At 44.2% G+C, this 143549-nt stretch overlaps 1 protein-coding gene across 2 annotated transcripts; it reads left to right on the top strand.

Moving 5' to 3' along the window:
• The first annotated feature begins 28580 nt into the window (after positions 1-28580).
• Positions 28581-128274, top strand: LOC136992339 (double-stranded RNA-specific editase 1-like). Of its 2 annotated transcripts, XM_067298680.1 has the most exons (11): positions 28581-28651; positions 56663-56699; positions 73933-74007; positions 82075-83009; positions 96990-97104; positions 101262-101430; positions 101971-102119; positions 102732-102900; positions 114579-114760; positions 126619-126797; positions 127438-128274. In XM_067298680.1, exons 3-11 carry the CDS (start codon positions 73980-73982, stop codon positions 127612-127614), a joined length of 2103 nt encoding a protein of 700 aa, XP_067154781.1. In that variant the 5' UTR covers positions 28581-28651; positions 56663-56699; positions 73933-73979; the 3' UTR covers positions 127615-128274. The 2 variants fall into 2 exon arrangements, with proteins under 2 accessions (XP_067154781.1, XP_067154782.1); XM_067298681.1 differs by lacking the exons at positions 28581-28651; positions 56663-56699 and adding an exon at positions 58309-58382.
• The last annotated feature ends 15275 nt before the right edge of the window (positions 128275-143549 follow it).

The following is a 143549-nucleotide window of genomic DNA, read 5'->3' as shown; positions in this document are numbered from 1 at the left end:
CAGAATCCTGGATATCCTGTCCATCTTGTGGTGCCAGCGGATATTTTCTGTTATGCACAAAGCTCCCAAGTGCAGTGGGTGGAATGGGAATTCTCCTTTACCAGCAGCTTATGGGTAGTGTCCTTGGTTCACAGGTTTCAGAGGGATTTTTTTATAGCAGCCGTTGCAAATCCCATGTTTTTTGCCCCAGTACCAATGATGGCACATCACGCTTTGTTGCTCCTAGAGTTAGGGATTGCATCAGGCCAGCTGTGTATCTCATAAAAGTTTGGTGGGTCACAGAGACCTGGCCCTGACCTTTTGTCTGACCCAAGGAAGTCCACAGAGCGAGCGTGTAGACTCCTTCTTCTTTCCTTCTGCTTTTTGGCATGTCTGCCCTGAAAAATTTTCCTAACAGACCTTGTGCAAGGGAGTCCCCCAGTCGCTTTCCCTTATGGAAAATATGACTTATGCCAGAGGGAGGGTGCTTTTGCTCGTACTCTGGTTGAAGCTATGAGCTCTATTGGCCCCGGGGCTTTCTTTTCTCCTGTAGCTAAGCCTGTCTGATGGCTTTTGCCAGCACAACCCCTGCCAGTTCAGGCATAGAGGCAAATAGCACCACAGTAGCTGGCTTTTGTGTCTAAAAGTGAAATGGCTAGTCCGGTATAGCTGGCAGCTCCTTGCCATACCAGCAAGTTGTCGAGTGGCATGTGACTGGGAACCAATCTCTGGAAATGCATCCTCTCCTGTTCCTCCGGTGGATTTGTATCTTCCCAGTAAATACATTCTGTACTGGATTGTAAAAACTGGCTGATCCACACTTTTTTTTGTTTGTTTTTTTTGTTCTAGCTTTGTAATCAAATGCTTTGGGATGGCAAATCAGGTTGCCTTAGAGAAGTCAGGGCAGTGTCATCATTGCAGGTTATAGGCAGGGGACTGTTTATAGGTACTGGTAATACCTTTTCTCGGACAACAGGAGGGTAATGAAGCCCGTTTCCTGCTTTACAGAAAAATGAACTTAACTTTGTTCCTTTTATAATTTGAACTACAACCTTTTCCAAAAATATCTCACATTTTGTTCAGGAAAACTTACTTCTTGTGAATTCAAGTAGACAATGTCATTTTTATCATTCTTTTCTGAAGTCTTTTTTTCTTGAGGACTGACTTGGCCGTTCCTTCATCGTGGTCAGACTGACAAGCCAGCCGTTGTCCAGGATGACCTCTTTCTCTTTTGTGAAAATTGACATTAGCTTCAGTTTGAGAAAAGTGGCAAAAAATTTCCTTGTGCCCTGGCAGTCACTACTCTCAAAGCCCAGAGTCTGTGGAAGTCCCAGACGGCTCTTCTCTGATTGCAAGTTATCTGCTGCTACATAGAAACGTCTGTGCTTGGGCACAAGCAATGCTGTGCCAGGTGCTGTGTGCTCATGGGACTCATCTAGGCAACCTGGAGTCTAAAGACTTCTCATGCCTGTGGCAAAAAAGCAAAATGAAGGAAGACCTGGACTGATTCATGACTTGGACAAAAGGTCCCTGTGTGACCCTGTGCTTTGTGTGTCCCGATTCTTCACTGAGTGAAAGTAGCAGTACAACTTGCTGCCTGGAAATAGCTTGCAAATGAAGTAAATTTTTTGATTGCTGTTGGTGTTGGGAGACTGCCGAAGATCCTACCAATCCTCAAGCTGGTCTACTACACTGTAATGCAAAGAAATCATTTAGCAGCTCTAGATGTACTGCTTCAGTGTGGGAACAGAGGCTACTGTGCTCTCCCATTCACACTTAAAATGAGAGTAGTTTAGCCTGGAAGGGACCTCTGGAGGTCTCTAGCCCAGGCTCATGCTCTACCTGGGGCCAGCTTCAAAGCTAAATCAAGTCAACGTTGGAGAGGAAAATAATCCTCAAAGGCAGTCTCCTTTGGGGAGACTCAGCTCCTTCCTGGTACTTGAAGTGAAAGGTGGAACTTTTGCAGACTTCAGTCTGAGGAGGGCTGGAGCTAGGGCTTGCAGCTTGGACGTATTACAACCAGCTTCTCACTGCCAAGTTTCTGTTGGCGCCACCTCTTTCAGACCAGCACCAGTTTGCGGAGGTGGAGAAAGGGAGCGTGACAGATTGATTTGCTTTCTCCTGACTCCTGCGGGAACAGTGAAGAGATCCCAAGGCCCTGGCAGGGGGACTCTGGCTGGATGAATAGTTCATATTTGGATTGCTAAAACTGACCGACATCCTACCTTCCCTCCATCCCTGCAGTGTAATCACCTGTCTTGGGGGTGAAACCCTCTCTTGCTGTAGGTAAAAAGAAACAGCTGGATGCATAATTGTAGGGGTGCTGAGTTTTCCAGCTATGCAGAGCTCATCCTGCACTTCCCCTAGCTTGATCCTAACCTACGGAGCTTGTCGCAACTGTGCCAGACCCAGGAACAGCTTCCAAAGCACAGCAAGACCTCAGTCTGCACTGCAAGAGGCACTTGCCGGCTGAGCCCACCGTGGATGGGCCAGATCATCCTTTCTTTGTGCTTTCCGCTGAAGGCTTACAGCCAGATTGTGCCAACTGAAAAGTGGTGGAACTGGGGGACTGTTGTGGGCTCTTCATGCTGATTCCAAGGTCTCCCCTCTGGTGGCTGACAGCAGTCCCTGAGTCATGCTCTGGTGCGGTATGACTCTATCCCTCAGGTATGCAGCTCCGCCAGTGCTCAGGGTGCTAGCGGCAGTGTGTGAAGAGCATCAGGAATGTGTCATGGAGTCTGTGCTGCAGGATGGTTGCTTTTTTCTGCTCCCTGACCACAGCATGCCAGGGGCTGGCCCCCTTCCTGGGCATGTTATACCCTCTGCAGTACTCAGCCCTCTTTCCTCAAACATTGGGCCCCTCAGTCCTTCCATCTCCGAGGAAGTCTTGGCCAGTGTGACAGGCCCTGAGCCCAACAGAGGTGGAAGCAACAACCGTAGTGTCCTGCCTTAGCCATGGTGAGGAGTAGATGCTGAGAGTAGGGTGTGAGAAGGGGGTGAGTATATTCTCATTCTCATACTGTGCTCTCATGGCCCTGCCAGCAGCAAGGGACTGAAGATGTGTATTCATAGCCAGTGGTGGGTCTGTCCCCAGGAGTATGTTGAATTCCTCCTTGAACCCATGCCGAGTCATTCGGGGGTGCATGTCTGGGTTTGCTGTCTAGAGACAAAGAAGTCTCTTCCAGCTTACAAAAAAACTTGAACGCCTCACCCTCACCACCAGCACATCACCAGGGATGGGCTGGGAGCTGGGGCTGCCTTTCTGCAAGAGTGAGTCACGCCTTATCCCGGAGAAGCGGCTGTCTGGGACCAAGCTGGCTGTGACTCAGCCTAGCAGCGTGTATCCGTGCTGAGCAGCCTGGTTTGTGGTTGCCTCTGCGTGACCTGGAATGCCTGTCCGGCTCTGGAACGGCTGTCCGGCTCTACCGTTGACAAGCTGGCTTCCCAGGAAGCAAAGTGACTAACAAAAATGGAGATCCTGAGGCACTAGGAAGCCAGATTTTTCCTTTGAATATCAAGTAGTGCTGAACTTCCTTCCTTCATCCCTGCCCTTGCACACTGTACTTGGGGCAGCATGCCAGCTATGTGACCGTGGTGCTCAACATGGGGACCAGGCAACTCCCTCCAGGCGTGTAGGACATCCTCGACTCACTGTGTGGCTGGCCCAGTGCCCCAGGGGAATTTGAAGGGTTTGAGCTGCAGTGACTCCTTCCCCTTCCGGTCAAGAAAGGACAAGGGCAAGGCTTTAATATGAATAGCACAACAGTGATCTAGCACTAGTGACTTGTGCCTCCCCTCCCTCTTGCATGCTCCAGCAGGTCCTGCAGTGAACCCTTTCCCTGTGTAGTGTTATTTCTCCCTCCCTGCTCCCTGTTCCCTGGCTGATCCTTGCAGGAGGGATCCATCTCCTACGCTTTACGGAGCCTCTTGCGCACTCGTGCCTGTTTCTTTTCCCCTCATCTACAGCATGTGCATAGCTGAAACCAGCCCAAAATGGGTTCCTGCAGATGTGGCAGGAGCAGCCACAGGGAACCTGGTGAAATAATGAAGCATGTGACTTTGAGCTGCTTGATGGTTTTGGAAGCAGATGAGATTGGCACTGGCACCTCTTGCTTTCATCTGCATGTTGCACAAGTGAAGGGAGAGGCAAATCACCTCATCAGACATTTGCCGGTGAACGCAAAGTAATGTGTCCCTGCCCTGGAGCACGGATTTCACCATAGCTTTTTGCGGCATCCTTTGGCCTTTGCTTTCACTGCTCTTGGTAACCGTCCTGACAGGAGACTTTGTTGCCTTGCTGTGCCCTGCCTTATTCCAGATCGTTTAGGGAGACACAGAACAGGACAGACCCCTATGGGATTCCACCAGTGCCCTCCCTCTGAGAGGTTGAGTCTTATTCCTGCTCTTCGCTTCCTAACCTTTAACCGGTTATTAATCCATGGGAGGCCTCTACCTCTTATCTTGTGGCAGCTCAGTTTCTTTAAGAGCTTTTGGGCATTCTTTAAGAGCTTAAGAGCATTGCCACATGCCATTTGGAAATCCAAGTAAAGCCTTGTTAATTGGATCACCCTTATCTCCATACTTACTGTTTCCTTGCAGGGGAAAATCATGCCCTGCAATACTAACTCTTTCCCGACATGATAATTATCTGAGTGTCTGCTGATTCTGCTCTTAACTGCAATTTGCTTCCGTGCAGGACGTTAACAATCTGGTACCTGGCTTCATGTTTTTATTTTGGCAAACAATTTAATCCTATTCAGCCATTTTCTCAGCTAGAGACAGCACTGCTTTTTCGGGAAATGGTGAGCTCTGTTCCAGGGTGGAAACACAGCAGAGTCTGGGTGGGACCTGCTGCATGAGGAACGTTGCGTAATGAGAGATCTGGCCTGGCATGCAAGCGTCAGGAGCCCGGTAATAGGAAATAGCTGAATGTCCTATCTGCAGATCCCAGTTCCTTTGGTTTCTTGAGCCTTGTGGGATATCTCTTTCTGCCTTGCGTGTGGCAATGAAAGGAATAGTCTGCGTGTGTGAACTGTGTTGGGCAGGCCACCTGCTGCATATTGATTGTCAGGGCTAAGCTTCTAACTCAAATTGTGCGAAAAAGAATTGCCTCAATCCACTTTAAAAGAAAAAAAAAAGCAATGATGTGTTGAAATAGGTTGCAGTTCATAAGTACAAATTTATATTACAAAGTTAAACTTTGATAAAAGAAAGTAAACATCTGAAGGCGATAAAATATACAGATGAGAGAGAAATGCGTTATATGCTAAAGGAAATGTTTCCAAAAATATGTAAAATAAATGGTTGACTTTATTTCCCTGAGGTTGGTCCCTTCTTGGCACCCGAAGCAGCAGGAGTTGCAGAGTGCAGCTCTGAGATTTTTCTCAGCCCAGCGTTCAGAAGCCTTTCTGGGTGCGGGAATTCCAAGAACCCAGACTGGTCCCAGTTTCAAGAGTGACTTTTGTGATGGAGCTTTATCAGTCGAACAGCAGAGCAATGATTTTTTTTTTTACGTTATTTTTTCTTTAATCGAGTCAATTGTTTCCTTATGAAGAAGGTGTTAAATAGCAAAAACAAAACGCACAACTTTGCCAGCAGTGTTGTTAAGATTTAGGCGTCTGTGTCCAAGTGCTCTGGGATTTTCCAGATCACTTGATTTCAAGTAGGGCGCATAAAAATATAATCTAAGGGTTTCTCTGCTTTTTAACGATCAGTGTTTCATGCCAGAAGGGGTGTGCCTCTGCTCTGGGTTCATTTCAGTTACCCTGTTTGAACTTGCTGTGATTCGTATATGAAACATTCCCATTATTGTACAGGTCCGCGTGTGTCTGTTCTGTGATTAATCTTTGCCGTGCATATAGCGGAATTGTATTCGTTTTCTGATGTTATTTGACCAAGGGGTTTCTGTGCTGACCCGTAGCAGGGAGGGTGGGTCACTGTGACAGTCTGATCCAGACTCCTTATTCAGTCTGGTGCAATCAGCTTTAATAAAGAGCAGATTTTTATGCTTTAATCAAGTACAGATTCTGTTTGTGGAAAGCAAGCCGTGGCTAGGAGAGCGGGAACTGGACGAGACCTCCCGGAGGGCTATCGTGGCTATAGCGGCTAGCAGGAAGCTCAGCTGAGCGGCGGAGCAGCAAGTGGTGAGATCTCTCGCGTGACATTAATGAGGCTGCAATACTCAGTGTTGGTTTATTGTCCAGTGTTATTATCATAAAGGATTTGAAGCGCTGGAAGCTGGCAGATGTGCTCAACAGACATTTGGGATGCAGTTCACTGTCTGCAATGTTAGCAGCGTAAAATAAGGCACACGAAGGGTCATTTGCTTGATGTTCCTAGGGACAAATGCCTTGCTTTCAGTGGCACAAGTAGGAGAGGAAGCTGTGACAAAGAAAATAACCAAAACAGGAAGCTGCTGTGAAGGGAACAAATGTCAGCATGTGAAGGGCTCGGTTAGGTGAAGGCAAGTGATGCCAGAATATCCTCTTAGAGGAAGAAGATGGAGGAAGAGATAACAGCTTCAGTGCGTGTATCCCTTTGTCCCATACTCAGCCAGCCTGGAGGGACGGGCTGCAGAAGGGGCCTTGAGGACACACTGTTCCCACAGCCAAAAACTTGATCCGCATTTAAGCATGCGGTTTATCCGGCTTTACCAGATACTGTTTTAGGTATTGAGGGACAGAAAGCAACACACTAAGAGGGGCGGGGGCAAGAAGGAGAATTGCTTGCTTGGAAGATGGTGAAATTTTCAGCCCTCTGTTGTCTGTAGGCTTTCCTGACTCTGCTGGGAGTAGGAAGAGGGTTGATCAGACCTGGCCGGGCTCCGGGGTGCCCCAACAGTGTTCATCTTCTCACTGAACTCCTGGCCGTGACTCTCCCTATTTTATCATTGATTTGTGATGTGCGGGGGAGGCTGTTAAGCTGACAGTGCCTTAAATCACAGAGGTTCTCTGCTTTATTTACTAATCCAGGTTTAGGCTTCCTTCGTAGGGGGGAAATCTTAATGTATTTGGCACAAAAAGACTTTGTGAAATACATGTGCTGAGCTCAAAGACGCTGCTAGAGTCTCCTGGCTGTGCTGAAGCTGGGAAGGAGAGGAATTGCGCTCCTAATGCTCTGTTTTCTGACAAGACTGGGATGATGAAGGTGGTAGATGGGCAGCTCAATTCCCACCTTGTGGGTCAATCTGATGCAACTGCAGTGTATTTTTCATCTTGGTTAGTTGCATGGAGACTCTCAGCTCTTGGATAGACAGTTGGATTATTTTAAAAGTATACAGATAAAGTAAGTAGCCACAGGAGCACAGCTGCTGGCCTCTGAGTCACAATTTTCATTCCTGCTTGGAAAGGGATGTGGCTGAAAGCACCATGTGTTTTTTCCCACATTTTCTGGGGGAGAACGCAGCAGTTTCCAGAGGTGCGTTTCCATTAGTGCCACCATTCTTGGTGAGATTTCCCAGCGCAGATGCCTACTAGAGGACATTACCCCCTTGTGTGGGTATCCAGGCAGGCCAGAGGCTGGGAGGAGCATGCTGCATGGAGAAAATGCTGGATCCCAATGTGTGAATTTTACCCTTTGATTCAGAAGTGTGAAGAGCTACTCTGCACCAGGAGACCTTGTGTTGGCTCTGTGCAAAGCATGCATGAGATGTGCTCCTGTTCACATGTGGGAAGGGGGCACGGAAATGACTTTGGCAGAAGTGGGTGTCGGGGCCATGTCTTTTCCATGGTGGCCTGTGTTGGGTACAAAATCACTCCCTCTCTCGTGAGCTTGAGGAAGTCTGCCAAGCTGTAAATGCAATGGATTTGCAGTGGTCTTGCTGTCCTGTGCTGTGTTTGCAAAGAGACTGACAGAGCTGCATACCAGGGGGCGAGGAGTGATGCAAAGGAACAGTCCCTCTGAAAGCCTGGGGCAGCAAACTCATGTTGTGGTGGAGGCCAGGAAAGGCCTGCAAGGAAGGATGGCAGAGCAAGGATGAGGGGGCAGGCTGGAATTTTGACATACAGGTGCTGAATGAGGCTGAAATGAGGTGCTGAATGAACCTGAATTTGAAAATCTTGGGGGTAGGCAGGATTTGGCTTGGCTGGTAGGCATAGGGCTCTCAGCCTCCATTGCCTTGTCTTGGGCTTTTCGCTCATCCTCTGCTTCCCAGAGTTGGTGGTGTCACCAGCAGGAGCTCCTTTGGCAGCTTTCAGGCTCATGTCTAGCTGCCACTGAGGCCCGTTGTCTCTGGGCAAGCCAAGGTGAGTTGGTAGGAGTGGGCACCCCTGTATCCAGGCCTCTTGGGATGGAATCTGTTGACAGGGAGTGTCTCAGTGTCTTCCATCACTGCCTCTGCTCCATCCTAAAAATGGGATGCGAGGGATGTCCAGATTTCAGGGATCCACCTGCCTTTGCCTCCAGCCATAAACCAGTGTATCTCATGGCCCTGCAGCTGTGCTGGATGCCAGCACCCATGCTGAGTGCCAGCACTCTCACTGTGCCATCTTCTTGGGCACCGGCTCTCTGTGGTCCGTGGGCTCTTGCCCTGGCAGGTCAGGCCTGGAGTTTCTTTTCCCCACTTTATCATGCAGGGATGCTCAGTAAGCTGCCTCTTCCTCCAAGATATCCCAGTGCAGGCTAGAGAATGGGGCAGGTAACCTTGGGAGGCATGAGAGGACATGCCTGACAGCAGATGGAAACTGTATATTCCAGGTGAAGGGTGTGTTTAAAGATAACCAGCCATCCCCATTGTCGGCATTTCCTAAGTACAGCACAGCATGGGGTTCAAAGACCTGGTAGCTCCCTGTGCCTGGCAGGCTTTGAGGCTCTCCCAAGGCTGGAGCAGCCAGGCATGGTGCCTGTCTCCTCACCAACAGGAGGGACCTTGGAGTCCCCTTGTCTTGCATTATTCTTGCGTGGCATCTTCGCAACTGCTTATCTGTTGCATTGATTGCCCTCCCGTAGCATGGTGTTGCAGCTCTGTCCTCAACTGTTGCAGGTCATTGCTCACGTGTGGGGTTGGCCTGCTGCAAAGTGGAGATCCTTAGACTGTGGGGCAAAGCAGGTCCTGTAGCAGTGAGGGTGACTGCGTGTTCAGGAATGAAGAGAAAGAGCTGCACCAGGGGAATCACTGCTTGTCAAGGGTGTAGCAGGCCAGGGCAAGACAAGACTGATCCTGTCATTTGCACTTGGAAAGCACACAACACTTTGGGACAGGCATGTCATTTCCACCTCTGCTTCAGAAGAGCAGGAGCTCTGTGGCTACACCTGCAACAACCATGGATGAAAGCAGGAGAGAGGACACTGTTGACAGAGCATTGAAACATAGGACTGTGTGGTCTCCTCTTTCTCAGCTAAGGCCAGATCAAATGCTCTAGAGAAACAGGTAAGAAACCTCCTCCTGGCACAAGTTATCTTGGATGCTGGTTGTGGTGACTCTGCTCCACCTACCCCCTGCAAGGTGCTATCGAGGCAACGTCTCTCCAAGATGCTCTCTAGCTCACTAGGCGCAGCCCTGGCTGGGAGATGAGCCCGCATCCTCAGCAGCACCAGCTACATGGCCTTCCTTGCAGTTGCTGGGACTTGGGAGATACTGTGGGTGGAAAAGAAGCACCAATGGTAGCCCCAGTGCCCTGGAGCATGGTGACTGCTAGTGACGCAATGAAAGTATTTGTGTATTGGGGATGAATGCATCAGGATAGGGCCATGGAGAACAAATCGATGTTTATTGCAGCTTCCAAGGGCTGCCCGGCAGCTGTTTGGTGGCTTTGTGAGCGCTTCAGTGGAGACACAGCCCTGAATGTGCAGCCAGAGGCTGCGCACACTCCTGCAGCAGGGTCAGCTCCTCTCTGGAAGCAGTGTTGATATACCAGGAGAACAAGAAATGACTGTGTTTATAGTTATTTTAGATATATTTAATCACTGCTCACCAATGCGAAGGTTAATCTAAACACCTTCCACTTCACTCGATAAAACAACTGCTGCCTGTCTCATGAACTCATTTGTTCTGGTGGTTTGGGAGCAGGGAAGTACTGCTATAGAGAAAGCAGTTAACTCTTACAAAGCCATTAACGCTCCTCCACCTGCCTTTTGGGAACTGCCCTCTGCCTAAGGGACGGGCCACCTGTGTTTTAAAAGAGAAAACTTGTGACAGAAAAGCTACAAAACGGCTTTTGCAGGAGGCAACAGCTGCCTGTCCTTCTGGTACAACTCATGCTGCTTCATGTGGACCTCTCGCTTCAATTACTAGCACCAGTGTTTGGCTCTGTTGGGACACTCAGGAAGATCTAGGTTGCTTATGGTGCAATGTAAGCTGCTTTAGACAGACATGGGAATGCTGTGAGGACACAGGGGTTAGACCTGAGGCCTGTCTAGCCCTGCATCTTCTTGCTGACAGTGGCCAACCTAAGGAAAGTGGCAAAACAATTAAAGCAATTTCTCCCAAATTATTCCAGTCTCCAGCAGTTTGTATCTCGGGATTCCTGAGCCAGAGATGTTGTTTTTGTATTTAATAAATCTTGCTGTGTTTTTCTTCCAGTTTTTCCTCCTCATAATTCCTAACATTCCCTTTGCCTTTTTCTGACCTCTTTTTAGTATAGTTCCATGAAAGATCAGCTCCGTCTGTCATAACGCCAAGGTCTAATTGCTGAGCAGCAGTGGTCAGCTCAGGGCTGTGGAATTGGTTTCTCCTGGTGTATCGCTTTACTGCATTTCGTCCACCTATTTTTTCTGAGTCCACCAGTCTGCCTTGCAAAATCTTTTTGCAGTTCTTCCCAGTTGGCCTTATCTGTTCTGTCTTGAACATGGTGTCACCAACAAACTTTGTCACCTCGTTGCTCTCCCCAGATTGTTTATGAATATGTTGAAGAACATGGATGCCCTCACAGATCTCTTTGGGACTCCCCTGTGAAAACTGCCTGTTTGCTTCTACACTCCATTTTCTGTCTTTGTAACCAGTGATTTATCCCTGTGAAGAGCTCCACTCTTATCCCATTGCAGCTTAGCAACCTTAAAAGTGGTGATGAATAACTCTGTTGAATGCCTTTAGAAATCCGAGTAGTCTACATCAATTGATCTCCCTCGTCCATGTGTAGAGACTTGAGTAGTTTTGTGTCGCATGACTTCCCTTCCCCAGCATGTCATGTTTATTCATGAATCCATTAATTCTGTTCTTTAGAATAGTTTGTGCAGATTTGCCTGGTGCAAATCTCAGGCTTGGGCCTGTAGTTCGCTGAATGTTCTCGTTTTCAAAATTGGCATTGCATTAATTGCCACGGTAGTTTCAGTGAGAGGTTAGACAATCTGGTTAGTAGTGCAACTGTTCCACCCTGACATTGCTTTGTAATGCTTGGGTGACACTGTCATGGGTGCTGGAGACATGATACTGTTCATGCTGTATACCCTCTTCTTGGAGCACCTCCACTTTGATGCAGATCCCCTTATGATTCTTAGCCCATAAAGAAGGACTGTTCAACAGAAAGAAACCAAACTCACCTGGATCTTCCACGGTGAACAGAAATATAAAACCTCACTTAGTTTTCTGTGACTCTGCCAGTCACAGGCTCAGAACTGGGGACACTTTTGAGACTGCCACCATGGATGTCCTGCACTTCAGCTTCTTGTGCAACAGCCTGTATTTCACCTCCATGTCCTGCCTTCCTCCATGACCCATGGGGACCATTCTGCAGCTCCCTCCAGCATTTTCTAGGAGGAACACGCAAGCATCCTAGGCTTCGTCCAGCTGCAGGGAAGACTCATGCTGCCTCTCCCTCCTGCTGCGGAGGAACGCAGCTCCGTGCCCACAGCCGCCTTGCTCCGCCAGAAGCCTTCGGCCCTTAACACCAAGTCAGAGAGTAGTCCCATGAGGCACAGGCAGACCATGAAGAGAGGCCAGAGCCGACCTTTTCTCAACCCTCACCCCCAGAAGGAATCTCTGCCAGTGAAGAGGCAGGATCATTGCTGCTGGTGTGAAATCGCCTTGACACGAATTTGCCCTTTCTCAGGCCACGAGCCAGCAGCTGTGAACTCTGGCCTCAGCGAGCTCTCCCCTACTGGTTCCTCCCACGATCCCACTTCATGCCTCTGTGGCTCCCCCTGTTTATATTAGCCAGGGTTTGGATGTCTGTGAATAAATAACATCAGTACGCACCAGAAATGTGCTGTCTGCTCCAGTGACCAGCCTGTGTGGGCCGAGCAGGGGCTGGGAATCAGTTTGGGCTGCGCAAAGAGACTGTGTTTCCAGCTGGACATCTGGTCTGGTGAGCGATGGGGCAGTGGCCAAAGCCTCAGGGTTAAATAGTCAGACAGGAGTCCAGAAATTATGTTCCTGAGCAAGCTACAGCTCCTTACCATGCCTCAGCTCAAAAATGCATGTGCTGCATGGGCCGGACAGGCTGAAGATGGAGATCTCCCATCTCTGGGGACCTGTCCCCGGGCTGCTCCCTATCTGGGGAAGGAGATTTCCTTGGTGCCCGACCCAAAACCCACCAGTCCCATCCCTGACCGTTGCCCTTCTTCTACCACTTGCTATTGTCAAGCAGAGCCCAGCCCCATCATTGGTGCTCCTGCCCTGCATGAGCTGCCCAGCTGCATGCATACCCCCTGGCCCCTCTGCTCCAGCCTGGTTCCCACCTTTCCTTGCAGGCCATGCCCTCCCTGGCCTCCACCATCCTGGCAGTCCCTGCTAGACCCTTTCCAGCTGTCTCCATTTCTTTCCTGAACTGAAGCCCAAACTGAACATGGTGCCCTTGGGGTGGCCTCACCAGCCCTAAGCAGGGAGGATGATCCTTCTCACAAGCTGCTGGCCACTCTCTTCTTCCTGTAGAAATGGTAACTGTTACTTCCATCGTTGGAAACAGAGCCATGAGCAGAATCTACCTCCATATATATTGCCTGGAGCTGTAGGAGATGGAGAGGTGAACAACTTTTCCAGGCTAGCTACACCATCCTCGCTAATGCCCTTAGCCCAAGGGATGAGCCTTGTCACATCTTGGCAAACTGTCTCCTAACCAAGGGAGAGCTGAATCTCGAGAGATGTCCAATGCTGGCTTGCTCCTCGGATGAAAGATGATCCAAACACCACAGCCTCTCAGTCTGCGGTCCCCTGGCAGCCTTGCTCGTGGGTCGTGGTGTCATACCTGGTGTTGGCACATCCCCTCCTCTTCCTCCCAGCTCCTGGAGCTCTTCCTGCCTGTCCCTGTAATTGTGCTGCCAGATGGAGGCAGAGGCACATGCAGGAAAGCAGGTCACCAGTTTGGGGGCATCTGGGCCCTTTTCTGTGGTTGCAAAATGCATCTCCTACCCCAGCAAGCAATCAGCCGCAATACCAGGCTTTTGGTAACCCTGCTTGGTCCAGTAGTCAGTGCCCATTTTGGATGCTTGCGGGCACATCAGCCAGCCAAGTTCAGCTCTCCTGGTATTGCAGAGAACAAAACCAGCCTCACTGGGATGGACTTGCTGGCTGGCTCCTTGAGCCCTCTAAAATCTTCTCTCCTGTGTGGGGTTCTGCCCAGTCCTATGTGCAGTTGCTGTCTCCAACTTGCTGCATTTGACTGGATTTTGCACTATCAAAGCAGGAACCCTGCAGAAAGCTTGAAGGCTGCCCTCTCACTGCAGCCCATCCGTGACGCTGTGGGTCCATATGACTGAGCTGGGACCTTCCTGATCCAGCATCACCGTCTTTCCTGCAGACACAGCTCGCTCTCTTGGGCAAGTGCAGGCCGTCATCTAAGTACAGTGACATGCCTTGGTGTCACTCAAGTGTTTGCATAAGTGGGTTTTTGCAAGGTGGTACCATGGGGGCTACTGAACTGTGTTGCCTTGTGCATAGGCCTTACAATCCGTATTGTACTATATGCTCAGAAATTTGTTTTACAGAGTGTGTGCACTGTTATGTACAGAACAGTTTTATTGTGTATTGATGTCTGGGAGCATGTGAAATCAGTCACATATAAACAAGGTGATGTGACTATAGGCACACGTGTATTAGAAAATAGGAGTTGGGTTTTACAGTGTCCCTAGCACAGGACAGCCTGTGTGCATCATAGGCCACTGAACTCATTTACTGTAAGTTACAGCCTTGATTTTCCATGCTTCTGTCCTTGCAACCAGCACCAATTATAGAACAAAAAATTTGATATCTTAGTAACATGGAAACATCATCAGGTGAGCTTGGGCAGTGGGCCGAGCGTGATGAATAATTGAGGCATTGATGATTTTTATAAGAGAGTGAAATTACATGCTCTGTAGTGAACTCTGCTTGGAAATATACAGTTCATATCTGCGAGGTCATACAGCATGGGGTGATGGTCAGCCCTGAACTGTGAGAAGGGTTTTAGAACTTGTCAGACTCTGCATGGGTGGATGCATAGGCAAATAGATGGATATTTTGTCTTTGTGTTCCCTGGGGGGCCCTGGGCACGGAGCATGCCCCTGCCCAGCCAGGCATCGGATGGGACACAGCGCAAGACAGCCCCTGTGCTGAGGGCCTGGCGAGCTTGGCGACGTGCCTGGGGGGCTCTGACTGGGAGCACAAAGTCAGCTCTTTGCCTAGTGAATCGATCCTTGCCCTGTAACAGCGCATCCCTTGTGTGCCTTCATGGACCCTTCTTGCACTGCTCTGCCCGGGGACCAGGAAGTTTTTGGAAGCAAAAGCACGTGTCCTGTCTGATGTGGATGGCTTCATTGTCTCCTATGCTGGGGAGCCCTGCATAGTCCCTAGCGGTCCTGGAGGTGGGCTGGGAGCATCCACACACAGCGGGGTGCCCTGGGGAGCACCAGCCATGGGGATGGAGACCACTGGGACAGGCTGGATGCTTAGCTGGAGTCAGTTGGCCCAAACTGGCGCATTTTCCAGTCTCCTAGTCCTGGGGTTTTCCGCCAGCTTGGTGGTTCCTGGTATGTGCAAGCCAGCAGCCCTGATGTGATGGGAGAGGCTTCTCGGTCTGGTTCATAGAGCTGTGAACACTCTGGTCCTGCCGCTCGTCAGGAGGCCCTCTCCCCCGTGATCGCAGCTGCCAGCAGAGCCACAGGTTGCTAATTAGCAGCTAACTTGAGGCGCGCACAAGATCACTGCCTCATTTGCTGTCAGCCCATCGGATTACAGCAGATGATTTTCCACTGTTTCTGGAGTCCCAGCAGGACTCTCTGGAGTCCTGAACGTGCTCCGTGCCACCACACATGTCATAGGGTTGGAGGAGGGTTCAGGCTAGAGGCATGTCTGGAGGTCTCTGCTCCAACCTCCTCCTCCAGCAGGGTAAAGGAAAAGCTCAATGAGGTTGTCAGATGAGACAAAACCTTGACAAAGCTGTTTTCTGGGGCATGGGGGCAATCTGGGGGGGGGACATGTGGCTGATCTGGCTTGAGTCACTCTGTTAGGCCTTCCAGACACTTCCTATGTCCTTGTCATCCCACCGATTTCCAGGTGAGCTCACAGCTGGCCAGTGTACGCAGTCTTCTCCACCACCTTTCCACTGAGGAGACACTGCCTCTGCTCCAAGGACCCAGCGATGGAAACACGGACAAGCATAGGCAGCGCAGCAGGGAGCGCTGGTCCCTTGCAGATGACATGATGTAGAGGCATAGGGCTGGCCTGCAAAGGGATGCTGAGAAAGGCTGTCCAAAGAAAGTGCACAGAGTCCCAGACCCCCTCCATTCAGGGGGGAAAGAAAAGCAGAGTAACCATAGGAGATCCCATGAACCCAAGACTAAGAAGCTGCCCTGGGGTTAGGCACCAACTGATGGATGAACTGCTGGGCAGAGGCGGTGCCTGGTCACCTCTAGTGAACAAATGAAGTCAAAACCCTCCAAATTCAAGGCAGCGTTGCCAGAAATGGCTGTCCAACCTGGCTGCAGTCTACTGCTAATCCCGCTCTATGGAGCTTCACTTCAGGAAGACATTATGGGAGTGAGCTATAAGCATGAGTCTGTATCCCATATGGCACATCGGCACATTTCAGACGGTGCGAATCTGGGCCCCAGGACCCCTCGGCTTTAGTCAGGGTGACTGGATGCATCTCCCTGCATCTTCTGGCAAAGCATTTCTGCAGACTTGTTCAGGGGATCAGTGCCCTGGCAGCCAGGCTTGGACGCCTCTCTTGCTCAGCACAGGGACACCCCGGGGATGGGCTGTGCACTTTTTAGGGGGCACAGGAAGGGGCTGCTCATGCTGGACATGGATGTCCAGCACCATGTTCGAAGGTGACACAGCCTCTTCCAGCTGAAGGGAGACATACCCCGGGCTGTTGTGTCCAGGGAACGCCACGGGATATGGTGTGCTGGAGGAGTGCTCACGTGTGCTGGAGGTGCTGGTCCTAGCAATCATCCCACTGGGGAATGTGGAGGGGCGGTGATTTGATGAATAAATCAGATTAATAACACCCTTAGAAAGGCATTAGGGGGCTTGCAGGGAAAGCCGTGAGCAGGAAGAGAGGCAGCCCTTGGTGAACAGATTGTTCTTTGCAGATTATTCATTCGTATCTAAATATAACTTACTGCTTTCTGCACAGTGCCCTGTGCTGTGGTGCACGGTGTTAATTAACGTAGTTTTTACAGTGTGCCGTGGCTCAGAGTCAGCCATCAGTGCCACAAGAGTGCTGCCGTGCGTGCCCGCTCCTCCGAGAGCGGCTGGAGGGGGAGCCCGCGGCCTTGCTGGGGTGAGTCGCCGGGGGTCCGTGGGGCGAGGGATGGGAGAGGCTGTGACGCTCCAGCTCCGGGAGACCCTCGTGGCCCCCTGCGACGGGGGAATGATGCAGGAGCGTCTTCCTGAGCCTGCCGGCTCCTGGACTCGGCCGCTCAGCTGCGCTTGCTGGGTCGCTCGCGGCGCTGCCCGGGGACTTCGGGCAAGCCTTCATCCTGCCGACGCCTGTCCTTGGGGCCTGCCCAAGTGCTGCCCCTCCATGGGCTGCTCTCCAAAGGGCTGCGTCTCTGGCGCTGTCTCGCTCTGTAGCGAAGCAGCAGCTGCAGCCAAGAGGCCGCGGTTCATCCTGCCGGCGTCGCGTCCAACATGGCCCAAGAGTCCCTGGGGGCTCCCGAGGCCCCGGCTTTCCCTGAGCGGGGGCAGTGGTGCCCCTCAGCGTGGTCCGTGCTTCCTCAGCCCCCGGGGCCAAGCCGGGCTGGTGCAGCAGCCGGGGGGGAATGGGCGGTTAGGACGCAGCCGAGGCTTCGTCATAGCGCAGCGAGCGAGCGTGGAGCAGCGCTGGGCCGTGGGGGAGGCAGGCGTGCTGAAAGCCGGAGAGCAAGTTGTCATGGCGAGGGGAACAAACAAGCAAGTTTTCCCCACGTAAGTGCCGTGCTGCGTTGGGCTGGGGAGCCCTGGCAGTGGCTTTCAGCTGGCATCTTTAGCAGTATAAAACACTGCTATGCTGTAAAAATAGACATCAGGGCCTGGCTTTTGGGACCGGTGCTTGCAGCTGCCGTCGGGGCCTGCTGAGCCTCAAGCGCGGTGCCGTAGCGCCGGGGCAAGCCGGGCATCGGTGCCTGCTGGGCTGCGCAGCCACGGCTGGTGGTGCAGGAGCATCCGCGTGGTGAGTGCAGGCGTCGCACTGCCCGGCCTGACCTGTGCCGGTCACCTCGGGGCTTCCAAACGCTTGGCTGGGCGAGCGGCAGCCATGACTGATGGGGAGCGGGTTTTCAGTTCGGATCGGTTGGGAGGCTGGATTAACGGGGAAACCCTCCGAGGTGGGGGGCACCGTAATCCCCGCTCGCCCTCGGCCTGGGGCCGCTGGAGGGACATCAGAGGTGTCAGAGGCGATGGCCAGTGGTGGCATCCCTTTGCTGCGAGCCCATTCCCATCGCATCCTTCCCAAAGCAGCCCGGCAGAGGGAAGCTAGCGCTGCCAGGGAAGGGGGCTGCACACCAGCTCCCCAGGCACCCTCTCTTCCCGCAGGCTGAGGATTATCCTGGTGACTTCCAGGGCACTTGCTCACATCCTGTGGCGGGCGAGCTGGGCTCCCGGCCGGAGCTCCCGGCGGCGTGCTTAACTCCTTGGGCTGCCAAAGCGTGGAGGCAGAGGTCGCGCTTCCCTGCGGGGTACCCGCTTTCTGCATCCGCTACCTGCCGCTGGCGGGCAGGGACTCCTGTTTTTGGTAAATATATCTAATTCAATTTTTTGGAGCGTTTCCTTTTCCCTGTATTTTTCCTGTCCAAATCTTGTATTTCTGCTATCGCAGGGTTTTCATCCTCTCTCTTTTAAACCAGCTGCGGAGTGGGTATATTCCAGCTAGGTCAAAACTGGGCAGTAAAACGCTGTCCAATGTTGATGGCAGAGAACCAGCCCTACTGTAAATATTTTAACGGAGAGATTAAATAAATGAGGATTCTTGAGACAACTGTTTGCCCTTGTGCCAGGGCGCAGGGAGTTTGATGCAGGGTAAGGCCAAACGGGAACTACTGGGTCAGTTTTGGTACCCGCTGCTCTCCGGCCCGAGGGTCGAAGGCTCTCCAGAGAATTTGTTCTGTGTTTCCTAGGTGTCTTACTGAAAGGTAGCCAAAATCTCCTGATGATGATACCGTTTTCCTTCCTCAAGAAAGCCAGTTTGCCACTTTCTACAGTCCATTTACCTAAGAGCTGGACCCTGTCAAGCCAGCCTGTAGCCACACTAATACCTACTGCAGTTTAGATGCTTTTTTTGCTCCATGTCAGATAATGTAGACTAAGATTCCCAGATCTGGATACTCTCATGCATGAGATCTTTGAAAGTCTTCCTGATTTGGGGAGGGAGAAGTCTTTTTTGCTGCACCCACAGCCTGCGTTCGTGTCATGGACCAGAGATTAGTTGAGCCTATAGTGATTTTAAACTGGACTGAGTAGTGAGGTAAGAAGGTGTCCCCATGGGTGAGGTTAGTGCAGGGTGTTCAGGTTTTTCGTTGCACTAAAACATACATTTCCACCCCGTCCTTACAGAGATATCACATCAGGATTGCAGCCCGAGGAAAGTTTCCAGGGGACAAAGAGCCATCAATTAGGATTGTTCTTATTCTGGTTATATTTCCTGCTCACTGGGTTTTACAGAGTCTTGAACCCAAAAGCAAAATGAGTGTGCAATGGGGGTAAGCCCAAGTCAGAGCTTCCAGGTTCGTCCTACTCCCCGGTCCTGTGCCGGAGAGGCAAGGGCCCTGCTGTGGCAGTTTGCAGGAGAGGTGGAGGTGCTGCTCTGAGCTCAGGTTAATTGCCTGGAAAACTGCAAGTCTGTAGGACCTCAGGAGGCAAATCTGGGAAATGGTTGCATGCCTGTAAGCAGCTCTTGTCCATGGCAGGCTGGCCTCCCAGGGACATGAGCCCCTGCGTGGAGGCAGAGGCTTTGGCTCATGCAAGGAGCAGCGGGCGATGGGTTGTGGCCGGGGAGCAGACGCTGAGCTCTGCAGAGCCGCCTGCCTGCTGCAGCCTGCTTCTTCCCCTCTGCTCCCTCTCCATCACGTTGCACCGCTGTTGCACAGCTGCACGCCGGAGCAGTTCATATCCAGGTTAAATATTCCCTCTCCTCCTTTCTGCAGCATAACTTTTGAAGCAGGTCACCCAAGGTTGGTGGCTGCTCCACCGAAGGTCCTACTGGCACAGCTGCAGGCATGGGGAAACTACCAAACCTGGACCTGCTGCCAGAGCTGACTGGGGAAACAATTTCTGTTGAATCGGTGGCATGAGACAGAGGCCTTAATGGAACAACAGTGCAACCACCAACAGCACGTAACTGAGGACGAGGACTTTGGAAGCAGGTCTAGATGAACGATGGGCACTAGATGCGCTCTGGGCACTAGATGCAGATCCAGCGCGGTGGGTGCAGGCTGGACACTCAGTGTTAGCTGTTCATCAGCAGTGCAAAGGTGATGAGCTGGGATGGCCAGACAGGCACGCAGGGCAGCGTTCAACGCCTCCGCCGAAGGCTGTCCGGACACCGTAATGTATGCCATTGAGCTTGGGCTGCTCTCTCGAGCTCAGAGCTTGCAGACAAGTTGCTTGCAGAAGATGTTAGCATGCAATGTGGAGAACATGCACAGACAGAGCTATTAAAACAGTAGGAGCTTTCAGCTGCTCACAGAGACAATAGTCAAATGTAAGAATGAGGCAAGATTTCGAGAAGAAATTCCCTGAAATCATAAGCAATGGTTCTGGGAAGGGCTGGTTGCTTCTGAAATCTGTGGCTCTGGCAATCCCACAGCTCTTGAAACCCCACCACATACCACAGGGACCTCGAATGACGGACCAGCCTTGCTGGAGGCGTCACGGTGGCCTGCAAATTGGACACAGCCGTTGCTGCAGCGCAATGGCAAAGCAGCGGGCATCCATCCGGGCTCGACGGGCAGGAGCCGGGCTGGCAGCCGGCGCGTCCCGCTCTCTGGCTGGGCAGCCTCACGTGAAGCGAGACATGAGACGGATCCGACGGCCTGCGAGCCCCTGCGTGGCTGTGGCCGCTCTGTAAATCAAGCAGCCCCAAAGCAGAAAACAGTTTTACGACCTGGAAACTGTAAAGCCGCTTTGGGCTTGCAGCGTTTGAAAGGCACCACTCTGTTTTACAAGGAACAGCCTAATCTTTCAAGTTTCCCAGAACTTATAAAAAGCCTGTTAAAAACCCATTCCTTTATTAAAGTGAGTTTACAGGGAGGGAAAAAAGCGAGCAAAAAAAGTTGTTTAAACAGAAGATTTGGATAAAAATAAAAAAAGGAGAAAATGTTTTGGAAGAAAGTGATATTTCTTAAGCACCACCAGCTGTTTTATGGTTGTCTTTTGAAAAAGATCATTTTCTACTGGGGGAAAAAAGATAAGCAGGTGTCATCAGGTTGGGAAGAACTGGAGTGGTTTATACTGGGAATATACTGGGTTTTATAGTGGGTTTTATACTGGGAATAGGAGGTTAGGACTAGTGCTGATCTTCTGCCAGTGATGCCCTGCCCGTCCTGCGGTGAGCCCCATTCCCGGCCCTGCTAGATTTGCTGGAGCTTGGATAACTCTGCAAGGCTTTAACAGGGAAAGGAGCGTTTTTGTCCTTAGGGATAGGCAGGGAAGTAAATTAATCAGAAGTAAAGCCAGACTGGTTATCGAGCAGTGTAAGAAACCCAGGAGGCGACGTGCTGCCTCTGAACCCCAAACCTTGCCCCAGCACCGTGCGGGACACAGGCAGGGATTTTCCGCCTTCCGAAGTGGAGCCGGTGCCTCCCCGACACCTTCCAGCCCGGAGCCTGGGACTTCTCCCCTGCACGGAGTCGAGGGAAGCAGGAAGAAAAGTCCTTCTGTTTTTTGACCGTTACGTTTTATGATCTTCGTCACTGTGAGCGTTATCAGACAAGAGAATTAATTCTCAGCTCTTCCCTCTTTTGTGCTGGTGACGGTTTTCTTGATGTCAAAGCGTTTCCTCGCTGCCTGACACGGGGCCCAAAAGCGGAGCGCCGGCGGGGACGCGGCAGGGTGCAGCATCCCCGCGGGGGGACTCAGCCAACGCGCCGCTGCACTGGGGGCCGCCGGGGCCTGGGAGACTTTGCTGCGGATTTCCCAGACGCGCAGCATTCTTGTTTCCCCAGCAAGGCACGGCCGGTTCGGCTTGCGACACCGAGGTGGAACTGAGGAATGTTGTTTTGGTTTTGGCCAGTTCCGCTGCCGCTTCTAAAAAATGTCCAGTAGTAGCGGGTGTTAAATTCCTTGAGCTGAAAATAAAGCATGATAAGAAATGCAGACAGACGCTCCCGAAAGGCAAAGCTTTACCAGCCAAGAGCTGTCTGACCACAGCCCAGTGGCAAACCGGCTCCAAGGCAGGACGGAGAGGCAGATTATTGCCTTTCCCAAAGAGGAAGTTTAAAAATAGGTTGTTGATTCCAGTACGGGCTTTCATGCTGGTCCGTTTTATCCTCTTCAAGAGTGTATATATGAGTTTTTATGCGACCAGGAACAAGCAGTGCGAGGGAGCAAACTAAATGTGAGCAGAATAGCAGCTCAGTGAAGATCTTGGGTTTGCCTGTACTGTATATAGAGGGTGGTAAGTATGGAAGAAAGCGTAATACAATGTAATATCCATTTGTTACCACTTAAACACTCTATAGAAATGGATGAGAAAACAAGCTCCTAGTAAGACATTTTAATAATATCAAGCTATGTTTAATATAGTCAGATTATTATTTTTATCTGATTAGTTTCTCTACCACGCTTCTCTGATAACTGGGCACAATTCACAGGGCGAAGCAGGGCACAATGCCAAAGATTTGGGTGCAGTAACGCACTGCGATAAGGCTATCAGCACCTTAGATTTCCTATTTTTTACATGAACGCTTACGCAGCTTGTCAGTGCTGTAAGCCAGGAACGACCGTCCATTTTGCAGTCTGGATGGTTGCAGATGTTATAACAAGGGGCAACGGTCAGGCTCGGGGCCCGGGAGTTTTCGGTCGGGCACTGGGGATATCTCCTTTCCCGGGAGGAGGGCAGCCCTGGGACGGGTCCCCAGAGATGGGGGATCTCCATCCTTGAGGTTTCCAAGCCTGGTTATAAATAGCTGACGTCCCTGGCGATTAACAGCGAAAGGCTGAAGTCCTTCCTGTTAAACCACAGGGTAAAGGGTCCTGGAAGTGGCTTCGAAAAACTCCGTTGGATGGTGTTTTTGCTGAACTGACCTTCCCTCTCCTTTTCTCTTCTGTTGGCACTGACCGGCTAAGGACTGACGCGTGGCCCAGCATACGGACTTTTCCATATGCTTCCCTTTTTATTGGACAAGGCAGGCTTTAGGTCAGGGTAACACATGGGCAGAGAAACTGCTTGTGGCCAGTGCTGCTGGGGCTCAGGACCATGCGACAGTGGCAAAGATGCCCTTTGGAAATGCATCTGTGCAGACAGCAGGACTGATCAGATAGGGCAGGTAGGAGGGCAATACAGGAAATGACCAGGTCACCTGAGGTTGAAAAATCAAACATCCCTGAAAAAAAAAAAAAACAGGATTCAAAAGCATGTAGTGTAATTGAACTCTGTTCTTTAAATATCCCCTCCTTTTTGGTCTTAACTACTTGAATTAACAATTTCTTTTTCTGATGGCCTACAAGTTGGATATTGCCTTTGAGAGATGTGTCCAAAGCACACAGCGGGAGCTCCATGGTGTCAGTCTTTGTGATGAAGAAAACCTCCAGCAGCTTTGTTTGGGATTGCAGAGTCGGACCTTATCAGATACGTGGTCTGATCAAGACATGTCCTTTGGAGATTTCTCACCATAGTTGCTATTTCTAAGGCTAGCTGAGTGCTGCAGACATCTGCTGGCCTTGCTGTGCAAGCCAGAGGCCGGCCACGCTGTGATTTCCGACTGATGCACAGAGGGCTGTAGGTGGGACAAAGCAAAATCAAGCTTTTACAGTGCCTGTCCCACACACCAAACCCAGCTGCAGTGCTGCAGCAGCCCCAGCCGCAGGAGGAGAAATGCAAGGCTTGGCTGGCACACAGTCTGCATGGTGGTATCGCCTCCCATGGCAGCCTTGCCTCCCAGTCTCAGACCATGTCCCCTTTTTAGTTTTAAATATGGTTTAAAAGACTAGTTTTATGAGAGATAATGAGGTGACAGAGATGAGATAGGAGACTATCAAAACGCAGATAGTGGTTGGAAGTGGAGAAGGGGCAGCCAGGATGACGGATGAGGCTCCCAGTTCATGTTTCAGCTGGATTTGGCACTTGGCTCCTTGTGAGAGCCAGCTGGGGGTACAGCTCAGTAAGCAATGCTCTCAGTGTGTCACCTCTGCGCTTTCAGGAATTCTGCAACTTTTTAAAATTAAAGAGATTTGGAAACCTGGAGGAATGATAAAGCTTTGGGAGAAGCTGAAAAGTGTAACAGTATTTCTCAGTGAGGCTGTCGGCAGCCCCACTGCAGAAAGAGGATAGATGTCAGCTGGAAGCCTAATCAGGATGGGAAGGGTGTAAGCAGTAACTCAGACACCTGCTGGTTCATCTCCAGAGGCTGCTGCTGAGTGAAAACTCAACCCCAGAAGGGAACTTGGCATGGAAGGTCATGCAAGCTGTAGGAAGATCGTATGAAAAATTCACACTTTAGGAGATGAGCTCTTTTTTTGACAAGTTTCATCCCAAGGAGTCCTGTCATCAGGCAAAAGGATTTTGGTGATGGCCACCTGGCCTGGTAGAAATGGCAAGGGACTGGGTTGTGCAAAGCATGAAGTCCAGCACTGGGGACCACTAATGCTCTTGTGAAATGAAGACTTGTCAGCAGAGGTCATAGGAGCAACGTCTGGGTCTATTGGTTGATCGAGGGGAAAACTGTGGATGCTGGAGGATAACTAAGACCTGACAGTACGTGGCAGGTGTAAGACAGCTAAATGCAGTTCTAGGAGGTGCTGTGGAGGCTGTTTTTAGTAGATAGGAAGACACTAGGACTGTGTACAAGGCACTGGTGAGATCTCCCTGGGAATACTGTGTCCAGTGATGGTTAACAGTGCTTAAGAAAGGTATATTCTAAATTGGAACAGGGGTGGAAAAGGCTATGAAACGCTTAAGAAAATGCAGTATTGCTCTTACCAAGGGAGGGTAGAAGACCATGGCTGGCATAACCGGTGCAGTTGAGATGGTCAGTGGTGACTGCTTGTAAACACATCTGTGGGGAGCATATGAAGGAGAGAACTACGTAAGTGTAGAGAAAATTACCGCACAACATCCATTTGTTGTGAATTGGTCAGGAATACATTTAGACTAGAAATTAGGAGAAGGTTTCTCCTCATTTGAGGAATGATGCTCTGGAGTTGTTATCCAGGAGGGGTCCTTGGGGCAAAGTCCCTCCATTGCTTCAGGATGGGTCTTCGTAGGCTCTGGGAAGCAGCCGCGTGGTGGAAGAGGAGTCTCCTGCTCGTGTCTCATGCCTCCTGCTGCCTTCCAGTGTCACTTGGTAGCAGGAGAGTTTGACCTTACTGCAGGTCAAAGATTAGTCAGAGGAAGCTGGGAAGGTTGGGGAGCCCTGGGATGTGAGGAACAGCCGCTCTGCGGACTCCCCTGAGGCTGGTGCCTATTGCACGGCTGCTTGGGGTGACCTCCAGGGGCTCAGCTGCCCCCTCCCAGGCTGATGGGCCTTAAGAGCAGCACAGGTTAGAGGTCTTGCAGCCAGGTCTCCTCTGCCCGTGACAGATACCAGAGGTGTTTGCGTGAGGCACTTTAGCTGAGAACAACAGTGACCAGTGTCACGTCTTGCAGGTTCTCAACCAAACTTGTACTGCAGCCATTTAAACTACAGTGGAGGAAACTTTGGAAACAAAACAAAACAACAAAATACCCACATTTTTTTTTAGCTTTTGGAAACTACAGTTCTAGCTATTCCTTTTCTCCACGCAAAGGTACACAGCTCTTGCATTTTGCTAATTTCTTGGCATTAATGGCATCCTGGGGCTTTGAGCTCCACAGTCCAGTTACGTGTTTGGTGAGCAAGCGATTTCCTGTGGTCAGTTTGGCATGTGCAACGTCCATGGTTCACAGAGCGACTCTTTGTTTTGGCGTGAGGAGGCAGGCTGGAGAAAGCTCTCCCGACTCTCTTCCCTCTGCCGGTCCTTCCTTTCTGTACTTTCTGTATTTCCTGTCTCCTTTGCCCTGTTTTAGTAACAGTCCCGGTTTTGATACATTCAGATGGATGCGTTTCCTAATAGTACCTTAGAGAAAGGTTCTTCTGGAGATGTTGCAATCAGATACTCAGCTGCATTTTGCTTAAGTTATGCTTAACATGTTGGTTTTCTCACCTGAAATATGAGTGTGCCAGATAGCTCTTCCATTCTGCTTTTACAATGAAAAAGGCAGCTTTGCCACGTGGATGCAGCACAACCTGACGGCTGCAAGAAGCAGGCCACGTTGCCCGGGGTGCGGTGTCCACAGTGGGGGAAGGCGGAGGGGGACCTGCGGCAAGACCCTGTGCCGGTGTCTTGGTTTCGCCTCCTGGGCACGAGCGGTGCCAGGATTTGTTTCAGGTCTCCGATAAGGCTGGATAAAATCAGGCTAAGCGGCGATCGCTGCTCAGACCCCCAAGAAACGCTGCTCTCCGTCAGCTCACGTCAGCTGGGGTTAATCCCCTTTGGTCTACGATCGATGCCTTGCTGATGTCGAGGCAACGCTCATTTTAATTAACGTGTTCTGCGGGGCCAACTCTAGCGCCTTAGAGATGTCTAAGCGTATCGTGTCAACTGAGTTACCTTTATAAAGTGGGTATATACCTTCATAAAGAGCCCTGGTGGCTCGTGGGGAGTCAGACCCGGACTGGCCATCTGCCCACCTTCAGATAGCCAGGAGTCCGGGGGCTCTGCTCCTCCAGCCGAGGCGGCCAGGTGCCTCAGGATCCATCGCCCACCCGCTTCTGGCAATTCCTTCCAACTCCTGACTCCAAAAGCCACTGCAGACCATTTTAAATGGAGATGCCCGAGCTGCTTTCTGACGTCCACCTTCTTCGAGGTGTGAAGATAGCCGTCACGATCGCAACGCCTGGCTCTGCCGTGGCGCTGAGCGTTTTGGGATGGCGCCTGCAGGCAGAAGGTGTCATTTGGGTTAGACTGACTGTTCCAGCTGGAAAACTCGAGCGAGTTTTTGGGCATGCCCAAAACCCCACGACTGAGTCTGGAGCAGGCGCAGGGGCTGCGCTCGCCGTGGGGCAAGGGGACCCCATGCCCGTACGCTGCGGCCCAGGCTTATTTTGAAAGCTCCGGACATTGGGAATCATCGCTCGGCAGTCTGCTCCCCTGGATGACTGCTTGCTGCCTCTGTGCAAAAATAAAAATCAAGATTTTTCTAAGGTGTCTGGGTATAAAAGGCAGAGACAGAGGGACACAGGGAAGCCCTAAGGCCAGGTAAATGAAGTCCAAGGGAGATAAGCTCCTAGCCGGCTTAAATATTCCTGAAAATCTCAAAAATCTCCGTGGGCACCTAACTGGCACCTGCACGCCCTTAACCGCAGGTGCTGCTGCGAGCCGGTTTCCATATGCAGGTTAAGCAGGATTTCTTTAATGCTGCAAAAGTCCCTTTCCACGCGCTAAAGCGACTTTTGCAACATAATCCATATTTTGTTTTGGGCTTTCCTTAATGATTCATTCCAAACGTTTCACTTGCAGCCGTGCCCGCGTACTCGCTGTTCCTATCCCCGTTTGTCATCCGCCGTTTCCTCCTGCCATTCGCCGGGGGGTTTCAGCCTGGCAACGGGGGAAAGGCAATATTTAAAACCGAAGCAAAGGCAATGCTCGTACCAACAGACTGGCGGGGGGACATTTCTCCGAGACGGCTTGCAACTTAGCAAAGTGCCGTGGCGCTCCACGTTCAATCAGTGCAAATTCTCTAGAAAAGGTGGTTTGATCCACGGGGGCTGACGAGGTTTGTGCGTGCGCCCCATCCCTTTTGCACCAAGTGTTGTGGAGCGCTCAGCATAAAACCCGGCAGTTTTATGGTTTCCTCCGTGATCTGGCTCCCCTTTTTTTTTTTTGGTCTGTGCTCTCATTTTTATATTGTTCTTCTCCGATGCATTTTGTGCTGTGCCTGCGCGCTCTGTTGCTTGCAAAAGCGTAGTTACGGTCAGTTGAGGGGGCCGGTTTCCCTGTGGGAGTTGCAATATAATTTCTGTTTTAGCCAAAAAAAAAAAGGATTTTTTTTTTTAGATAAAGCCCTGCTTCGGAATGGTTTTTGCATTGTAACACTCCTACAGTGATTTTTGTGCTAAAAAGAAGGGGCGGTATGACCTGAACTAATACTCTCGCCTTGAAATGTGCTCAAAATTGTCCTGCCCGTGCCGGTAAGGGGTGAAATCGCTGACACGCGTGGGGCTCACGAGAGCGGCCGGGTCGCCTCGGTCCCAAGCACGCTGTTTCCGCGGCCCCGATACGGCACCGAACCACAACGCGGAGGTGCGGAGCGCTACGTGGACCGCTTTCCAAAGCCTGAAGAGCCCGTTGGCGTACGGAAGGGGAAGCGGGTGCTGAACGAAGGGACATGTTTTGTAAAATCGTTTTGGGTGCCCTGCCCTTGCACTAATCCCACCCTTGCAGCAGCCCCTGCCCTTGCACCAACCCTGCCCTTGCACCATGCCTTTTCCTGCCCCCTGCCCCTGTGCTAATCCTGCCCTTACACCATGCCTGTTCCTACCCCCTATCCTTGCACTAATCCTGCCCTTGCACCAGCCCTGCCCTTGCACCATGCCCGCTCCTGCCCCCTGCCCTTGCACCAGCGCTGCCGCGGCCCCGCCCCGCCCCGGGCGGTCCCCACCGGCGCCCCGCCCCCTGCACCTGCCCGCGCCGCAGCGCCCGCGCGCCGCTCCCCCCCACCCGGCCCCGCCCCGCCCGCGACCGGCCCGCCGCGTGCACCGGCCCGCCGCGCTCGCCCAATCAGCGCCGGCTCCCGCGCCGCGGGCCCCGCCCCGCTCCCGTTGCTGTCCCCAGTGCGCGCGCGCCGGCGCGCGCCGCTCGCGGCACGAGGCCCCGCCCCGCCCCGCCCGGGGCACGCCAATTGGGCGGCCGCGCGGCTCCCGGCCCCGCCCCGCTGCGCCGCGCCCCGCCCCGGGCGCGGGGCTCGCGCCGCTCGCGGCCGCAGCGCGGCCTGCACGTCGGCGGGCGCGCGCGTGCGGCCGCTCGCCCCGGTCGCGCGCAGGCGCGCACGGGGCTGGCGGCGGCGGCGCAGCGGGAGCCGCCGCTCGCTTCGGTTCGGCGGGGCCGGGGCGGCGGATGGCGGAGCGGCGGCGGCGGGGCCCGGGCAGCGGCGCGGCGCCAGGCGAGGTGCGTGCGGCGGAGCGGCGGCGGCGGCGGGCGCGCCCCGCGGGACCTGTCCAGGTCCTGACGCGGCGGCAGGTGCCGGCGGCGGCGGCGGCGGCGCGGGCCCGGCCGCTCCGCACCTGTTGCGCGCGGCGGGCGGGGCGGGGCGGCCGCCGCCGGGGCGCAGTGCGGCGGGGGCGGCCCCGGGGCGGCCGTTGAGGCGGTTGAGGCGAAGCCATTTTGAGGGGGGCGGCGGAGTTGGCGGCGCGGCGGGAAGTTTTGCCCCCCCCCCCCCCCCCCCGTGCCCGCCGTGTGCCCGCCCGCGGCCGCCCTGCGCCTCTCACCGCGGCCCCTCGCGGCTGCTTCGCCGACCCCGGGGCCGCCCCGGCTGCGGGGCTCCGCGCACCCGCCGTGGCCGCGGCCGCGGCGGCAGCCGGCTGCTTCTTTTTATTCCCTTTTATTTTTTTCTCCTCTCTTTTTTTGTGGTTTACCGGCGAGCAGCGGGGCGCGGGCTGCTCCGCAGGAGTCGCTGGGTAGCTGCGCATGGCGTCGAGGTTGGTCTGGGCTGCGACCTGGAAGGTGATTGCGTCCATTGTGGTCGCAGCCGCGGTGCCTCCGCTGCCCTCGCTGCCTGCTCTCGCTGCCTCTGTTTTATTGCCGGCTTAGTTATCTCAGCGCCGCTCATTCTACCCGGAAAAGTTCATTTCTTTTTTTCCCCCCCTATTCTAAAGACGTAACATTGATCCCCTGCTGCTTCTCGGCATTGAAGAAGGCATATGTCCGTGTTTATAAAATAAGACTTTAAAATTGCAGCACTGTCACAAAATGCTGTTTGACCTCAAAGCATCTTTCTTTCCTTGTTGGTTAAAATATACTATAACCCTCTCCTTGGCGTACCATCTGTTGCTTTGGCCCGTGGCAGATTTAGGTTTCCCGATTCCTTGTGCTTTTTGTTGCATTTAAGCTGTATTTAAACAAAACTGCGGTTGCAATCCCTGTTATTGTGCAATAGCCCTTGTTGGTTTAATAATTTTTAACGCACCTCTTCAGAGCTCTGGGAGGGTTCGGTTCGGTTCTGCTGAAGGATGTGTGGGTGGTGTATGGCGGAAAGGTGGTGGCTGGCCCGGTACAGCTGCTCTCTCTGCCTGCATATTCATCCTTTATCTCCTCAAACTCTGGATGAGGGAATGCTTGTGGCACTTGGCTGCACAGAAGATTGCGAAGCAGTTGGGACTCTGGGCTTAGTCTTGTGAAACCACAAAATAGATCTTTGAGTTACATGGCTAACAGCAGCTAGGCTGGTCTTTAAAAACAAGCTCATTTTGCCTGTGCTTTTATTTAGTTCTTAAACTGGTTGTTTTATGCCTGTGTGCACGAGCCTAACCCTTTTCTTTCCTCCAGTAGGTCCTTTCGAGCAGCAACTGGCTTCCATGATGTTTCTACATTGCGCCATACTGGATTCGATCCACTAGCTTTGAGTTTGCTGTCAAATCATGGGGCTCAGTTCAAGTGCTTTTGCAGCTATTTGTACTGCTTCCATTCCTCAGGCTTTTCTCAAGAGTGAATTAAAACTTCCTGTACTTTTTTGTAGCATAAGCAAGAACGTGGTCTCACTTTTTGCCATGCAAAAGCTGTGAGAAGCTTGCCATGCCGTTGGACTCGTATGGACGTGCTGCTTGTTCTGAGAGTTATCTGTCACCGCTGTTAAGGCATTGGGCGAGTGAAGTTGTAGCATCATTTTGAGAGCTTCTACGCTTGAGAGTGGCAGCAAGCCAACCTACAGAGTGCAGAAGATGTTTAGAATAATTAGTGATGGAATACCCTTTTAAAATAATTGTTTGGGTTTATCTAGCACTCGGTTGTAGTGATATCTACCTCTAAAAATAGGCAGACCTCCTGTGTAATGAGTCTCATAGTATAAACAGTCATGCCTTGAATGACTCTTGTTACTTTTAGCATGTCTAAGATGCATGCTTTTGGGGGTTTTGCCAAATCCTCTGTGTCTGTTTAACTTTTTTTTTTCATAGTGAATGATGTGGCCTTGGCCCCTGCCGTGTGTAGTCTTGCGATGACCAAAGGAAAAGCTTAGCCACCCTCACTGTTTGGGGGTAGCAAAATAGGACAGCGATTTTCCCACCAGTTCTCTGGCAGCCCAGAGACTGAGTAGTCCCACCTTCTCCAGGAATTTAGTATTCAGTGCACTACAGTGTTCACAGAAGTGTGGCTGATAGTTAGCTTACAAAGGTGACTGTACAGCATTTTTGCTCTGAGATGCCGTCCTCAGTTAGGTAAGTGCAGAGATCCTTAGACTAACATTGATCGGTGCTGGCAAGCCCACGGCTCGTGCATGGGGAGGACGCAGCAGCTCGGGCGTAATCGTGGTTGCGCTACTTGGGCCGCTGTGCTGCACAGAGCCAGCTTGCGTGCCGTGCCCTTTGTCACCAAGCTCGGCTTTGCGAAGCGGACCTCCCCTGACCGCTGCCCCGAGCTTGCTGGGGCACGGCTGCGCGTACGCACGATTCTTGCTTTCAGCAATTAGCAAAAAGAATTGTGCAGGGGAGTTTCTCACGTTCTGCCGTACGGTTTATCAGAGCGTGACAGATTAGTTGTGTCCCTAACCCGTTGTACACATGTGCTTTGTTAGCTGCTTTTCAGCAGCCAGCGTGCTGGCTGGGGTTTCTCTGGTATGGCTTCTGTGCCAAAAGCCCGGGCTCTTCATCTCAAAGGACGGCAGCTCGGGCTTTTGTGATTCCCTGCATCTGATTCATTCTCCAGCGGGTGGCTCAAATGGTCACTGCTGCATTCGATCATGTCCTGTTATTACCGAAAGATGGGCTGCTTTTTCAGCAGGAGGAGAATTTGATTTATGAAGACTTGTTTTCTGAGAAGGTTCTTTTAAGGACATTATGTTAGTGCTTGCAGAAGGATGTGCCTCATAGCTTTGCTCATGATGTGCTTATGGACCTCAGGTCATCATTTTTATACTTGCTCCTAGCTTATTCAGGATTATTTGTTCTAATGGAAGTTTAGAGCCCCTACATGTCCTGTATTTGGTTTGTGAACAGCAATGCGGTGTTACGCTAGAAGCCTTTAAGGGCAGGCCTCTCTCTCGCTAAGAGCTAGGCACATAAGTCTTCTAGACTGCGTTTACCTTGTTGCTTTATTATAAGAGCATGGGGACTTTTCTTCTCTTTTAAAAGTCCACTGTGTTTTGGCTTAAGTAGGTAAAACCTGAATGGCTGAGCTTATTAGCTTAGACTCAGTGTCATCATGATGTGATTGCAGATCTGGGACTGGAACCGGTTTGGGCTCTGCTGGTTTAGAGCAAAGTCGTCTCTGCGCTCAGTATACCCTGCCCGGGGGCCTTAGGTGGTTTGTAGTAACCTGTTCAGAGACCCTGCGTGGGAATGAAGGAGCCCAGTTAAATAAGATGACGGCAGACACTCATGTTGGGAGCTGTGAGATGGGCCAGAAACATCACTTTCCTTCAAAAAACTTTGGCCCCGATGTTTTGGGGATCTGATCTGTGACTTCAGAAAGGTTTGGGGATGGCAGTGGTGGGCATGACCCCCGCGAGAAGCTCTTCATCGGCTGTGTGTGTTGAATCAGTAGATTAGTGCCTTGTATGTCCCATGAAAATTTTGGGCTGTCTCCAGATACTGAGTGTTGCTTTTTAGGTTATGTCTATGTACAGTTGATGCCTCCTGCATTTTAAGTCAGTTCAGTGAGTGCAGGACCCTAAAAAGTTGGGTGAAAATTTTCATTTGGACGTCTAAGAAAGTGGTCTGATAATCGAAGATGCATAGTACTTGCTGTTTCTGCAGCTTCTGAAACCAGTAAGTGCTTGGCACCTTTAAATCTCAGGCCACCCAGCTGCCATAGTATGGATTTCAGTTTAAGCTTAAGTACCAAAGATTAAAACTGTGGTTTTGGACTTATTTAACAGTAGAGGCTGTTATTTATGTACCTTGGTTTTGAATGAAATAACCATATAATATAAATATTGTGTGATAAAAAGATGCTTGACAAATTGATTATGTGAGCAAATCATATTATTTTTTTAAGGCAAGTTTTTCCTGTCTGCATCTGGTGTGGCTGCTTCTTGCTCTTTCCTACTGTTTAACGACTGAGTAAATTTTTTCCATCTTTTTAGTAAGTAGTGTTTGTATCTTATGCATTTAATGAAATGTAGTGAATGCCAGTATTTGGATAATAAGCCTCCTGGAGGTATTAAAAATATTTATTTTTGCAACTAATTTTAATCCCTGAAGAGAATGTCCACATGCTTTGGAAGCTTGTAGGAGTCTACTATGAGTATTGGGGTTTGCAGCTTGGCCAAAGCAGTAGAACATCTGTACGTTAAAAAAAGAAAAAAAGAAAAAAAAAACACTGGGGGGATCCCAAGTTGTCATTGTTTCAAGTAACTTCTATTGTGCAGCTTTTGGAGGCAAGATAGTTTCAGAGTGATGTTCGAGACTGAAGTCCCCTCAAGAATATTTGGTTGCGAAGGGAATTTGGATGTTTTTACATTGCCTGTCTTTGGGTCAGCTGCGATGTTTGTCGGTTCGCAGGTAAGGGGAATTCAGGCTGTCTACGGAAGATGAAAGAGTTACCTTGGGCCTTCTTTGAAATGCAGCGTGAGGCCGTGCGGGAGCACGGTGAAATATGGGCCCTTGAAGCTCGAGGATGAGTCAGGTGGGGCTGCTGAGTGCTCTGACTCAGTGCTGTCCCTTTTGATGCATGTCCAGCCCCGTGCCAGTAAACTTAAGAGAATAACCTGCTTGCAGAAACATCCTCTAGGAGTATCTGCTCGTTGGAGGGATCTGCAAATGTTGGGCTGCTTTGGATAATTACGTGTTTGTTGGTTGAAGCTGGTAATTACTGAGATTTCTTATATGTGACACAGAACATCTGTGAAAAGTGGTAGGAAGCTCAGAAGTGACCAGATACTGAGGCCTGAAGTTTTTCCCTTTGTGCTTGATGACATGGTGTCATGATCTTGTATCCCTTCGTTATTATGATTTTTTTTTTTCCATTTATGTGCTTGAACAAGAACGGTGATATGTTTTAATTACTTTCATTAATACACGCATTAAATGAGGGAGAAGCTTCTTCCTTGATGCCATAGGGTTAGGTCTCTTCCTGCTTCTGTCTCTTATACTGAGGATGTGGTTCATGCTTTTAAAGCAGGATTGCCCCGTCGCCGCTCTTCTCAGGAACCGCCAGCACCTCGTAGGCCTTTTAGCTGGGTTTCCTGAGCATGATGCTTATGCAATCGTACTGTCCGCGGCCCCGAATGAAATTGGTCAACAGATCGAAAAGTCCATGAAATTTCCTAGCAGGTCGAGATGGCAAAGCTAAGTGCCTGGAAGTTGCGTGAGGACAAGCATCCGAATGGAGGAAATTCTCAGATGAGTGCTCCAACTGAAGGAAAAGCTGTCAACCGAGTGCAGATATATTATTAGAAATCAGAGGAGCTTTACGGTAGAAAGACAAACAGGAAAGCAAGTTTCATAAGTTCCATTTGAAGCCGAGTTTCCTTATTTTCCTTCGTGAATGTGGCGAGGAGTGATCCGACTAGAAATCTTGCAGTGTCATAGGCGATGCTTAAGGAAACAAAAGCTGCCTTTAGGTCCTGTTCTTTTTCTTTTACTGCCCATCCTGCCCTTTGGGCAGAAGCGGGAGGGAATAGGAGTGAACCTGTATGCAGCTGTGAGATGAATGAAGATCTGAAGTTTCGCTTTAAAGACTTTTACAGTTATCAAAGAAAATGTCCTGCATAGGTGCTTCATAACCGCTTGGATCAGGATTTTTGTGCTGAGTACTTTTGGCAAAGGCGCAAAAGGAAAGTCTGTTCTGGGGATTGAAGAGTATAGGGGTTTTTTGTTTTTTTTTTTTCCTGTTTCCGCCAGGATAGCTTTAAGATATTTATACTGATGTTCTTTCCACTTTGGCTTCTGAGGCTTTTCCTTTTTGAGGTGTACTGAAATAGGAAGATCAGCTTTTCCCCTTTTTTTTTTCCCCCCACCCCCTGGTCAGAGATTCCACCTGATATTTTGAAACACCTTGCAGGTAAGATGCTGAATATCCTCAACATCCTCATTCAGAGAAAGGGTGGGAAGAATATGCTGGATTTTGAATTCAAAGGGATGTATAAAACTTTCCTCGTTCGGTGGCGAGTTTGAATTTGGAGGTGCATGTCAGGGTGTACTGTCTAACCGATTACCTTGCTGCCTGTTGTTTTTTGTTATTATAACACTTTAAGTTGCGTAGACAATTTTCTGAAAGGCTTTTGGTTATGTTAGGCTTTGGGACTTACACCGATGCCAATTTAGCGTCACCCCAAATGCTACATATACTAGCGCTCTTCATTTCCCAGTGGTGCTCTCCACTTCTTTCTGCTATTAACTTTGTCGCATCAACTCTGGGAAAAGACAAACTGTTTAAAATTTGATCAAAAAGAAAACAAGCAAGTACGGAAAACAGCTCTTTCTTTCATTTGTCAGTTGTAGCATACGAAAATGAGATTTTTACGTAGGAGTTATAAGATAAGCTCAATTAGCAGTATTTTTTCCCGTTTAAGCTGTTTAAGTTTCAAGATTTGCAGAGGTAATTAGTATCTGTCTCTTGTATTCTGAAGGACTTCCACTGAAAGCGTTCAGAGTGTCTAAAATGAGGTGGGTTTTATTTAGATTCATTTTTTCGGCTCCTCATCTTTATTAGCAAATTCGTCTTTAAGTTCGAACTTTTACTGCCTTTTCGCTAGCTTAATTATACCATAATATTTGGGCTCAGTCTGCTGGGAAAGTGTTAGAGGGGGAAAAAAAAAATCTTTGAATTCCTTTTTTTAGATGCAAGTCTTATAAAACTTTGTTTGCAAAGTCTGTTTTGAATCAAAATGAGTTGTTCTTTTTCACCTCAAGTACGGAGCACAGGTACTGTGTACTTAATCATAACAAAAAAACCCCACCCTTTAGATGAATCCCAGTAAGAGCATAGTAAGATCTTTAATTCAAAGGCATGATCAGCCCTATCTTATTAGGAAATTGAGCGTGCAGGTTAGCTGGAACATAAAACGTTGAATCCACCTATGGGTACTGAATGCACCGAAATACTGTCTGTAAATCAGGAAGTGTCCCCACTAGAAATTACTGGGGGCTGGGAGAATATTTAATGAAAATACCTCTGCGGACCTGCCCTGTTCTTGCAGCAGCTGCCGAGGGAAGAGTAGAGCCCTCAAGATAACGGGCAAGAGGGACCCAGGGTCTGGCCCGCTGCGGATGTTGTTATGAGGATAGAAAGGGGAAAAAATGTGTACCGCTGCGGGAACTGATCAGAAACAGACTAAGATAACACATTTCTACACTGCTTTTGTCCTTAGACATGCCAGATTTTTCGAATCTAAAGATAGAGGAACGGTACTGGGATATTTAAGTATCTGAAAAATGAGAAGAACGAATATAAGCGGTTGGGCATTGAACTATGCTTCGTTTGTGCGAAGCTTCTACTAAAGCTAGCTGAATGGGGGAACCTCGTTTTTAACACCCCCCCCACCAACCCCAGTTTCCAAGCTTACCCTTGCCACGCAGAGCGCAGTTCACATTTGGAGACTGCAGAAGGAGGAGTTGCTGTTAACCTGTGTTTTTGTCAGGTATTTACCCATTTTTTTTGATCCTGATAGTTCTTGGTCAGTTTTATTCTGTGAAAAGATCTGCATAATGTGTGTATGTTTTATGTGTTTTCCATCCTTTTGCATGTTGGAGCATAGCAACATGTTTTATGTAAGAAACGTCCTTCACGATAGTTTACTAATCTGTATAAGAAATAGCATTTTTTCACTTAAATTTTCTTAGTTTTTGTAACTGAAACATCATACCTGGTTGAGTGTCCTTTTTGGATGCTCTGACTTCGCGTAGGTTTTCAACCCCATGGACAATTTTTTTGTGCAGACTCCAGAGGCAATAGCCTCTGCTAAAAAGAGGTTACACAAAATCCAGGTGCACAGAATCCAGGTGCTCTGTGGCAGGTGGTGGTTCCCGAGGTCAGTGCCTACCTCCCCTCCCAGATATTCACGTCCTGGAGTTTGGACATTCTGCCTCGCAGGAAAGGTCCTGCCAGAAAGGCAGGGAACCACACCCGGGAGAGGAACTGCAAATCTGCTGTGCGTTATCATCATCTTCCACAACAAACCAAGGAGCTGAGTATGAAACCAGTTAGTCTAAAATTCAGTCCACTTTTTTTCCTCCCTAAGGTTTTTCGGAATAGCGGTGTGGCACTACACTTCCATTTTCTCAGAAGAGTCAGCTTTGATGTCTTCTCTTGAATTTCAGCCTCTTTCTTGGTTGCAAGCATTCTTATGGCCAGTGAAGTCATCATTCAAGTGTTGAGAGCAGATGTGCTTTCCTGGGATTTAATATGTATTATACAGACATTCTTGCAGTAGTATTTTTACAGATGCTTTTTATCTTTTGCCACTTACCGATGTCAAGCAATATTCTTTCACTTGATGTAGTGTGATACTGTGTTTTGATAACAAAGTGGAGCTGGAAATTAATGCGTGAGTAGAACCAGTGATTCTGGCAGGGGGGGTTGGGGTGTGTCTACATTAGTATTTTAATTTGAGTCAGGAATGTGCTTTCTGAAGTGAGTCTCCTGATTGTCTCCACTCACTGTGTTTTAGTTTCCATTGCGGAGCAATCTGGGAGCACGTGCCTGGTTTCCCTTTGAATGAAATTAGACACGAATACGAGCTCTAGGAGCACATCTGCCACCTGTAAGTTGGTGAGCGGAATGTGCCTCAATGACTGATGAGTGTTCAGCCTTTGATTAACCAGAAACTAAATTGGGACCTTTTGCTGCGTGAGCAGCTTTGAAAAACGTGAAATAGAAAAGTACAGCTGACTTGAACAAAAGCATGGTGGTCTAGCTCAAGAGCTAGTGTGTCTGTACTTTTGAAAAATTCAGCTGGCCAAAGTCTCCTGGACTAAAGAGCCACCAAGAAACTGGAGAAGATCCTTTCCTAGTTCTGTAGCATCCCTTAGGCGCAGGGACCATCAGCAACGCAAACACAGTAGTCTCCTCTATCATTTTGTGAAGGCTACTAAGTCCTTCTGATGATCATAGTGAAAAGTCAAAATCTGTCTGTATGAAATCTGCTTTCAATGTGTTTGAATCTCTTTGAGGGGAAACTTGGATATTATGTTAAACCTAGTTCTGCTGTTTACCGTTACGATAAATAGTTGGAAATACCATCCTTCCTTCTGAAGCATATTGCCATGTTTGCACAAAAGGAGCATTAGCTGAAAGCTTTTGGATGGTTTATCCCTACTGACGCTTTTATAGCAAAGTTGATTTCCACAGACTTCAGTACTGATGCATGCGGATAGTGAGGTATAAGGAGTATTACTATAGCTGTACCTGTTTGTCTCTTCTCTTATCCGCCGAAGGCTATTTTTAGTAGTTGCTTTTTTAAATTAAGTGATGGAAGTGAGTGAATAATCAGTATTTCATTCACTGTCCTTACATACGCTTAAAAATAGTATTAACATAATCTTCTTATATGCTTTTCCTTCTGCTGCTCCTGAGTTCATAAAAGGAATTGAGTTCACTATTAATAAGATCTGTGAATGAACTTGCCTTGAAGTAAAAGAGGTTTTTTGGATTTGGTTATATTTATTACCAAAACGATCATCTGTTTATATTTTTGAAAGATAGCATCATTCTTCATGCATGTAACTTTTTTCTACTGTTATCCCTGTTTGTTTTGAAATTGCCTATTTTATCCTGTCAAGAAGAATTATTGTGTAATTTTTGTGTTTAGATGCAGTCTTTGAAATATTTTTTTAAATTTTTCTTGGAAAGTAAAATGAACGTCTCGTAGCAAACTTCATATTTTCCATTTTGAGAGGGTTGATCAACTTGAAAAGATGAAGATGATGAGTGACTTATGCCAGTCTCCTAAGCCAGGAGATTAGCCTGGATCCGCTGTTGTCTGAAGCGCTCTTGAGAGTAAAGGGAAGGTTACTTTGCACCTTTCTGAGTGCTGCTTGAGATGGACTGTGAGAGCTTCTCTAGAGCTAGACTCTACCGCAGTTACTGTCCAAAGGGGCATTAACGGCACTGGATCCCGTACGCTAAATGCTGGAGAACATCAGGGCAATCAAGGCAGCGGCAAGGCTGTCTTTTGTGTCGCTGGTGATCTCCATGCCGTGCCTTGCCTGGGACGGGTGGAGGATGTTGGTGGGTGCTGTAAGGAGGTCCCAACGTACAGTCTTGACAGTTTCTCTGCGAGTGGGAGGTTGAAGGTGCTGTACCGGTTGGAAAAAGCTTCTTAATCGGCGTTTGCTTCTGAGGATTGATGAACTATCATATTTCTCAGGCAGCCGAGCAGATATACTTTAGAGAAATGGTGTCATTTTATTTCACTGGGAGGGAAAGATATCTGTTTCCGTCTGTAATTCCATCGGTTTTCAGGGTTGCTTGAAATTTCTGATGTGATGTGGGCCAAAGTGAAATGGCGTTGGTAAGGGAGTCCGCTAGGATAGGGAGTAAAGTATGCTGACAGCTTCTCCCTTAGTCAGTAGTTGAATCTGTTTTGGGAATAGATTTTTAATGCAGTGCTCTTGATTCTGGAGTAGAGTACAGACGTAACTTCTTGCAATAGCTGTCTGAACTAATACTAAATGCAGTGTTAATTGTAGGGTATGGTACCCACTAACTGTGTGCCACAGCCAGGGGGACGCTTGGCGGCTAGCTGTTCAGCCGCGGTTGTTGTCCAGCCGGGAAGCAAACCGGAAAGCGAGCAAAAACGTCGCGGCACCTGGCGCAGCAGCCGCAGCGGGCCGGGAGGGGAGTGGGCTGGGGGGCGGCGGGGCCGGGAGCTCTCCATGGTAGCGGGGTCCCGGCCGAAACGCGAGGCGCCCGCGCCGAAACCGCCCGCCGCTTCGAGCCCGAAAACCGCGCAGCGGCCTCGGCGAGCCTCCTGAATTATTCAGGCCGACTTACGCTCGTCAGCTGATGGCTGCGGGACACCGCGGGCTCCTGTAACCAGGATCGTGTGAGCAGATGATCTTTGAGCAGCGAGCCCTCTGAGGGGGTAACGTTTTGTATTAGGCTAAAGGATTTGGCTCCGAGAAAAGCGATGAGCTTTCAAGATTAGGCTCGGAGGGCTGCTGATTCAGAGGATTGTTAGACTGCCTCTTGGTTTAACGGAAGTCTGGGTAATCGTGCAGAAGTGGCAGAGATTGAAGAAGAAAAGAAAAGGTGTCACATTTTCCTGAATAGCTGCCTACGTAGAGGTTTTAGTCCATTGTTTTGATTTCAGCATACTCCAAGTTGTATGTAGGAATTAAGTCCTTCTGAGGAGAGCAGAATGTGACTTATTTTGGAAGTCAGTTCGAAAATTTTGGAAGATACTCTTCACCCTAGCTTCCTAAAACTACAAAGTTTGTGTGGTCACTATATTAAACTAATATACTCTTCGCTCTGCTGAGAGGCTTCAGTGCACTCCAAATTTAAATTTTGAACTTTAGTCCTTGGTAACATTTCCTGGAGACTGGGTACACGTGCTCGTTAAATAAACAGAGCTAGTGTTTATATAACCCCATAAATTTTTCTCAATTCCCTCTTCACAGAATGGTTGAGATTGGAAGGGACCTTTGGAGATCATCTAGTCCGACCCCGCTGCACAAGCAGGGTCGCCGAGAGCAGGCTGCCCCCAACCCTGTTCATAAGGCTTTTGAATATCGCCAAGGATGGAGACTCCACAGCCTCTGTGGGCAACCTGTTCCAGTGCTCACCCTCAAAGATGAGAAGTTTCTCCTCATATTCAGACAGAACTCCCTGTGTTTCAGTTTGTGCCTGTTGCCTCTCATCCTGTCACTGGGCACTGCTGAAAAGAGTCTGGCCCCATCTTCTTTACACCCTCCCTTTAGATATTTATACCTGTTGATAAGATCCCCCCTCGGTCTTCTCTAAGCTAAACAGTTGCAGCTCTCTCAGCCTTTCCTCAGATGAAAGATGGTCCAGTCCCTTAATCATTCAGTAGCCCTTGTCCAATCCTTGCATTTCAGGTCATGATGGCTAGCTTTCTCATAGTCCACATAATACTCAGTATTATTTGACAATATTCCCAACGCTGCGGTTCCTTTCCCAATGCCTGCTTTTCCTGTAGGATTCAATCCCTTTGAACCCTCAGAAGGTGAGGCCTCAGTCTTAGGTGAACCGTGATGCTTCTGAGGCCTATTTTGCTGGCGCTGTTAAGCAAAGAAGCATGCAGCTTCTCTCAGCAGCAGTGTCCTTGCTGACTCTTTAAGCATAAGCCTATTTCAGCTCCAGAATTGTCTGTTTTTCAATCTGTGTTTTTCTCAATAACTCATTCAAGAAATTTACTTGAAAAGAAAGTGGACTTTTTAGTTGTTAAGCAAGCATCTATGACAGCTGTGAGGACTTTTTCCAAATAGCTCCTCTTGAATGTCTGACATGAAGGTGGAATAGGCTAGAAATAACAACACTTGATTCGTGCAATAAAAGTCCCATTGCATTTGAGGAATATGGTTATTCACTGTTCTTCTCCTGCCAGAGTGTTATCTGATCTATAGGACAGCTTGGATGAAACAGGCAGATTTGTATCTTAAAGACAAAAGCTGATATTTTGAATGTCATAGCTTTTATTGTATGCTGGTAGAAAGTAGACAACCAGATTGTTCTCCTGGTAGCCTTTGGGATAATATATTCTTCAGTATTAGCTAAAGTTTTGGCTTCAATTTTCTTCCTTGCTCCTTTATTTGCATGCCTTCCTCAGCTCCTTCTAATGGTTTCTTGCCTAGGCTTGCTGTGTTGCTGTAGTCCAAATGAGATGTATAGAACAACCGTACTAACTGGGAGAAGATAGTGTTTTTGCCTAGGAAAAGGTGGGAAGTACTAGCATTGCTTAGCTGCGGACTTGCTGTGATCAGGAGACCCCGAAGAACAACTAGACAATGAACTATCCTGAAAAAATGTGAGTGAATTACTGAAAATGGGGTACAGCATTGTCACTGTAAATGATTCACTCTTCTTGCTGCTGAACCATAATCATCACCTTGTATAAATTTTAACTATACCCATAACCAGCTTTTTGCCTGGGGAGTGTTGGGTCAAGTCGATGACAGTGGTTCTGAGACTCACATAGGTCACTCTGACATGGGGGTACATTGGTTGTTCCGAAAAACATGTAAAACGACACGTCCCTCACAGTTTTCTGAAAACAGTAGCATTCCCCAGAAGCGGAGAAGTCCAGGAAAATGAGTATGAATATATATTTTTACATCCAGTGCTGCTCAAAAAGCACATGAACTCCTGGTGCCTTAGCAGTTTGTCAGACTTCTGCTTCAGGTGTATGTTTTTCTGTTAGCGTTGGTGGTGAGCACTTCTTTCCTATATGTGCAGCGGGATAATTTTGAATAAATGACTTGTGGATCAGCTGTTGGTGTTCTTATTGGAGGTTTACACCTCTCGGATTTAAAATCCTGGCTTCTTGTTTAGTGAATGTTGACATCTAGGTTTAGGTTATCCTTCAGAGAGCAGTTACCTTCCCCAGTTTCTGAACAAATTGCTTCCTTTCTGCTTCAATTAAAATGTATGCAATATATGCCTGTATCTATAAATGTATGCATGCATAGAATTTTTTACATTCATTTCCTTGAGCCGAATAAAAATTTCAATCTAAAAATAACTTATATACAGTAAAATGTCACTAAAAAGGTGCATAATTTAAAGCCTACTCAATAACGCAGTTTCTTCACGTATAAACTGCTGTACTCTGTTTCGGTAGCTGAGCTTGACTTAAACAGTCTTAGCTGCATTAACCCGATATCAAAGTCTTTCGCGTCGTAGTTTTGTCGTAGTGAACCCAAAGCAAATGTTATGCTGGCGTTTTTGTTCGTAGGCTTATTTGCTCACTGGCGTCGGTGTGCAATCCGGACGCACAGGGAATTTTCACCTTGTTCCGGTGGGCGCTGTAGTGGCGTCTGTATAGAAAGCAGCGCTGGTGCTGCAGTAAATCCGCTGCCACGCTTTAATTCTGGGGGCCATAAGCTGGGGTGATCTTCAGACTCCTTTTGCGCGTGTGAGGGGGCACGGCAGAGCTGGAGGAGGGATGCTGTCGCGGTACAGACACGCACGTGGGAAGGAGGATGGCAGAAATGCCTCGTACCGTCGCAGACGCCCGCAGCAGCGTGACTGTGCTGTGGTTTTGGCCTGACTAGACCCGGTGTGGAAACAAGCGGGGCGAAGGAGGAGACGTGGCGCTCTGGTTTTTGGGAGCGTCGCTGCGAGGTGCCCCTCTGTGCCCTGGATAACGGCTGGTTTCTCCGACCTTCTCCCCCCTTCCGTGCTTGGCAGCACACCAGACCTGCGAGTGGCGTTCCTGCAGGCTGGCTGGGAAACCAAACCTGCCCAGCGGTTTGGTGCACCCAGCTTCAGGAGCTGTACAGCTGCCGCCCTCCAGCGGGCATGCTGGGCTTTCCGCGCCCTTTAGGGGCCCTACGTTGCAAATTTTTGAGCGGCTGCAGAGAAAGAAGTGCTTTTGTTTGCCTGCTCCCTGCCTAATTAGCTTTGAAGCTTCTGCAGTACGTAGCAATCCTGCCGCAAAAATATTTGTTATTTCTTGCCTTCATACAAAAGGCCTCATCTGGTTGTGTACAGCTTGTCTTCTAGGACAGATGATTGTTTTCTCTTGGTTCCCTCCGCCTGTCTTTGGCACGGTCACACTCTCTTTCGTGCTGTTAGACTGATGGCCAAGCTCTTGTCTTCTCTTGGACTCCTATGCCACGTATCCTCCTGTATCCCTTCCCCGCTCGCATTTGGTTTCAAAGTGATATCGATTTGCCCAAGCTGGCAATGATGTGCAGGAGCCTGTGTGAGATCTTGCTGTGCCTTGGGCAGTGAGTTACCCATAGAAATAACTCTCTCGGTACATCCTAGGATTGTCATTTCCTTTTCAGTATTGTGCGAGTATGATGGCCCGTACGCTGGCTAACGTGGCTAATTAGTGTGCTAATGCTTTCCTTTTAATCTGTTTCAATCCTGAGCCAGGTTTATGGCAAAGGTCTGGACATGTATGCTCCAGTGTAATCATAGAAAGCGTCGTTTTGGAAAGGATCTCTGGAGAGCTCCACTTCAACCTCCTGCTCAAAGCAGGGATAACTTCAAAGTTGGATCCAGCTGCTCAGGGCCTTTTCCCTTTGAGCTTGGAAAATCTCCAGTCTGAGAAATCATATTAGTAAATTTTCTCCAGACAAAAAAAAATACTTTTGGCGCGACTCAGTGTCCTCTCTCTTTTAAGCCTGACGGTCTAGAAATCTCCGTTGTCTCTGGCAGAACTAATAATTTATTATGGTGTTCTGTCAAATCCATCCTGATTTATTTTTATTGATATAAAAGTGTTAACAACTCCAACTCTGTCACCTCCCACTTGATTGATGATAGTAACTATTACGAAAGATGTGCAGTTTCTTGAGAGATGGACACTATCGAAAGCCTTTTGAAAATCTAGATTGGGTCAGTGTGCCTGCTTCTAACCAGTGCTTTCCTGATCCAGTCAGAGGTTTCTGATAAACTAGTAATGCACAGTTTTTTGGGTTTTTTTTCCTTTGAGCAGATCATGGTAATTTGTTTTACAAAACTATGATAATGCAGGTCATCTTTATGTATTTTTTTATTCAGCCAGTTTGCAGGTAAACATGGGTTCAACAAGATATGAAATATAGCCTGAACCTACTTAGGCAGTTGACAGACTGGACAGCTTAGTCCTTTCTCTATAAATTGTCATCTTGAACTTCTCTAGACCTCAAGCATTGCAAGTGCATCTTTGGAAGTGGTGAACCTCAATCCTGGCAAGTAATTGCATTTCTCCGAAATCTCCTGGTCTTCCTTTATTGTTCAGTGTGCTCCTCAGTGGGGTCACGGTGGTACGTGGTTCCTTCTGCTGTTGCTCAGTGAGGATTTCTTTTTGGCCAGTCATACTCAACGGTTGGGTTCAACCAGAATATGAAACCACAGTTGTTACCGCTGTTTGTGCAAGATGGAAATTAAATCTATTACTGACGAGAGGCCGGTGAAACAGTCTCCCACACTACTGCAAAATAGTTTTCATTTCTCTTCCAGTTTTTCTTAGTTACTAAGAATAGCAACTTACAGCTCAGCATACATTTCAGTAGATCTTATTTTAAAGGAATTAATTTCTAGTCAAAGCGCTTCTTACTTCCCAGAATTTTGAAACAGTCAGAATCTTTGCATCTTCCACCATAAATATGTGTCTAGCTATAACCACAGTTATAACCCCAAAGTTCCTATGAGGTTATAACAGACTGACACTTGAGAGAAGCAAATCACCCAGCTCTTGTGGAGAAATACTTATGTTCGTGTTCTGCCGTTCCATTGTTTTGATGTTGGAATGATTTGAATCCTATATTCAGAGTTTTTGCTGAGCAAATACCTTTTAAACAAAAACCAGTCTACTAGCCATGAATTGTGATTTCAACTTCAGCACACGCTGAGCTCCATGTTCAATATGAACTACTATATGTTAAGCTGCCTTCTGCATTTACTGAATTGACCAGGATATTCGTCGTTCGAAATATAAGTCAGCCTTCATTCCGCTAGGCAAGAGAAAAGCAAAACCTAACACTTAGTTGCAGCCAGATAAAGCTGGGGGCATCAGGCCATGCCAGAAAAAAAGGTACCTGCGGACTCTAGAAAACCACACGGTGCCAGACATTGGTGCTTTTATTAGCAGGAGGCTGCGCTCAGCAGTCCACAGATACAGGGCAAGGTGCATTTTTGGGGTGTAAGTTGGGAGAAGCATTTCATATTATATCCACATGAGTGAAGTAAATTCTTTCAGCTCGCTCCATTCTGAACTTCTGTTTTCTTTTCAGGATTACAGTCCTTTAACCATTTTTTTTTTCAGCCTCTAGGATTTAAAATGTTATTTTTTGGTGGAACTTTTCAAACACACTAAAACTGAGGAAAAAATCTGCTCTGTAGCTGGAACTCCCATGATTGACCAACTGATTAATTCTCCTCCCTTAAATAGGTGCTTTTTCCAGATTTGCCTTGCTAAGAGATTCTTTGGGGCCACTTTGCATAATTTAGTTAATAGATAAAGTAGGCCTAAATACTCCTGCTCTCATTAGTGTTGCAATTCAACTTGTTAAACTTAACCAATTGTTTTGTTTGGCTATCAGGAGCAGTTTTTTATACTCAGCAAGAAATGATGATTTAATATCTGAAAAATGTCAAATTTTATCTGAACTCAAAATGAAAAGACTTCTGAAAATTAGTGTATGAGTTACCTACAGACTGCCATTGAATTAAAAAAAAAAAAAAAGGAGGGGGAGTGGAATTTGCACATTGTACTACTACATCTCCAGTTTCATCCCTTCCAGGGAAGAGGAGAAAAATATGAACTAATAATCAGCAAAAGCAACGGCTCCGTCTCGTAAAGCCAAACTTGGCAAGGATCTGGTTTAGAGGAACAAAGCTTGTGGTCGTGGTGGCTTTTGATAATGCATCAAAATTATCTTCTGTGCTCTCAAGCCTGAATCTTGATACGCTCACAAGCTTCGAACCTGCAGATGAAGCAGTGACTGTTACAGCCATTCAGATATTTAATATAGAGAAACCCAAGGGACTACGCTAGAAAAGAGAGTTTGAGTCATTTTTGTTCTGAAGAGATCCCGTATAGCCAGTTGCAACTGCCAGATTGTGAAGTCCACAAACTTAAACGAGTGAGTAGAAGTTGAGCCTTCCTAAAAGCGAGCTTGAAGTTCTTCAGATTTGCTCCTATATGTAGCAGGGGGAAAAATAGAAGTACAATTTTAGAAGTGAAAGATGGCACTTTCTTATTCTTAGAACCCCAGCAGCTGGTTCTCTCAGAAATATTGCAGTGATCACACACACACACACACACACACACACACACACACACACAAATCCTGAAGGCTGCCAGTGTGAAAATACAGACTGTCAACAAGACTTTACTTAAAAACATTAGCTGTCTCAAGTCTTGCTTGATGAGACTGCCGTAGTGCATGCTCCCCGTATTCTGGGGTGGCCTGAGATTAGCCCTCTGAGGAGAGAAAAACCCAAATCAAAGTCCAAGCCCTGGTTCCTTAGATTCCAGCCTCCGTGGGGCAGCTCATGAGATACCCACTTCTTCTCCTGCTGTTCCATCGCAGCTTGTATAGGGCAGGGAAAGGGTTACCAAGCACCCGCAGGTAGCTCAAAGCCCAGCCCCAATCTGCCTCCTCGAAATTGGGCTGTAAAACAGATGCAGCCGGGCTGGGAGGACAGCGGAGAGTGATGCGAGTCGGAATTGAGGTTAAAGATAAGCTAGCCCTCTAAGGCTGTTAGCCTTTTGCAACTGCTTGCAAAAGGGGCTGAAGCCCCACCATTTTTCCCTGTCCCCCTTCCCTTCGTGCTTAGCCCATCTCCTTTTATTGCAGCCATTTCCCACAATCCCTAGATTCACTCAAAGCACAAAATCGGAATATACATAAACAGGGAAGCAGTGAAAAAACTGCTGACCCGGAAGCATGATTTCTACCTAATCATGCTCTGGTCTTTTTTTTTCCTTCCAAAAATAGCCGTGATTCAGGAAGCATTGTTCCTGCTGCTTCCCTCAACGGGTGAAGTTGTTGACTAGTTGCAGAATAATAGAGAAAAAAATAAAGTTATAATAGATAAGTATATAAATAATATAATAGGTAAGTATGTAAGTATAAAAATAAGTATATAATAGAGGGAAAAAAATAGGTTAGCGTCATGATTCATATCAGAGGTTAAGTCCGAAATGTGCAGACGCGATATTTATGTTAAGCCTTATTCAGTATTCTACTTTTATTGAAGTCGCAGGGCCCTCTTCTGTTCCTTTATCCTCATATAGGCACTAAACTTCAATCAAGTTGTCTTCTAATCTTCTTACTGATAAGCTTAATGAAATCCTTTGGGCCGCACAAGATGTTTTTTTTCCCCCCTCTGGCATTTCTATGCGGGCGGTACGGGTGTGCATCCGTCTCGGGAGAAGGCAGCTGCCTGCTCAGCCAGGCCCCGGCTGCTCCTTCCTCGGAAGGGAGCGCGCGGTGGTTCGAGGAGCCTTCATCACGATTTTGAGTGGAAGGGAAAATGAGATATAGTCCAAAGTCATATTTTTCGCTGGTGTTTTGTAAATGATTAATTCTCCAATTGTTTCAAAGGCCTCATCTCCGAGCGTAGCCTCCCTTTCGGTCTAGCAAAAGGTCATCGCATTCTGCATTTAGCAGTAGAGGTCTGTGAATAAGATATGTTGTTTCGGTGACCTGAAAGAGCAGGAACACAGTGGATGGGAGAAACTGTGAGCAGAAAACTTTATTTAGCAGGTACGGGAGATTGACTTGCGATTGTAGCTTCCTAATCCCCTTGAGGTAAAAGCTAGAGAAGACATCAATAGATTTTTAGTACAGGATGTAATCGAGTGCTTTCGAACACTGATAAACTGAATGATAAATATTTTACATCTTTTCACTAAACATTGATTTCTGAAGCATTTCCATGAAGTCTAACGTTAAGGTACAAAGTGCCCATTTAGACTGTGTAAAGTTCCTCTCCACCTTGAGGAGGAAATGAGAAGGAAAACAAGAATGGCTTGTTCTGAAGTTTTAGTGATAAGAGAGGAATCCAAATCATTCTTTATTTGAACAACAGTGATATGTGTTTGACATACGTGATACAAGAATTCAGAAGGTTTTGTAGAGCTTTTTCGGGATGAGTTAAACTGGAACCTGCAGTCACCCACAGCAGTAGAGACAGCAGCTTCCAGCAGCTCTCTCTGTTGGTGCAGGAGCATTCGCGTCTTCCTGGAGCATCTTCCAGTGCCAGAGCCGGTCAGGGTGGCTGGAGCAGGTGGGTCACCTCATCCCCACCGGGGCAGGCAGTCGGTTTCTCCCGAGACGGATGCTGCCCAGCATAGGGGATTGATTTCTTAAGTTTAATGAGTTTGTATTTCAAAAGTTGGTGCTTTGTCTCAAGATTGTAATATTGTACTATCTCAGTTTTGTCTTATTTTTAAAATAGTTAAATGAGTAATGTAAATGTTTAAACATTAGCTATAGTGAAATTGCAAAAATTAAGGTTAAAGCCTAGACTCTAGACATTTATGCTAATTGTGCTTACAGGAATAGTTCCTTTGATGTCAGTAACATTCTTTTCTTAGGTGACTTTTTTTATAGAATGAATATTGTGATCTCGTGAAAATAAGGAGTGGCATTAAAATCTTTTGATGTTTGAAATAATGTTGCTTCAGTATTGAAATTTTATATTTATTAAAGCTTTAGGCTATCATAAATAAATGACACGTCAGCACATTGTTAATATAATTTTTCAAACACAGGGAATCACAAAATCAAAAAAGAAATGAAAAGTTCTGTACTGGTATTCTGTGAATATGATGTCAAACCATTTGTAGTGATAGAACATTTTAGAAAATCATTTAAATTTATAATTGGTTCTGAACAGCTTTGAATCTTTGAGTATGCCGGAATAAGTGCTGAACATAATCCTATTTGATGCTTGCAGCAAAAGCAATAGCAGCTGAAAGCTTAGCCATTATTTCACTGAGTGGCGTCCTTGTTTTCATGTGGCTACTCACCTGATTCCTGTTGTTGAATAGCTGCTGAATTTTCATAGCTTTTGAGATGTCAGTGCACTTGGTTTCAGTTTATTGCCAACAATTACCTTTTCTAAATATATTTTTTTTTAAAAAAAAGGGGGTTATGTTGAGAGATGGAGACTCAATTGAGAGAAATGCAATATATATAAAAAAGGACATGCCGTTAGAGCTAGATAACAATAGGTTAAGACATCTGAGGACACTATAGTCTTTATTTCAGATTTGTATGGAGCATATACTGTGCTTAGTGCTTTTATCAATCTCAATATGTATGTCCATTTTTTCCTAAACAGTATTTTTTTCATTATGGCAGTCAATTGCTATTCTTTTCCTAATTTATTTAAGAATTTTTAAATGAGCAGCTCCAAAGGGATACAAGGGTTGTGGTTTGGATTTGGAATATTATTTCATTAATTTGGTGTCATAAATTAAGGAAGCTATTATCATAGATGCAGAAATTGTTTCTTCACTTCTACATGGAAAGACTCTTTCCAGAGGGAAACCCAGTTTAAAGGGGCGACTTAACCACTGTGTGTTGGAAAAAAAGTGGTTAAATTAGACGACAGTCTAATTTTTATTTATTAGCAGCTCGTCTTGAACTGGAGGCAGGCTGTGCTATTGATCACTTTGGAAACTGGTGAGGACATTTTGAAGCAGGAAAGATTCTCTCTTTATTCATAGCCGAAGGAGAAGATGCACAGAATGCACTCAGAATGCACAAATTCTAAAAATTAAAACCAACCAAAGAAAAATTCCAATCAGCCGAATTTACTTAGCCGCTGGAGTGTGTTTGCACTCGATTGAGACCGTGCAGACGAATGCACGTAGAGCTCGGGTTGGAAGAAAGGTTTCTTCCAGTTATTTGCCCTCATCTGGCGTTGAAAGGCTGATGTAAGCCTGTTTTAATCAATGAAAGCTAGTTTCTCCGGTGCTGAAGAATGGCTGTAAATCAGTTAATAAAAAACACGGCTGGGTCACCGTGAAAAATATAGCGTCATCTGAGTTTTTCCTGTGACTTTTCTGTGTGCAGTTCTTTGAAACAGCTCATATCTGAACTGAACACAAATGAGCTGCACAAGGCAGTTGGCATTCTACCTCTAAACAGGATTGTTTCCAACAAAACACTTAATTACTTATTTTTAAATAGAAGTTTATTCCCTTTTAAGTAATTAAAACAAACCAGTACATTAATCATACAGTTGTTTTCTGTCTACAGAGGCCCTGCTTGTTTAGGTGTCTTAACATTTTTAACAGTTTTTCTTGTGTTTAAAGAGCTTGTTTTTGTAATAACTACATAGTTCTTTCCTTTAATTTTTTTAATTAAAAATGTTTTACCCCATTTCTGTTTTTTTGTCCAAGAAGATGCATAATTTAAAAGTAAACTACAAAACAAGCATAACAAAGCAAGGAAATGTTAGGTAAAGATTAGGTCATGTTATTTATTTTTAGAATAGTTGATTTGTCCCTGTGATTCATCTGCATATAATTAGATTGAGTGAAATTTTGCACAATTACAACCTAGTTCTTTTAAATGTAATCTCAATTAGATTCTTCTGTCAATGAAGAAGAACATGAAGACTGTTCTTTCTTGGTCAAAATATTGAATCAATTTGGCATGGTGCTAAATTGCTTAACACCTATTTAGCATATGTTTATACTTGGCTTTACTTGTTTTTATGTATGTAACGCAAATACATTCTGCTATTTTTATCGACCTGCGAAAGTGAAAATCTGTTTTTAAATGCCATCCTCCAGATTAGATACAGCACTGAAGTGAGGTCTTCTGTAGTAACGTAGTAAAACCGGTCAGATCTTTTATTTTGAGATGAGGGTTTTCATCTATCTGCTCCTCAACTTTGGGCCTCTAGACTCCAAGTCATTTTTCTCTACCAGAAGATTCAACCTTTTGGCACTGTTGATTTTACTGGATCTATCAGTAGCTATTAGAAGAAACATTGAATTAAAATAATTTAATATAGCCTTAGTGCTTTTTTTGATGACTGATTAAGATGGAGACTGTTTTCTGCCTAATGGACAGGGCTCTCATTCTCAGTTTCACTGATCGTGATGGTACTGGAAGAAAAAACAAGTTCTTCAAGCAGTAAAGTTGTTAAACAGCAGGAGAGCAGCATTGTATCTGTTGTTGCTCTGAGCCCGGTCCCTTTTTCACCCATCATATTCTCTCCCCAGTGTCCCTGTTCTCTGACCCTTCTGCTGCCAAAGAAGCTATGGTCGTGGAGCCTGGTTTCTCCCACAAAATGTAAATTAAATAGCTCCCTATCCTACCAGCTTTCATAAATTGACATGAAAAATGAGCTGGCTTGGAGGAAAGGACTATTTTTATCCTTATATCACTTAAATTTTTTCAGCAGGATTACACTCATTTGTATTATTTTCATTAAATGCCAGAACCCCGTTGCTTATCATGCAACGCTGCTCTTCTGTGGGTCACCTGTGTAGATTTTCCTGATGTTCTTTTGGTGCCTTTCATATTCCACTTATGTGTCAGCTCAGCCGGTGGAGACAAGCAGCTTGGTATAAAAGTTAGCAACACTGATGCTTAACACGGATTTAATTAGGAGGTTTCAAATTAAAGCAAGTGAGTTAGAAAGGTGACAGTATTAGCTGGTAACTGTAGCTTTGGAGTTACAGGTAGTCCTTAACTGCTTTTAAGGATGGAGATCTTCATTGGTTAAGGAAGTCCTACAATCTTTCTCCTTTCTCAAAGATTTTAGGACTGCCTGTTGACCAGTGAAGACCTCAGATTTTACCTGGGTATGTTTCTCAGTACTTGTCTTCTAAGGAGGTTATAAAAGGGCTGGCAGTTTAACTCTGTGAGAAACTAGAGGTGTTGATTTGTAAAATGTGAGAGGCAGCCCATGACATGCAGTTGCAGTTATCAGATCTCTGGTTAAGTTCCTGTTGTCTGGATAAAGCCTTGAAGCATTTTCGGTTGAGTTTTAAAAAGTTAGTGTTTTTAGAAAGTCATAAAGATGCTAGGATAGCTCCAACATGACAGCATGTTCTTCAGATGGGTTTCAAATATCCTTTGCTGCACTGGGAGAAATCACTCTGGGTGTTTCCTAATTCTTCTTCTTCTTTTTTTTTTTTTTTGAATAAGTTCACTAGTTTTTTGTTATAGAAATGAATTTTTTTGGAAGCCTTTGGATTTCCATTTCTTTATAATATTTTTAGTGACTGGAGTGGTTGGCACCCGTGCCTGAAATTTCTAAAGCTGACCAAGTAGACAAGGTTGTGGGAAGGCAGGTTGGGCGAAGCACTTTTCCCAGCTCTTTCATCTGGGGGTTTAATGCATTGTGTGTTTTTTCTGAAAACCTGCTTACCTATGAGAAACTGAACGTGACCAATGTAACCAATGTTGGGTATAACTAGTGTTTTGATGGCCAAATGAAGAGAGCTATGGTGAATGCTGTCTAGCTGCTCTATCTAGCATTGTTTGTTATTTATTGTTTGTATTTTTTTTTCTTTTTAGTTGTTATTCCAAACCTGTGATGAAAAGGAAGAACCCTTCCTTGGCTTGTTTTTTTTAGTCTTTATTTTAGTGCCGTCTGTCATACTAAATTTTTATTAAACTGATAATCATACTTTCATGGAGGAAGCAAATGCCGATAAAGTGATGTGTACATGCATCTTTGAGACCTGTGCTGGACATGCTTAGGGGATTAAGGATTTGTAGACTGCTTTTTGCATAGTGATGTGGTGCTGCTGTTGCATGGTGCTGAGCTGCTAGGAGGAGTCGGTTCTGGCACTCAGATACCAGTTTCCCTTCCAGAAAAAGCGGCTGAGAGGCATGTTATGCCTTCAGCCAAATGCTGAACTATCAGAGTGCCACCAGACAGAGCCAAGTAGGAAATGTGGAAGATTAGAGGTTTGTCCCAGGCATGCATCTATGCTGTTGCGATGTCCACATAGCAATATTTTCCTTTCATTCCTCTTTAGTGCCCACCCAAAGACTCAAACCAAAAGTCCCCTAGGCAACTTCAGTTTAAAAAATCATTTGAAATTTGATCTGTACAGAGCCAGGAATGGTTCTGGAAAACTGTTGTCTATAAAAGCTAAAACCCACTCTAATTAGTTATACTGAAGGTCTATGCAGCAGAGGGCCTGTCTCTGACAGTGTCCAAAAATGGATGATTAGAGATAAGTGCAGGAACAGAGCAGCCAAATGATAAGTTCTCTGAACATTCTCCCAGCCTCTAAAAATATGTGGCTCAGGGTCTTCCTGAGCTAGGGGGTTGCTATGGAATTAATAAGCCACTGTGCATTTTCTCTTCCGTAAAGCTGTCTGGTCTCCCTTTGAGCCCAGGTAAAATTCGAGCATCTACCAGATCCTGTGGCAGAGTATTTCACAGGTCAACCACGTTACATGAAGAGCCACCTCTTTCTATCCTTGTGTGGTGGTGGATTTTTTTTTTTTTTTTGGTCTTTGTTACTGTGTTTGGTTGTCTGTAGTCCTTGGAAGAGAGCATGAACCGCTGACCTGTATCCACCCTTTGAAATAGCTTGATTGCACTCCATTAAAGGAAGACTGAGTATTTAAAAGGGACCATGACTATCTGTGTAGCCTACTTGTTTTTCTTTTAGCCTAATGCTTTCGGGCAGGGTAGTAGGAGCATGATGACTCTGATATGACTTGCACACACACATCTCTCATTCCTATTGCCTGTGGAGCTGGAAGTGACGTGAGTTTGACTGTTTCCTTTGTGAGCAGCGGTGTTGGCCAAGGTCACCTGGAGGAAGTGCTGGAAGACCTGTGCCAGAGATCAAAACCCAAGAGACCCTGTGGTGTGGTGCTCAGATGATACCTATGAGGCCAACAAGTAGAAGTGGAAATGCAAGTCAACAAGACCCCGCATCCACTGGTAATAGCTGTTTTGGCCTCTAGCACTCATTTTTTCCATGTTTTGCTTTGTTGGCAAGCATGGAAGTTTCTCGGATTCCTTTCTAACCCCGGGTTTCCCAACACTGGCACCCCGTAAAGTTTGGAAAATGTTTCAGTTCTGTTTAGTCAAGCCATGAGAGGGTGAGTACTTGTTACTTGAAACCCTGCTTGACAAAATAATTACAAATAAACCATACTCTGTGTGGGCCTATAACACAACAGGGTCTTGTCACACATCTGTGGAAAGTTTCCTGGATAATTAGTTTCTGGAAAGCATGCTCTGTTGACATGTGAAGTCCATTGGTTTAACAGTTTCAGCTCAGCATGACATATTGCATGTATTGAGAGGCTCTATAGACTACCTCAATGTCTGTGTCCAGTGTATGTGTATAAACTGGTGGGATGTAAGACCTTGGTTTTCATTTGGAGAAGCACGATCCTTGCGTATGGCTGCCAGGAAAAGTGAGATAAAATATTAGCAACCTAGAAAATGAATATTGACACAGGTTCCAGTCTGCATCTGGGTTTAATTGTCTGATCAAAAAATGAGATTACAGCTTTCCTGGTACTTGAATATTCCTTCTTTTGCATGTCTGTCGGTAGTTTTAATACACATTCAGCTTTCCTTTCAGGGTTTTGCACCGGAGGTTGACTTGCAGGTACCTTTTGTTCTGCTGGTTTGAGTACATGTTTCTACCAGGTGCAAAAAGCCTGGCTAAAATGGCACGGTGCACCTTGAGCTTAATGTATTATTATTATTATTTTTTTTTTTAACAAAACCCCCTAAAATTAGCACTTTTTTTTGTGGCAGTGAGCACATGACTAGTTCTGGGGGGGGCCGGCCACAACTTTGCTGCTGCTTCTCATGCAAGGTCGGCTGCATCCTGTCGAACTGCAGTTGGGCCCGTCTTGCCCCGCATGCGGCCGTGGTCTCTGACGGGTGCTGGCAGTGGCGCGGGAACACGGTGCCTCTTGCACATCCTCGCAGCCACAGCAGTGGCTTAACATTTTCTTAGGTGGGGTTCTAAAATAGCTTCAGTTTATACTAATATGAAATTATCAAAAGTTCTTTAAAAAAACCTTCTGTGGACGTTGTCTCAAATACTTGAATTTCCCATTGTGTTCTCGTAGTTTATATTTCGTGTTCTAAGCGTTTGGTGGAGTTTTTGTTGTGGGTATGAGGCTACTAGGTTGGGAAAATCCTAATGCAGATGGGGATGGAGTATTTACAGTGCACTGCTTGACAATTTAGTGAATATAGTCCATTCAGTATATGGGTAGCTGACTTCAGTTGACGCTGCATTGAGCTTTCTACACGTCTTACTTCTTCATGCTAAGGCTAAAATAGTATCATCATCTTTTTCTGGATTATTGCTGTCATTGGAAAATGCCACCATGAAGTGTTGGGAAATTTAAATGTATTTGGGGGGAAAGAAAGGAAAAAACCCACTAGATTGAATTAATGCAATATTTTAGTATGTGAGCTTTAAATATTGTATTGGATCTTTTCTTGTCTAACTTGACCAAAACATTTTAATATATAATACGTACATTCATGAGTTGGTCTTGTCCATTGCTGTGCCGTGTGCACTGCACAGCTTGAGTTTAATTTGCTTAGTGAACGTTTTCGTAGCGTACCAGCACCCTCTTATGGGCATTGTAACATTAGACAATTTTGTCTTTCAGGATGCAAGGATCAAAATCCTTTAGAGAAATGGGTATATTTTGTAAAGTAAAGGTAAAGATGGTGTTCCCCCATGTGTATTTTGGCAGAACATAGCCACTTGACTGACATATTCTGTTCTTTTGGAAATAACTTCTATGACTTGCTGAATATCAGGACCATTGTAGAATACCATATACATATATGTATATACATATGTACATACAAAAATATGTACATACAAAATATGTACATACAAAAATGTATTCACGTAAATATTTTCTACTAACCAGGAGGTTATTCGTAAAAACCAAAGCCATTCTTTTCCTCAGTCAGCAGCAGTGCAGGTTATACATATTTGTGGAAATCAAAAAGGAAGATTTCTCAAAGAATTACTCCTTCCCGGTATCCTGATCTTTCTTACCCCAAATCTGCCATCTGTTTTTCCTCCCCATTGCCAACAGCTGAGGGATTTTCCAGTTCTATAGGCCCTTGTGGAGACTGCAAGATGCTGTCAGTCATATCAGAAAACTGCTGTTTTAAAAGGTTAACATGAGGCGTTGCTTATACAGGTTAAGATACATCATTAAGATTGGTACATATACATATATACATATACGTCATTAAGATTGATGTATATGCAGTATGTGTTGTTTATCCTCATAAAACCAGAAATGTGTCCCTTTTAAGGTCAGAAGTTGCCAACTGTAATGCACTTAAAAAGAAAAATAATACTGATAATACTAACTGTCTTCCTTTCTTTTCTTTTTTTTTTTTCAGGTTGCAGAAGCAGCATGTGTTTCTAATAGCTAAAAAGGTAAGCAGACCATATTTCCCAACATGTAGTGAGATTCTTTTTTTGATGGGTGCATTGTAATTGCAAGTTGAAGGAAAGAAAATTTCTGTAGGTGCAGAGAAAATTCCTCTTAACTTTTAGAGTCAAATATTAAAAAAAATTACATTTGTACAAAAAAACCTTCCCAAGAAGATTGAATGAGAACAGTCTAAAAATTTAGAATATAGTGTCTTGAAGTACCTATTCCTTGAAATACCTACAAAAATGTACATATCTCTCTGACCACAAATTATTATTTGTATAGAATCCCTATTAATACATTGAATATGAAAAGCTGACTTATAAGACTTGAGAAAATGAAGCCTAGTTTGGACCCTCATGTATTGCAGCAAGTAGTACCTGTGTAGTTATTACTGGACATGTTGAAATGTTTAATAAGACTGTCAGAAAACGTGTGGTCCCTGATGCCTGTGTTAAATAGGGTCTCTCTCTTGCAAAGTTCCCTAACACTTTTCACGTTAAATTTTTGTATCTGTCTGTTGCTGAAAAGGAGTCTTGTTTTGTTTTGTTCAGGGTTTGAGCAAAGCTTGGTAACTCATAATAATGGGAAAGCAGGAAATATTTGCTGTTTATAAGACCACTCTACCAGCTTGACTTTTTTTGACATTTCTTCCAAGGAGACCTATTAACCACTCTTCTCCTTAGGGCTACTGGATAGCTGCAACTGTTTCCTTTTAAATTATGATAAAAATACTCATGTTACTCGGAGATCTGGGCTGCTCATGTTCCTCTCTGAACTGCTACCACGTCTTCCTCGGCAGCACATCTTAAACGTGTTGCTGACAGTCAGGGGTATCGGAGGTGTTTTTTCAGGAATAATAGGAATATTGTCTGTTCCATAATGCCGAGGACTGTAGGATCGGCGGTTAGTTTTAAACTATAATTTTATGCTTAAAATTAGACTTTCCGTGCTTGTAGTTAGCCAGCAGGAAGAACAGCTGTTGGTAGCTAAAGCAAAACTTCTTAAGAAGTTTATGTTCAAACATGGTTTGCTGTAGGATCAATCCAAGTTATTTCTAATTTTGGGCTAGTCTGTGTTGTTCAGCGTTGGGTTTAAAATCCGTCATTTCTGTAGTGTAACAGTAGATGGTGCTGTTAGAGCGTATTTAAATCATCTGAGGAGCTGGACTGCTCCGAGGCTTCTGCTCTCGGCGCTACCTGGGCGTCCTGGGGTGCAGCCAGGAGTTCTGCACGCGCTGGGTGAGTTTGCTGTGCAGAGCAAATGTTCAGGCTGTAATTAGTCCAGAGCAAATTCTAGCAGTTGCTACTAATTTATACTCAGTCTCGCTGCAGTGCAGAACTGAAAGAAATCTTGCTGTTGGCCTGCAATACTATCCTAGCTCTCAAAAACGGTATGAATTGCATGTGTGGAAAATTGCTAAGGGATTAAAAAATACTGTATCCAAATGTTTCTTGAAAGAGCCTATGAGGTAAGCTGATAATAGTCTCCAAATGTATAAGTAAATGAGACTTGTAAGGATACTTTATTGGGGCATGGAGACTTTTCAGATAATATGTAACAAATATGTAGCGAGAATCTTCTTTGTTCTGTGATCACCCTGTTTCAGTCCTCTTCTTTCCTCTTTCCAGAGCAGCTTTCCAACTCATCATCTGATTTGAAGCAAATCTGATGCGTAGGCAAAGGTATCATAGACTATTCCTATGAGTTTTGGGCAAAGTGCTGGGTGAAGGAAATATTTTGCAAGTGCTTTGAAAGGGCTACAGCATGGCCTCAAGCCTTTGGATGCTAGAGCATCTAGATAGGAGGAGACTTTATAAATGCCACCGCTCCAGGAGCTTCAGGTTGAACTTGCAATATTTAGCCACGCAAATCAGTCTACCACAAGCCACAGATGTACAGCAAACTAGCCTGGCTTCGTTCCAGCGCTCTATGTCGTAGAAGAGAAGGCAGAAGCTACTGAAGTTTTCCGCTCAGTCATACTGCCGAGCTCCTGTCCTCACTTGGATTAGTTTGTCTTTGTGGCTTTGAGCTAGGACACCTCAGCTGCTTGGTGTCTCTGTATTCCTAATTTAGTGATGCTGATGAGATGGAAGTATTCAAGATGAGTAGTTATGTAAGAGAATTCCCTCCTGCGGATTGCTTGTCCTTTGGAGTAAAGGCAATCCTGTTTCCCTTCGGTGCCTTTGTGGGTACCACTTCTGTGAAATACAGAGATTTTACAGGATTTACTGTTCCCAAGATATACATTAAAACTGAATGCTGCATTTTTGTTCTAGTTTCTAGTGTCTGCCTCCTTTTGTTCAGCATTTAACCTGCTTTGTTCTAATTTTGCAGACTGTTTGCAATATATTTACTGAGCGATTGATGAATATTTAATCTTAAGCATATTAAAGGCTGTACATTTTTATATCTTAGAATTATATTGTTAATATGCCATCTGCAAATGAATGCAGCAGGTCACTAAGTTTCTCTCCCGAGTGCACTCTGTATTTTCCTTACTCAGTATTCAGATCTTAGAGAAGCTATTCATCTGTTGAAATCTGTCATCCTTCACTGATTTGGCTAAAATTATCTCAGATCTTCTTCCTGAATCTGATATCCCGGAGTCACTTTGCTGTTTTGGGGAGCAGTGGTCAACAGAGTAGGTGATGCTTTGGAGAGAACTTAAACAGTCCTGCAGCAGCGACCTGGAGAAATATTTTTTCAGTCTTTATTCTATGTCCTATAAACCAAATATTTGACAGGTTAAGGCAAGTAAATTAATTCTTTAAGGCAAAATCACTTTTGAATTTGCAATAACAAATGTGGCAATTGTACCCTAGGAGGGAAACAGAAATTTGATATCCCTTTCATTTAAAATTTTTTAAGGCCAAGGTGATTGTTTTTGTTATCCAGGCTTAAAGAAAAAAACAAAACCCAAACTCTCAGTTGATCTTTTCACTTAATCAACGGTTGACATATAATTGCTTATTTCAAACAATTCTCTGGTGTCAGAAATAATACAGTTGCAACTAGGAAGCCTGTGCAGGTTTGCACTGACAGTATGTCGGCCATCCTTAGTTAATAGTTATACTAGTTATAACTGCTATAATAGTTATAACTGCTTCTTTGCTTGTTAATTGTGTTTATGTTCTGGGTGCTTCTCATACTGAATGCTTCCGATGCTCAAATACTGCTGCACCCTGAAGCTTCCTAATGACCACACAGTGCAATGCATACATACCTGTGGTGAGGAAAAGAAGGTGGAGAAAGTTTCAACAGCTGGAAGAATTATGGTAAAGGCATCTGAAGGGAGCCGGAGTATTCGAGACCCGTCTGACTGTTGAGAACAATGTTTCTCAGGCTGTAATTTGCGAACGGCTGGTGGATTGTGGCCTGCTCTCAAAAAGTAGCGGTTGTTGATGATGCATTGTTTTTATGGTCGCTTCAACTTCCGTGTGTCCAAATTTTTCTTATTTGAATGTATGTAGAGGTGAGGCCATGAGAGGTGTGCAGCTAAGCAAGCTGTATCACTGATGTAGCAACAGGAGTGCTGGAAAAGCGTGGCATGAAGGGAGCTGGCTGATCTCCTGCTCAAAACTGGGTGAGGATAAGAGTAAATATAGGCAGTAGAAAGGAGAACAGGGTGCTTGAGCAGACTAAGAAAATGTGTGGGTTTCGGGGGTGGAGATGTTGGTTGGGTTCTCATTCCATGTTTGTGTTTTTAAACTTCAATTTAGGAGAGTGGGTCTTTTTTACAAAGTATGCTGTTTGCTCAAAGGAGCAAATAAATTCCCATTCTCCTAAGGTTTTCCCCATTCTCTCTCTCTCTATGTATCAATGGTGTTTCCCTCAAGGCCGTGTAGATTGTAGCTACCTCACCCTCCTTGTCCTTTCCCCATCATGCACAGCTTAATGTGAGCTGAAATGTCAAACTTTGCCTGAAACCATTAGTCGGTGAGGAAGGGAACCTCCACATGTGGGTGTAAATCAGGTGTGGTCAGGTGGGAAAACGCCGTGCTGAAGCACAGCTTGTGCTCTGTGCTGACACTGGAAGTTGTGCGCTTCACTGAGGTTTTCTTGATTTCTGCCTTCATCTTGCAAGGATTGCGTAGACCTATGGGGATATCGCATTCCAGGGCCTGTTGTCAGACTACGACTGCTTTTAAGTGAGACTATTTCTAGTTTTGACTGGTTTGGGAAGCTGGTCCTAGATGGTGATGGGACTAATGTCCTCCTGGGCTTCTTGAACAGTGGTGAACGCATGATAGCGTGCACATGTATTGGCTGCTTGTTCCACCACAGTTCCTTTTTTAAATTGTGCAAACTGAGCATGAATAGTCCTTTCAGTATTTCTTCAACCTCAATGAAACAGTGCCCGTTAACATAGAAGCCTAAGGGGGATTTTAACTCCTGAAGAAAATGGGGAAATTTGCACCCCTTAGAACTACCATCTTAGAATACTTAGGTCCCTGATTTGGAGAAGCGCCAATGGAAGGAACAAGAAGGGGAGGAGTAGGCCACCTTGTTGGCAGGTCAGCCCAGTCACTGTGATGAGCTTGAATGTTGCTTTTGTTTAGTGATATTCTGCTAATTTAAGATGCCAGGGGCAGTGTGTTTTCCAAAAATGCAAGTCTGCCTGGTTGTCAAAATACAATTTTCCGTGCAAGTCATCTACCAAAACTTATTCAGTTCTGATCGTTTGTCCTTCAAAGAGCCAAAACCTGAGAAATGTGCTGAGAAATGAAGGTCTGTGAGGGCAGGTGGGAGTGACTAATCAGGGAAGTCAACTCACTCTAGTGCTGTGCTGAAGAAATTCGTGGAGCCCCTTGGTTAGTTTATCAGTTCATAGTGCAGTTCAGGGGGCCCCATCTCCTGCTGGAGAATGATTTCTGTCCCGTAAGGTTTTAGCTACCAACAGGATTAAAACATAGCTGCAACTCTTAATCTGTGCTGCTGATCCGTAGGAGCCACATTTACATTTCAGTTGGTTACTGGGAAACATGATCGTATCGCATTGCACAAAGTGGTATTTTTCTGTTTGCAAAAAGGCTAGAAAATGCCACGGTTGCTGTTGACTTTGGGAAGTCTGTTAGCAAAACTTGGCGTGCATGCCCACGTATGAAAAATGTGGGACTAAAACATTACTGTTTGAGATTTGCATATTTGTGTATACCTGTTATACAGAAATATATCTTGTGTGCGTTACTAGGCGTTATGTGAAATGCGTAACTAAGAGCGTGAGAAATGAGAAACAATCATAAAGCATGCTGAAGAAATCTTAATTTCTTGCGTGCAGCTAGGATATATAATGTGTTCCCCTTTTATATGCCTCATGTTTCTATGAAATGTAAAAGGCTGATGCCAGGCCAAAGAGCTTCCCTCCTTTTCCGTTTATTTTGAAAGCAAATTTGCCTTTCCACGTCTGGTGGTGATGCAAGACGGCACGTGAGGACGTCTTTGGTATCGTCGCCTGAGGAAAACGGTCCTTCCTTGCCCGCTTTCACTTTCAAAAATGTCTCGAAGGGTTAATTGTCACATGTGCCTCTTGCGGATGGTAGGACTCAACTGCAGTGTTGATTGTACCCTGCCGTTAATCCTGCAGTTTGATGAATGGACCTTGAATAGGTGAAAAGAGTATATAGTGGGGATGTAACACAGGGTTAACTGTTCTTGCTGCTGTGACTTGCTGGAATAAATCACTGTATCTGTCTGCCGAGTTATTAAGAGAGACAGAGTGAGATTTAGCGTGCCGGTGACCTGACCTGGCCGGGGACCGTGGCTCTCAGGCTGATGGCATCTCTCCTGACCGCTGCTTTCAGCATGGGGACTTTCTTCAGCGTTGTCAGGCGTCGCTATAAAAGGAGGCGTAAGAGACGTTCCGAGAGAAAAGGTAGTTATTTTTTTTTAATTGCCGTACTGTGAAAACAAAGTACTGAGGAGGTTTCATAAATGCCTCAGTGTAAAGATTTTCAGGTGAGGTTTGAGCCTTCGTTGCTAAACATGACTTCAATGTTTTCTGTTTGGATTTATAAAACAGAAGAAATGTTTTGAACCAAGTCTTTCAAAAAATATGTGAAACTTCTCTGAGCTGCAGCTTTCTGCTTTTTACTGTCATCTTTACAATAACAGTTGTTTCATCTGCCAGGTTATGTTTTTTATATGACATTTGACAGCTATATATGCTGTTACATGTTAACGTATAACACTGGATAGTCACTAAATACAGAGCTTTCCATATAACTTGTATCTAGTTCTTCTTCAATGATAAGTTTCGACCAAGGTAGATATTAAAAGGGTCCTTTACAACTTTTTTTCATGTAGTGACAATACAGAATATTCAAACAAATGAAACATGAATTATATCTGTGTTTGTCCTCATGTAGTGCATATTTGTTCTATCAAACATTTAGTTAAAAATCTTTCAAGGAGCCACTCAGGGAAACAAAGTCAAATACTGCTGAGTTGGCTAATACATTTAGAAGTACTTCTAGTGTTTTCATGCCTTTGGAAATACTCTGCAGGGAATAGAGACTTCAGGAAAATAAAAGGCTTAAAAACGTAAACTTGCTGTACTTTTTTATGACTATTTAAATTAGCATACAGCGTACTTTTAAATGTGATTTTTTTTTTCTGTGTTTGGCATAGCTGGTGTGTAATGCATTTAGAAAAGGAAGGTTTTTTGGTTTGGGTTTTTTTTTAATACTGCTTGTATTCTAAATATTACAGGATGTGTTGCTTTACAGAATCACTTAGCTATGGTAATTGTTTTTAGTTAGCAGCTGGATTTTGATTTGTCACACCATGTTAAAAACCAAAAATCCCCTCTACTACACCATCAGAGTGAAAGCCTGTATTTATTTTAACAGCATACCTGAGAGAAAATAGGGTGTTTTTTTGTTCCAAAGGTCAGCTTTTTTTCAACAGTCCTTTTTCCCAAAAAAGGTTCTGTATATGCACTGACTGGACCCAAATCAGTTAAGTAACTGAGTAATTAATATTTATGTCAGTTGTTCACTATTGCTATTCTTTTCAAAGCTTGGTAATCTCTGAGCAACAATTAACCTTTTTCCATTATTCTTATCTTTTATTCCAAAATTAGAGTTTTTTCAAGTGCTCTCGAAGGCTGTTACTCCAGTTGTTACTTATTTTAGAACAGGTTATTAGGAATAAAACTGAGGATTTTGATCGTATCTGCTGTTTGATGTGAATGCACAGTTTCAGTAGAATCCTGAATTTATCATTGGTCAGATGTCACTAAAAATTACTGAATGTTAATTCTCAAGCAATGCAAAGATTTTATACCTGCAGGATCCGAGAGATTTCTGAACATCTGTAGCTAAATAGGTTACTTATGGGCAATAAGTAAGTTTATCTATTATTACAGCTTCACAGCAGATTTTATAGTGCAGTAATGCAAGTTTGGAAGGTCAAAGAAGTCAGAAAGCCTGTTCCTTCTTCAAAGTGAAATCATAACTGAGTTATTAATGATTTCAGGACTGATCGAGCGTGCCTTGGCAGGAGAGGAAGCTGTTTGCTGTAGTGAGAAGCTTGGGTTCAGATGCTTTTTTCCTGAAAACACTCATCCCGATTTCTCAAAGCATGTGATTGCACTGTTCTCGGTGGGACCTGTTCTGTATGGAAGGGCGTTTTAAAATTTTCTTTATAGCCCAATCCTATACCTCTAGAAGCTGGCTGAAAAAATTTCCGTGGAGTTCAGTGGAAAAAGATAGGAAGATTAGTCTCCTAATTAAATGTGCACAAAAAATGCTGGGACATATTAATTCTTTCTGCCCTAGCCAAATACTGTCTCTTATATGTTATACATACTATTTGAATGTTTTTTACTAGGAAAAATAAATGTTATTTGGACTTCTTTAATAAGTACATTCTGTAGAAACCTTAACAACAATTTTGTGATAGGAAATTGCTATGCAGGAGAAAACTGAAATTTTCTAAGCTTTTAGTTGAATAGCTGCAACAAATTCCACAACGCATTTTTCAATTGTAATGGCTTGTAGCAGTGATCTAGCTCTCATTCTGTTCTCTGATTTATCCGATTATTGTTACTTTTTCCAAGAATGGCTTAATCTGAGAATTGAGTTGAGAGGGTTTTCTCCCCCCCCCCCTTTTTTTCCCCAATACAGACCTGCAGGTAGCACAGCCCTTCCTTTTCCCTAACGTGTCCATATAGTAAGTCCATGGGCACTTTCTTGTTGCTGTGCATCCACAGCTGAGGGCCTTACAGTCCTTGTTTTGCAGTGTCAAGGGTGCTGCTCTGGCCTGCTCTTTGGTCGGCAAGCTTCTCATTAGTCCTGCAAAGCAAAGGAGCCCAAGCATGACAAGCTTCTTGGAAGTACCACTGCATGGAAATCCTTTCGGAGAACCATTTGGATATTGCGAGTGTTCCCGGGCGGTGGCGACGGGAGGTGTCGGGTAGCTCTACAGGAGTCATGCGTGCCAGATAGGCAGGGGCTGCATTCAGAGCTGGCGTGATGGGTGCTGGGTCAGCGTTTCTTCTCTGTACAGGCACAGAGGTACCTGCCGTGGCTGTAGCCGCCAACTGCAGTGACGCCTGCAGAAAGTGTGGTAGTATGTGAGAAAGTTAACTTTGGGATTGCCTCTATCAAAGGGCAATGGATTTACGCTTCTAGGACTGGGGTATGTATGTCACTAGTTTCTCCTAGAGCCACCAAAATGTCTACATCTCAGCCTCCAAGAGGAGTTTCTGAAACAATGGTACGACAGAAGCTGTCTTGGCATTGTCTATGGCCATGATCTCTGAAGAAGCAGGAAGAAGCAGTGAGTTCACTGGCTTTAACCCTTCACTCTCCCTCATACGCTCTCAAGTTAGTGCTCTGGGCAAAAACTAGGTCTGGAACGCGTGTATACGCTCCAGCTGGAGACCACCCGTGGTTGTGCCTCCTCGCAGCCACGTGCACTTCCCAGGGGCTTCTGCTGGTATGACTTCACATCCATGGTGCTCTGAGACAGAGGAGGGGAGAACATCTCTTCATACTTAACTTCAGAAAAAGTCACCAAGGCCAAAAGTAATGGAAAAATTTAGCCAAGTCTGAACCTACCTAGCAAACCCTCAAGAGACTTGTGTTTAAAGTCAAACACAACTGTACAAACCTTTACCCTAATAAATATCTAAGCTATAAGCAACGCCTAGATAACAGCACAGATGGAGAAGGTGGCTGTGCCAGCTGTTTGACTTGGGCTGCAGACTTAGCTCGCGTTTTTGTACCCGCTCTTGTGAGTTCAGGCAACAGCAAACGTGAGCTTTGAAAAAATATCTGCCTGGGGTTTCTTGGCACGGAGGTGACGTCCCATCTAGGCTCTGAAAGATGAACGTAGTTGGGCATCAGGCATCTGAGGGTGATAATTGAAAAGGAAGGTTCATCTGTATTTCTCTTATTCAGACTTAGACCTGCTATTTGACTCAGCTCTCTACCTCTCCTGAAATCTTCCTGGCTTGGCTGGGAAAAGTAATAATTGCAGTTGACTCTGGTCAAAAATAAGAATTTCACAGGCCCCTGTTCAAGCTTGCAAGCTTCGTTCAGTTATAAGTATGTGGTGGTGTATCGTTGTTCATTTTTTGTTGTTTTTTTTTTTAATTGATGTGAACCTACCTATAGACTATAGAAATACATAGCATAGGAATATCTTGACTCATAAAGACTTCCGGCATTTTATTGTTTTCAGATCATTTTACTTTATTGTTTTATACACACTGAAACAAATAATTTTAAAAAGATTTTTGTACGCAGTTTTTACAAAATTGGGCTCTTTTTGTGGTATTGGAAAGCAAACTTGAGAAGCTTTTATGGAGCAAATTTAAGTAGCCTGTTCTCAAAAGTTTTACTAGGATTTTTAATCTCTTTAGGGGAGGAAGGCTTATGTGATTTGTGTTATCCTTTCCATCTCTCTACCCATCTCTTCTAGTGAAGATGGCGATCAGACAGAAGAGACACTCCCAAACTAGTGCTGCTGTTGTGCAAGGGTGGCCCACTCGGTTATTAAAAATTGGTGAGCCAGCTGCTGCCAAACAACTGTGCTCTTAGAGCACCTGGGTTAAACACAGGGTGTGATCTTTCCTGCCTGGTGGCAAAGGTCCTGATCAGTGTACTGTGATCGTGTATCAGGTTGTCTATCAGAAAAATGTCTCAGGCTCTCAGAAGAGGTGTCTCCTTTCTGAAGTCTCTAGCTTCCTAGCTGAGACCGGAGAAATCTCACGCTTCGGTCTCTCTGGCTCTTCATTTGTGTAGCACTCCAACAGAAAGCCCAAAAGGCTTCTGGTTGTCCTGTCCTCCTTTTCTCCCACTCTGCACGTGGGCATGCACATGTTATTTGAAAACTGTCGTCTCCAATCTCTAGGCATTTTCTTTGACTGTCTCTGGAAAATTGCTCCATTTCCTTCCTGATTCTTTCACTCATCCCTTGTTCCTAGGTAGTCTTTTATTGTCTATTTGTTATTGCTGTAATACTTGGCATTGGTTCAGGACCCTGGAGTCACCTACCTCCCTCTCTGAGTGGATTTGGCCTCCTTGACAGGTTTTCCTTGGTGTCCAAATGCTCTTCATCCCATGAGTCATTTTGTATTACTGTAGTGCTCGAGAGCCCAGCAGTGACAAGAGCCCTTGCACTGAGATGCTGTAGAGTCAAAGAGCAAAGAACAGGCTCCTCACTCTGGAGAGATGAGAACTTTGTGCCAAATTCAGACGAGCAGCAGCTAGGGCTGAACAGGGAGGTTGTGATGTGTCCTGAGTCGCCTGCCCAGCTGCGTCATGGACGGCAGAATCGGTGCTCCTGCCTATACTGAAAGTAGCTCTAAGGATATATGATACTGCAAGAAAGGAGGGGAAAACCCCCTCCAAAACCTCAAACCTACCAACATTAAAGAATATTCAAATTTGTGATTTCTTGTGTACTCATCTGCTGCAAAAAGGCTGATGCTTCTTTCAGTATTAAGCAGTGGAGATGTGCTACCATCCCATTTAATGCAGTGGGTTTTTTTCAGTGTATGGGTGTAACCCAGAGGCTGTTGAAGACAGAAATAAATAAAACTGTGATCAGCTCCCATTTGTATGTTTGAAAGGCTTTTCTGATTCCTAAGCTTTATTTCAATGAAGGCTCTCTCGATTTCTGGGTGTTTAAAATAATAATTGTTTTGTTTTACTGTGCTCAGTAAAACATGCTTGTTTATGGCAACTTCAGTTATCTGTTTTTTCCCCCCCAAATTGCACCAGGATGGAAGCTGTCATGAAATGGGGACTCTGCTAGCCAGAATGAAATGGAGTAGCCAAGATTGTTGGAAGCTTGCAGCTGAAACAAGACATGATCAGGAGCTCTGCATCCCCCCATGGGCTATCAGGAGTATTTTACCTCAGGCCTACAAAATCTGAAGTACCTAAGAACCTGAAGTATTTCAGTGGTCCTCTAAATGCTGAAGCTATTTGTATTGTGGAGCTGTTTCATGTTTTGTCAGCCAAAGTGCCAGCATCTTAGGGGATGAAGCCTGTTAGTTTTAGTGGTACGGGAGGAAACATAAATGGCGTGTTAAACACGATAGTGCAAGGTTGACGATGAGACATGGGCTCACAGAGCAGCTGCAACAGTTTCTAAACACCTGTGGGCACTGCAGCGGAAAAGACCTCTAGGGCAGGATTTGAGAGAATAACATTACAGCTTTCTGGATACTTACAGGGAACTCATTCCTGCCGTTTTCCTGCTAAAGAAGAGAGTTTAATAGTGCTCACACTGAAACAATCACTGTTGATGTGTTTGTGGAATGAAGTTCGGGTAGGTATCCCATTACTGCATAAAAGGTGGTGATAGAGCTGGGCTTGTCGTGAGGAACCCTGAAAGTCAAGTGTTGCAGTTTTGTGTGAAGTGAAACAGATGGAGCAGGGGACACCAAAATTGCTGTAGAGAGTTGTAGAGAAAGTGTGTAAGGATGTGAGCATGCATCTATAGCTAGGTTTGAAGTGATGGTCTTAAAGACTCTTTGAATATGTACGAAAGGTAGGATGGGATTTGTTAAGGACCAGTGGGGAGAGGCTGTAGTATGCAAGGTGCATGATGATGAGGGTAAGGACGAGAGATTATCACTGTGAAACCTGCAATTTAGCTAAAGCTAAAAGCTGAGGAAGTTCTGTAATTTGGTTTCAAGTGCCCCTAGGAGTCTCAGGAGTAGTACGTGTGAATGTAGTGTTTCAGCTCTGTGCCCCTTGCAGTTCCAGACTGCAGGTGACATAGTCCTTGGGAAATTTTACTCTTTGTCTTGTGCGTCGTGCTTATATGCGTGATGAAGATCTGCTTTAGTCTGTGCTGTCTAGCTAGTGGGAGATCTAGGCAGCTTCGTATTGTTCAGAAATGCGTTTTGTGCATTTTGGCACTACGTTTCCTCTCCTTGTTTATGGAGAATCCTCTTAATTTCTCAGATCGGTATCTTTTCTAGACTGCGTTGAGCAGTGAAATGGAAATTGTCTCTCAGGAATGAAGAGGCATTTTCAGGTCACAAACTTGAGTGGTCATAAACATTTTACATTGCTGATAGGAAATTTAGGATAATTACAGGCTCTCAACACCCATGCATGGGGTGTTTTATTATTGAAACAGCAAGTGAAATGGTGACAAACATATGACGTATTATTCTTTCTCATGTAACTTTTAAAAGCATAGTATTAATTAGCCTAATGATTGCTAAGTAGGCATTTTGCTTTTTCAGTAAGTGCTGCTCAACTTCTGCTGTGAAAAGTAAGCCATAAAGACTGCAAATACTTTGCTTGCTGAAGGATTTGTTCGGTTGAGGATATAGCAATTTTAAATATTTTTAATTACTGAATAACAATCTTTGACTTAGCATAGGTGTTAACATCACAAATATACTGTCTGTATATTTTATTGACATTTATTCCCTTTCTCAGTATCTGATACTCCTTTCTGAGTTACAAGTTTGTAAATGTTTGATATGCACATTTAATTTGCATTTTAATCGTATGTGCCAGTGGCTATGGGTTTACAAAACCTGTTTTTCGAAGTGACCATTTCACTGTGCAAGTCATGCACTTATCCTGTCCCAAACTCCTCTCGGGTTGATCAGTGATGACGCTTGGGGGTTTTATCTATAGATCCATGGCTCGACCAACTGTTTGGACTGTAGAGGTGACTAGTGGTGCTTTTGTGGCTGAAATGCTGGAGGAGGACTTGATGTCTGCCATCCCAGTGGGTTATACAGCTGTTGAGCGGTCAGCTGTATTACTTGTTTCAGTATCCCTGCATATTGTATTTCATTCTTGGATGCAAGGTTTTTTTGTTTTCTTTGGTTGTTTTCTTTTTTTAATGTTAGCAAAGTGTTTGTTCCCCCCCCCCCCCCCCCCCCGTAAAATGGTTCCATATATTTGGCATTTAGATCTGGACTCTGGATTTGCTGTGCTCTGCATGACGTGTCTACTAAGATAATAAGTATGAGTGGAATGTCTGGTTACTTCTGGCAATCTTTGACTTAAGAACAACTTGAATGCAAAGTTCTACATTTTTTTTAACTAGCTAAAGCTCAGTACTGTTTTAATGTTAATGTAAAATGGAACTGAAGCTAAATTTTCCCACAGGAAGTGGGAAAAGAACTGGAAAAAAATTCATTGTTATGAAGCAGCCATTTGGTTATATTAAACCACTTTTTTTTTATTTTTACATCATCCTTACCAAGTGACCATACTGATTTATATGGATCTCTCCTCTCAGTAAGTGTTGAATCTGTTGTCTGATTTCCACTAATGTTGACATTGAAGGGAGTATGAATTGCTAAATATTTAATTAAAGTTGACAGCTAGATGGAAGAGAGAGATATAGATGTGTGTCCCCAGTGAGGGAGAGGCTGCAATAAGAGCAAAACAACGTAATCGAGTGAATACTTCAATATAAATTGGGTATTGAACAATACATAAACAGAAAACCCCTGGGGCTGCAGTGAGTCCAGCTGTGCTGTTTGACATCATAGTGTTCACGTTGGAAAGAGGTGTTGTGAAAGTCCTGCTGCAGGGAGAACTTCAGCTGAAGCTGATGCGGCACGAGGCAGTCCTGCCAAGGTGAAGCTGCTGAGATGCGAGGCAATCGTGCCAGGAGGGTTGGAGCTGGAGGCAGCCAGGTTTCCTGAGTTCAGCTGCTCGCAGAGCTACTCGTTTGATCAGTGTCTTACCATAACATGCTTTGCTAGGGTCTCCACCTAAGCCGCCTCTTTCTTCTGATGATCTTTGTAATGGGCGCAGTTATCAGTTGTGCCAACCCATACAATGGCATAAAACTAAGCTGTGTCTTTTATGCCACGTGCCTTCCAGTATTCCTCCTTTTTTGGAGGTACAGGCAACCTCTGCTTCCTGACCGTTTCTCACTGTCCCTTCCAGTTGCAGCCTCAGTCCACGGTTTCACCATGTGTTGTCTTTCCTGGCGGTACGATCTTAAGATATCGCCAGTGTCTCTCCTCTTCCTTGCCCAGGAATCATTTGTTGTAGTGCTGCAGAACTCTCTGGTAGTTTTGCTAGTGCCACCAGTTGTGTATCCATGCTGAGAATCGGCTCCCTGGTCTGATCTGGCACAAGCATTTCTTCGTCCCCTGCACAGCCTGGCTGTGCAATAGCTGTCAACAGAGATGAAGAGAGAACATGCCCTGGTGAAGGAGTGATAAGACCGGTGTCTTAATCCCCACTGAAGACAGCATACGTGACTGCAGCCTTGGTCTGAATTGGTTGTCGCTTGTTCTGCTGAGTCCTGAATATCCTGAACACCTATCCTGAAAGCGTGTCCGTGTAATCATTAATTTTTAGGAAGATATGTACTTTGTAGGTAAAATTTCCATGGGTAATTAGAAATGATGCCCCAGAACTTCAGCATCTGGGTTCACCCAGATCCTAAAATCCTTGCAGCTTCTGAAAATATGACATGTCAAATATTTTTTTGAAGGGAAGAAAAGAACAAGGTTCTTAACGGCCTCAGGATACGTGTTGCAGCACTGGGAATGAGAAAGCTCCAGGAGCTTTAAAGCCCTGTTCCCTCTTTCTGCGTTAAAAGTAAACTAAGTAAAAGGCTGAAACTCTGACGGGAAACAACTATGTTGTTGGCAATAATAAAAGAGTGCTAAAGTTTGCCTTGTGATTTCTGTGGACTCTTCGTTTTGACGGACCAGATGAAAGATGCCCTTAACAAAAGTGGGTGTTGAATCTTAATTTAATCTGACTGTCAGCAAAAGCAATCAAAGTCATGTTGGCATATTAGCATTTTTGATAGTTACTAAAAGGAAATTTGAAATGTAGTAGAATAATTAATTATGTTAAAGAATAACATGGGACTGCTAGGCATTGATCTTTGTAGGAGAAGCATTACTAAGAATGTATTATTGACTGTTTAGGGAGGGTAATGACAGCAACTGTGGTGCGCTAAGGGAGATCAGAGGTGCAGCATGGTGGGAAACCTGATAATGGTGGTAGACTTGCATCCCTCCCATGTAAACTGGATGAATGTCACGTCAGGACTCGTATCAAGACTGGATTTAGAGGTTGCTTTATCATGGAGCAGCTAATAAAGAAGGAGGCAAGAGGGGAAGCAGTTCTCAGCTTGGTCCTGAACAGCTCAAAGAGCCTCCTGCAAAATGTAATGATCAGAGCTGTTGTACAACAGAGATCATAATATAGCTCGAAGCACATCCTTGCAGGAGTGACCAAAGCCCTCCCCAAATCCACTGCAGTAGTGCCTGATTTCAAAGAGAAGAACTACGTAGAAATGGGGAGACTTGCTAAGGGGGTGCTAGGAAAAGTAGGACCTTTGCAGGTGATGTGTAGACTATTTCAGTTTGTGATTTTGGAGATGAGATGAATGCACACTGCCTGTTCAAAAGGCCTTGAGAGAGGGCCGGGGGACCACAGCATGATTAAATAGCAGAATAAGGGGCAGCAACTGGAATTACGTGGTCTCCTTCAAACAGCTGAAGCTGCTGCCAGATAGTGATAGTGTTGCTCATGTTGTGTAATAAAGCTTTGGAACATATTTTATATGTTAATATTTGGTCCTAAAAGCAATGGGAAAATTCAGGGGGACCCTTTCCCTCTGCCCATCTTACGGCATCCATTTTTTTATTCTCCGTTTTTATTAGTGGGAAACAGAAACAGAGAGGCAGAGCGATTTGCCATCAACATGCCTGTCTGTGATGGGGTGAAGAATTTAGTTTAAATTTGCCTGGAAATTCCTGTTCTTGCAGAAATATCTTTGAAAGAGAGGCCTTGACAATTTTCAGAGAATGGCTAGATTATCACAGAACTGTTTTGCATTTGCACAATACGATTCTCTCTTCAAACGCTTTCCAAACAGTTACGGTAAGGAATCCGCAGAAAATAAATGCATCATAAAAAGAGCAATAACGCAATGCAGAGTGCAGAGAGCACAGGATTTAGCTACTAATACTTTAGGAATGCTGAGAGGCAGGCGAACACAAAATTCAACAGATCGGCAAGTACAAAACAAATGACGGTTTCCCATGGTTTGATCCACTGCAGTTAAGGATGCCAAGAGGTTAATTCTCCGCTTTACTCTCCTCACCGTAACAACAGATCTTTTGGTAGAAGTGTGCATCTCTACATCTTTCACGTGTGGTTCTGGGTTCAGTGCTCCCTGTTGACTACTGGACTTGTGAGCAATACCTAAAGAGCGGCATGTGTTAGGTACCAAACAGACCTGCATCTTCAGTGTATCGACTGCTTGAACTGTGCTTTCACGTGCAGAGTGGGTTTGACATTGTTTTTACCTTGAGACGTCCTGCTGGTTCACTGCGGGAAGAGCATTTCTTCACTTAACCAGGTCTGAAGTTGCTGTCACAAACTGCTGACTCTAGAAGTTACCCGCAATAGTTGGTGAAGAAAAGTTGTGTTTGCAGTGAGATGATGGGGTTTATGTACGGTTGTACTTCTGATACGTGTCTATATCTTCAGATTAAAAATGTTGTGGCCTGCCATAGAAAAAGCAAAAATGCTTGCCTAAGTTGCAGAATTGGCAGTTCTGCAGGCTGCCCCTCAGCTGCAGAAATAGAAACGACCGAAAAAGGTTATGCAAAGAATGAGCTGTCCATGGTCACTGGGGAAAAGCGTAGGGGCAGCCCAGAGCAAAGCCAGTGCCCAGGCCGGCGGATGCTGAAGGAGATGGATCACTTTAGCTTGTATGTTGGCACATTAAAGCTTAAAAACCCCATTCTCTGTTTTCCAGACAGAAGCAGTCTCCGCCAGCCAAGAAGCCAGCAAAAATATTTCACAATGGACGTAGACGATGAAGAAAACATGAGTAAGACGTGTTTATTTACACAGTAATAAATGATGTAATCGCTTCTGAAGGTGACTTTCTCTCCCTAGCACAGCGGGTGACTATGAAGAAATTTTGTAAGCACAAATTAAAACGGTTTCTTTGAATGTTTTAAATATGCTATAGAAGAATGAATCAGAGCTTTTGCACTAAAAGAACTTTTAAATACATATGGCTATATACTAATCTAGTTACCCTGTGTGTGTTTCATATTTCTCTTCCAACACTTGGCTAATCATGCAAAATATTTATATTTCAAAATAGTCTGTAGTTTTGTAACATGACTCTTCCTACTTTGAACTGGCAACGAAATAACGATGACAGTTTTCTCACATTGATTAAACAGTTTGGTACACTGCAGCGATATCCCACATATGGGACTGACGCATCCCGCTGTGCTAGCGTAGGTAGCGCAGAGAACCCTTTCTGTGCCCTGGCTCTGTACTGTGTGTCCCGGCTTTCCGGCTGCTCTTCTGCAAATTCCTCACCTCCCGAAAGACCCGCAGGTAGGGTTGCAGGTCGCCTTGTCCTTGAGCTAGGTGAGATTAGTTCAAGAGCAGATTTTGTGCGAGGTTTCCAATCCAGGTGAGAGCCTTTTGTGCAGTTTTAGTAGGCAGGTCATTAGGAGGCTTCCTGGAAATAAAGATTGTGATTACATGAGATGGTGAGGGAAGAGTACTGATTTGAAAGGTCAAAGGCCTGCCCCAAGTGTGTACAGTGCCTCAAGCAAACATGTTGAAGACAGGACCATTTCTGTAGTCCGTAGTGCACAAACCATGCTAATGGTGGCCAGCATCGTTCTGGGCTTCTTGGGCTTTTTCACTTAGAATGACTGCAGTGTTTGTGGTTTGCTTGTTGCCAGGGGTGTTAGTTACGCAATGCAAGATACCTCCGCGTTCTGCCATCACAGCTTTCACGCTGGCAGAGAGGTAAGAAGAGGCCACTGGAAGAAGAAAAACAATCTGGAAGAGGGAGAAACGCTGGAAGTGCAGATGATAAGCATTAGGGTGCAGTTAGAGGTCAGGATGGGCAGGCTCAGGGGGAGAAGGGAGAAATGAAGGAGGCTGAATCAACATACATAAAGTAAGTGGGGGAGAGCAGAAGCTGGAAGAAGGAAAAGCAAAAGGAGGAGCTGAAAAAAATCACAGTGCTCAGCTCACCACGTATCTTGGATGCCTGATTGTTCTCATTAGACAGCTAATTGTTCCAACCCTGGCCTAGTGAAGTGTTTAAACATATGTTAAGCACAAAAAGAGTCAAATATAGTGACCATCTTAATGAATACGTTGGTGAAGTGCTGTGAGGCTGCTAATCCTGCGGTAGAATTTAAGATCCAATAACTTATGGAGAAAAGCGTTCTCACTAAAATATTGTTAAAAAATATTTTAAAGATTTTTGGCCTTTCAACTATTGATTTATTTTTGGTGTGTGAATGAGAGAAATGTTTTGTTGCTGCTATGCTTATGTGCCATGCTTGACTGTAATTTATTATAGAAAATGTAATAACAAACATGTGCTTATTCCCTCTGAATGACAGTGGCTAAATGCTACATCTCTCGCAATGTTTTTGAAGCCCAGCACTATAGGAAGCTTTAGAAGAGAACAGGTGAAATTCAGTTTGAAGAAGTTACAACACCTTTTTCTTGGGAAATGTTGGATTATCATGAAAAGAAAACTAAAAACCTTAATTGGTTTCGAATGCGTCATTTTTCTTCAGCTGAAAGAGTGAACTTGCCTGGAATGGGTCTGCTACCACTTTCTTTTTGGTATAAAAGAAATTTCTTCAGGTGGATGCTAAGAACACGTTAGCTGTTTGTTTAAGTGGCCTCCCTAAGGAGGACTTTAGAGAGGTAAGAGATGTAATTGGGGAATTCACATAATTTGAAGATAATTGTCAGATAAAACATGCTATATTCCAGTAAGGAGTAAATCTGAGCATGAAGAAAAGGTGCCTTGCTGAGCTGAAGAAAATACAATCTCTTCAACAGTGACATTCTGTAAATGTCTTCTTAAAAAATATTCAGTTTTTGTCTGCTTCTGTGTGTTTTTTTTTTTTTTTTAATGTTAGTGCATTCAGATAAGAAACTGTTTGGATTTATTGAGCTTTTTATCTTGTCAGGAGTCTGCCTCCATGGAGTTGGTTGCAGGTTTGGGCCATGCAGTTGTGAAAATTTAGTTGTCTCCCAGAAGCACATTTTCAGATGCCTTTTCTGTACTGTATTTCCTAAGGGAAGCTAAAATAACAACATATACTTGGGTGAACCCGTATAATAGAAGGTATAAGAAGGCTCTCATGCATCTGTATGTCCACACAAATAACATGAATTTGAAATGTTATCAAATTTATGGGAGAAATCCAAATTCTTAAGTTTGCCACCCTTGATTTTTGCAAAGATTTTTCTACTTTGTATCTTTTTATATTTTTATATCCTTTGAGATTGCAGAGTGTGGTATCAGAAGCTGGCTGTTAAAACTTGTATTGTTTTATGTAGCTCCTTTTTGGGGGAAGTATCATAAGGAAAAGAAGGTAGACATAAGCAATATTTGTAGATTGTAGTTATAAAGTTAGAATTTCTCTGCAGAAGCTAGAATTCAAATTGTATTCATTCTGCAGAAATTTAAGGCAATGACGACGTTACATTAACTCCCTTGAGAAAACACAATTTTTCAGACCGCAGGTTTTAAGTACCTTCTCCTTTTCCTGTTGAACACAGAGAAGATGTGGCAAGAGATTTAGGGTTTTCTGTTGCTTGGCATTAAAGGTATTTTTGCAGCATTCTGAGTGTCCTAGAATCTTTTTCAAGAGTGTCTCCAGATATTATCTCAGTGTCAAATCAGATACGCCTGCAGTCGCATCAGTACAACAGAAGTAAGTAATCTGCTTGACATAAATTCACATTTTGGCCTGTTCTTATCCATTACCTTATGGGGAAGGGAGAAGTGGTGGATTTTGCAGAACGCTTGGGATACTAGTGAGTGACTGAATTAACCTTTTTCTTTGATTATGTTTCCCATATTTTTTCTCTAAAAAGATTCTTGCAAGAAATGCCGTGATTTTGCTCTACCTCTGTTTTATCTGGAAAAACTGACTTTTATAGAATTTCCCCAGGCCAGTAAATGAGAGCAGCAGTATACAGGGTGGATAGAAACATCCTTCCCACTGTGGTTCAGCTAAGAGTCATCTAAATTTAAGTAAGTGTGCTCCATGTCAGACAGACAGAGTGGGGAGAATGTTACCTCTCAGCAAGTAAGGGAAGTTCCCCAGTGGATAAAGCATCTTACTTAAAGGCACTTTTTAATTACAGGGGGGAAAAAAAAAAGACCAAAACCAAAAACCAACACACTCAGCCAGAATGTTTCTTTACTAGCATAAAAGTTTTTATCCATCTTTCCCTTTTAGAAGGTTCTCAGCTTAGTAAATATCTGGAAACAAAATGTTTTCATGGCAGAATTTATTTTTTCCACTGGAGATGTCGGCATGTGATACTGTCAGAAATGATTTTTGCCAAGGCACCTTCCATAGACATCAGTGAAACCTCTAGTTCAAACTGCCAACTGTTTTTAGTGTCTGGAGAATAAACTAGTCTTATAAAGAATGTCTTATTCTTAAGTTAAAGGTAGTGTTAACGTTTTAAAAAGCTGGATCCTGTTGTCAAGTGCTTATATCTCTATTTAGACCACTTTAAAATGCTGGATACACAACAGCCGTAATGGACCTCAAAGGAGTCTCCAAAGTATTCATTACTTTTAAAGATTTGAAAACTTATTTAAAAACTAGTATTGGTCTCTGAAATTCTTGACTTTTGTGTTTGTTTCCCACTGAAAGCTGTATGACCTTACAAAGGCAAGACATATGAAGATAGCATATGGTCACTTGTCAACCACAATAAAAGTTAAAAAAAAAAAAGAAAAAAAAGAAAGAAAATGGATAATGAAAAGCATCCATTACTGAATGCAGAGATTTTTTTAATAGTTCAGACTGTAAATTTTTCTCCTGCCAGCTCTCTCCTATGCATTGCTAATAGTGTTTTAGCATTTACAGTTCTAAGTTTCTTGCCTTATTTTACCTGTTATTTTGTTGAAAGCTATGATACCAGCAGCAAAGGCGTTAATACTGGGCTTCGAATCAGATGGACAGAACTTGAAAAGAGCGAAGCTGGCTTTTAGAACGTACATGGAGCAGTCCACGTCTTCCATGAGTTCTGCTTTGGAGCAGTGAAATTTTATTCCCTTTGAGTACTGCTGTTCCTAACTAGAGTCACGACGTGATTCTCAATCAGCGAGAGCTTTCAGGGGTCAGGCTGCCCTTTCTCATTTTCTCTGAAGTGAGCAAAAGACTCCTGAAGGCTTCTGGTCTCTAAAACAATGTTACCAAAACCAAAAAAAAAAAAAACCTGCAAGAAGGGTACATCCACAGTGCATCTGGTTCTTTACTACTGTCTGTGGGGCTGCTTCTCCCGTGTCCAGAAGCGCACAGTGGAAATAAAGGGATACTGAGAGAAGAACTAAAGGGAGAACAGAATGAATAAGTACAGGTTAGAGTTTTTCAGTATGAGAAGGCCTGACAAGGTTGCAGTATTACAGAGATCTGTAAAATCATGAGCAGCATGGGGTGTTCATCTAGTATTGATGCTGCAGATGGTGGGTTCAAAACAAGCACGGGGAGATGTTTTCATGCAACATGTAATGAACCCAAGGAACTCATTGCCCAAGACTTGGAGGATGCTGAAGTGGTTTACATGGTCTTGAAAAGCGATTAGAAAAATTAATGGAAGAACAACCCATCAGAGGCACACTATCACTCTCTCTCAGGACACCCCAAAGCTGCAGCTCACTGCAGGCTGAGAGGTTGTTCTGGGGAAGTATCGCTATGTCCTTGCTCTGCTTTCATACCCTTCTCTTGGTGTCTGCTTTTGGCCCTTGTCAGACATGGGATATTGGGCTGGGTGAGCGTGAGCTAGCAAGGCCGTTCTTCAGCTCTGCGCTGGGTTGAGAGGCCTTGAAAAGAGCCATTTCTGAATGGTGGGGAAGGGCTGGGTTGGAGGAGTTATTAGACATTGGAATATGGAAGAGGGTTGAACAAGATGACTTCTCTCTGACTTTCTCCCTGACAGGTGGTGGTAGTAAATCTTACTTTTTGACTAGTCTGTCAGCTGTTCTTGAGTTCTAAGATAATCAGGGGAACTCACAACTGCTGGGCAAGACAGGCTAAGGAGAAGGACTGAAAGCAAATCTTCACCCTCATCCTGGGAAGCAGCTGTCCTTTCTTCCAGTCCCATGATTTTTGGTGACTTTGTGGGTTGAAACAGATCAGAGTCCCTTCTGCTTCTCGAGGGAAGTCTTGTCCTTTCCATCACATCCGAGGCTTGGATTTGGATCTCCTTTGTGTTGTACGAGTTTGCCTACTCTCATAGTCTCCCAGCTTTGCCTCAGGCTGCTAGCTTGCTTTCTCTCCTAGTTTCTTCCATCCTGCAGGTTCTCCAAAGCTAATGTGCCCCATAACTCAAAGGCAAGGAGTAGTTTTCTTCCCTTCCTTTTGTTTTTTTTCCTGAGACAAGGGAAGCATGCAAGTTTCTTTCCTGCTCCCTACAAATCCCACCTCTTTGACAAGACATTGTTTCCCATGTGTAGGTAAAGAAGTGGGTTTAATAGTTCCTCTGACTGCTGTACTCTGTACAAATTTCTGTTTTTAATGTTCAGTTGGCATATATTCAATTCATGTTTTCCTCTTCTGTTTTCCACAGATGTTGGTCCTATTGTTAGCAGTCTTAATTAAAAAAAAAAAAAAGAAAAAAAAGATACAAATGGAGGCTATGGTGTAATGTTAATTAAATGACTTCCATTTTAGTGTAGAAGTTGCATTGTTTGCTAGCAAACTCCTGATGCTGCTAATAAGAACAATGTTCCAAAATTGTGGGCTTAGATAAGATGTAATTTTTAGAGATTACAGCTTCAGGTAAGAAACTCACTCTAAGCCAAATTTTAATGTTTTGTTTTATTTTACTTAAATTCCTTCAACGTGGTACAATGAAGAATATTCATGCATGAACACTCTGTATTGACTGTTGCGGTCCTATAGTATTCATTTTGCGGACAATATAATTTGCAATTGAACACTACAAATGATTACTAAATTAAGGACATTTCTAGTGATGAAGCACTTTAGAGTATTTAGTGTTTCACTGTTATATTGATTTGAATTTAGCATTCAGTACTGTACAATTCTTTGCTATACCATCGCGACGTAACAAAATGTGTTCCTACTTTGGCTTTTTCTTTTGATCGTCTTTTTTTTTTTTTTTTTCTCCTCCCTCCCTCCCTCTCTCTCTCTTTGAGCACCGAAAGGAGTAACCTATCGAGCTTTTGCTGGAGGATGTTATAAATGAAAATTTAGTAACCATTCCATCAGCTTTGTAACCTGGGCGAAGTGGTGTGTGCACTTTAGTTATTCTTAGGGAAAGGTTATAGTGTGTTGGAAATTCATCGCTGTGAAAAAGAATTTACACCTTGGTTTGCTCTAAGTTTGATTAATATTTATCACCTGTGAACTGTGTGGATGTATTATAGTACTAGATATTTTGAAGTCCTGGAACAGAGAAGTTGGAAACACTTGACCTACTAAATTTGCCTTTTCACTTGTGTATGCCAATATAAAGCACAAATAATTCATTTAAGCAGTTTCTTTACAGGGTAAAACCGAGGTCTTTGCAGTTGTAGCAAAAATAATTCTTAGAATATACGTGTGACATCATTACTCAAGCTTTCTACTTTAGGAAGTAAATCATTAAATTAATATAACGATGTCACATTGCTTTTCCATTAAAGATATCATCATTGTGATTATGCAACATTTGTCACACGTCTTGTGTTCTGTATAGCCTTAATGAAGGATCCTTATCATTATGATCTTTGGTTTTATCACTCTGGAATACCAGTTGATTTTTACTTTGCAAGGAATTGCAAAATTGCATGTAAATAACAAATACAACGTTTCTCAATAGCTGGCTTTGTGCAGACATATAGTCTTGTGGCACAGCTGAACTTAAGCATAGAACTTAAGCATTTTTTACAGCTGTTTTTCTGAGGAAAGATGGAATATATCTGTGGCAAATTTTAGTTCAAAATCTAAGACCATCTATCCAGAGAGAAGCTGAAGCTAAGTTTAGCGCGCTCTACTCTGCATTGCGCTGCATCCTTGCAGCCTTATTTAAGAGCCTTTTTGATGCACAGAAAGGATGAGTATGTGTTTGGGTTCAGTGCAGATGAGCTCGGGCTGTTCCAAGGTCAGATTTTCTGGGAGAAGGATTCTGCTCTGTTGGGCATTGTGCCAGAATTAAACTGTTCTTGTTGCTGCCACGTGGCGGGAAGTCAGCTGCTACTGAGAAAGCGGGCAGCCGTAGTTCCTTAGCAAATTATGGTGCGGTTGAACATTGAGGAAGAATGTCGAAAAGAATTGAATGCAGAATCTGTAGTAGCTAAAGAGAAATATAAGAATATTGGTGCACCTTCTGGTCAAGGTGCCTACAAAAGAGCTCAACTTTTCTTGACTCAGACTTTATTTATGTCATTTCTCAATTTGAGCAAATAAAATCACTGAAGAAAAACTGTAGCCGGAATAAAATAAAAGAATTTAATATCAATTTCCTGATTTTGGTCTTCAGCATCTGTTTTTATTTTACTTGTGGTAATTTTTTGTTTTATAGGTGTATATTGCAAATAGTATAAACTGTATTTCTGGTCTAAAGCCTTTTTCAGGCCAAATGTAATTTATGAGTAAAAGTTTTGTTCCAGTGTGATTTGAATGCAAAATAAAAGCTTTGGTGTTTTATTGCTGTAGGAAGATACCAAATGCATAGTTCAGAAATCGCTCTTGAATGTTATTCCTTGAATTATTAGGAGATCTAGCTCTCCGTTTGTACTGCAGAAACGTTAGCCTGTGAGCACACATCACTTAACCAGTTACAAAGATAGATAAAGGAATCTATAAATTTTGCATTTACAAGATCCTGCAACGAAGGCATTGTAAGTTACTCTTTCTGGGCACCACAGGTTCAAGCAGCACTGATGTTAAAGAAAACCGCAACATGGACAACGTTCCCCCTAAGGATGGCAGTGTGCAAGGCCCCGGGGAGGGGACTCAGCTCTCCAATGGTGGTAGCAGCAGCAGCAGCAGAAAGCGTCCTTTGGAGGAGGGCAACAATGGCCACTCCAAATTTCGCCCGAAGAAGAGGAAGAAAACACCGGGCCCCGTTTTGCCAAAGAATGCCCTGATGCAGCTTAATGAGATAAAACCTGGTTTACAGTACAAACTTCTGTCCCAGACGGGTCCGGTTCATGCCCCCATGTTTGTGATGGCGGTCGAAGTTAACGGACAGGTCTTTGAGGGGTCCGGCCCTACGAAGAAGAAAGCAAAGCTCCACGCCGCTGAGAAGGCTCTGCGGTCTTTCGTGCAGTTTCCAAACGCCTCTGAAGCACATCTAGCAATGGGGAGGACTCTGTCCGTGAACACAGACTTTACGTCTGACCAAGCAGACTTTCCAGACACGCTTTTCAATGGATTTGAAACTCCAGTTCCTTCCGATGCTTCCTTTTATTTAGGGTCCAATGGCGATGGATCCTTTAGCTCTAGTGGGGACTACGGTTTGTCGACGTCTACTGTAACTAGTAGTCTTATGCAGTCACCTCTCCCTGCACCATCACCGTATCCATCCACAAGTGGAAAGAACCCTGTAATGATCTTGAACGAGCTGCGGCCAGGGCTGAAGTACGAGTTTCTCTCAGAAAGTGGGGAAAGCCATGCTAAAAACTTTGTCATGGCAGTGGCGGTGGATGGTCAGACTTTTGAAGGATCAGGAAGGAATAAAAAGCTCGCAAAAGCTCGGGCTGCTCAGTCAGCTCTGGCATCCTTATTTAACATGCAGCTGGACCAGACTCCATCTCGACAACCCATCCCTAGCGAGGGGCTCCAATTACATTTACCGCAGGTGAGGAGCCCATTTGCTTTTTGTTCATATATTTCGGTGACTGCCAAGAGTATCCGAGTCATTTGTTTTGAATCAGCTTAAAGCATATTTCTGATGTTTACACCGCTTGCGTGTTTTGTTGGGTGATTTATCCACTTACGGCTTCTGTCAGCGACGTGAAATCATTGTATTCTGAAATCCTTCTGTTCCGTTGGACAGCAAAGAGGTTTTGTTTGTTGATCCTTTCAGCCTTAATCACATCACGTAATAAAATGCAAAGCATAGCTTAGTGCCCGCTTAAATTACAGTTTTTATCAGGGAAAAAATTGAATCATGGCTTTCTCGTGTGAGGCAGCTGTGCACAGATGGAGTTCAAGTCAGGATTTTACTGCTTTAAATAATTTGATTATCTGATACAACAGTTTTTACTAGAGAAGAAAATCATTCTCTCCTGCAAACCGAAATTGTTGGCATGAACGGTGCTGAACAGCGAATGTCAAGGACAGGTTAAGTGAGGCCAGCGCAGTGGTCCCTTGCAGCCAGTACTTGAATAAAAGCCAGACTTTCAGTGCGTGTATCCAAGAAATGTGTGAAGAGTTTTAAATAACTGTCAGCTAAAGGATGATGCACTAATCAAATCAGTTAATTGAAATTTACAATTATTTTAGTCGACAAATATGTGAAAATTACTTTGGCAAGTAAATCTGGTAAGAAATAGTTTAAATCAAATAATAGATGAATTAGGCAAAGTATTGAACATACCAGACATAGACAAGAAATGTAAAGTAGCTAGAATGGAGTAAATTTTTAATCAAGAAAAATTCCCCCTTATTTATGTACTTTTGTTTTTCCCCAGTCAGACACCAGTAATCATTTTTCAAATGACCTCTTTCTAGTGCATCCATTGGCCTTTTTATATTAACATTACATATGCTTATCTCAATTCCAATACTTGCCTATTATTTTCTTGCACCTTTCTGTATGCTTTTTTTAATGAGACTTTCAAGGCTTTGACCTTTGCTATCCCCAAGGAAGGTTTTAGAGTTTGTTAAAAATATAAAATATTATTGTCTAAATCAATGCATCATTCAAGAAAGTGGGATTAAAGAACATAATTTGAGGTTGTGAATATTTTAGGTACATTTTTCCCTCAAAATGTTTGGACAATTTGCATCATTTGGAAACTCATATATGCTGTCTTTTTATGTTGCACAATTATTGCATTATCGGTGAATGTTTCCTGCATTTTCAAATCTAGGACTGTGATATTTCATCTAGTTATTTCTGTTTATGATTTCTCAGTAGTTTCAGTTAATTCAGACCACATTCTCTGTAGAGCTTTTTAAAAAGCCTGTGGCACCAGCCGCTAAAGTAGTTCACTCTAGTGATTTGCACAGTATTAGTTCTTGAATCAGTAAAATGGTCAAAATTGGAACTGCCATAAGAAGTGGGGAAGAATTATTCAGAGTAGCTTCGGATAGGTTTTAATCTTCATTCCTGATGTTGTGAATCACTATCAGCTGTCTTAGCCTACTGTACCGTAAAACCGACTATTGCTATAGGTACGCTTGCCCTCATGCAGGAGACGGCCAGGACATTCGAGCCTTGGGCTGCGTTTTTAAATAACAAAACAGCAACACACACAATCATTTTTTTTGCAGTGCTCCTATGCTGACCTTCATATCTATATTGTATAGAACAAAGGGTCCTTTAGGACCAGATTGCGTTTTACATCTGTTACAGGTGCGCAAAGGAATAGGCTACTCGGCTGTGGAATTACCCTGACACAGAGCATGGCATAAACTCAAGAGCGCCCAGCAGGCTTTAGAAGTAGTTCAGAAGTCTTTTGATCAGCTTGTAGTCAGGAATTTATTGTCCTTTCTTCACTTTGGTGTGTTGTATTAATGTGCTTTTAATTACAATTGGAATTAGCTGTCAAGTTATTGGAATTGTATCAAGGAAGAATTCAGTCTGTTAGTAGTTAGTAGTTAATAAGGGACTTCAGCATTTGTGGGACTTTTTAAGGGTTTGTATTAGGTCTTGCTTTATTTATCTTCTTTATACTCTTTGTGGGTTGTTCTTTTTTTACACAGTGCTTATTCAGTATGTGTAAAGATGATAGATTTGGAGATAATCCTAAAATGAGCAAAGCTGCAAACACTGGAGAGCACAGAAGTGACGTCAAAGGGATAGGATGTGTTATAACCCTTAGACCAAATAAAATGGTAACTGGGTTGGAAAAATCGGAAGCTCGGTGCATGCAAGGGGAGAAAAATCCAAGATACCAAATGTTCAGTGGAAAGAGTAAAGGTATGACGTAGTCATGCCAATAAAGATGTTGGAATTTACTGTCTGAGTGGCAGGTTCAAAATGAATTTTCAGTTCAGAGCTGTGCGGTAAAAAGGACAGGACAATTCAAGATGCATAGTCTGAGATAGCATTACATTATGGATCTGAGAGTCAGTGGTCATCCTCTGCACAAGTCTAAGATCTCTAATATGCTGTAGATTAGCTATATACATAGTTAATACGTTATGGTTAATTTGTGGTGCCTCATGAGAAAAACTGATAGAGTGCAAAGAATTTAGAGGAGAGAAAAGATTATTATTACTCTGGAGCTGATTGTAAGTATTGGATGGAATGCATATCAGTTATTACACACCTGATAGCTGCAGACACTGTGGAGGAAGTTAAATTTGGAGATACATGCGTAAGTTATCAAATGAAACAAGGAAAGTTTACATTGGAAATGAGCTTATAAAAAGGACATTGGTATAGTCTTTTGGGCCGTGGAGTGGATTATCAAAGTGCTAATCCAGTGGCTTAATACATTTAAAATCAGTCTGTGCAAAGCAAGCATATCTGCTTATTTCCAGCTTGACCTTTTGTGAGGGATGAAGCAAGGTTGCCAGTGGTGTGGAGAATCTCTTTGCTGAGAAAGTGGCTTAAAACCAGTAAGTCGCTTAATAAAATGTGCCTCAGAACAGATGAAGAAGTCCTGACGAAAATCAGGCCTCGTGTATGTATTGCCTTGGCATCCAATGTATTAACGTGGAAGAGATTTCATCAGTCTTACATATCGGGCTTTACTTTTCCAAAACAAAGAAATCAATCCGGTGAAACCTTCTGTATTAGCAGTAAGAGAAAGCATATACCAAGGACTCCAAAATGTGCACTCTTCCACTCCTTGCCGTGGAAGAAAATTAAATGTTTCAACACATCTAGGTTAATGTTGTTAAAATGTTTAAAATCCATGTTTAAGGCTTATCATGGATCTATAGAGTCTGTAGGCACTTAAGGTTGATGAGAACTGAATAGAGAAGATAGAGAAAGGTGAACAGTATTTTAAAATCTGCTCTGAAGACAAATGTGTCATGTGTTTATAGATGAAGTGTGGTAGCTATTGCAACCAGGTGTTTGCAAATTGTCCACGTAAAGTCCAAATCAGGTTACTGAAGAAAGGAGTATTTTGGAGGCACTGAACCCCAGGAAGAGCCATAGTGAGCCGGACCAAAGCTTCTTCTCGCCCATCGGCCTATCCGTGGTGCCAAATCGTCCTTTGCTGTCCCAGAGATCACTTGTTTTCTCTACTTTTTTTTTCTTTTCCCTTAGACATTCCCTGCTTCCCAAGAGGGCTGCAAGGGTTTGAAAGAGGTGGGCTGATGCTGTCACTAAAAGCAAAATCAAGCATGGACGGTGGCCAATACCAAATGCCTTGAGAAAACTGAGAACAGGGCATATCTCTAGCAACACTCCCCCAGCATATTCTTCCAAACTCAAGAATTTTCTTAGCCAAAAACGGCATTTTTCCATTTAAGAGCCCTTGATGGATTAGGACACCCTCCCTCCCCCCGCAAGAATTTCAGTTCTTTCTTGAACTTTTGTAAACTTTTAGCTTCCACAGCACCTTGTAGTATTAAGTTCTGCAGTTTAGGTGCGGATTATGGGAAGAAGCATCTCAGCCTGTTGGTTTTGAACCTGCTGCAATGCATTCTGGTGTGCCCCAGTAATTCTGCTGCCTCCTAGTAATGCACTTTTCCAGGCGCTTGGTACTTTTTCCTGCAGTGTTTCCAGTGCATATTGTGCACTTTGTGACTTCTAGTAAAGTCTGCTGGTCCAGGCAACACCTGCTGCCAGTGGTTGTGATGGAAACTGTTCTGCCAGGGTAGGTATCCTCTCGGGGCCACTGGTGGCTGGGGTTGGGAAAACCTTCATAGAAGCTTATCATGATATTTCCCAGATTTCCTCAAACTGTTGACTTAAAAAGATAGCTAATGAGTTGTGATGCAAAGGGGAAGCACTGCTGGGTCTGGAAACAACTGAAGAGATAGGAATGAGGGAATTGAAATTGTAAATATTGAATCTTACGGAAAGAGTTATTTAGATTAGTGAAAGCTGGAGAAGTTGTGAGAGAAGGCAACAAACTAAATAAATAAGCAGCATAATTGCAGATGAAAATAATTAAAACATCCACTAGAGGGAATACTTTTAATTATTCACCTCATTTATTGCAAATTCAACTTAGGGCAGAAAGAGCTTGTGTATCATTATGGACATACGTGCAAACAAAATGTTACACGGAAAAAATTGAGTGAGATCCAATAGTGTGATGGGTATTTTCACTTGAGGTACAGTATTTAATCCTGGTCTAATTTGGGGCAGGCAGGGAATAAAAAAGAAGTATTAAAAAACAGAAACGATGTACAAGTAAGTGATGCAAGGGATCAAAGGTCTGGGAAGACTTCCTCTGGAGAGATGCTGAAGACACCTAGAGTGTTTAGTGAAATATGTTCAATGTATAAAGTTGAATAAGAATGTAAGAAATTCAGACCTGGTAGAAAGATCATACTGAATATGTTCATAGGAATTCGTGAGTAATGTCTTGAATTAATTGTGGTGGAATTAAAAGAGATAAAAAGATACATTTGTGTAAGTAATGCGAGAATTTACTGTCTGATTGGAGTTTCTTTAAATAAATATAAGAAACTTTTTTATCATGGAGAACTAGAAAATAACTACCGTGTTTTATTAGCATAGATATGTTTGCACCTTCTCTGAGTTGTGTATGCTGATCACTGTCAGAGGAGAGATAATGTGCCAGGCTGACCCCGATTTTGCCTACTGTGGACACTGCCAGTGCTCATCAGCTTGTGAGAAAGTTCACATGAGCCCTAAACTGTAAAGGTAAGAAGAAATAAACCTGAGGGAGAACATTTGTGCTTGAGAGGAAGAGGAAAGATCCCTAGCGCTCCAAAGAGTGCCCAGAAGTTTGGGAAGTTTTGGGTCAGTTCCCCGCTCAGATCCAAGAGTGCTGTCAACCCCTGAAGCGCCCTTGGTCCACCACCGCTTCAGTACTTACCAGCATTTATCTAGATGGAACAGCTGCTTTTGGTAGGAGTGATCTCCTGCTGAGATCTTCCTTCAGATCCAGACAGACCTGAACATTTTAAGGTTCAGAATATTTTAAAACATAGATTTTCAGGGTTTTTTTTCTTTTTCTGAAACATTGCTGTAAAATATTTATTAACTGAAATTGTTTTGTATATGTGGAAAAGAACTGGTTTCACTGTAACTTTCACCAGAGAAAGGAACGATGCACCCAAAATAGCTTTGAGCTCACATGCCTCAATGAGCAAACTGTCATCTATTTTGGGTCTTTCCTTGTTTGAATTATCCAACTTTGAATAAATGAGTTAATACAGGAGAGGGTGGTAGAGAAACTGTATGTGTCTCATGTTAGGGCACTTCCTGAGAATGGGAGAGGAAAGTTCAAATTCTGCTTCAATTAATGTTTATTTATATGAGATGGAATAGATCCCGAAAGAGATATGACAGATCCACCCCCCAGACAGGTCAGTGGTCTGGGCTTGATGGGGAGGCAGAGCTTCAAGTCCTTGGATTTTTTTCTTCCAGAACCTGACATTTTTATCAGCCCCAAAACAAATTTGAGGTCTGCAAACTATTAAGTTTAAGTATGAAGGCACCTCTGAAGTTGTCTGGTCAGTTAGAGAAGTTCAGAGATTTCTAACGCAGTGTATTTATGGGTGCATTGGGAATGCCCGCATAACTACTTATTAAGCAGTTATTGTTAAGCAGCTGTTTTGTACTCTCATTTTTACTTCTTCCTTAGGCTTATCAAGAATAACAGGCGTTGAGGATTACAACCTTTAAAGTATATTTCATTTAATGAAGTGATTTTCATCTGGTGTCCTTGTCTTTAAACTGACCTGTTAAACGAGGTAATAAAACAAGAGGGAATATCTCTTTGGAAAGAGAAAAATCTTCATGGTTGTTTCTGGAGGCGATCCAAAGCGGTTGGAGGAGGAAAAGTTGAGCGTTGTGGCCTCTTTGCTTCCAGCGGCCGGGCTCCTTGGCAGGCTTCCGCTGCGCCTTTCCTCACCCACCTCCAGCCTTCATTTCAGAGACACCCTGCACCGTTTGCTTCAGTTTGCGCTCCTTGTTACCTTTGATAATTCCTTTGCAATAGTAAGGTTCAGCTCTGTCAGGCTCCTTCCCTTCTGCTCTCTTCTGTCTCTCCTTCCACCTCCTTTCTCAGAATCCCTTTTATAAAACTGAATTCAGAGTATATCCTTATTAATTGTAGAAGCCATAAAAAGGGTCACTGAGGAAAGAGTTTCCTTTTCTTCTTCTTCTTTTTTTTTTTTTTTTTTAATTCAGGAGACTAGCAGTTTAAAAATATTACTATGGATTTGAGAAAATGGAACAGTTAACCTCAGTAAGCTCATATGTTACATATAGACTTCAACTGTTACTGTTTTTACTCTGCTTTTGTGAGACTATTTTAGAGTGTGCACCCAATATAATAATAATAAGCGTATTCAGGTTCTAGGAAACATACGAAAAACCATAAAATTGATTGGCTAGTACAAGCTTGCTTTCTTCAAAACTTTTAAGAATCGCTGAAAAGATTTTCTGTCCCTAAGTCTGGAAATATATATGCAAAAGCTTCTCTAGTGTTTGCCCAGAGATCAGCTTCGAGGCTATAGTAGCCTTAATTTAAGGAGAACAGAAAACGTTTTCCCACATGTAGCGTTGTCTCTTCTGTCTCTGCTGTACTGCCATAGCATCTGTCCGAAACTGGTTTTGCCCAGGTTGAAACTGCTAGCGATAAATGGTGATGGCCTGAGGATTTTCCATGCTTGTTTGAGCTGAAAATAAGATAACAAAAAATTATTGTCTAATCTGGATCTATTCCCTGATCATAATGTAGCTCATAGGGTAAACACTCGTGCTGGTATCACCTAGAAAGTTTATTCCCCAAAACCCAGGAGCTGAAGAGGACTGTAAGAAGGTAGGAAGAGCTTAACCCAGTGTTGTTCCCAAAGAAGGTACCTTTTGAAACGACAACTTTAAACTGTTGTACCTGAATCTGTCAATCTTGATTGCCATGGAGGAGAGCCCGACTGTCTGCACAGTGTTTTTAGGGGAGCAGCTATCTCACCATTTTGAAATACAGAGGTTGGTCAAAGTTTTTTCATCACAAAACTATCCTGTTGGGGTATCTCAGGATACCCCCAACCAAGTGTACCAGGAAATACTGCAGCTTGGAGTAGAGCATTCTTGGATACCTGACAGTAAAGGCAGACTTTTTTCCAGCTATCTTTGTTAGATGAATGAATTTGCAAGTATTAAAGGTTGATTCTTCCCTTCCCTCCACGCCTTATGATCCACAGAGGCAAACATCTTTATCTAAAATATTTTCCAAAAGCAGCATCGACCTTTAATCGAAATCAAACCACTAGACTTGTAGTTTCCCTTTCCAGGACATTGTTTCACTATGGGAACACTACTTGCATATCTTAGGTGCCGTGATGTTTTTGTGGTTCAGTTGGATGTGGGGGCATGGGATGTAGAAGACTATGGGGGGAATGTCTAGGCTTTGATAATTAGTCCAGAGGAGTTCCATTTCCTGTGGTGTGTGTCCATGAGGGTTGCATTTTGTATCCAGGCAGATTTTTATTTTATTTATTTATTTATTTATTTATTTATTTATTTTTGCGGAGAAGCTTGAGGGAAACTATGGGTGGTCCCATTCCACAATTGCATATTTACAAAGCACTCTTTCTTCAATGTGACATTTTGCTGGGGACAGTTGAGCAATGTCGTTTAGTAAAAATCACACTTTCCTGAAAGTTTACCAGTCTCTTGCAAGCATTAATGTGCAGCAAAGATATTCTGAAGTAATAATACTTACTGATTAAAAAAAAGAATCTTCTTTTATTGGGAGCTCGTGATTAGAAGTATATGACTATGGCAACTAATCCTTCAAGTTCCCTATCACATCAGCTCATATTTACACACAGTCCCATAAATGAGCTTCTCCTTTCTAATCTCTTCTGTGACAGAAGTGAGTTTGAAGTATCTCTAGTAGGGTACTCCACTCTTGACAACATGGCCCCTATGACAGATAGATAAACAGAAAGAAAACACCGTTGATTCTTTTTCTTTATTCTTTAGGAGCCCTCCTCCCCTGCCCCAGCATCAGCAAAAGTGCCTGCAGAGAAAAAGCGAGCGATAGGCAATAAAAACACGACATCTGGTTTTTATCTTGTGTTTAGCATGAAGGAAGTGCTTGTCCTGGATTACTTCCTCCTTGATTTCAAGGTCACTGGAGCATCTCTCTTATGAGGAAAGGCTGAGAGAGCTGGGCCTGTTTAGCCTGGAGAAGAGAAGGCTGAGAGGAGATCTTATCAATGTGTACAAGTTTCTTAAGGGAGGGTGTCAAGAGGACGGAGCCAGACTCTTTTCAGTGGTGCCCAGCGACAGGACGCGAGGCAACGGGCACAAACTGAAACACAGGCAGGTCCATCTGAACATGAGAAAAAACTTCTTCACCGTGAGGGTGACAGAGCACTGGCACAGGTAGCCCAGAGAGGGTGTGGAGTCTCCTTCTCTGGAGATATTCAGAACCTGCCTGGACGCAATCCTGGGCAACGTGCTCTAGGTGACGCTGCTTGAGCAGGGGGCTTGGACTAGATGATCTCCAGAGGTCCCTTCCAACCTCAACCGTTCTGTGATTCTGTGATGATCTATCGCTATTCCTTGACTCTGCAGAGCTAGTGAGGCAGCACATTTCTAAGCTCTTCTGAGGAAAGTTACTGCTCCTTTGAAAAACCAATATACTAGGGATCTGTCTGTCGTCAGTAGCAGAGGCTGTCTCCTTGAGCTGCTCAGCCAGCTGTGTCCCTGTAGTTTACATGTTTTTGAGACATGAAGATGATGGTAAGAAAACAGGCAGCAAAAGTTCCAGATGAATCAGATTGGTTGTGTCATAAACAAAGAGTTTTTGACTTACAGTGTTATGGGAAACGGTGAGATTTTTGTTGCCATGACCATTATAGTTTCAGTAAAATCTCAGTCAGTGGACTTTTATTACTATTTTTAATATTTTGAAGGGCAGACAAATAGGCAAGTCCCAGCAGTTATTGCCAGACTTGAGTCCTCATCTAATGAGAAGATAATTTATTGATAAAAGCATGTCTATTCAGGCTAAAAAGTCTGATTCTCTAATTGTCAAATGTAATCTAAAGCAGATAAACGCTCCATCTTTTCCGGTGGAAGTCAGGTGGGAAAAGGCTTTGCGGTGCTGTGAGGAAGTGGCGTGTCTAGAGTGGTGAGACAAATCTGAAACACACAGTACTGCAACTTTGCGGGACTTGTTCTTTGTCGTCCTGCTGCTCTTCTGCCCACCTGAGGTATGTCCAGGAGATCTAGGGGAAACATGTTTGTAGGTGAGGTGGTATCTTTGTTGAGGTGATTGGAAAAAATGCATGAATTTTGTGCACCGATTCCCTTTATTGACTTACTGAGCCATAGCAAGCCACATGAAATGCATAAATAGACACAAGTGCTCTTAAAGAATCTACTATTTTAATGGAATAGACTGCTTGAGAGAAAAAGATAGTTCATATCTAGTTTATTGGGTAAGTATTCCGCAGTTTCAAACCTATACAAGACCAAAATCTTGACAACTTAATCTGTAGACATTTAATAGTGCTTATTTCTCACCATGCACCTGTTTTTATGCAACTTGGATATCAGATCAATAACATCTTTAATATATTAACCTGCTTCTATCAGTAAAATTCTTTTCTTTTTTCCCTCCCTCACAGTTTCTTCTGTGTTGTTCACATCTCTAGTGGACATTTTTGTCTAGCTTGAGTTCTGCTTAGTTCTTCTTATCAACGCTCTCCAGGGTCTTATTTTATAATTCATTCAAGCGTTTTTAGGTTTCTTTGCCAGCAGCTTAGTTCCACGTTGTTTGAGATGCAGCCCCATCCTTCTGCATAAGCTTACATTTTCCCAGAAAGACTCACCGTATTCTCATTTGTATACTAACACTGTGGTTATATCTACTTCACCAATTATGTAAGAAATAATCTTGTCAGAAAAAGCTATATATACATATATATATATACACATACATACACACACACACACATATATATATAAACCCTATATATGAGCATTCCACCCAATTACTTGTCAAGTAGCTATCGGAGCCTGTAATACCCTTTTATCAGCAGTACTGGCAGATAACTTGTCCATGGGTATATTCCCAGAAATGCCTAGAAGTTTGAGTTCCTGCCCCATGACAAAAAGCCTCATCAAGCGGTGCTGGTTCCCTATGAAATGGGGAGATTACAGGCCTCTGCAGATCAGCCTCCATTTAGCCATCTGGACTGAGGAGCTACATAAGGAAGCGATGTTCAGAGATCCTGAAAGAAGCATTTCTGTACCTTTCCCTTTTACTACCGGTGGTTTTTGGCTCAAGGTTTTGTGAGCACCATTTCTGATATGCGGCATTTTTATGCAGGCAAGTGTTTGAGAAGACTCTTTCAGACCACGCTTAATTTTTACAAAGAAGGAATAATCCATATTTTTTGTTACCTGAACAGCAAGCCTTTCTGGCATGCTGATGCTTTGGTTCAACATGCTGTCCCTGAAGCATCTGTTCTGTTTGTGGTTAGGGTGCATCAGTATTCGGAGAAGTTTTTCACTACTTCTGCAATAATATGTTCTCTCGTAACATTGATCAGCATGGTTATGCGTTGCTTGATAGCTGGTCAGCTACCAGCCATATTCTCCTGGAAGCTCCAGTATGTCTGATGTAAAGCACAGTAGAAAATTAGGTATGATTTTTTAGAAATGAGAGCATGAAACTTGCAACTAGGAAGCATTATCAGCAAACTACGCAGCGGGTTTGTGGCTAAAGTGTTGGAATGGGACTCTGATCTTTGTTCAGTTCTTTCCCCGCGGTGGTCTGCCATGTAGCTGTAGGCAGGTTAATTATTTAAGCTACGTGTGTCTTAATTTTCCATTTCTAATACCAAGATGAGTATAGAACTGTGGCATTTATTGTTTTGCTTCTTGTGTATTTATTTACCTTATAGTCTTTCATCCTGCAAAGTTTCACTCTTATTTACTGCATTATATAAGTTCTGGGACTGGCACAATTAAATTTTGTGTCATTTGATCATGGTGCTATTGTAGCACAGATTATGACAGAATTTTGGGTCCAGCGTCAGAAATACTTTGTTTGCATTAGTGAGATAAGAGTTTCTGAGTTGTAGTCTATTCAAATGCATCATGAAAATTCGTAGTTGGAGTGTTGGGGCTCTTAAAACCTGCAAACTGTGCAATGCAAAACATTGACTGAAGCTTAGGATAAATGCGACCTCCGTCACCACTGACTACTAGTCTTTGTTTCCAGTAGGCTTCTGGAAAAAGCCGTAGAGCTTGGAAATTATGACACACAGGCTGTAGCTATTTCTTCCTTGGCTGCTAAAGCTCTCCCAGAAGGGGGTTAACATTGAAAATTCCTTCACGTTGTTTCCGGGCTGTCGGCTCTTACGGGCTTTGCAAAGATGATGGTGGAGAATCGAGCTGACAGTCTTGCAGCCCTCTGTTTTTTTTGACCCTGGCAATGCGTTTTTAGATCCGATTATGTTTAAGTTTTTGTTTAGATTCAACTGGATCCCTCCACACAGATCTGTGTACTGTTGCCCATCAGCACTGTTGGTTTGCCTTGGACCCTATCTAGGAGGAAGGAGAACGGTGATTTTCTTCCATTACTGAAGGGGCCCAAAGGTAGTTAGTAAGCAGAATCTTCTCAGTCTCAAGAGTCCTTTTGGGCTTGATTTACTTGCCCACGCATGTGTTTAGCACCACATTCAATGCTCTTGGATACCAAAGACATCTGCATAGCACTGGCAGATAAGACACAGGACCTGTGCTCTTCTAGAGCATCGTGGGCCAGGTGGTTACCGCACAGCATCTCGGGTACCGCTGGGGGCAACACATGGACAACCGAACTGAGCTCTTTATACCTGGGACTTCAGCGATGGGATTTGGCTCCAAACTATAGACTGCTACACGTAGTCAAAAATATTAAGCCTAGGTGTTTCTGTGTTCATGAGTGTCCGAGCTGCCGTTATAGTCAATGGAGAGCTGCTCAGTGAAGTCTGGAGGGTGGCTCAGCTGATCAAATACAGGCAGTCTGTTGAGGGAGAGCTGAATGGTCCACCATGTTGACTGCATCTCTGTTGACTGTAACAAGAGCTTAGCTAGCAGCTTACAGCTGGACACCCATCTGCAGGGGTCCGTGGTCTGGACTGGGTTCCCTCCCCAGCTCTCAGTTCTCCCTCTCTCTTTGGATCCTGATGCTGATCCTGGTGGGAGACAGGTGAGAATGAGCTGCCACATCTCCCGTACTAGCTTTGGGCTTCTTTCTTTGTGCCTGGGTGGTGTGATGGTGTCTGAAACAGCCCAATCAGCCTTAAAGAGCCTGTTTTAATGGGCATTCCTACTTCCTCTAAATAAGAGGAAGATGCCTAAGAAGGTTTTTCTCTTTCTTTATGTATCTAGATTACAGCTGTTTCTTTTTGAACGTGTAACTTGCCATACTCAGCCATTTCTTTTGGAATAAATAACTGTGCTGCCATGCACACTGCTGGGGTATTGCGCTTCATGGAGTGCATGTGAAAACCACTTAGCCAGTACCAAGTACAGCCATTAACCAGTGTTTTTCCTCAAAGGCAATGTTGTTGCATGGTTTGCCCTGGTTTTCAGTTTCTTTTCAGGTGAAAATTCAAGATTTTGATTTTGACTCATTTCCTCTAGCTGTTATGGTTCCAACCGCCTTAAGAACATCAGGTGAGATTAGCTGCAGTGTTGAACTGAACCATCGGCAGAGTTCAACAAAAGCAGGACTGGTATTTTGAAGTTTCCCTTAATATTAGAAATTATTCACCCTTACAGTATGACCCATGTTGCTTGCCAACCCTGTTGGCAAATTATAAGGATGTATCTATTATTCAAGTTTTCCCGAAGGTGAGAGAGATGAATCTTCCTAATTTTTGATGGCTTGTTTTGGGTTATATGTTGACATTTTCCATTCCTAAATTTGCATATGTCTTGTAAAAATAAAAATATAAAATTTAACTACTGTTGAAAATGGATTCATTCTTATTTATGTAATAACTGCATAATTAATTCCATGGTTATAAAAGGTTTATATGATGGTTTGAAGAGGCTGGTTTTTGCACTTCAATCCTCTTGTCAGGTCCAATGTTTAGGATACTGAACTGATGTGTTTTGAGGTTTGAGCATGAAAATATTGACTCAACTGTCTATTCAGTTGTTCTCATAAGCCTCAAATGTTCATAACAATCATGAACATTAGCTGTTTTGATTCTTGGCTTAAGGCTGTCTGACCCTGTTTTTATAGATGCAGAGCACACAGAGCTCCAGTTTAGCCTACAGAGAGCTATGAGAGTTCAGTATAACTGAAAATTGGACCCTAGATAGCTCCTGGACGCACTGCAGAACTTGAAAATCTTTGTCCCATCAATCTTCTAAAAATGAACGATGCAAACTCTTTTAATCTATTATGTCAAATCAGTACAAGTGCAGATCTTTATAACCTAATGGTTTTATTATTTGTTTAATTTCCTAACGTGCATTTCTGTGATTTTACAGGTTTTAGCTGATGCTGTTGCACGCTTGGTTGTAGATAAATTCAGTGATTTGACAGAAAATTTCACATCTCCACATGCACGGAGGAAAGTCCTTGCTGGAATTGTGATGACAACAGGTAAAAAAAAAAACAAAACAAAACCCCACACACCCACCCACACCATTTTAACTGCTTAAATACCAGAACTCTGGATGTATTCTAAGAAACCGTATCTTTTCTTCACTCAACCAGTATTGAAATATATTACTGTTTAATCTTCAAACTGTTGTGTTTAAGGCACTTGGATCTTGGTTAAATGTGATTACAAGAAAATTCTACCTGCGAATACTTCTATTTCAACAAAGTTCCTATATTCTGTACAGGTAGAGATGCCTGAGACTTCTGAGATATTTGAGACTTCTAATTGAGACTTCTGAGATAAATCGTATTCTATAAAACACATGTATCTTTTGAAATGAATTATGCACCTTTTTGGAAATAAATGTAAACATAACATTCAGCACATTAGTCACATAGACAGTATCTTCTGTTTTGGCATATAATGTTATAAATTATGCTTGCTTTCCAAGTCCTTAGGACTTTGCGCTTTATTTAGTTATTCTTGCAATATTTCTTTCTTGGTGCTTAGTGTCTCGGTCATTTTAGTAAAAATACTTGCTGAAAGCAGCTTCTGTTTCAGCAGCTGACACTAGTGTGCACGTACAACCAGCAGCAAGGTTGTGCTTTTGTGATTGCTCACATGAGATCTGTGCTCTGCCAGATCAGTTGGATCAAAAGTGAAATTCCACCGTAAGCTGATCTGCATCCGTGCTGCTGCTGAATTTTCCTTATGTTAAGATTTATCCTTGCCTTTAGTCCAGTTGGTCACTTGATTGGACTGAAGTTCATTTTGGACCTGTCATGAAATACCCTATTAGCTGTACAAGTCAGAGCAGGATCTCCTCTCCCACCATGTTTGAATTGTCATTTTTATTCTTCTCCTCCTTCTTGGAAGAAATGAGATTGCTTTATAACAAAGGATAGTCCCACAGACTGCTTCACAGAATTTTCGAGGTATCCGGGAGCTTTGGCCGCATCCCCATTTAGGATGCACTAAGACTTCTTGCAGTTGGGGCAGTTCATTCGTGGTTATTCTTGTCCTCTTTGTAGGCTCATCATGGTCTTTTTCAGGCCTCTGGGATTCACACTTGTGTGCATTCAGGAGGCTGCTGCTGTGAAGGCAGTGCTCCTTGGGCTCTCAGTGCTGACCCCTCTTATCTGGGTTTCCCCAGGACCTGAGCAGGTCCAGTACTCCTGCTGGCATCTCAATGGGCTGCATTTGTGAATCCACCTGACAAGCACGTGGAACCGGCAGAAGGGCTGATGGCTTCACTGTGCAGAACCTAATGGAGAGCGGTGCGCGTGTGTTAGCAAATTGGGCATTGCTTCTGTCAGAGTGAAGGTTTTGTACAGATTGCTGCCAGTAAAGTTATTTGGTACTGGTTCAGCTGCTTTGCCTCACGTGGCTATGACGTTTTCGGTCTGGTATTCTGCATCCTAACCATAAGCCTCGGAGACTACGCTGGTAAATGCAAGAAACTGCTTGAAAGCCTGGCAAGTCTAAGAGAAGGAAACTTGATGGGTTTGACCATTTCTAAAATTAATTTAAAAAACACTGAATTATCTTTAGTGCCAGAAGAGATCATTCTGCCCTAACCTTTATGATGTCCCAAATTCTCATGAAGTATTATGTGATCCAGAAAGTAAGGGGTTCGGTTTTAGTACAGGTGCTTAAACATAAGCTCATCAAAGATCCCTTCCACGCACATACTTTGTGCTCCAAGTAAATACAAAGTATAAGTGGGGTAAAACTGTTCCCCAAAGTCTGTCCAGTGAGACATTGCTAGTCCCTCATCCTGATGATCTATCTGTGAAGAACATGCTGTAGTTTTATTTTAGATTATTGTATAATGTTGAAAAAGTTGTTACTGTAATTACAGCCCTGTGTCCAAGATTCCCAGAGGAGCCATGTGCCCAAAGAATCAAAAGCCTTAATTAACATGTGACTACATTTTGATTAACTGAAGAAATAGCTTTGCACGTTATCAGAAAACGGCTTTGTATGGATGTGTTAAGTGTCTGGGGAATCCCTAGAATTAGGTGACCCTGACGCCCAGCCTTAGAGAACAGCTTCCCCTGACATGAGACACTGAATATCCCGAACAGGAATGCCGTTGGCCATGATGGCTCGTAGCAGGGGAGCCTGTACCAGCTTGTGCTGCCGAGGGCCAGCAGGGCAACTGCTGAAGTTCTCGTAATGTCACTGTTCCCTTCATAAATCTCCACCTGGATTTGTTCTGTTCCCTGTGTTAGACCTCAGAAAAACGCTAGGAAATTTCTGCACGAGTTCAAGGTTTTCAGATTAAAAATAGCCTCTGCAAAGCCACAGTGAACACACAGAGAAGAGAGGTACCTGTCGCTACACGGGGGCATCAGGATGACTTGGGCTGAAGACTTTGTCCGATACTTTCATTTCACTCGGCCCCTTTCTTTTCATTTGAAAGTGCCAAGTTTTTGATCTGCTGCGTGTTTTATTTGAACATTTCTTCTCTTGGCTGTTTGGTAAATAACAAAAAAGTAAATTCTATGAAAATGCCAGCTGACTAAAATGAACCTTGAGCTAACTAAGCTACGTTTCTCTAGATAGTGACTCTAGTAAGTATTTGGCAGAAATATATGCTTAGAAAATGCAAAGGCTGTATGTTTCGCTACAATATCTGGGACCAGACTCTCCCCTGGAGCTGGTACGTATCACGGACGAGTCCCACCAGAGAGCTGGTTATGGCTTCTTGATTCTCAAGTGACTAACCATGGCCCCTTCCACACGTTAAGCTTTATTTCTACTGATTTTGAGGTGGTGGAGCACCTCCCCATCTCTCCTCCTTGGTTTTATCTCAGCCCCATAGGAGGGCAAGCTGGGCTCGTATTCATTTTTGCGAAGGCTGTACTTCGGTTAGGATTTATTTCATCAACAGTGACAGCTCAAACAACCCGTCCTGTTCCGTGCCACTCATCCCCTTACTAATTACTTGTTCTGCCCCGTATATTGGCACTGCCATAGGGCAATCAGGTGGTGAACAGTACTAGGGCCCTGAATTGCATTCAAAACAACGGCTATCTTCCCCATCCAGCTCACCGCATGTTTGCCCAGAGGTGTGCCAGCAGTACAGGAGTGCGAACAAGCCGCTCCAGAGTCGGAGCTGGCACAGCTGTGGATGGGACGTGCATCACATCTGGCTCTACACTGTAGCAGGCTCCCTCTGTATAGGCACCCCTAGGAACTGAGCTCACATTAAGGGGAGGATCCTAAGCCTTAGGTGCCTAAAGTCCGGTTAAATCTGTTTTGGGGTCGGTGTGTAGAATGTGGTTTCTCGACTTTTACTTACTCTAATAACTATTCTGCGGCAGGAAGATAGCAGAGGGCATTTGGCAGGGCTGGCCGCTTTCTGCCTCTGCTGATCAAGCGTTGTGAACTTCGAAGGAATTAGCGTGTGGCTTGTTGGGGCTTTTTGCTCTGTTTTGCTAGAGGGATGTAACATTTAGGACCTGCCTTTCTGAATTCTTCATACAGCTGACCTCTATTTTTTGTGACAGAGGCAGTTTTCTGACTATAAAACACAAAATATTTTTAAAGATTTCACATCTAGTTGTTCTGTGCAGAATTATTTAACATCAAGGACTATATCTCTAGAAATATTATACTGCTGATAAGCTTTGCAGCGGTTTAAGCATTTAATCTTCCTTCCTACTGTAGTTCTACCTTTCCTGTTCTTGGCTTAATACCCAATCAAAATGTGTTGTTTTTTAATAAATCAGTGCCTTTTAATAAGACAAATTTCTAAAATCACAGTGGATATCTGCATGTGTAGCCAAGAGGTATGTGCTGCAAGCTAGCGGGCCAACCGTGTCTCAGAAAAAAGCAGTGTCTTTGGAGTTCAGGCTTTAATATCTCTTCCTGAAGCAGCAATGTTTTCCTTGCAAGTTTTCAATTTCTAACTAGTCTGAACTCCGAAATGAAGAACTCACGTGAACCATAGACCATGCTGGTATAGGCGCAGGGAGGATAGGTCTGAGTGAAGCTTTTGCTATAAAGAAAGTATTGGAAAAAGAACCAATTTTTTTGAAAGGAAAACGCAGAAAGAAGCATTGTTTGAATTTTGCGGGAAGAAATCTCTTGCTAGAATGACTGTGATTTTTAATTGCCGAAATTAAAATTTTGAAATTTTGTTTTGCAGGTACAGATGTGAAAGACGCTCTGGTAATAAGTGTTTCTACAGGAACAAAATGCATCAATGGTGAATATATGAGCGATCGTGGTCTTGCATTAAATGATTGCCATGCAGAAATTGTATCTCGCCGGTGCCTGCTTAAATTTCTATATACTCAACTTGAGCTTTATCTAAGGTAAGCTTGAGAGAAACAGAAGATGAACTAACACCACCAAACTGAAAAGCTGTCTTAAACACTTGTCTTATATTTATTTGAATGTGAAACAATTGTCCTGAAATACCCTGCTGAAACAAGCTAGTATGTGAAGTAATCTCTCTTACATTAGAAAGCGTAACTGAGCACTTCAGGCCATTTCCCATAAAGTTTAACTTTAACAAAACGTGTGTTCAACTAGGTGTGAACCTGGGGAGGGAAGCGTGGAAAAAAGTATTTGGGAATCTTTTTGTAAGCTATAAACATGTAAATCAAAATAATCTGGGCTAGCAAATATGTGAAGTTTCATTTCCTGATAAGTCTCTAAAAGTTCACTGGGAACGTCGAGGGCTCTCTCTTTCTTGTCTCTAGTGTCTCTTCATTTTGTTATTTCTAATAACTGTTAGAGTTATAACCATGTCTAGACATACTGTAATCATTTTAATGTCTATTGAGACTGAGCAGTTTACATTACTTATGTGTTTATTTCAGTTTTGACTATAGCTTTCTTCTCTATTTCAGCAATAAAGAAGATCAGCAAAAATCCATTTTTATCAAATCTGAACGCGGCGGGTTTAAACTGAAGGAGAATGTGCAGTTTCATCTCTATATCAGTACGTCTCCTTGTGGCGATGCTAGGATTTTCTCACCCCATGAAGCAGCACAAGAGGGTATGACAGCAATCATATTAAAGCTGTGGAGTCTAAAGCGTATTTGATCACATACAAGTGGCACAGTTAGAGCTTAGGTGTCTTCTTTCCTTTTTGTGTAGATGTGTGTTAGAAAAAGGTCTCTCCAGAAAATCCGAGTAATTCTTCCTGTATCACAGAAGTTAAGTATAGGCAGATCAACCACCTGGGCTTGAAGAGGCTGAAAATTAGTAAAGATAAGCCAGCGTGTCAGCAAGTATCCTTACAGAACTAACCAGGCCATTTTAATCTTGCTGTCTCTTAATGGTTGTTGTCTGCCTGCTCATTTCTTGATCTGCTGCTTGACTTCATTCTAATACTATAATGTGCAGAATAGAATTTAAGAACTACCTGCTACATATTAATTGTTCCTTCATGGAAAGCTTGGTTTAATTGCGAATGCATTTTAGGAGACACGGTGTACAAGAGAGATGTTTGATGCTGTAGCTAAATTGAAAGGAGCAATAGAAATTGTTACGCAAGTTAACAATTATGCAGGCAAGTGTCTTTAATTGACTGTTCTTATTTTAATGCCATATATAAAGTATGTTGAGAGTATTTCTGAGTTGATGGTGAGCACTTTTTGTCGTATAGATCAAGGGGACAGACATCCAAACCGCAAAGCAAGAGGACAGCTACGGACAAAAATCGAATCTGGGGAAGGGACAATTCCTGTGAGATCTACTACCACTATCCAGACGTGGGATGGAGTATTGCAAGGAGAAAGGCTACTTACCATGTCATGCAGTGACAAGATAGCTAGGTGAGATATTACTAATTGGTTTCTGTGGTATTGTTTTTTTTATTGCTGAATAAAAAAGGCAGGTGTGCATGACATGTGCAATGAATGTGCAGGTTATCAATGGGTTTCACTGCTTAAGCGTAGTGCGAGGGGGGCTATAACCATTAATAAAGCTCTGATTCTTCACCTGCGATTGGTGTCAGACCTTCTGCTGGCTTCATAGGTGGGGCGGAAAAATTATCTGTCATTCCAGCCACTTAAAGTCAGGACAGCTTTGTTTTGTGTTTATATCACTGGAAAATATCAGAGGAATGGTTTTTTTTTTTTTTTTTTTTTTGGCCTAACATAATACGGCATTAGCAAAACAGTGCAATAAGTACATTACACAAGTCATATTGGATAACTTCCTCTGATGTATTTACATCTTTGTATATTAGAGATACATGTGTGTTCCATGGATGGATTTAGAATTACATTGTTTCATACAAGGAAGAAATGTTTCAGTTAAAAACATGTTAATTGATGGGCACTTTTAAATTGTAACTTGAAAATGATTTAAATTTTATTTGAAATGTTTTTACTTAAATGGTTGAACTGTAATTAAAATAATATGTTTTCTAACATTAGTTCTTTTATGTACATTTATCTGATTTATTCTTTTTTCTTTTATTATTTAATTTTTCAGTTTTCTTTTTAATTGGGCATAGACAAAAGATTCACCTACAATTTAGCAAGTGTCCTTTAAATAGTATCAGAAGCATGGGAGACTTCCTAGAAAATTGTAGCATGATTTTTCAAAATGAGTCTGTATGTTTTCAGCCTCTCTATGCTTTCATAAAATGTGTAAGAGAAATGCCAAGTTTTTCAGCTGATGTTTTTAGCTTAATTTTTAATAAAAATAGCTATGCATTTTTGTCAAGTCACGGTTAGTTTGATTCAAAATTTATTGAGCATATTTTAACACAGAAAATAAGTCAGAACTTATTTGTTGTACACTGTGTATACCAAATTAACGATACAGGGTGAAGGTTATGTAATTGTTTTTTTCCTCTAGTCTTGTCTCAAGCAATCAACATCTCTACTGAATAAAGACGTTTTTCTTTGTTATTTTTAAATCCCTCTGACATAAATGGCCAGGGCCTTTTTGAAGTGAGGACAGTGGGTTGTTGAAAAATAATTCTATAAAAATGGCATTTAAGTTTCTTTTAGAATTTTATCAATAACTCACCAAGCAGGTTTGCCAGCTTCACATCAGTGACTTCTTTCAGCCGTCCAATATGGTAATCATGCTGCATTCATTTGACTTCTTTTATCACGTCATCATTGCTATTAGTGAAAATAAAAAATGAAGCGAGTTCTTAAGCTAGAACACATTTGACTATTTTGTTGATTTTGTGTGATGCAGAACAGAATCCATCTCACGCTTGCCTAGCTAGCTGTCACCTCTCCTTGGGGCTAATGGGAATAATTTTGTTTGTGCCAGTGAAGGAAGCAAATAGAATCCTTTGACACAGAGCAAAGACTATATGACGGGTAAGGAGGCCCAAATTTTCATATTCTTTTTTCTTTTTTTTTTCCATCTCCTCCTTCTTCTTCTTCTTCTTCTGCTTTTATTTTTTTTAATTTCCCTGACACTTATGATCATGTTTTGTCCATTTAAATTTGAAAGAATGCATTGCTATGTAGTTTCCAATATTCAGTACTACAGAACAATTTAGCCCTTTCAGGTGTCACTAAATTTTCAGTCAGGCTAACTTGCTCCTATGGCACAGAAATAATTTCTTTAATAAAAACCTACTAAGTACCTCTTAAGTCAAACTCACGGTCAAACCAAAGCTTTATTTTGCTAAAGATTGCATTTCTTTGCACAATAAATCTTCCAGCCTAGACAATATAGGGGTAAATTCTCTTTGTGCAGGATTACGTGGGGAATCCAGTGTATTAAAATTATTGATTTCTGAACAGCTCCCTTGTATAATCCAACCTATTACTTCAAGCCTCTGAGTGCTTTGTTGCAGCCTGCTGTCTACCCCATCCTGAGCCGGTTAGGAGTATCTAAGGAACTTGCAACCTTTCTGTTTTACTTCTCCGTTCCAGTGAAGAGTTGCTGACAAGTACAGGCTCTCCAGCGGCTGCTTTCCACTGCGGTGGAGTGCCAAGCCCACCGGTAGTAAGGGGATGAGCTTTGATACTCATCTGTGGGCTTCCTCTGGTTTCTCTTTACGTTCTGACTGCATGTTGGCAAACTTAAATTCACGAAGCTCTGGGTTGGATTCTGCCATGGACTGGGATAGGACTCATGAAATGGGCTTTGGCTGTAGAATGATGTTGGTCTGCTGTTTTCCCCGAGAGCTCAGCTCGCCTTTTCTTCCCTGGCTTCTCCAGTGGCAGATACTCAGCACTCCTTACGCCACCAAAACATCCTCCTGAAGGGACAGTCCTGCTGTTCTCTGCCAGTCTTCTCTCATTATCGCAGTGGTAAAGGCAAGGTGGTGGTTTAGCTCCCTTCCCAGTCACCTGGGAAGTGAGAGAGCAAGAAGTTGTGAAACAGCCCTGTAGATTTTGCCTCAGAAAGTCCTCGCTTTACTCTGACTGCTCATCTCCCTCTGTTCTTGCTTTTGTAACCTTCTTTCACCTCGTGCTTGTGTTGGGAGAATGCTGGAGAGGTAGGGGAGAAAAGACAAAAACGATCAAGAAATCTGAAAGTTCTGCTTTAGGGAGGAAGGAGTGGTGGGGGGTCCCTGCCAGGGCACCAAACTCTAACCTGTAGTGATATCATGTGGTGTAAACCTGGAGAACAGCAAAAGGTCTGTATATGTAACAGTAGATGTAAGCCCACCTTGGATCAGAAGCATTCGAACTGGATTATTCCTAATGTGTTTAGCACGTGATGTCATTCGAGGGCAGTGTAACGGTGATTTCTATGACCAGAATAATTGGTTTGGAACACTAGTATTCATAGATTTGTTTTAAATGTATCCTGAATTTGTTCCATATATGTGTATTTTGGCTTCAGATAATTGCTTGAAGTTCTCATAAAACATTCCAGTCATAGATGGAGTATGTTTTATTGTCTTGCTGAGAAGAACAGAACGTTTTTCTCCGTGTTTTATTCCTAGGAATGATCCAGGAATTGAGAAGTGGTTTAACGTTAGATCCAGTTACTAAGGGGGAAGTCGCTTGTTCCCTTTTTGTCCAAAAGGGGAAAAATAATTATTTCTGATAATCTGTTGAGTGAAAGAACACCGCCTGCCTACACATTGGCCTTTTCTTGTCTTGTGTTTATTCAGAGTAGAAGATCCGAATGGAAGTTCCTAACTCAGTCTTTATGTCCATCTCTTGAATGGCTTTGCTCACTAAAGGCTGTGTATTCTGCAGTTATATTCATTCTCGTCCAGTATTTTTCTGGTTCGAAAGTGATTTCCAAAAGGAGAGCTTCACAGCTGAGTTAGTATGATCTCTGAATAGCAGTAGAAAGAACAATCTTCTCATCAATTCTCAATCAAAATAACAGTGGTCTATTTGAATGTATTAATTTTGATATGTGGTGACTGTGTGGCACCTAGATTAAAAAAAAAAAAAAAAAAAAAACACCTCAGGGAAAGTGGAAGGAAACAACTACCCAAGATGAGGTATCTAAGTCCTAACCAGTAAGACCAGTGACCTGAGTCCTGGCTCAGGCTTGGCAGCATGCAGCAAACCCAGGCAACAGCAGAAAAGATGGGACAAGTCAGAGCATTGTGGTTGCCAGCCTAGATTCAGCTGCAGCTTTCCGATTTAGCTAACTGAAAATGTGACCGCAGCATGAATAAAAAGATCTTTGCAAGGAATCCTACCGTCAAAGAACATGGACTTCTGGCATTAGTTGATTTATAGTGTGGGCTGCTACCTGACCCACTTGAACTGGAAAAGAAAAGAAACTCTGACTGCACTCCACATGCAGATGTTGCTGCCTGTTTGTGCTGTGGCTCATGGAAGGAAAGCACTGATCGTAGAGCTTCAAATAATCTCTTAGACAAGGAAGCAAAGAGAAATCAGGAGTTTAGATTTGACCGAAAGAGAAATGAAAAGGTGATTCGATCAGTGAAGTCTGCTACAGTCCGCTCTGGCTGTTCCTTCTGCCAGGTAATGAAAGCGAAGTCCAGCTAGACAGGTGCCCACAGCAAGCAGAGCATGACCCATGCAGCGTGAGTCTGGATTTGACTTGAAGAGCAGGAGTGTCCCTGTGCGTGAATGATGAACCACAGTGAATGGTGAACATGTCCGTTATGATGAGGCAACAAACGAGCGCACTAAGAGCCAAACGCTGGGATATTCAGTCAGATCCACTTCGGAGACACAGAGGTGAAGACTAACACAGAGGGTTCTGCAAGCATCTCTGGGGATGATGCCCGCCTTAAACTTGGCAGGCTGATCGTAGCAGTCACAGAAAGTAGAAATAAGCAGAAAAAACATGAACATAGCTAGTGCAAACACGAGCACCTTCTGTTCAGAGATAGCTAGAAACACAATCTTTAGGTTCCTAAGTTTGCAAGGTAGGAAGCAAGTCCTCTCACACCTTGGATGCACGATCATCAGGAGGGGCTCCTGGTTCACAGGGCAATTCAGAAGGCCTCAAAATCTTGTTGGTATCACAGTAGGCAAAGCCTACCTTTGAGATTATGGCCTGAGAGAGCTGCCATCTGGGCTGCAAGCCTTTGTCGTGGAGGAGGGCAGAAGATTCATATGACGAGGGAAAACACTTTCCAGGGATGGTCTGACATCTTCTCACATCTTGCAGCTTGCCCCAACCCCTCCCAGAGAGGAGCGCCCCAGAAGATACAACATGCCTCTTACTTGTCCTTTCATTGTGCTTTTTGTCTTTTTTTGAAGAAAGGAGATTTGACTGAGGCCTGTGAAAACAGAAATTAAATTGCATGAAAATATAGTTGTTACTTTGCATTACATAAAATTTCCATCCTTAGTCCCTTGCCTTTGGGTGCAAGTAAAAGCTTGACATAAACAAAATGTCTACTAAATCATTTTCCTTTTCCCATATTTATTGCTGTTTATAAATGATATTAATAAGAGTAGCTCTTTGAACTGTAACTTGTTTTTTCTCAGGATTTGCAGTCTCTCATAAATATAACTTCATTTTTCAACAGACAATTCATTTTGGTAGTTGCAGAGGATTCAGTATTCATTTTCCTGTGATAAGTTCTGACACCAATTCCATATGCACTGTTTAAAATGCAATGAGTAATGACTCAGCTCTTGCATACTTCCGTTTGCATAAAAATAAATGAGTGGTGCTGAGACACTGGTATCAACGTCATGCTTTATCGCTTACTGCTGTTAGGCTCCCTTCACTTCTGTGGTCTCTCTAAAACAGTATCAATAATGAAATTTATATGCAGTTTGGGTTTGGAAAGTTCAGAGGTGAGTTTTTAACTGCAGCCTGTATTTTCAGCAAGAAGTGCACTAGCAAAGTCTGTGCTAAGGTATTGCTGCAGAGTTAAATTTTATGTTTTTTTTTCCCCATGTATTCAGAGTTGTAAAATGAGCTGTACATCATGAAGACATTAACAGACCAATAGGCATCCTTATAGGTGTTCACCATAGGTGTCCTTGCCTCTGAGCACGTATTAGTCCAAAGCAGAAGTCTGACAACATAGAAAGGAAAACAGGACTCCTCTTGATTTAAAGTCAGTGTTGAGTTTCTTTGTCCTCTTTTTTAATGTAGCATAACTGAAAACTGCAAAAAGCTTAAAAGGTGTGCATTAGCCTCCAGCTTGTTAGCATCTAAGCAGTGAATATAGATTAAGGAAACCAGTAAGTATGATAATTCTGGAAAAATCAGATTTCCCTGACGTGGTGCTCATCTGTAAAATTGTAGCTCTCAGGTGAGCCTGCTGCACAGAGAATGTTCCCTCTATAAATTTCAGATTTTGAACGCAATTCACATGCAACTTCATTGCCAAACCAAAAGCTGTATGTGAATTTATGGATACTTAAGTGCAGGTGTGGCAGAACCTGAAACTGGTTACATCTGTAGGAACAGGCAGTTGTGTAGCAAATATTAAGTGAAGTGATGCTGAGACTTAAATTGGAAATGTGCAGATGGACAGTGGCTCTCATTGGTGTCTAAAGGGTGTCCTTAAAGGTGGTGACATGTAGCAGCGGAAAGGAAAGTTTCTCCGGACCCTTGAACACAAGATTACTTTTCAGAGGAGGTGGCAGATACGGCAGAGTCTTGGTGACAGGGAAAATATTTGGTCTGACTGTAGCTAAGTGTGCTAAGTAAGCAGGGACACAAGGCACTCTGAGCCTCACCCCTAGCGAGACATCTCAGCAGCATTTCTGAATCAGAGTAGTTTTGGGGTTGCACCTGCATTTTTTCAAGTGCTTGAGTTTTTCATGAAAAACACTCCATGGAAAGCAGAATTTTATGCAAAAAATACTTCATCAGAAAAGAAGATCTGTTGGTACAGTTTTGATGGAAAATCTTCAAAAAAAAAATTATAAACCTGATACCCAGTGAGAGACTGTATGTAATCATACATGATCTCTTCTTCATAGCAAACAATGAATATATGAATTTATAAAATAATCAAGAGTCTAGAGATAAATAATAATGGGGTTAATGAAAAGGATGCATTTTATACATGATCAGATCAGATCAGATCTAATTTGTTGCTCCTCTTACAGTTTGCTCCATCCTACATCATTTTGCTCAGCAGGGTGGTCCCACTGAACTCAGTGAAATCATCCACAGGAAAAAGTATCATTTTTTCACTGCTTATTTCATTTCTAAAAGCAAGCTAACTTTAAGCTGGGCTGGCAAATGTGCTTCCAGTAGTTTATTCTCTGATGGCAAAACTGTTTTAGGAGACTGCTGTCGCCCGTGCCCAGCTGCTGCCTGCACACCGCAGTTCCCTGCCTCTCAGCTGTGACGATGCAGCTGGTTGGGGAGCTCTGAGCCAGTGTGGACCAGCAAAACTGCCATTTTAAAACACAAAACCTTGATGATTTCACTGACGTGATTTGCAGCACAGCTGGGGCAAGCCAGCATGCAGGGGCAGGACCTGATGGTGCTTTTTGTATCACGGTATTTCCAGCGACGAGCATCTCCTCCTCCTTGCCCCTTTTTCAATTTTTTATTATTTTTTAATTTGGGTCATTTCACTGATCTGACTTTACAGAGAGCCATACAAGCAATCGAATTAGTGGACTGAGGAAGATCAAGGCGGTGAGCTGCAGTAGATGCGTCCTCTTACGTCAGGCTTCGTCTTGAGGAAATGACAGGGTGCAACTTCACACTGAGTAACAGCAGCAGGTTACAGTATCCTTTGCCTGGAGCCCTCCTAGTGTTTGTTAACTGTTGCAACAGTAGCCAGATAGTGGCTAAATTTATCATTTCTAGTTCCTTGTCCAAGAAAAGCAGCAGTAGCTAATACAGGTAATAATAATAACACTGAAAACCTTAACACAGTTGCTAGTAAGGGCCATTGTGGTATGTCTGCTGCCTTGAGAAAAAAGGAGGGCTGTAGTTTTGATTTAGTAGCTTCTTCTGTTTCCCTTCCCTTGCTTAAGTACTTTTCTAATGGCTACTAAAGAGCTTTAGAAATTCTGTCGCCTCCTCGGAGTTGTGCTTAAATATAACCTTGATGAGCCCCAGGAAGAACCTGCTCGAGGACTCCTGGCTGACTGAGCTTCTGTACCATGAAAGGCTGCTCCGAGGTTAAGAAAATTGGTTCTGAATCCTTTCAGGGCAAGTCAATAAGCCACTGTCTGAAGGCAGAGCTTTCTAGCATCGCTTTGGAGCACCTTTCCTTGCTGGCACGTGGCTCGCAGAGCTGCGAAGTTGAAGCCGCGGGAGGAGAGCTCGCCGGCAGGGACTCGGCTGCAGGTATTCCCACCCGCACGAGGAGTCGAAGCTTCCGTTACGTTAGACGGTCGTCTCGTTGATGAGAGCTCTTCAGCTGAAAAAACATGGTCATCTTCAGACTAGGCATCCTGAGTAAATCACCGTTAACTGGAATCGGGCCTGGACACACAACTCAAATGCAGGGACCTGTATTTAAGGGTCAGCAGTCTGGAACTAGGTCCTGCGCCTGGTGCTTAGTATCACCATGAAAGGTCATATTTAAAATGGCAGCTTTAGTTTGAAGTTTTACAAGTGGTTGTGAAAGGAAATCGCTCGATTCTTGCAGTAACTTAAAACCCGAACGCTGAGGATAAGTAAAATAGTGGTAAGAGGCATCGGTTTTATGCTCTGCTAGACTAGTGTGTCATTTTTTTCCGGTGAAAAGTTTCACGTTGGAGGATTTCTCCCTACCTGTGGAAGCTCTTCTCCTCTGCAGCAAAGCTCTTGACTATGCGTCTTCCTTGAGGCATTTGAATATTCCCATTGGCATGAATGCACCGGTCCTGTGTTCTGCTTAAGCTTGTGGTATAGCGCTTTTCTCCGATGCAAACTCAATGCCGTTTTCCTGTTTTGACTGTGAGAAAAGGTGTTGCATGGGTCCAGTCTGTTCCGTGCTTTGGTGGGCTGCCCATTATGGTCGGACCTGCCACGAGGTCGTACATGGGAGTTCTGGATTTTTGCCTATGGCTGGGGTGAAAGGTTTTAATTGCTGAATTGGAGATGACAGAGTTGTCTTCCATTATCGCTTTCTTGGGACATCAAGTGCTCCGAAATAAGTGTTACACCTTGGCCGGAGTCTGCATGCTCTGCTACAGCGTGGCATTGCAGTGGAAAGGTTCATTTCTATGTTATAAACTCAGTCTGAGAACCGGGAGATTGGAATTTGTACTAGACTTAAGTCACTTCAGTTACTTAACCCTTTCTGCTATTACTTTATGTATTAATGTGAAGAAAAAAGCTTTTACTCAGTTTTTTTCACTGGCTTGACTCAAAAGGCAGCACAGACTTTATTAAAATTTTCTGGAATAAATTTTGCTCCCTGCTGTGCACCTCAGTTTGTAGTGAACCTATACAGAACTTGGCCCGCTAACTTCAAAATAGGTTGTGATTTCACTAAACAATGTTTTTGGCCTTTTGAAAATTGATACATGGTGTTGATATAGTTTCTTTTCAGTTCATATCCATCAGCCTGATTTCTAGTACTTGTGCTAATGGAGGTGAGAAACTGTCGTTTAGCCAGGAGGAAGTATAGTGTAGAAAGGAACAACAAGAAAAGTCTCTGTGTAATCCTGCCTCTCTGACTCAGTTACAATCTACAGATCTTCACTGGGTTTTATGTTTCTCTCTGAGTTACTGCCAAACATTATGATACAAAACTAACTTAACTTTGCAGTACGTCTGCAGGTGATTTCTGATATAGGTATATTTTCCTGTGGATAACTGTATGTAATCTTATTGTAGCATTTGAAATTTAAACCTGATTTTAAAAGCCTAACGACCATCCGACCCTGCCTAAGCAATTTTAAGAGCGTGAGGTTTTGGTCATGTAAATGGGTTCTGCAAACCCTGTGCTTGCAGCGAGCCAGCTGCTCCGAACCCAGTGCCCACGAGCACGTCCTTCAAATGGTGAATGCGACACAAGTGACCTTGGCAAAACCAGCACGTGTTGGGCAGTTACTGCAGAGTGGTGATGTTGTAATGCAAGCTCCTACAGTTTGTCCTGCAGATGCTTATTCAGCTGTCCAAGCTCTTCTTTTTGAGTTAATCAATATAATTTTACCAGGACAAGCTTCATCTTTCATTTTCTGTGCCAGGGAAGGGTACCAAGTTTGGGAGAGGTGTGTGTGGGAAAACCAGCAAAACACAAGCTCTAGAAATATTGCAATTGGTATCAATAAAAAGGCCCTGCAAAGCTTGCAAAGGTTTTCTTTGGGGAACTAGGGGTTGCCGGAGGAGCACTTTGGCCTTCTGTAAAATATCTGTCCATTGCTCAAGTACTGTTCCTGGAAAGTAAAATGAAATAGGCTTAACTTGAGGAAGCTTAATTTGTGTGTCTGCAAGTTTCAGATACGGTTGTAAGACCACAATTTGCAATGCTTAGACTTGAATTCTTTCCAGATGTTTCTTCCGTAATATTATCTGTAACTGTAGTAGTCCATATGCTTCTCTATTCTTGATGTAGGTAATACTGCAAATAACAAGAAAATACCATTGAGATTTATTTGGCACTTGAAATACGTGACTGTGCTTACAAAATTCTAGTCATGATAAAGTCCTTAGAAAGGCATCTAGGCCCTGGTAAGCAATAATTTTTCACCTGATACCTTTAATCTGATGGTTTCTTATTGTTTGGCTATTGATTGCATTTTCAGTGTTATACAAAATATGCCTTTATTCAATGTAAACTATGCCTTAAATTTTATTAGTACAGTATTTCTACTCATTCATTAAAGCCAACTTTTTTAATGACAGGTGAGTAAGCTAATGCACATTGCCTCCATTTTCATACTCAGTAAAGGTTTGCAAATAAGTTGTTTACTTGGGCTGCAATTTTTTTTTAAACCTTTTTCAAATCTTGTAGCCGGTCAAAATGTGTAGTCCAGTTTCTAGCAGTAGTTAAGCAGTTGTGCTACGCAGTTTCTAGCCTGAGCTGATGGTGAGGTGGAGCTGTGTCATCCCTGCCCAAGCTCCGAGAAACACTGTTAGCAAGGGGCGGATTTCCCTCTCTTTTTGTAGGGGAACTTTGCATCCGTATTAGGATGGGGCTTTTGCTAATGATGACCATTTTGTATGAGTACAAGATCTTCCATTGTGCTAATTTTTCTTTTTTTCAAGCACCAAAAGACATTTTCCTGCTGCTTGTGCACCCAGTTGTCTAGGTGTTGCAGTTATACTCAGATATGCTGTGTTAATTGTGCAAAACTGTTTGCAAGTATACCTCAAAAGAGAGGACAGTGGAAATACCCTGCAGTAGGCTTTGAGGTTCAACAAAGTGTTTCATGATTGTCACGTACAGATTAAGAGCTGAAACTCGATCAAATGAGCAGAGCTACTAAACCCATTCATCATTTTGCTCCTGTACAGGCTAGGTGCCTACACTGAACCTGTACCAGTGTAGGCTGTAACGGTGCAGGCAGGGATTTATGGTTGGAATCTATGAAATGGCTAAAGTGAGCAAAGAATATATGCACCTGGATTTCTGGAGATTCAGTTTTCTCTCTGCCTGTGGATATTGCAAGCAATGACAAATATCTTTTTTGGCGGCAGCAGCATGTGGACCGCTTGGCTAGGATGTAAAGGAAAAACATTCTCTTGTGATGATGAGGCCTTGCAGACCCAATCCTTCTTGTATTCTGGGAAAGACAGTTTGCCCACTGCCAGGTGTGTTTTGGAGGCATTAGCTGCTGTTTCTGGCTGAGGATCTTGCAGTTTGGCTCTTTCTCTGACTGAGTGATCCCGTCCATGTCTGACCCTAGGAGGCTTCGAAAATGCATCACCAGATACATTAGTGGGGAAGTGAAGTTATGGAATCTGCTCCTGATATTGATGCTGACTGTAGACCTGTTGGTAAGGGTCATCTTACTCAGGATACCATTGAGCATCCCATAAGCTGATCTCTAAAATTCTCTCAGGTGTCACAGCTATGCTACCATAGTCACACTCTAGGCATGAGGAAGAGTTTGAAGTCTAGTCCATTGTGATTGACTGCTATTTTGACTGGCAGATGTTACTTGTTCCATTAAAAAGAAAGTGTTTTTTTTGTTTTTTTGTTTTGTTTTTCCCTCCCTCTTAGGTGGAACGTATTGGGTATTCAAGGAGCCTTACTTAGCCTCTTTGTGGAGCCAATTTACTTCTCTAGCATCATCTTGGGGAGTTTATATCATGGGGATCATCTATCCAGAGCCGTATACCAGAGGATAGCAGAGATAGAAGATCTACCACCTCTTTATACACTCAACAGACCTTTACTTAGTGGCAAGTATCTAATGGAGAAGGCCGTACCGGTAACTAAGTCTGTTCCAGTAGCATTGTGATTTTGCAATTCTCAAAAACCTTGCGAATTATGTACTGTGAGTAAATTGCTTTGTGGTTACAGCACAGAAGTTCCAGTCTAAACCTAAATCAGATATTCAGTCAGAAATACCAGAGCAAGGAGCCTTCATGAGTTAAAAGGTCCCAGTAAGAACTGGGGTGTGATCCTTTTAATGTGGTTTCACGTAATTGCTGTCTGGAATGTGCCCTAGCGATACGTGAGGCAAGTTGAAAGCCTGGGCTTAGTAAAATCTCTTCCCATCCATAGAATAGCGTTAGATCTCACTGTTACTTCTCTTGCCATTGCAGATATGTGTTGAACGGCTGCATCTTTTAGCAGTGTGCCAAGATACACACATTTGGGTCACAATTTCTAGATCAATAACCACCTAAAAATGGATGGAGAGAACTTCTCAGCTGCCATTGGTTGTATTTTCTTTCTGTCATCAATCTCTGTTGGATGCAGCATTGGCTTTAATTAGCATGGCACCCAACTTGTTTGCATGATCCGATTATCATAATACTTTCATTTCCACTTTGTAGTTTAATGCTGCATTCAGAGCCTGGTGGCACGTCCTTTAGGAATGTTTTAGTAGAGTATTAGATACCTCTGACGGACAGCAATACAGCAATCCCCAGCAGGCGCAGTGAGCGGTTGTCTTCTGCAGCTGCTATTGAACCTTTAAGTCCTGTTCTTTAGTTTTGTGTCCATCTTAGAATCTAGTGGGGCTAAGAGGAATGGCAGCGTTTGAATTAACAGGTCTTAACTTCTGATTGAGCCGTGACTTAAAGGAAAGTTCTAAAATACTAAAAAAAACAAAAAACAAACACCCCCCCCCCCCAAAACTAAAACTGCTAGTTACGGTAATGTGGTGAAAGTTTTAAAAGTGAAATCTCTTATCCTCCCTATCATTGTGTGCACTGCTTTGTTCTGTAGAGCTTGGCTTCTGGCATGCGTCTGTTTATTTTCCAGGAAAGAAAGATCAGTATTTTAAAGCATGTTTAAAGTATGACATGAATTTTACAAATAGATGTAGGGAGTGGGGAGAAGGTGTATCAAACAACCAGCAATTCTTTAGAAAAGAAAGCTAATTAGTAAGGATTCCCTGAACCAGGACATACTAAAATGTTAAGTGATGGATTTGTCCATGTATTAGCATGTAAGTAAGAGTTATAGCACTCATAATTCCAAATATATAACTGGTTTATGAGCATAGTAGCAGATGCATGGACTGTTGCTGCCTGATTTCTGGGGATTTTTATCAATTCTTCAAAACAGCAGGTTGCGGGGGGGACAGTTTTTGTGTTGTTATTTTCAGAACGTGTGACAGCACCTTGGCTTCTTAAAAGGCAAAAGCTGAAATATTGTGTTCATCTATTTGATAGGAAATAGCACCATCTGTTTTACGAGTTCAGCCAGAACTCACTGAGCAGTAGAGAGAATTCAGAAATGTTCTCAACTGTTAAGTTTTTGTGAAAATACACACATCTCAGAATGTACAAGAAGCTTGTTTGGGAGGGAGAAAGGAGGAAAATTATTATTATTATTATTATTATTTTTTTTTTTTTTAACTGAGAGGATTAGTCTTCAAAGCCTGTGTTTTGATCCATGCTATTGGATTCAGCTGGGGCACTTTTGTAGCTACAGATTTACTCTTTGATTCACGCCTTTTACAGTGGATTCCTATTTGGAAATACTGCTGAAGCACGACAGAAATAACTGTCCCCAATTCTATGTTCCTCCTGATCCTGCATATGCAATTCTATAATGATTGCTCATTTCTAACCGGGATATGAAATAAAATAACATCTGTTGAGTTATGGCATTCCGTATTTCCCCACTGTCTCACCTATTTATCTGAGAAAGCACTAAACACTGAGGTTTTTTTCCTCTTATAAGATGATTTTTTTTGTCTGCAGGGACAGTTGCATTAAGTTGAAGTCAGACTGAGATATTGTTATCTACTGTACCGTTCAAAACTGTCTTTGCATCAAATGTTCTTTCTTTCTCCATAAAAGATTTTCTGCTTATACTTCCTTTTTTTTTTTAAGCTAGTTAAATGCAAACATGCATATCAGAGCAGCTGCTTTGCAGTCAGTGAGTGCAAGAAACCCATATGTTGGTAGAATACTCCCACCCAATATCAACTCCCGGGATTCTTGATTCAAGGAGCCAACCTTTCAGCATGCCGTTAGCGCCATGGCACGGAGGGACCACGAGCTCTCACAAAAAAATTGGGCTTTTCAGTTTGAGAGAAGAGAGGTTGTGAATTTCTAGAGCAATCTGAAAAGGGACCAATTTCTCGATCAAGCTTTGAGAGTGGGAGCAGATAACAGACTGCCAGTGTGCAAGGGAATCTGCACAGATTCTTTCTGGAGTCATTGATGGAGATTAGCATGAAGGAGTTACCGAGTGCAAAAAGCAGAGTAACAAAAACTCAGCAAATACGCCATTTAGAAAAACAGTCCTTGAAAATCCTTGTTAGAAGAAGTCATTAAATATAAAAGAGAAGGCATTACATATAAAAGGCAAGCTCTTCTTTAGCAGAGGCAATTAGTATGAAGAGAAGTTCATTAAACATCTGTCTTTATGGTTCCCATTGCTGGTGTCCGTCATTCCCTTCTTTCTGTGAGGGCTACTAAGCCAAACCCTGCAGTAGTCTCTGCTTTTCTGGACAGTGCATTTTTTCTTAACTTTGAATAAAACATTTAACACAGCCTACCTTCTCCCTGTTTTGACGTCTAGTGTTACGCTTTAGTTTGTGTATGGTCTCCTGTTTTTTACCAGCGTATTGTCAGAAATGAAGTTGTTGGGGGTTTTGACCAATTCCTCATGGTACTGACATGGTCTTCCTCTGTTTTGTTTCTTGGATAAAACATCCTGGAGCAGTGTCACATCTTCCAATTACCTGTCACCAGCATAAAAACAGTTTTAAATAAGACTGAGGTCTTAGGGTAAGGTCCGTCTAGCCTAGTACTATTCTCCCACTGGTAATTACGCAGTGAAAAGTAGGAGTAAATGGTAAGCCCATAGAGATGCTTCCAGAGAACAGCAGTAGTAATCTGTGGCTCAGGGACTTTCCGAGTCAGGGGTGAAGAGTCTTTGTATTTAAAAATTCTTAATGGATCTTTCACTCATCGACTCCTGTATTTGCTTGTTGGATTGGTGTAAACTTTTTAGCATCCAAGCATCTTCAGTAAGGCAGTCCATAGGATGTGTAAAGATTTGTGCCATGGAATTTACTTTCTGCTAATATAATTAGATGCTTCTTAGTTCTTTGCTCAAAATAGGCAATAAGCAGTTTTTCCCTATCACTTTCATCATGCCACTCAGTTTTCTAGACCTCTATGATGTTCCAACTTAGTCATCTTTTTTCCCAGATAGAGTCTTCTTGCACTTTGTTGTTCCTTGTATGGAAACCATTCCACATAAGGATCATCCTTTCCATTTCTCTATAGTCTTTTTGAGCTAGAGAGCACCTGATAATCGAGATAAGGCAGCAGTACTGATTTCTATGGTGACATCGTGATGTTCTGTTCCGTTCTGTATTCCTTTAATAATTATTCCTAACATTTTCTTTGCCTTTTTTGATTGCTGTTGATTTTTGACCTGACATTTTGATAGAACTGAGTATTAGAAACCAAAGCCTGGTTCCTGAATGCTAATAACCAGCTCCAAGTCCAGCACTTTTTATGTAAAACTGATTGTTTTTTACTTCATGTGTATTACCTTATATTTATCTAGAATGAATTTCATCTGCCGTTTTATTGCCCAGTCACTCAATGTTGCAGGTTTTTTCTGCTACTTTTTGCAATTGCTTCTCATCTATACTATCTTGAATAATTTAGTGTCTTCAACAATCTTTCCCCAGTTTTTCCCCCACCACTCCATTTCGGGTCTTCAAGGTGCCAGCACAGACCTTGAGGCTCTCCAGTAGTGACCTGCCTCCACTGCGAGAATGAGCTGTTCAGTCCTGTCTTTGAGTCCCTGTCTTCTGACCAGCTCAGTGACCTTCCTCCCACTCAGTGACCTTCCCTCTTGTCTCAGGATTGTGTAGTTTCTTTAGAAACCTTTCATGAGAAATCCTGATAAATGATCTCTAGAAATCTGTGTGAAACCTTGTAAGTCAAATAGCCGCTGTCCCCATTTGTTGACTACTTCAGAAGGCTCCAGTGCACTTGTGAGGCTGGGCTTCCTTTTTCCAGAGCTGGGTTGGCTCTTTCCAAGGAGACTGTATTCATCCAGATGTCCATTAATCCTGTTCTTTAAGGCAGACATCAGGCAAACAGGCCTTCTGCTTCCCTAGATCTCCCCTGGCTCTCTAAGAATTAGTGTCACACTGGCCATCCTCCATCTTCAAATACTAAGGCAGTTTTTTGTTGACTCCTTCCCAATATTGTCATGTCTCCACATGTGCCTGTTAGTTCCTACCAATCTGCCTGGTAAAGATGTTAGGTTTATTGAGTGATAGTTCTCTGGCACGCCTCTGAACTCCTTTTTAAAAACTGGAGTCACCAGCTACCTTCTGGCCTGGGAAGACTACTGTTTCTGCTGTCACATCTTTGATTTCCTCCAACGCAGCTGAATACTATCTGGGTGCTGTAACTGGTGTTTGTTCACTTTGTAGGTTTATCCTAGAACTATTTTTACTGGCACCTCAATTTGAGATGTGTCCTCTGACATGTTGCCGGTAAAAGGGGCTCAGGCCTTGGAACCTATCCCGGCTCCTTAACAGGGAAACTGGATGCAAAAATTCATTCAGTTTTTCACAATATCATCTTCTTTCTTCTCTGAATGCTCCCTCTATAGCTTGGCCAGCTGTTGGCAAAACTGATTTCCTGTTGCTGCGATGTTCAATGGATTTATTGTTAATTTTTATGTCTTTTGCAAGCTGTTTCTCAGACTCTCTTTTTGGGCTGACTTACCATGTGTTTACATTAAACTTGTCATTTTACAGTCCTTCCCATGTACGTCCTTTGAAGCTAGCTTCAGCTTTTTGGAATATGCCATTTTGCATTTTATAGCCTTCCTTACCCTGCTGTTTAGACACACTGGCTTTATTTTGGTCTTTCTAAAGTGTTTCTGGCTGGGTGGCGTGCATTTGCTCTGAGCTTCCGGTTTGCCTTCAGATATTCTCCGTGCTGCCTGCCAGGTTTTTACTATTAGCTGCCCTTGTCCTGACCTCCTCTGTAACGAGATTGGGAGTAGGAGAAAGAACTCCCTCGCTGAACGCTTTTGTACAGACTGGCTAGGTTGAAAGGAGTGGTTCTTGCTGCAGGCCGCAACTCTTGGCCGCAGCTTGTCTCCGTGTTAGAGTAGCTAATCACCATACCTTCTCCTGGTTTAAACTGGGTCAGGTTGTGTCAATGGGTAGAGAAGCCCTCCCAGCAAACCCTGACCACACGGCATGCGCAGTAGCCAATGCTGGAAGTCTCAGAGGGAGTACCACAGCTCCAGCCCTTTGGTTTCTCTAAATGGAGCTGAGCACAACAATCATGGAGCTCACCTTTGAAACTGGTAAGCTTCTCTACTGTTTTTTGCTGTGCGACTGTGCCCGCACTCCAGTCGCCATGGAGTGCATGATCGTCGGACTGTTGACTGCTTGTAGTCAGGAATGGCCAACTTCCAAGTTGTCGGGGAAGATGCACATGCCATCGCAAGTTGCCTTTCACTGTTAGGTTTGATAGAAAATTTGAAAGCCTAGTAGAATCTGTTGGGAATTTTCCTATACTAGTCCTTTCTTCGTTTTTTTTTTTGTTTGTTTGTTTGTTTTTTTAATTTTTGGAAACCTGAATTGCAGTTACATGGGTTTGGTCAGTCCTGAACTTAAGTAAAGATTCCTTCTGTTGTCCAAGTCTTTGAAAAATGCCTCTTCTGTCCCGTGGAAGCATGTGTGTCTTCCACTGATTCCTGTGATACAAGGAATGGATTCAAGTTGCAGAACTGAAAGCAATATCTGAACTATTGTATCTTCAGCAGACCTTCTCTACCAAGATCTGATGAATATTTCAGTGCATCTTCTCCTGTCACCTGCTTTGCCACACAGGATCCCAGAAGAATGCATAGAGGCTAACCCAGGCCTGACTTATTTTTATTTAACAGTCTGGATGCCAGTCAGATCTTGTCCAACAGACAAAAGGGACTGGTTGAAAGCAAGAATATGCTGCTCAAATATATTGTAGGAACACTTTATTATACCCCCAAAGTATTTATGGGCTCTGATTGGACAATCAGGCTGTATTCTCACATTGGATCCCAAAGTGTGTAGGTACATCTTAGAAGTTTGACAGGATCTTATTTCACTAATATTCAGGGAAACTGAGCAGCTTCTTTGAGGAATGACCCTGTTCTGAATTTTGTACGCTGGCTTCACAGAGGAAGGAGCCCTGCTGCCTCTTTGCTGAAATCACTGTCACTCTTTGTATCTCATATTTTGTTAGGAAGATGCGCAGAAGAAGCATTTGTCATGGTAAGTGACTGAAGTGCTTATAAATTATAAGGGAAGAGGATTCTCAGCCTGCAGACCTGGCCACGCAAACTTCAGAAGCCGCCTCCATTAGGTGGGGCAGGGTGGCACTAGAGGGGATGGGGAGTGATTCGGGACAGGGTTGTACACAAGATGTCAGTCACCAACGTAGGACTTGATAAAGATTTTTCAATGAACATGCATCAGCACTCTTCTGAAGAACTGCTGTCTGCATAATTTTTTTCCTTCTTTTTTTTTTAATATATCCTTCAACATGATTTTGGCAGTTTCCTTGGTACCTAATCCTTCCATTCATATTTGTGTTTTTCAGCCCTCTGTGTCCTTTCTAATGAAACTTGTCTGTGGGTTCTGTCCTCAGAGAACTGGCAGGCTTGATTATTTATGTAAGCACTGGAACGAGGATGCTGTGACCTTTGCTTTCATGTGTTAGACCTGCTTGTAGTAATGTCCACAAATAAATTCTGAGCGGTGTCCTTGAAATAGCTTACTTACACCAGTTTTCAAAGGAGGATAAAACATCTTCCTTTCTACCCTAGTTTTCTCTCCCATTACTAGTTCCAGCTTATTGTGCCCTGATCACATCTAGATTTTGAGGGAGAAGATATGATCCACCTTAAGTGTTATCAGATGCTTTTCTTTTGAGATGACCTTTATTCCCTGTTTGGGCTGCCTGTGATTTGCCTTCAGGGACTCCTGTGGCATCTCTGCAAGGTTTATGCAGATAACAAAGCAGCTGAACAAGGTGTTGTCATTTAAGTATATCTGAAATTCTGAGTCCATATATGTACTTTTTTTTTTAAGTTAATACAGCAAAGTAACCTAAGGAGTGTGACTGTACAAGTGCCATGGAAATGTAATGTGTACTTGAGTGTGCAGCTTCCTCATCCTTCTTTGCAAATCCCCTCTGTAGCATTACAGTGTTCACCACATCGGTATGGAAGGAGCATGAGCAAGCCCTATGGGGAAGCGTAAGCTATTATTTGCTGAAAGAGATGCATGCAGCCTAAATATCTTGGTCTTGGAGGGAATCATTCACTGAAGGAAAACTTAAGGCAACATTTTTCTTTCTGGAATGGAGAGAGTGGCCTTAAATAATAAAGGGAAAAAAGGTCTTTTGCAGTACTTCATGAACGATATCTGATCACTGTACTTCTTCAGTAGTGTACGAAACAAAAGCCAAGGTAATCATAGAGATATTTTTAAGTTAAATAAAAAGTACAACTGACCCACTTGTAATATGGTGGCATTTTTTTAACCCCCTTGCCTCAGTAGTTTTGATAAATGGGTTTTGAATTAAGAGTATCATCAGTATGCCGTCTTAAACAGATGGGTCTGTTCCATGCAAGCTTCATGGAAAGAGCCTAGATCTCTGTGCTTTTTGAGAATCACTTAAAGAGCTTGGATTCCTTTTGGGCACACCAGCAATTTGTAATTTGTTAGGTTTTCAGGCACAGGCCTTCTGTTGTGTGACTCACAGAGTAACAGGGTTTATTTGCTCTGCAGCATTTGGACTTTAATGGCACAGGAGGGGTTTTGTTTTGCATGATCAGCTCCAGTTTTCGTGGCTTAATGAGTTTTGCATCACTGCAAACTGAGACTTACGATGCTCGTGTTCATTGCCGACCACTAAGAACGACAGCAGAAGTTGTGCTGAGGTGCTTCCTGCTTTCCTCTTGTCAGAAAATCCTGTTCTTATTGGGTCTTCCTCAAGTACTACTTGTGTGATATTCTTGATGGTACCTGTGTTTTTAGTATTCAAGATTAAAATTTGAACGTTGTGAATGGGAATGGAAATTCCCTCCTCTGCTCTTTTCCTTTCATATAAAGCAAGATTGAGGCTTTTTTGGCGGGGGAGAGCTTATATCTGTTCCAGTCTATCTTAGTGTGTGGAAAAATCTTTATTTTGGGGGTTTGCTTTTCTGACGTTACTTTTCTCGGAAGCATTTGTTCCTTTTTCTCAGGTTGGATCTTTCTTATGCTGATGGCCCTAAAATTGTTTGTGTTTCAGTGGGCCTTTTCATGGGCCAGTCGAGCTAGTAGCTCTGATTTCAGATGTGATAAACATTTGTGAGGCTGTGCACTGGTGACTTCGATACGTGCTTACCCAGTTGAGCCTCTGTATTTTTGGTGACTGTTGGTAAGGTAGCTTCTCCTGTTTCCAAATTTCATCTGTCCCTAGTCTGCTGGCTTCATTGCTGTTTGCAAGAGGATTTAGAAGTTGGAATGGATTCCCCTGTTCACGATGACAACGTCCTCCTTATGCTGATCAGTTTGTTGATCCCACATTCGTCTTGTTCACACATTTGCAGATGAAGGGAGTTAGATCTGTGGCATCGCATGGATGAGGTAGATTGCTTTGGTGCATGTCAGCTCCTGGATGCCTCTTTCCTGAAAGAAATCAGAAGAGATCTCTTCAGGAAACCTTTGTTCAGGTTCTCCATTTTTTCAACTTACCTTTTAAGAAAATGGTGAACGGCAGGGTTTTTTTTCTATTTACTCAGCACATTATTATGTATCAGTCATATTAACCAGGCTGACATAAAACAAGAATAAAAATAAAACAGTATCAGGAAGTTGGGTAGGGTTGATATTTCAAAATGTTAGTTTGTTTGGAAGAATTGAGCACAGTAAGCAACTGAGTTTTATTGTATCCAGCCACGATGTCATTCAGGATTTAAGGAAGACCTCACACGCTCGCAGTGCTGGTCCTTCCAGGCTGCAGCTGGGGAGCTACTGCCGTGCGGGGCCGTAAGCTCCTCGCTCAGCCTCACAGCCGGCAAGCAGGGCATGCAGTCAGCGGGCCATAGACCTGGAGGAGGTGTCGCAGCGGCGAGGCTGGCGTCGAGTGAGCGAGTCTTGCAGTCATGTGGCTTGGATTGGCGTAGCCTCATTTATTAGATTGTATTTCAGGTATCAGCAAAAAAAGCATTCTGCTGCAGTGCTTATGCTCAGTTTTTATAAATTCACTAAATTTTACGAAGTTTAGGACCTAACAGAGATTGTCGTAATCTGAAAATAAATTTGAAAGAGGCTTTAAATGAGAATTGCATTAAAGTAAAAAATGGGGCTTATTATTTATTAGAAAGAAGAAAACCATGTGTTTATCTGCTCTCTTCCAATGAGATAACTGAGACATGTCAAAGGTAACATTTTAGATTAACAATTTTGCAGCCTGTATAACATCTGCCGGGTCTGTGATTAAATGACAGAATGCAGGATCAAAGCCAATGTGTTGTACAGCTTTTTCATAGTGCGCATAACCTAAAACACTTGCTATACTAATAGCTCGGGAGTTCAGCCTGGCAGCTGTCTTAGAGCACTGAGCAAGTGCTGAGAGCTCTGCTGATGCATCCGTGGGAGATCTGTTGCCTATGGGTGGTAGCACCTCTCAGGAGCCTTCGATACTGTACGGTGGCTATATACTGTGTGGCGCTGGAGTGCCGTGGGGGAATCCATCCTGCTCCAGGCAGCTGGCTTCTGTTCATGCTTGGGTTATACTTGCAGTTGCTTTGCTTCTCCGTAGGCAGAGATAAAGTAGTATTTGAGAGGTGCTGTAAAATTTCACGTCGGAGCAAAATAGTCTGAATTCTCTCCTAAAACTTGAGTCTGGCAGATTACTGTTTCTGGGCATCTTAGGTATTAATGGGCAAAGCTTCACAGAGCGTGTTAAGTGGGCAGATGGTTGTAGCATGGACAGGTTAAAGCTGAAAGATTCGATCTTCTGCTAATTTTAGTTTTTTGCACAGGATGCTGAGGTTGGGGCTCGCTTTGTCTAACGTGGGCACCCGCAGCATGGGCGCTAGTCAGGTGCTAGTCCCTGGACAGCTGGTAAGCAGAAGGAGGTGCTCTAGCATAAATGAGAAACATCCTGTGCTGAGGAATGACAAAATAGGTCAGATCCCCCCAAAAGTACTCATTCCTTTGCGGTCTGTAAGGAGAGATCAAAAATAAATAAAGGTATAAAGAAAGAATTGACCGTTGCTGGTTGCCAGCTTGCCTTTTGGGCCCTGAGGCTCACATCATAGCTTGACAATTTAGGGGCGTTTAGGTGAACAGCCTGGCATCGAACACAAAAAGGCTGTAGCAGATCTGACGTAAAACCCGCTCTGCAAGACCAGTCTTTCTTTGCCTCTCGCTGATGACTGTTGACTACGCTGTTACCTGTTCCTCAGTGGAGGAAGTAGAGCTCTTAGCCTCTTGTAGGATACAGCATCTCAAAAGCAAGGCTGAATGAGTTAGAGGTACCGGGAAAAAATTAATATGTAGTAACCACTGTGCATCTGAATGTCTGTAAACACAGGGAGAGAGGAAGAAATAAGTTTGTGTGAAGTGCTTCAATTTTGCCACTTCCTAGTTTTTACATTTCCTGATTTGCAAGACTGTACTTTGAAGGTAGTCAGGCTTTTGTAGCAATAGATCAGTAGCCTTTAATGAAGTGCATTTAATATCATCTCTATCACTCTAAAGCTACTGAAATGTAGACATGGTCATGTCTTGGTTTGCAAAACAACAGGCCTAACTCCATTTTTATGAAGGAAAGTGAAAAAGCGCATTGTGGGCGCTTCTAAATAAGTATGACTTCTCCAGTTAAAGCTGTAGTGGGAATTTGTTGTCCGAATTGTAATTACATGCGTTGAAGCGTGACCAGGATTCATATTTTTACAAGAATTGTGATGATGGGATCATTACTCATTTGGAAATGAGGTATTAAATACACACCTAAACTGTTACAGCAGTGCAGGGAAAGGAGAATGTTTAGACAGTTACAGCTGGCAAAACTTTGCTAAATCTGCTCTTTCCTATATTCGGCTAGTGCCATTACCGAATGCATTTTGAGACCGGTGGTTTCTTGTGCAGGAGCGGAGCAGCTTTATTCCTATTTCATAGTTATCTGCGGGTTGACCACTGATTCGTTCGTTTGTCATATCAGCTAAGCCAGATCCTCCTGAGATGCATGGGGCAAGGCTCCAGTATTACTTTCCACGTGGGGCTCCTTGCTACCGGTCTCACCATAATCCCCTCCCTCTTGGGCCCGAGGGGAGGATGTTTTCCCAGAGCTCTGGCGATGCTCTGTTAGGAATCGCAGAACGAATAAGAGAGCGTTTTAGCCCCGGTGAGAATGCAATATGCATGGCGAAACCCCTAGGATTCAGCTGAAATTCTGTAGGAGAAGGTTCTCACAAGCAAAGAATTGCTTATAAGATTGCCTAGCAAGAAGATCTCAGTAACGTTGCTGTATGGCTTATTCCCCAGTAAAAAGAACAATCAAGAGTTAAGATGTATCGTTGTCATTAAATAACTCTTCTCTTTCAGGTATTAGCAATGCGGAAGCCCGCCAGCCAGGGAAAGCACCAAACTTCAGTGTAAACTGGACAGTAGGAGACACTGGTCTCGAAGTTATTAATGCTACAACCGGCAAAGATGAAATGGGTCGTGCATCTCGCCTTTGTAAGCATGCTTTGTACAGCCGCTGGATGCGTATTCATGCAAAGGTATTCAAAAGTGCAAGATTTTCCACTTCTGTTTTATTCATAATGAAATACCTTCGTGTGTGCTGCTTTCTGTGCTCGGAAAACACTTTCTGAGCCTGTTATAAGCTCAACCTGATGTTAGGTATTGGTCTGTGTAGTAGTGGAAAAGAGTCTTTGGTTGGCTTATTCTTTAATTTTATAATGTCTAGTCCCAAATTTATGCAAGGATCTAAAAATTCTTGTTATAACTAAGTAAACAAAGGGTGTTAACTCCTTTGAGCTTGCCTTCTCATTTTAATTTATTTGGAAAGATAATCTGAACAGGTTCGATTTTAGTGGAAGTGGGATTTCACCCTGTCCTTTCTTAGGAAGGCAAGATACCAGGAAGCATCAGTTAGTGCTTTTTCGGTGTCTAGACTTCTTCTGCCAAAGCAAGCTGATAGTTCAGGAAAAGGATGGCTGGGAGGGAGAGTACGCAGTGCTGTTTTCCTTTCAGCTCTGCCTACTGGGCCAGCTTTGCCTCCTTCCGCTTCCTGAAGGTTAGGTTTAATAGTTCGTGCCTTTGCTTAAAAATATCTGGTTTAATAACCGCTTTGCTCCTGAACTGTTTGGTTTAAGAGTTCAGTCTCTCATCTTTTCTTCTCTTTTTCGATCCATGCAGCTTTCGTCCAGCTTACGCTCAAAGATCATCAAGCCTAACCTGTACCACGAAACGAAGCAAGGAGCCACCGAGTATCAAACTGCCAAAGAGTGTTTGTTCAAAGCGTTCCTGAAGGCAGGACTCGGAGCCTGGGTGGAGAAACCGATAGAGCAGGATCAATTTTCTCTTACTGTCTAATTCACAGACTGCACATCACTTTGGAAAGGGGGTTGTTCTGGAAATCCTGGTGTCCGGCATCGCTTTCTGGCATCTCTACAGCAGACGAAACATCTTTTTACTCTTTTTTTTTTTTTTTTTTCGGAAACTTAACTTGTAGATGTTTCTGTTTTGCCTAAGTATTGAAACTCGATGATTATCAGATCCATAATTCTATATTTTGTTACGGGAAAGTCATTTTTGGTGTCTTTCTAGAAATACTTTTACTCTACAAAATTTGCAGTAAGGCTGTCCTTATAGTACAAGATGACTCATTTTTTCTGGGTTAAAATAATAATTTTTTTTTAATTCAATGTCATCAAGTGCATGAGAAAATGGAAGTTGCTTTAGGTTTTACACCACACTTTTAGTAGGAAGTAGCTTAATTTTTTAAAAAGAAAATAGATGACAAAGTTGATTCTACTCCTCTATTAACTTGTTTTTGAACTGCAGATATTTCTACCATATAGACCACAAAGCCAGAATGGAGTCTGGACAGCTAGTTTTTCCCCACTTCCTTGCTCTTTAAAACCAGCTGCTGAAAATTTCATGTCTTTGATGTATGTATTTATTAGTCTGTGACCCAGTTTTTAACATGCAGCTTTTTATTCTGTTTTTAAAAATACATTTACCTCCCATTTACACACATTGTGAAGTCTTTGTTTTTTTACCATTGTAAACTGGAAACAAACAGTTATTTGTAAGTTAGGAAGTTTAGTCTCTAATGTGCAGAAATCTGTTTAGCACTAGGTGATTTCTTTATCCCAGGAGCTCATCAGAATATAATCGTAACTGTAACAGTAACGTGGAAGCTTCCAAAAAAAAATTGCTCATTTTAAGAGCACGAAACCTGAATTGCCAAAAACAATCTACTCATTGAGTATTAATTGCTCTCTCCTCAAGGAAATGAAAAGCTCTTCTACGGGCAAAAACTTGTTAAAGCTTCTTTCTTGTGAGTTATATCTCTTTTCACTGGAGTTATTGTGTCTCTTTGAGGTTTCATTGCCTTTGGCCTTTACGTATGTGGTGGTCTTCATGAGCTAATTAGGTAAGTTACTCTCAAATGTGCTTTTATTCACTCTGATAATTATTTAGAAAAGTGTTTTTTTCACAAAGGTGTAGACACTTTCACATCTGCTTCATATAAAAATGAAAGATAGGAGGGAAATACTGTAAGATCTGTTAGATCGACTGGTGTGTTGTCGGCACTTTTAAAAACACTTTTTACTAAGTGGCATCTAGGAGTGGGTTGGAGACTGCCCAGTGTTGTTTCTCTGCTTACGTAGCATGTGTCCACATACATCATGTGGTTCATGTCTATCCAAACAGCACGTACACGTTCTGAAAAGCCTCTCGAAGATCCCCTTTTGCGAACAGTTAAGGTGACGTTTCATGGTACAGGAGTTTGGGTGACAAAACCGAATCAGTGTGTTTCCGCACCCCTGCTCCCCGCTACTGGTTCCTGTCGTTCCATCCCGTTTCACCACCCCTCACCTGTGCCACGTCCTCGACTGGATCAGCAAGGTGGTCCATGTACTAAAATAGAAGTAAGGGTTGTTTTTTAGACCCGCATTGGGTCACAGATCCGGTGTAGAGTTGTGCTGGCACATCTGAGGACGAAGCGAACTAGAGCACGGGGATCCCTTCAGCCAGCTTCACTGCCAAGTCCGTGTATCATGAAACTCTAGCCGAAGTTATCATACCTCAAACCAAGTGTCTCCGGGGGATTAGTGACTACTTGGGGTGTTGCAGACTTCAGTGTAAAACCACTTCTGGCCAATGACGAATGCCTAGGAAATGTGCTGCTTTGTTTTTGCTCAAGTAGGAACCCTTGCAAAAAGAGCCTTCAAATGTAAAAAAAAAGATCGAGCCTGAAAATCACCTGTGCATTAGTTTAAACCTCTGGGTTAGTGTCTTGGAAGTAGTGCATTAAGGCCCAGTCTAACCATTTGCGACATTATTAGGGAGAAGAGTGAGCACTGCTGCAGGAAGGGAAGCCAGTCCGTTGTCAAGGGGTTCCCTCCGAAAAAAAACCCCTGGTGCTTCTAGAAGTCACTGTCCTTCCCAGATGCTTTGCGTTGTGCCAGAGGAGCAAATTTTGCGAGCTATAATCAGACAGACCGTGTTAAATGAGCTGCTCTGGGACCCTAAGCCAACCGGTCCACTTCTGCATTAAGCCTGGGAGTGCTCCCATGGTCTCTGCAGCCCCCACAGAGCAGAAGGGCAGCTCTTCCTGAATGCAGATACGGCTTTTGCTCTCATCTGACTGAGGCTTAGACCGGCTGTATCTCGAAAAGTTATTCAATTGTGATTTAATTTGGTCAGATGTTGCAACCCTCACGTATTTGCCTTTAAGTCCAGTCCCGTGAATAGTGTCATTAACGCTGCAGAAATTCTTCTGGTGGCTGTAGTTGAACATGTGCATACATCGTTGCAGGACGGAGGGAAAGCTGCTCGCACTGTGTAGATTTTTCTTGGGATTATTATTGTTTTTAAAAGAAGTACACATTTTTAAGGGACTCAGTCTATTGATAAATGAAGTCTTTTGATAATTTCAAGCAAATTATTTTTACCCATCTTTCTGAAGTTCTCATTCAAAAGGACCAGGAAAGTATTAACTCAAACTATTTTTTTTTATGAAGTCACAAATATGAGCAATATATTTAAGTATTATAGACATAGTTTTTTAAGCTGCTCAAATGAACTATTGAAATCAAATTGTAAAGGAAATCTGTTCCATGCCAAAATCTTTTGATGAAGGAGTGGTGTCAGGTTATTTATGAGGAATGAGTTCTCTTGTTTATAATTCCAGGATTTTAACAAGAAAGACGTTTTCCAGGGTCATATGCAATCCATATCTGTCTTCTTGGGAGTCAATAAAATACTACCTGGCTTCCCTCGCTTGCTTGTTCCCTTTGCGCGGTGAAAAGAAGTTGCAAGAAAAGTCCTTAATCCTTCCGAGGACACGACGCGGTCACGCTCCACCAGCCTCTGCCGTGTCCCCTGCTTGTTTAACTCCATGCCCCGACGGCTCGTGCCAGGCACAGTTGTGGTTGCCGGTGCTCCCGTATTCCTCACGAATCCCCAGCCCCGTGCGTGAATGAGTATTGATGTATTTAATTCTGGATGATTGCAACGGAGAAGATGCTTTAGCTACCAGCAGCTGCTGGGTTTTGTGGCCGGCCTTTCCGTGCGAGACCGTTTGGGAAGGCCGAGCGGTCTTCCTGGAAACACTTGCCTGCTGCCTAGGCCGAACTGGTGGAAACTGACCTGAGCAAAAAAACCCCGCGATGCCATTCTGGGAGCTGTTTGGGTTCTTTTCGTTTCTTCTTTTGCGTGAAAATGAGTGCTTGTCTCAGGATCTTCAAAGAATTTAAATAACGAGCGACAACTTTAACGTTAACGAATACTTGAAATATAATTTAAGGTGTTTTTTTTCCTCCAGATGACATTGTAGCTATAATAAAGTTTGTAGGTTAGTAAAATAGAACATTTTAAACATAGACGTTTGAGATCTATCTATATATATATTCTGCAGGATCATTTAAGAAAATTGGGGCCTAAAGGTAACACTTGAAATACTGGTTATGGTTGTACTCAGGACCTGATAATAACTATAGAATATTTCCTATCTCTAGTGTGTGAAGCGTACCATTTATAGAAGTTTGTTAGCAATGCTTGTCCCATAACTGTATGAATGTCCACGTACTTCTCACGCTCACAGTCCCCACTCGCCTGTATGTATTTAGTGACGATAATTGTGCCTGTGTGTATGTGCAGCTTAGAAACGTACAGCAATGAGCTTTCTGTACAGTTAACAAGTCTGGTATTCCCCTCATGCTAGAGAAATCATTTCAGTAATGATTACCGCCTAGGAAACTCAGGAGTAGAAGATTTTTACGTGTCATTACTCCGTATGTCCTCATGGAAAGCTAAAATAATTCACAGCTGAAGTTCAAGGAACTTAGAGCTGGGTCACTGGTATTTTATTTAATCAGATCAATTCTGTGGTTTCTAAGAATGCTGTTTTTAGCCAAATAAAAGGAAAAAAAAAAAAGCTGATCGTGCGCTCTCCATGAAAATTTGTGCTGGTTATTGAATAACGCTGATAATGTAGAATACACGTCTTGGTTTGCAGAAAGCAGCACAGGTGTCTAATGGAAGAGTAGCATCGCCTTTTGAAACCAAGCTGTCTTTTCCAAAAATAACCAGCCACTTTCGTCTTTCTAAGAATTGTTCAGTTGTGGTCAACATGTAATTGAAGTGGATTTTTTTTTTTTTTTGATATTGGTTGTTTTCTAAATAGTGAAAATCATTATCGCCATTCATTAAATTGAGCTTTTATGCTTTGAAGGCTTGCACTTACAGAGGAGCCGTGCTTTGAAGTCTTTGCGTTTTGTCGTCGTCAAATGTCCACCGTGAAAATTAGTCCCAAGTTTACTGAAAGTGCAGAAGAGCTGCAGTTCAGGTGCATAATCAGAGGAAAAAATGTTTAACGTTATTCAAAACGTAAGAACCCGTAGAAATAAAATGTGTAAAAATCCATTATCCTGTCTCAGAATCGCCATGTTTTTTATTATTTTTTTTTTAAGGCTATTATAAAATACCAGGTGATTTCAGCTGAGTTTAAAATACTTCATCTTTACTTGGTGCATTCTGAGAGGAACTGACACTTCTCTGAAGGTTGCCTAGAACTCATGCAAACGTAGATTTTTTGGAAAGGACGTTGAATGGATTTTAAAAGGGGCGTTAAACGTCAGGCCTTTGAGCCAGGAGGCCCAGCACGCTGGCAGCTCGTGCCAAGCCCCGCGCCAGTGCCCTCCGCGCGCCCGCTCCTGCAAACCTGACTCTCGGCGCCTTTTATACCCTCCGGCCTTTTGTACGACGGCGGGCAGCGTGCACCTCGGCAGGCTTCCGCCAGGGCAAATTCGAGCGCCCGGTTCCGTCGCGTGCTTTTGAAAACGTTACGTGTTTAAACCCAACCTTTATTCTAATCGTCTTCCACATGTAACGGGCCGAGTTATTGCAGGGTCGATGGTCATTTGCATGGGGCAAAAATTGTCCTAGCAGCTGGTTTGGTCCATTGGGTTGCAGGTGTTGCTGAAGGAGGTTCTGACAGAGGTAAAAGAGGGTGGTTGCTTTCTCTTCCTACACGACCTTATAGGATGGGGTTAGCACACGCAGGCGGTTGCCTTTCCGCTCCCTGCTGCTCTCTGCCTTCAGAGGCTTCGTGGCCGAGAGCCCGGGCGCGTGGGCCGAGGGAATTGCCGCTCAACAGCAGACACTTCCCGGCCGCCACCTTCTTTGGAAACGTCCCAGCGTAGGCATCAATCGCACGTGCGAGGTCTGGTCGATCAGTCCATGTGCCATAAAACTGGTGCTTTTGGGACGCGTCGGCTTTACTGCTGTTCGTTTGCAGACGGTCTGGAGTATTTGCGAGAAACTTTGGTCTGCGCCACGGGGAATAAGGTTACAGGGGTCTCTGCGGTAGGCAGGTTGGGTGCTACGGCGGCAGGAGGTGTGATACGTTGCCATTTGGCAGGCGTTCCTGTCCCCAAAGCATACGCCAGCGGATAAAAGATAGGCGTATAAAAATTAAGGCCCAGTTTTCCCTAAGTATTTTGATTAGAATTAGGTGCCTAAGCTGTTACGGTGCTTCGGATCAAACCTTTTCTTCCACTGGTTTTGTTCAATTGGTTGTCATGAGGACAGTGCAAATCTACAGGGATTAAAAAAAAAAAAGAAAAGAATTATGGTTGAAATCCTGAATCTGTCAAAGCTGACGGAGACCAAATAGGACCAGAGTTTCTCCCTGTATCATGTAGACATACAGCGTTTTTCAGAACCTTTCCAATTGAAATTCCGTACTGTTGCCTATTAATGCACGGGCTGTTAGTTGTGCCAATAGCATTTTCACATGCAGAAATTAGTTTTATGGGTAGCTATATTTTGTTTTCTTTTGTTATTCTAGGAAAAAGGATTTAAGAAATATGTTGCTGCAAAAATTGAGACCAGCTGGCCTTGGTAGATGCGACATTTTAAAGAATTTCTGTTCTTTAGAGAGAAAGATCTACTGTCTAGGTCATCAGTGTTTTTTATGTTTTTAATATCTTTATTGTCATACAAATACTGTTTTTGTTGTAGTTCAGCTGATACATCTTTAACAGATTTAAGATCAAATGTGTGTGTGTGACTATATATTTTTATATATATATATATATATATTGCTGTACATAATTTGCATTAAGCAGTTACTCTTCCCCCAATCTTACTGTGTGATAGTGTGAAGACATTAGCTTTTACTAACCGATGTAAGGATATTAAAGAACACTGTCAAATACTTTCATTAATATTTTTTATTTTCCATTCATCAACGTGAGAAGACCTCATTTCACCTCTGCTATGTTGTTTTCCTTACAGCCCACGTGTACATATCCCTGTATCACTGCTGAAGCACAATCCATCAATTGATTAGTCTTAAATAATGACTGTTTTGCATACTACCTTGCTTTGTTTAATTAATGTTTGTACAGAGATTTGAAAATATAAAGAGCTATATCATTGCTAAGTTTCACCATTGTTTTTGTATATTGAGATCATCAGTGTCAGTAAAAAATATATATACTTAGGTGAAATGGATGGCACAAAATCCTGTGCAAAATCCTGTCCTGCTTAAAGGACAGCTCTGTCTGCGGCAGCGTCCAGAAACCATTACCGCTGCTTTAAATAGCAGCAAGCTGAAATCTTCTCCTGTCGGGAGAGACCTGGGACCATTCTCCTGGCTGAAGTGGCCCCTGGTAAAGGCCTGGAGAGCTGAAAGTTTCTGTCATTGTCATCAAATCAGTCAACTAGCCACGGAAATGCCTTCTCAGATCTGGGCCCCTGGCCAGGGTGCGCAGTGATGGGCTTGCTGCACCCTGCACCCAGCCAGGGCAGTGCAGAGACTGCTCACACCCATGCATGCACCCCCCCGCCCCGGCTGGGTCCAGCCCTCCAGGAGCAGATGCAAAGCACGCAGTCTGCTGAAGTGGTGCTCTTCCTCCACGTTTCCGCGTCCCAAGAAATATGTTTTTTGACGATAGAGCTGATTTAGAGTGAAAGAGCAAGATGGAAAATCCCTGCATTGGTGATGCACCTTGTGAGGGGCTCAGGGAACCTTCCTTACAAACAGCTGGTTGCAATACATGAAAATCAAAGACCAGGCACGTGCAAAAGAAACCACCAGCAACGTGGAAGTGTTTTCTCAGAGGATGTCTTGATGGATACTGCCACCGACCTTGAGCTGTGGTCACCAGCCCAACCAGTAGTTCTTACTGGGTCTCTCCACATGTTGGTTGACCCTGGAAAGTATAAGATTTGGACACTGCTCAGAGGGGAGAACAAAGGGACTTGCAAAGGCACAGCACAGAGGTGACGCTCTCCACCGCTGGGAATTCATTCCGAGACACCGCTGCTTTCTGTTTCCTGAAGAAAGGCAATGGCTTTGTGGATGAAGGACAAGTGAGCAGGGACCGATTCCTGGAGATGCTTGCAAGCCTCTTGATCTTCTTCTTGCAATCTTCTTGATCTGCCTGCATCCCCTCTGGCCTTCTCTGCTCAGCCAGCACCACCATGCAGCAGAGGTGCAGGTACTGCCAGGGTTCCCCTGTAGTGTTTAGGTCCATTGGGATTGTCCCGAGCCTCGCACTTGTTCAACCTGGGCTCTGACTTATGGAAATCTGTCAGCAGTGACTGGCTGCACATCTCCGAGGGAGGACAGGATGATGCCTGGGGATGCTGGCATGCTGTTCAACAGTCCTCAGCAGCCACATGGGTCGGAGGTGTCACTGGGGATCTCTGCCTTTTGTCATTCATCATTTTGCAGTCAGAAACGCAATCAGAAAAAAAACCACCCTGATCTTGCCCTTTTTCCTTTACTTGGTGCTACAGGGCATCACATCATGAGCCAGCCCTACGCAGCACCAGACTTGAGACGAGCTTCTGGCTAAGACATGGGGTTTCTGACAGCCCAGCAACGTTGGGCCTTGTCCAGCCTAATGACATTGTCAACCGCACAAAGTAACTCTGCTCCCTTGTTTGCGGGGTCATGTGTTTGCCTTATTATTCCTTAAACAAGTTGGTCCCTACAGCTCCAGTTGGAGGGACAAGTCAGTGGCAAGGCTTGGCCTTTCATGAGGTTTTATTTCGGCATGGGTATTGCACCGAGCTCGACGGTAGTCACTTAGCAACAGGCAATGATCTCCTGCAAGGACATGGGTCTGAAAGGCGTTTCCTTGTGCAATGAAATGAGGCTGGTGGCAGATGGAAGCAGGGAGGATGGATGGAGGAGCTGTTTCTTCCAAAGTTGAAGCTATTTTTACCCAGGTTCCTTGACTTGGAAATTGCTGCCCTGTGGCAAATTCCTTCATTAATAGTACGTGAAGGTTATGGGAGAGGTAAGTCAGTAGCTTTTTATGCTCTGGTGCCTTACAGGAAGCACCTGTCTGTGGATGCAATGGTACATTTTGATGGACTTTTTTTTCCTACCTCTTTCTGCTCTGGCTCCTGCATGGGGAGTGAATTAGCTGCAGAAGTACTGACTATGTGGTGGCAAGTGGCACATCGTGCTCCATTTGCTGAATTCACAGTGAGTGGCAAACAGATACATGCTCTTCCAGGCACGCAAATGTGTCTGGTGTTCAATGATCAGAGGCTGAGGAAGGCAGCCCCCATGGCTGCGTGGCCCTGTGGATGGGCAGATGCACAGACAGGCAGCTGTCGCCACCCTAGAAAAATGTTGACTGCACAGGGACCCAGGGAACCAGGAGCCAGGGAAAATCTTTACAGCCCTTGGAGGCAACCACTGACTGTCAGGGCCATGCTTATAGTGTTTGAATATTACTGTGGCTCTAGCACAGCGCCTAATTTTACAATCGGGCTTCACAATTAGTTCATGTCAGCAAAAATTCGGTTTTCACAAGGACAGCAAAGGTGTTTGGGGCATATCCTTCTGCCAAATTTCATGGTCTAGCTAATGCCCAAGTTAGGGCTGTTCAAATAAAGATAGGGCTTTGTAGCAGTAGTAAACAGTGACAAGTATTTTAGGGGACATGCAGGAATGGTTGCAGGTCTTCTTCTGAAATTAAAAGCAAGCAAAAATATCTCCAGTCCCAGGCATGAGAAACATGACCTGGTGCTGGTCACACCTCCGCATTGATGCATTTGTCCCCACTGGACATATTTGACCTGGCTGTTATTTTTTTCTTGACCACGCTGTAGCTCTTTAAATTGGAAATTGTGAATGAAGATTGCAGGGTTTGAGCTCAAGGAGGAGCTCAGGAAGCCCCGAGGAGCTCTGCTGCAGCACGTGGTAGATCTTGCAAGTCTTCACAGGTTCAAAAAGAGAAAAAAGACTTTCAAGGGCTGGTGAAATAAAAGAGGTGGACCCACCAGCTCCTGATGCTCTTGCTCATCGCTGGAGAGGGCTGGGGGAAGTGTCACCCCCAACTTGCATGTTCTCCTGCCACGTCTGCTATGAGCCGCTCTGCAGGTGGGGTGCTGCCCTCAGTCCAACACAGCCTGGAGTGGGTCTCCTGAAATGCAAAACTGCTGCTGTAAGTCCCTCTGATGCACCGAGGATGGGACTGGGTGGTAATGTCCCTTGTCCTGCAGCTTGCCCCAGCTCCTTCCTTTGGGGCCCCACAGGTTACTGCTCCCCAAGGCATGGCAATGTTGTCTGAAGCTCCCACAGCTCCTGTATGGTGATTATACAGGGTTGTTCCATTGAACCAACCAGGTCTTTCACATCATACACGATGCAAGTGCCTGCCAAACCCTCTATTACCCTGTCAATAAGTATGTGGGGAAAATGGATTAAATACCAGCTTCACGGTGCTGTGACTGCTGGTATCAAGCATTCAGGAATTTCTAGCCTTCCAGCTGTGTTTTGGAGGCTGCAATTGAAATGTGTAATCGAATTTTTACACCTGGCTTCTCTCCTGATGGAAAAGGTTACTGGTGACAAAGCCCCTCTCTTCCCTTCCCTGTGTTTCCCCTTGTTAGCACTCCTCTGCTTAATGCAGGGCCGGCTCATCCAAATTGGCTGCAAAGCTGTGATTGCCATCACGGCAAGAAATGCCCACGTCTTTCATTTCTCACTGGGAAATCATGCACTGCTGCCCAGCCAGGACAGGGCTTTGCAAGCTTATTGAAGTTTGTTGCCTGAAGATTTTCAGGGCTGTACGTAGCATGGCAAAGTCTTGGCGTAGTCTTGCACAGGCCAGTGTGGAGTTAGCAGGGGTTTGCTGGCTGTGATGTGGTGTGGGCTTATTCAGGATGATGTGGCGGAGAGCTGCACCAGGAGCAGCAGGGATGAGGTGGCAGGCGCAATTCTGCAGTTCTCTCTTTCTGGACAATTTAACACCGGTGACAGGGCTGCTTTGCTGGAGCAGGGACTTGCACTCCCACGGCAGCTACTCGGCTATCAGCACTGGCTCAGGGACAGATCAGCGGCACCATGCAGGATTTGCCATGGGAAGCCCTGAGTTTAATCATGAGGTTGCACTCATCCCGCAGAAAATGGATTTCTGTTCCTGCTGCGCTTTGGTGGGTGGCACTTGTCACTTGGCATCCTTGGAAGAAACGTCAAGCTGGCTGGATGCCGCCAAGCTGACATTGAGGAGTACCTCCAGCCGGGAGAGACGATGCTGATATACGTCCTCTTGTCACCCACTGCTGTAGCCCCAGATTGCCCCAGATTGCAGCACATTATTCCGGGAGTGACAGCCGACCTTTTGGTTGGACGTTGGGCTCCAACAGTCCCCAGGCTGTCTTACAGCTGCTTCCAGTGTCCCATGAACCCACACCAATGGGGACTGACTGCACCAGGGTGTGAGACAGGAGCCTCCATGGAAGGTGGGAGGCTGTCCGTGCCGGTGAGTTGCTGCCCTGTGGGAATTTTTAATTTTCCTGTGTGTGTGTGTGTGTGTGTGTGTGTGTGTGTGTGTGTGTGTGTTATTCTATAGTTTTATTTATAAAACTTTATGAGGGGTAAGAGACTGACACCTCCAGCCTCCTCAAGGGTGTCTGCCCTGACTCTCTCTAGCCATCCCTGCATTTCATGGAGGGGCATCAGGTTTGTGCCTGGGGGGCTTTGGCTGCTCTATGATTTCACTGCCCATGGGCACAGCAAATCCCTGTCCTGAGACACTACGGCTGTCCTTGTCTTTGCAGACTTTGCTTGGTGGCCAAGGCACATTGGGGGTTGTTGCCTATGGGGCTGCAGATGTAACATGCTCGTGATGGGGCAGCAGAGATCGTGCAATATTGAGCAGGCTGCCCGGGGCCACAACACCCCTGAGCTCGCCGAGGTCTCACTCTTCTCCTACCCACAATCAAAATAAATCCCCTGTTTTCAGAAGTAACCCATGGGCAGGAGTCTGAGGACTGGAAGGAGCTGAGGAAGGAAAACGGGACAAGCTAGGAGCAAAACTCAACTCCATGGGCTCATGTTTTCCACAAGAAGAGGTGGGGATGAGGAGTGTGATCTAACTGATCCTGAACAAGCTGATGCATTACCTCCAGCCCAACAGCTTGGGCTTGTGATAAATGGACTGGGGGATAAGAAATGCAATGGCTATGTCGAAGATGAGCCAAGAGGAAAAGGTCTGAGGAGATCTGGGTTGATCCAGCAACCTTGGAGACTGCACGAAGATGGCAGAACCAGTGCTGACAGGCGCAGAGGGAAGATGGGTTTGAAAAGCCAGATCCCACCACGCAGTTTCTAGACTGGAGCAACATTGCACACAGGAGTGTGGAGCCGACCTTGAGGCCTGCATAGCACCTCACACCCTGCCTGCTTGTGCATCCCTTCTTCTGACGGGCATTACAGGCTGAGAAATCTCCTCTTCTTGGATAGGGGTTTTTCTGTCTGCTTGACACCTGCTGCATAGGAGCTGCCTTTGTGGAGCTGAAGAGCCACGAGGTGTGCCCAGCCCCACCTTGGGGGCTGTGGAAAATCACCACAAGTGGAGAGCTTGGCACATACCAGTGAGAAGTTTCTTATTTGCAGAAAGCTGGCCAAGGGGATGTACCAAGGCAGCCACCACTCTAGCTAGGTGCAGAAGCTGAGGATCAAAAGCACTATGTAGGTGCAAGCTCTGGCCCCACCAAGCCCTAACCATGAGATGGGGCTCACCAGGCTGCAGCAAAAACCCACAGCTTGTAAGAAAGCGATAGTGGGGGCTGCTCCTTCGCTGTGTCCTTGTCACTCACAGAGCATCTCTCTGGGCAGCTGGGGAGTACCCAGCCGGTCTGCCAGGCCACCACCAAGACCCTGTAGCATGCCCATGCATGGGGCAGATGATGAAGACCTGGAAATACACCCAGCCAATGCATGGTGGCTCTCTCCAAAAAACTGGTGCTTGGCTAGAGCAACTCCTGGCGGAAAAGAGGATCCCTGTAGGGACACCCCAAGAGGTGCAGAGGATTTGTGGCACCAGGGATGGAGACCGAGGTGTTGGTGGTACAGGTGCAGGCTCAGCCCCTCAGCCCAGGGCCTTTATACGGGGGCAGAAACAAGGGCAACTGTGGGCAGGTCTGCCCTCATCCTGTGCAGTGGGCTTCTGTCCTGGTGGGGCAGGGCAGGGAGAAGGCAGGATGCTGAGGCATGTAAATAGGACTCTAATTTCCGTAGGTAGCAAGACCATGAGAAACTATTTTGTCTGTCTGGTCTGACCACAGAGTAATTTGAGGAAGAATAATTTGTCTGGATTTACCTACTGAGACTGGTGGTTAACACATTGTAGTCTTCCGGGCAGAAAAGCCCTCCATTACCACAAGTTCCAGTAGTGGACTGTGGTTGCATCACATTACAACCCCTCTTTTTGCTTTGGTTTGATGCAGTGTGGGCCTGACCCTGGGTGGATCAGAACCAAACGCGAGCAACATTTGGGTGGCTTCATCCAAAATGGATTTAGAGGAGCCACCATAACTCTGCAGGTATCGCCTTTCTTTGCAGGTGACACCTCTGACAGCTGTGGTTCTTGCTGGTCAGGATGTGGCGGGCCAGGGCGGTGTGGTCTGGGAGGTGAGCTGCCAGGATGCACCTCGGAGGACCCGGCTCCCACCCCACTTACATGGCCGAGGTTGCAGTGGGGGCATGCACCAGCCATACAGAGGGACATGGGAATCCCACATTGGTATCACCAGAGATGGCTGCCACGGTCACAGGGGTGGGAGAGGCAGCTGCCACAGGAGCTTTTAGCCTGGTGAAGCATCAGTCCTGCTGTTGTTTGCCATGCCTCACTGCCCACCAGTGTCACCTGGGACACGGCTGTTGGGACAGGGAGGTCTCAGTGCGGATATGGAGGTAGAGCAGTCAACAGCTGTCCACCACGCTAAGAGCACACGGCTCAGCTGATGCAAGGTTAAATGTTTCCATGTCTCTGTGCTGTGGGTTATGGGCAGGACATCGTGGACTCTGTGCTAGGAGGCGTGTGCAAGAGCAGAGGAAAAAGGCTCCTTGAAATTCAGCCTCTCACCAAATAGGATTTGTTGCATTTTTTTAGGTCATTTTCACTCCCCACCCCCAAAGGACCTGCTACTGAATTATTCTCCTAATAACAGTTCCTTTAAAGCTGCTCTGCTGTAAGTTAATTGCTTGCTTTAGTCTATTCCTTAAAAAAAATGACCCAGGTTAATTACGGAGATTGTTGGGAGTATTGTGGGGCTGAAGGGCGTGGAGTCAGGAGAGAATTTGGGAGGAAAAGAGCGGGGGCACAAAGGAGAAACAGGATGTGGCAGACAAAGCGCACCACCCTTTTGCAACACGAGTAACAAACTAGCTGGTGAAGGCCAGGCAGTTTTATCCAGTTGCACAGCGGAGGAGGGAGCAATATGAAAGTATCGCGGTCCATCCCTGACCGCAAAGGGTTGCATACCAAAAAATGATTGCTGCTCACGGACTAAGTGTTGACCTATAGTGCCCCTAGCCTCATTATCCCTGATTACCACATTAAAAAACATGCCCTTTGCTGCATAATGATATGTAAATAAGGGGGGGCATACCCCAAAACAATCGTGCAAATGGCAACCTAGCCAATGAAGTATGATTGCCGCGCTTCTGCATCCCACCTTCAGCAACTATAAAAGAGAGGACAGCCCACTAAAGTTTTAGGAAGGGAGGAAAACTGAACCTCCCGACCTGTTCACCAGAGATTGCTGACGAGCGAGCCTCCTTCTCCCCTCCCCCAAACAGGGACGCCTCTTTGGTAAGACTTGTGCCTCCGGCCATGTTGGATGTTACCCCGGGGAAATATATTATTACTGAAAGCGCTTAATTGTTAGTTTGAGCTCAAAGAAAGAAAATTTGTTGCAGCAGGTGCATTTATCAGTGGCAATTCTGGACCTGTTGTACCTGTCGCTTTAATAAATTCTTATTCTTTTTTACTTTGCAAAATGGACTCAGGGAAAGTCCTTGAACAAGGGGCTCTGGTAGGCAAATGTACATTGCCAAGACAAGGAAGGACCTTCCTTCCCTCCCTCCCTCCCTTCACGCGACAAAGGGAAAAGTAAACTCCAGGTGAAATGCAGCAAGCATGAAAGCCTTCATCTTCGCAGGCAGCCTCTCTCCCCCCAGCCCCTCCATGAAGCCTGTTGCTTTCCTTTGAAGTCAGCGGAGTAATTAAAACATCAGCCGGCTGCTGTCTTTTAGTCTAGAGGCCAAAAACCCCATGACAGGCCCTGCTTGTCCTGGGAGCATTTGCCATTCCCCACTCCTCATCAGCCTGGGGGAAGGCCAAACAGCACCTGGATGTGCACGCAAACACGACATGGACACGGCCTGCTGTGGGCAGACGAGTGCAGGCAGGAGAGCTGCTCCTTTGCAGGCACCCACGGACACTCACTCCCCCTCCCCGGGCCAGCAGCTGCCCTGACAGTGCACCGGCGGCAAGTGGAAGGAGCAACGCTCACGTGGGGGGAAATGGAGGCGATGTCCGGACACAAAGAGGGAAAGAGAATATATCTGAGCACGCACAGAGGGGAATAGAGCTAACTGAGGTTGCACGGAGGGGAATAGAGCACATCTAAGCATTCATGAATGGGAAAAGAGCTTAGCTGGGGATGCACAGAGGGGAATGGAGCGGATGTGAGGGTGCGCGGAGGGAGAGGGAGCTTGCGTGAGCTCACGAGGAGGGTAAAGTGCTGAGCTGACGGTGCATGGTGGGGAATAGGGCTCATCTGAAGGCTCGTGGATGGGGAATGAAAGGATCTGTGTTCACATGGTGGGGAATGGAGTGAATCTCGGGGTGCACAGAGGGAACTGGAAGAGAGCAGGGGGGGTTGGACTAGATGATCTCCGGAGGTACCTTCCAGCCTCAACCATTCCATGATTCTGTGAGATGTGAGCATGCATGGAGACGAACAGAAATGACCTGAGGGGGAGTGGAAGGGAACAGAGATAACCCGGCTGTGCATAGAAGGAACGGAGCTGGTGTGAAGGCACACAGATGGGAATTGATAGGATTTGTGTTCACATCGTGGAGAAAGAAGGGGATCTGAGGATGCACAGAGACAGTGGAATAAATCTGACTGTGCCCAAAGATGAGTGGGACTGCGTGCACAGAGGTGAGTGCCAGCACAAAGGCTTGGCGCTCCCTTGTCAGGCTCTGCACTGCTGTTTTGCCTTTCTCAAGGATAGTTGATCCCCGCTCTGGGAAGAAACTGGGATTTCTAAAAATTTACTGGTTTGTTTTGCTTTTCTTCCAGCCTTTCTCCTCCCCAGGTTATGACAGGGAAGCATTCGCTGCTCAGGAGGGTTTGCAGCAGAAATGTCTGACCTAAGGCATTGTGAAGAGGTGTCACTTTGTGGATGCCAGTGCTGAGAGGCGACAACGGGGACCGCACAGCCTCGCAGAACATCGGTGGCAGGGCTGGTA

This window comes from Apteryx mantelli, chromosome 6, assembly GCF_036417845.1.
Source record: "Apteryx mantelli isolate bAptMan1 chromosome 6, bAptMan1.hap1, whole genome shotgun sequence".
In the NCBI taxonomy this organism is placed as follows: domain Eukaryota; kingdom Metazoa; phylum Chordata; class Aves; order Apterygiformes; family Apterygidae; genus Apteryx; species Apteryx mantelli.
This window is presented reverse-complemented; position numbering and strand designations above follow the sequence as displayed.

What these genes read in the sequence shown, in the direction of transcription:
- LOC136992339 (XM_067298680.1), top strand. Translation starts at nt 73,980, where the DNA reads ATGGACGTAGACGATGAAGAAAACATGA. An exon ending in AGACGATGAAGAAAACATGA is followed by an intron (nt 74,008 to 82,074) that starts GTAAGACGTGTT and finishes TGGGCACCACAG; the next exon opens with GTTCAAGCAGCACTGATGTT. An exon ending in CAACAGACCTTTACTTAGTG is followed by an intron (nt 114,761 to 126,618) that starts GCAAGTATCTAA and finishes CTTCTCTTTCAG; the next exon opens with GTATTAGCAATGCGGAAGCC.